At 47.9% G+C, this 117,668-nt stretch overlaps 1 protein-coding gene across 1 annotated transcript; it reads right to left on the bottom strand.

Annotated features, from left to right (window-relative positions):
* Positions 1-22,983: 22,983 nt before the first annotated feature.
* Positions 22,984-87,494, bottom strand: LOC119436365 (protein spaetzle 5). Its single transcript, XM_037703183.2, has 5 exons — positions 87,215-87,494; positions 37,895-38,154; positions 32,593-32,979; positions 30,542-30,706; positions 22,984-23,458 (listed from the first exon to the last, which is right to left on the bottom strand). Exons 1-5 carry the CDS (start codon positions 87,278-87,280, stop codon positions 23,272-23,274), a joined length of 1,065 nt encoding a protein of 354 aa, XP_037559111.1. The 5' UTR covers positions 87,281-87,494; the 3' UTR covers positions 22,984-23,271.
* Positions 87,495-117,668: the final 30,174 nt, after the last annotated feature.

Genomic DNA, 117,668 nt, shown 5'->3' with positions numbered 1-117,668 from the left:
TGTTCCACCGAATGACGTTACTTACCGTCTATGTCATTAGTTCATATTTAGATTGTTGTTCTAACTTCTTTCTCGCCGTGCCTAAGATGATTAAAAGCATCGTTAATGACGATTGCTGGAAACCGCCAACTCCTGCAATAGTATCGCTTCAACTGTCTGACGATCTGTAGGACGCTGGTAAAAAAAAAAGAAAAAAAAAGTTGCAGAAGATCCTTTTGCATATTCTTATAAGATGAGAACACAAAAGAGTTTTTTTTTTTTTTCGGCTATCGGCTGTTACGGAGTGGTGCTGCACAGTGGTGTTGCCGAGTTGTGTTATAAAGAATGGGGCTATGTGAGAGGCCAAATTGTGTTTACTTACATGATTTGGTGCCGTCAAAATGGTGTCCACACCACTTTACAAGTCCTCTTCTATGTCATCGTCGAGACAATATGCATCACAGATCTCGAGTCGTCTTCAGATCTTGGCACCGGCGTCAGTTCCGGCGGAAGAGGTCACGTGCTTGAGTGAGTGAGTGAAATAACTTTTATTGGAGGTCCGGCGAGGACGCGAACTCGTCGCGCACCCGGCTAGTCCCACGTCGGGACCAGCAGGTCTAGCCCACCGGCCCGGTCACGGGCACGCCGGACAGCCAGTATTTGCTTGTCTAGAGCGGGGCTACGCAGAAGCAAGTCCCACTCCTCCTTGCTGAACTTGGGGTATCTCGATCCGCACTCCCAGAGCATGTGTGCTAGAGTGGAGGTCTGCCCGCAGGACGGGCAGGCGTCGTCGCGATATACGTCAGGGTAAACTTCGTGCAGAACGGCCAGACACGGATATGTGCCGGTCTGTAAAAGTGCAAGAGAAAAAGCTTGCGCCCTATTCTGTTTGGGGTGAGGGGGCGGAAAGACCCTTCTAGACATGTAGAAGAATTTCGTAACCTCGTTGTGGGTAGCTGGAGCATCCCTGTGGCCGTAGGGGGGAGGGGTGTCGGCTCCCCTTACAGAGGAAGCGCGGTCGGTGAGGTCGCGCGCAGCCTCGTGAGCAGACTCATTGAGGTTCGGGGGAGCACCCTCGACCAACCCTACGTGAGCGGGAAACCAGTAAATCGAATGATGTGTGAGAGTATCCGGAGACGCTAAGAAGACGAGCAGCTTGCTCGGCGATGCACCTTCTGAAAAGCCCTAACTGCCGTTTCGGAGTCGCTATCTCAGACCCACGACCGTCTAGCAGAGCGAGGGAGATGGCGGCTCCCTTGGCGACTTCGGGGTCTGAAGGGCGAATTGAAGCGCTATTGGAAAGCTTGCCGCTGGAGTCGACCACGACGACGGCAAAGGTCTTTCCATCGCTGTACTCCGCGGCGTCGACGAAGCGTGCTCTGATGCCTTGTTGCTTGATCTGTTTGAGAATTGCTACTGCTCTCGCCTTGCGTCTGCCCTCGTTGTGGACGGAATGGATGTTTCGAGGCACGGGGGCCACTTCGAACTTGTCTCGAATGCACCTAGGGATCGGGGTACTGACCCTCGAAGATAGCGCAGGAGGGTAACAGGATGCGTTCGAGGATGCGTTTACCCGCCGCTATGCTGGTCAGGCGAGCGAGTTGCACGCGTTCTTGGGCTTCGGCAATCTCCTCGGTGGTGTTGTGTACCCCCAGCTTGAGGAGCTCTTCGGTATGGGTCCTAATGGGTAGCCCGAGAGCCCTTTTGACTACTTTGCGGATGAGAGCGTTGAGATTGTCTCGCTCCGCTCTGAGACAGATGTGCATAGAAATCGTGTACGTGAAGTGGCATAATACGAAGGCGTTGATCAGGCTGAGGAGACTGGATTCCTTCATGCATCGGTGTCTGTTTGCGATTCTGCGAACGAGGCGGAAAGCGTTATCTGTCTTTGCGATGATCTTGCGGAGAGCCGTTCCGTTCCCGCCGTTGAATTCGACAAACATACCCAGGATCCCAATGACGTCGACCCTGGGTATCACCCCTCCGTCACAAGTGCGAAGACTGATGCTGCTTTCGGAGACTGGCTTCCAATCTTTGGGTCTTCCTCCCTTCTCTTTTCTGTAAAGCAGAAGCTCCGACTTGGTGGGCGAGCACCGAAGTCCGGTGGGGCGGAGATACTCCTCGATCACGTCGATCGCCTCCTGCATGGCTTCTTCGACTCTGCCCTCGCAACCCCCGGCGCAGCAGATGGTAATGTCGTCGGCGTAGACGGTGTGCTTGACGTCCTCGACACGTGCCAACCTCTCGGAAAGACCAATCATACAGATGGTAAATAGTGTGGGGGAGATTACGGCGCCCTGAGGAGTGCCCCGTCCTCCGAGGGGCTCATCTTCGGAGCGGAAGTCTCCAATGCGAAGCTTGGCCTTCCTGTCCGTTAGAAAAGAGCTGACGTAGCTGTGGAATCTGGAACCCAGACCTAGGTCCAAAATGGTCTTGACGTACTTTCCGGGCACGGCTTTTGCGGAAGCATTTTGCGGACGCCAGCTGGGTGCGCGCTTTCGCCAACCTAGCCAGGAAACGCTTTCGCCTTAAAAATTCAGAGCCCTTACACTACTGTGAAGATGGAAGCCAGCGAAGCTGTGAGTATGATGGGTCTGCAGCAGTGAATATTGCTATAGTGAATGTATTATCATCATCAGCCTATATTTATGTCCACTGCAGGACGAAGGCCTCTAGCTCCCTGCGATCTCCAATTACCCCTGCCTTGGGCTAGCTGATTCCAACTTGCGCCTGCAAATTTCTTAACTTCATCACCTCACCTAGTTTTCTGCCGTCCTCGACTGCGCTTCCCTTCTCTTGGTATCCATTCTGTAGCTCTAATTGTCCACGGTTATCCATCCTACGCATTACATGGCCTGCCCACCTCCATTTTTTCCTCGTAATGTCAATTAGGATATCGGCTATCCCCGTTTTCTCTCTGATTCACATCCCTCTCTTCCTGTCCCTTAATGTTAGGCCTAACATTTTTCATTCCATCGCTCGCTGTGTGGTCCTCAACTTGTTCTCGAGCTTCTTTGATAACCTCCAAGTTTCTGCTCCATATGTTAGCACCGGTAGAATGTAATGATTGTACACTTTTCTCGTCAACGACAGTGGTAAGCTCTCAGTCAGGATTTGGTAATGTCTGCCGTATGCATTCCAACCCAATTTTATTCTTCTGTAAGTTCCCTTCTCATGATCAGGCTCCCCTGTGAGTAATTGACCTAGATAAACGTACTCCTTTACAGACTCTGGAGGCTGAGTGGCGATCCTGAATTCTTGTTCCCTTGCCAGGCTATTGAACATTACCTTTGTCTTGTGCATATTAATCTTCAACCCCACTCTGAGACTTTCTTAGTTATAGTCCTCAATCATTTGTTGTAATTCGTCCCCATTGTTCCTGAATAGGACAATGTCATTTGCAAACCGAAGGTTGCTGAGAAATTCGCCGTTGATCCTCACTCCTAAGCCTTCCCAGTCTAAGAGCTTGAATACTTCTTCTAAGCATGCAGTAAATAGCATTGGAGAGATTGTGTCTTCTTGCCTGACCCCTTTCTTGATAGGTAACTTTCTAGTTTTCTTGTGGAGAACCAGGGTAGCTGTGGAATCTTTGTAGATATTTGCCAATATATTCACGTATGCCTCCTGTACTCGTTGATCACGTAATGCCTCTATGACTGCTTGTATCTCTACTGAATCAAATGCCTCTTCATAATCTATGAAAGCCATATAGAGAGGTTGATTGTACTCCGCAGATTTCTCGATTACCTGATTGATGACATGGATATGATCCATCGTAGAATATCCCTTCCTGAAGCCAGCCTGTTCTCTTGGTTGACTGAAGTCAAGTGTTGCCCTGATTATATTGGAAATCATCTTGGTGAATATTTTATATAGTACTGAAAGAAAGCTAATGGGTCTATAGTTCTTCAATTCTTTAACGTCTCCCTTCTTATGGATTAGTATAATGTTGACGTTCTTCCAGCTTTCTGGTACACTTGAAGTCGTAAGGCATTGCGTATAAAGGGCTGCAAGCATTTCAACCATGATATCTCCTCCATCTTTGATTAAATCGACTGTTATTCCATCTTCTCCAGCAGCTCTTCCTCTGGTCATGTCTTTCAAGGATCTTCTAACTTCATCGCTAGTTATAGAAGGAGCCTCTGTATCCTGTTCATCACTACTTCGAAAGAACGTAGCTTGGCTGCTCTGGCAACTGTACAGGTCAGTATAGATTTCTTCCGCTGCTTTTACTATGTCATAGAAATTGCTGATGATATTACCCTGTTTATCTTTCAGTGCATACATCTTACCTTGTCCTATGCCAAGTTTTCTTCTCACTGATTTCATGCTGCGTCCATATTTTACTGCTTCCTCAATCTTTTCCACGTTATGATTTCGAATATCCCTTACTTTCTTCTTGGTGATCAGTTTTGACAGTTCAGCGAATTCTATCTGATCTCTTGAGTTTGTCACTTTCACGTTCTGCCGTTTGTTTATTAGGTCCTTTGTTAATTGGGAGAGCTTACCTACTGGTTGCCTTCGTGCCTTACCTCCCACTTCAATCGCTGCTGCGGTTTCATTCATTATCCTGTTCTAAAGCTGCATATTTGCTTGCGAGCACCAGCCTGAATTGGTTTGCTTATATCCTTACTGCGTCTAGGTTATCCTGTCTCCTCTTGACTATAATTTTACTCTTTCTCTCTTCAAATTTCTCTCTGCAAACCCTACCCAACATTTCTACATCCTGCACTATGCTGGGATCGGCAGAGAGTATGAGATCTATTTCATTCCTTGTTTCTCCATTAGGGATTTTCCAAGTCCACTTCCTGTTGCTGCGCTTCCTGAAATAAGGTATTCATAATTCGGAGCCTATACCTTTCCGCGAATTCTACCAACATCTCTTAGTGTTCCTAGAATCGATGCCGTAGTTGCCAAGCCCTTGCTCACCAGGCTGTTTTTTCCCCACTTTTGCATTGAAGTCGCCCATGACTGCAGTATATTGAGTTGTGACTGTAATGCTGTAGAATTCATCAATGTTGCCCGCTATGTCCTAGAAATCCTACCCCGAATTCTCTCTTATCTGCAAGACCTCTGTAGCAGAGGACGTGGCCGTTAGTCAGCGCTGTATAAGCCTCACCAGTTATTATAACCTCACTAAGGCCAATAATATGCCAGGGAAGCCTGACTCGAGAGGGTGCGCGGGTTCAACGTTGCCAGGTTCAGTTTCCAGTGGCGGCCTGTCGGGACCCAGAGATTCTTAGCGTCGCAGGTCTGACCACCGTATTGGTCAAGTGATCTGCAGCCGCTGGGGACTGAGGGCCATGGGTTAATTGTAGAAGTCATCAAGGAGTCATATATATGTGTATATATTGCCGAGAGCTAGTTTGGCTATACTAGTCAAGGTGCAACCAAATTAGCAAGGCCCACTAAGCTTCAACACAGTCACGCCCTCACCAGCACAGAATGTGGCCTCCCTGGTGCAGTATTCAGCCACTACCTCCCAATAACTTCTACACTTAACCCATGGCCCTCAGTCCCCAGCGGCTGCAGATCACCTGACCAAGGCGGCGGTCTGACTGCGACGCGGTGCTAAAAATCTTTGGGTCCGGACAGGCCGCCACTGGAAACTGAACCTGGCAACATTGAACACGCCCACCCTATCGAGTGAGGCTTGCCTGGCACATTATTGGCCTTAGTGAGGTTAGAACAGGCGCGGATCCAGGGGGGATGTCCGGATGTCCTGACCCCCCCCCCCCCCCCCTCAGATTTCTGCATCGCCCCCTCGCTGACAGGGGGATGGCCCTGTCGCAAAAAAAAATATATGGCCATCAGCATTCTTCAAAAGTATTTTTCGCGAGTACCAGTGGTATCAGCCATGTAGAAGTAAAGCTAGCTCGCTCACAAGCTTAGCTGTATTCCGTAGGAGTGTGGTGTCGCGAAGTTGCCGTAGTTATTTTTTCTCATGAACACCTTGGACCTCCTGGTACCTGCCGTGCCTTACTCGTCCCGTCGGTGGCGTCGAATGAACGAGGGGACGTCCCTTTTGCCAAACACGCCGAGGTCCACTCGAGCGCCTTCGCGCCTGATTAACTTAGTTTCCCCTTGGGGTGTCAACGGTTGCCTCATTGGCTGTCATGGGTTCCGCGACCAACCTGCTTAATGAAAGAGATCTCTTGCTGAAGTGTTCATATATAAATAATAACAACTAACAGCTAAACTAAGAACTACGCATAGGCATCTTTTTTTAACTGTAGCACTCATTGTGATCACAGTTACACGTTGACAATGTCCAGTACGAGCACAGTACCGTTCGTACGCTACAAGTTTTTCATTGTAACTTCGCAGTTTTATTGTCGTACATTTAGCATAGGAGGCTCAAGCCCACCGGATCCGTTTATCTGAGTGGGCGTTCTCGCGGAGCGGGGCGAAGCCTCGATCCGCGGCTGTGAAATGGGGGAGCGTGACGTCAGCGGCCAACGCCAGCGCGCGGGCCTAGGATAGCGTCGCGTGGTTAGAGAAACGGGAGCAGATGCGCGCCTTGTGTAAAAGGATGACGTCGCGTGGGAAACAAAACATGAAGACGCTGGCTCGCGCTCTCGCCTACTACGCCACATCGTTATTCTTGTAGGTGGCGTCGTGAGACTTCATACGCGGTGATTCGCATATCGTAAACAACCAGCATAGTGGTTGCTGCGTTGGAGCAGACCGTTACGCCCGTATTCAAGAACGTTCCTCTAGTCAACACACCACCACGACTCAAGAGAGAAGATGGCACGGTCATCCCTCCACAGAAGGGGTCACTGAGCTTCATGATCATTCACGGGAATTCATGAGAATTGTCGCGTCTTTATTCTCGATTACAATTGAAATTTGGAGTCTGATATCTCGGAGCACGGACACGCTAGAATAATTCTTCCGACTGATACTGTGTAGAAACTCGACTGTCTCTAAGTTTTCAATACAAACATACCCACTTACTGCAGTCAACCAAAAGATAATTGTTCAATTTTAGTTAATTGGGCTGCTCACAGCGATAATTACCATCTCACTTTGTGCCCCCTTAGCCACATAACTTATTTGCACAGGTGGTCTTCGCATGCCTCCCAGTGCCTAACTTTAAGAAAACCATAAAGCTTAGTTTTTAACAACCTGTATTATCAGGCGCAGCCGCCAAGCCCATGGCTGTATTGGGTAACGTCCTTTTAATATAAGCTCGTAGAAACCGATACCTGGCTTCGCTACAGGTTTTCTTCCTCTTTCTGGGGTTTTACGTGCCAAAACCAGTTCTGATTATGAGGCACGCCGTAGTGGAAGGCTCCGGATTAATTTTGACCACCTGGGGGTTCTTTAACCTGCACTACAAAGGAAGAACACGGGCGTTTTTGCATTTCGCCTCCATCGAAATGCGGCCGCCGCGGGTATTTGATCCTGCGATCTCGTGCTCAACGCCTGAGCTGACTGAGCCAACACGGAGGGCTACAGGTGTTGCTTTGGCCGTATAAAACGCGGGTGTATCGTGAGGAGAAACGGTAAATTTCGGTAAATAAGAAAGGCTACTATCATCATCATCATTGACAGAAGCTGACCCCCCCCCCCCCCTCCCCTCAGAAAAAACCGGGATCCGCCCCTGGGTTAGAAGAACTGGTGATGCTTATATACAGTGCTGACTAACGGCCACGTCCGCTGCTACAGAGTTCTTGCGCAGCAAACGCACTACTTGGCTTTCGCGCCGGCCAAAAACAAGACGCCAGTGTCCTTGCTCTTTGACGAACATGCCGAAGACGCTCAATAAAGTCAATAATGATAATGTAAACATTCACTATATATATGGTGGCGTGGAGCAGAGGTAGAACCTGTTTCCAATCTGAAGGTCGTAAGTTAGAAGCCTCCTCCAGTCCACCACATTTTCAGGCATGGAGTAAGGCTAACACCGGCAAATATGTATATATATATAGCCTCACTCCATGCATGAAACTATAGTGGACTGGAGGAGGAATCGAACTTCCGACTTTTAGATTAGAAGCCCTGTGTTCTACCTCTGCTCCACGCCACCATATGTATAGTGAATGTGTGTGTATATATATATATATATATATATATATATATATATATATATATAATCATGATTGACTTTATTGAGCGTCTTCGGCATGGTCGTCAAAGAGCAAGGACACCGGCGTCTTGTTTTCGGCCGGCGCGATGTCCATGTAGTGCGTTTGCTGCGCCAAGTTTGTTGCGCCAAGATCTCTCTCGCTCCTGCTCTCGGCGGCTTATACCCACATATCCAACGCGGGTATGAGCCACACGTGATTTCTTTCTTACGTTCTTTCTTTCTCCTTCTTTAATTTCTTCATTCATTCCTTACTTGTCTCTTTCTTTGTTTCTTTCTTTCTTGTCCCTGGCTTATACCCGCATATCGCTGACTCATACCCCCATATCCTATGCGGGTATGCGCCACACGTGATTTTATTATCGTTAATCGTGACGTAACTGACGAGCATGGGATGCTATTGATGTCATGACCTATCAGTCATGTCATGCATTCATACCCTTCCATGCCAATTTTGGTATATACCAAGTGAACGAGACGCCACAAGATTGTTGCCTACTTCCGGTGCACACGGACGCGATGTCCTATAACCTAGCCCTTAACAGCTTCGCTGTATAAATGTGCGCGGAATGCACTATGCCTACTTCTGTATCCTGTGGGTCAATTTTCAAACATCGCGATTCGTTTTCTTTGCTGATGCTATCTAATTATATAGACTGCTAGAAGGCAGAGAGCTTGTCCGGAACTTCCCGGTGCCTCACTTACCACCCTGCTGGTCGAAATTGTAATAATCACGTGTGGCTCATACTCGCGTTGGATATGTGGGTATGAGCCGCCGAGAATGAGCGGGAGATATCTTGGCGCAGCAAACGCACTACATGGACATCGCGCCGGGCGAAAACAAGACGCTGGTGTCCTGGCTCTTTGACGAACATGCATGCCGAAGACGCTCAGTAATGATATAATATACATTTACTATAGCAATATTCACTACAAAAGACCCATCATCATAGTCACAGCTTCGCTGGCTTCCATCTTTGCAGTAGTGGAAAGGCTCTGAATTTTTAACGCGCAAGCATTTTTTGGCTAGGTTGGCGAAGGCGCGCACCCAGCTGGCGTCCGCAAAATGCGACCGCAGAAGCCGTGCCCGGAAAGCACATGACCTCTCCCGCCGGAACTGACGCCGGTGCCAAGATCTGAAGACGACCCGAGATCTGTGATGCACACTGTCTCGACGACGACATAGAAGAGGACTTGTAGAGTGGTGTGGACACCATTTTGACTGCACCAAATCAAGTAAGTAAACACAATTGGGCCTCTCACATAGCCCCATTCTTTATAACACAACTCGGCAACACCACTGTGCAGCACCACTCCGTAACAGCATATAGCCGAAAAAAACTCTTTCGTGTTCTCATCTTATAAGAATATGCTTAGGGATCCTCTGCAACTTTTACAGCGAAAATGTTGAGGGCTCACTCTTCGATGGTCGCGTCCGGCAATATATAAAAAACTCTCATTGGCCGTATGCTGTATGTGCGAGTGAAAGTGTGCGAGGGCGAGGGACGCGCGCTTTCACAGGGGGCGAACGCATGGCGGAGAGCAAACGTGACTTCCCAGTGGAAAAAAAAATTAAATTATTAAATTATGGGGTTTTACGTGTCAAAACCACGATCTGATTATGAGGCACGCCGTAGTGGGGGACTCCGGAAATTTGGACCAGCTGCGGTTCTTTAACGTGCACCTAAATCTAAGTACACGGGTGTTTTCGCATTTGGAAGGGGAGCGGTGGGCGAGGAGAGCATCCATAAAACCCCTATATATAAAAGGTAGCGTCACGCTTTGAAGAATGCCGCCGCCTCCTCGCACACCCTGTCCGAGGCCGACGCCGCGTCGGTATTGGCCTAATGGCATCACGTGGACCGTCGCGCCGCCGGGCGCTGGCTGCGTTTGTTTACGATCACGCTCCATCGCCATTTTGGCCCGAGAAGCGTCTACCGACTGGCGAAGAGCACAACGATAGCGGCGAACACAGTCCGCGATCGTCGAATCTGATCAGCGGCGAAAGAGAAACGAGTGCACGTGTTTCAAGCGGTGTAGGCGGCGCAGCGGTCGAAAAAGGAGCGCGAAAGAGAGGAGAAACGAGGAGGAGGGAAAGCGGAGGAATAGAGTGTCACTACTTTGGCTTTAAGCATCGAGGCACCCTAGGCCGGTATTTTGTAGCGATGCCTTTAAAGTAATAATGCCTTTTCGCGCTTATCGCACTTTGTCAGTGGTCAGAGCGACGGTCCGCTCGCGTTATCAACGTTGATATCGTGAGCGGACCGTCGCTCTGACCACTGACAAAGCGCGATCAGCGCGAAAAGGCATTATTACTTTAAAGGCATCCGCTACAAAATACCGGCCTAGGGTCGGTATTTTGTAGCGGATGCCTTTAAAGTAATAATACCTTTTCGCGCTTATCGCGCTTTGCCGGGCCGGTATTTTGCAGCGATGCCTTTAAAGTTGTAGCGATACCTTTTCGCGCTTATCGCGCTTTGTAGGGCCGGTGTTTTGTAGCGATGCCTTTAAAGTAATAATGCCTTTTCGCGCTTATCGCGCTTTGTCAGTGGTCAGAGCGACGGTCCGCTCGCGTTATCAACGGAATCAGCCGGCCGTGAGTGGTGCATGATAAAAAAAATTAAATTATGGGGTTTTACGTGCCAAAACCACGATCTGATTATGAGGCACGCCGTAGTGCGGGACTCCGGAAATTTGGACCACCTGGGGTTCTTTAACGTGCACCTAAATCTAAGTACACGGGTGTTTTCGCATTTCGCCCCCATCGAAATGCGGCCGCCGTGGCCGGGATTCGATCCCGCGACCTCGTGCTCAGCAGCCCAACACCATAGCCACTGAGCAACCACGGTGGGTGCGCGGCGCATGATAAGACAATTCCAAAATAAGTCATAAGGCATCGCTACAAAATCGCGGCCCTAGACTGCGTGTGCGTACCCGCTCTCCCACTGCAGTGCATGCGTGCAGCCCTGCCGGCCTCTGCCGCCTGACGTGACGCCGACTCTCTCTAGGCTCTCGCCCGCCTCTCCCTAACAGTGTCAACAACGGCGTGTCTCTTCACAACCACAATCTCTCTCTCTCCGTCACGTAGCCAGCGACAGCGCTTCTGTGCGGTCACACAAACAGTGCGCACAACTGTGTCGACGGCTGCGGCGCTTTGCCCGCGCTCGCACTAAAGCTATATATAGCTCGCACCGAACGCGCGCGGCGTTGGTGACGTGTTTATGAAGAACGTGCCTACCTTTGCCGTACACACTATGGCGGTGTACCGTAACGACCATAAGGCAATGGTCCCTGTGGTCACTGAATAAATGAAAACGACCGTATCATATACGTTTCTCATCCTTTAATAGTTCAAATAACCAATTACACAATCACATCGTAGTAGTCATAACTGGAAATACAGAATTCCCACGATAGTACAGCTTCGCTGGTCTTCCATCTCCACCCCAGTAGAAGGGCTGACAGGTTTTCTTTTTCTTCCTTTCTTCTTCTCTTTTTTTTTCTTTTTCTTTTTTTTTTTTTACCAGCGTCCCGTCAGACATTCGAAGCGATACTATTGCAGGAGTTGGTGGTTCCCAGCAATCGTCATTAACGATGCTTTTAATCATCTTAGGCACGGCGAGAAAGAATTTAGAACAACAATCTAAATATGAACTAATGACATAGACGGTAAGTACCGTCATTCGGTGGAACAAATCATACGTAACTTATCGATCTCGCGTTTAAAAAAAACATACATTATAGATTTGGCGTTCTAAAAAATATATAACGCTCACGCAGGTAATTGCTCTGTAAGTGACGCATTTTTTCGTCCATTTTTAAAAGCATTTGGAGCGGGCGAAGAGGCGCAAGAAACACGCCCATTCGTGCGTAAAGCGCTAGTGGTGAATCGCCACCGAACGCGTTTAAGAGGAAGCTTTAGCTCGGGCCCAACTCCGACGGGACCTGTTCAAGTACATGTAAAATGCAGAAACGCATTTCTGAGTTAACCCCTTGACTTATTTCAAGGAAATTTGTTTCATTTGCAAGAGAAGGTTAATTCCAGTGACTGTTAGAAGAGGAATTTAGATTTATAGGCTGAATACTTTTTGAAGAATTTTCAAAAATTCGGAAGTTCGAAAAAAAAATATAGAAACACGAAGTTTACAAATTAACAGCTCTGCATCAAGAACAGATATCGCGGTTCAGGGGCGTAGCCAGAAATTTTTTTCGGGGGGGGGGGGCAAGCTTCTGCTTTCCTCTACGTCACGTGATCGATAATAAATATCGGTAGTTTAAGCAGACTCTATACATGTATATCAATGACATGGGACCGCCCCCCCCCCCCCCCCCCCTCGCGTGTGCGTGTTCTTGTGAAGAAATTAAGTAAAAAGTAAAGTAAGCTCAGTAAATACAGTAAGTACGACAGGTACAGTGGGCGTTTGGAGCAACGGTCTCTCATCGCGCCACTGAATGGACCAGTCTTCGAAAACGCATCATTGAGACGACCCGTGCGATCGGAGAAGACATCATTAATTGTTAATTTCCGTTAAGCGTAGGTGGCGTCGTCCTCGTCGGGGCGAAGTGCGTTTCACAAGTCAAGGACGGCTATACGCGTGAAAATGCACGTGTGACCAGGCTATACCTACTCCCATAGCAATAGCTTGTTCGCTGCGTCTTTGCGCTAGAAAACTTAAATACGCGCAAAAACGCGTAATGCTTTTTTTTTTTTTCGAAGCTTTTGTCGCCCTGCTCCCTCATACGAGAGGGTTGCATTTCCTGCGGCAAGTGCATGGGCCGCTGTGTCTTCCGCTGTGTGCGAGCGTGCAGCCGTCATTTGCCTTTACGTCAACAGATTCAGAATTGTACAGAATATTTCACCACACAGCATAGATATGGCATGTGTACGCATTTTAAGTAGTGCGTGCAACTTATTTCTGCTTCACTTACGCCGGTGCAAACAGGAAGCGGCCTTGTACCTCACAGAATCTCGACTGATTGGTGTACTAGTGATGCAGGAATGAACTCCGGTCTTGTTCAGTGCATAGTGCCCATAATCAATATCTCAGGACGCGTGAACTCCGACGAGAACTGTCAGCGCCTGCAACTGTCAGCGCCTGCGAGTTTACTTACGCTGTACTGCGCACAGCAGTAATTCATGCTTGTCGGCTGTCTGTTTCGTGCATTCTGTTGCGAGACGGTGGAATTTCACTGCTGTCATCAACTCCTTTGTGTGTACATTGCTGGTTTGGGATTCCACAACAAAACAGCAACTACTAGCCTTCCGTAATTGCTGGTTTGGGATTCAACAACACAACAGTAATTACCAGCCTTCTGTAGGGGCGCAATCGCAAACAAGAGACGTTTCTCGCGCAGACTAAGCCTACGTTCACACTTGCGAAGCGGCAAGCGGGCGGAAAGGCCAAAGCAGGCGGAAAGGCCAAACAAGCACTCCGCCTACATGCTCCTCCTAGACGTACAGCAAGCTTTCGACTCGGTTCCGCATAAGGCGATTATTTTCGCTCTTGCAACCGCGGGAATTTCGGGTCGTCTGCTCCGCTTTGTGTGCAATTTCCTATCGGAGCGCCGGATGAAAGTGCGTGTCGGAGCAATAACAAGTGAATCCCCCACTCTGAAGTGCGGTGTCCCACAGGGCAACGTTTTATCACCGCTTCTGTTTAACACAGTACTCGCCGCGCTTCCAAGTAGCTTGCCTCGAGACAGTGACTTCCCTGTGAGCATAGCTATCTATGCAGATGATATTGCTCTTTGTTTAAGCGGCCCTTCACACTTTGGCCCACGGTTTCGTGCAAGCTTGCAAAGAGCTCTGAAGGCGACTTCGGAGTACTTGGGTGAAGTTGGCCGGCACATATCCCCTGCTAAGTCGGCTGCAATAGCATACCACACTAAACAACGCGCTCGTCGAACAATGAGCCGACTGTACCTTGACGAAACGCCGATAAGCTGGGTGCGACAACACCGTTATTTGGGCTTAATTGTGGATGATCGCATCTCTTGGCGTCCCGCCGTTAAATTCGTACGACACAAATCGCAATCCATCCTTAAGTATGTGGCCGGCTTGACTGCTAGAGGTGCTGGCTGTGACCAAACAACGGCTCTGCAGGTGTACCAATCATCTGTACTCTCAGGCATGATGTATGCACTACCAGTCCTAAACGTCCCACCTAGTTTGATGGCCCAACTGGAACGTGATCATCGCGTTGCCCTTCGACTAATGGTGGGATTACCTCGGGAGGCGCAATCAGTTCCATTACTCACTGAAGCATAACAGTTACCTCTGAGGCTACAAGCAGACCAGATAGCTCTATATCATATTGGGCGTCTGCACCAAGCATCGAATGGTCAAATGCTCCTTGATCGTCTGATTCACCACCCGTTTTCTCGCATTGGAAAAATGCCGGCATTATTTACGAACATTACTGACATTTCTGAACATGCTGCTTCAGTTATGCCTTCGCCTCCGCAAGTTATCACCTAACACGTACTTACCATTTACCTCACAATCCCTGACATACACAAAAAGTGTGATATGCCTGTTTCGGCCATATTCCAATTGGCTCAGTCGCACATGTTCGACAGATTTCTAGATTACCTTCAAGTATTTACAGATGCATCTGTACACAGTGACGGTCAAGGCGCCTCTGCAGCTTTTTTCTGCCCTTCGACTCAAGTACTACGTATATTTCATATACCTCATCCTGCCTCGTCAACTGCGGAGCTTGCAGGAATTAATGTTGGACTGAAATACGTGCAAGAGGAGTTAACCACAGCAAATATTGTCATATTTACGGACTCCCGCGCTGCACTTAGCAGATTACAACGCAGTCAGGTTGATTGCCCAATTGTGCGCAACATTACTGACTCTGACAACAAAATTTTATCACGTCAGGTATCTCTCGTATCTCTCGTTGATTACGTGGGGTATCTCTCGTTGCTACGTTCGTACGTAAGGATCGCCGGAAATGAAGAGGCTGATCAACTGGCTTCAACTTGCACTCGTAACGATTGTGCTTGCCCTGAAATTTTGTGCAAGCTTGATGACGCTCGTCTGCTGATTCGTTGCCGCCTACTCAAGCAGCATCCAGACCAGCGCGTCGCAAATGGAACGTTCCCGCCGCGTGTTCACGGTAGAGGCTTGCCTCGTCACGCTAGAGCGCAACTACTCAAGCTAAGGGTTGGCTGTGTGAACGTGCGCGAACGTTTATACAGACAAGGACGTGTGACCAGTCCATCGTGTACGTCTTGCGGTAGCTGCGAGACACTTCAGCACCTGATATTGGAGTGTCCCGCTTTCAGTGCGCAACGCATATCGCTAGTGAGGGACTATCATCTCCTTGGCCTGCGATGTACGACACTAGACGAATGTTTGTACCCCAGTGGTTGTGCGTCTCGACGTGATCAAGCTCATCGCTCTCTCCTTACTTTTCTAGAAGCAACGAGTTTAGGGGCATGTTTGTAACCCAGCAACTATTTCTTTTATTTTACATTCTTTAGTAGCGTGACCTGCAGGTACGGGCCCTACTGTATGTTGTACTTTATTCTTTGAGATTTGTCATCTCGCTCTTTCTTTCCTTTTTCCTTTCCTCCTTCCTATCTTTCATTTCTAGGTTTGTCTATTCCTTTCTGAAGAGTAGGCAGGCGTTGTGCCCCTTCTGGTGGCAGTTGCCAGCCTTTGCTCCTTGCTTTCTCTTTCCTGTGAAGATGTTTACAAATCAAATAATAAATAATTTATTTGTGGACTTTTGCTGAACTTGTTGTGCATATGCCTTGCGACAAGCACGCCGAAAAAAAAAGGAAATGTGCCGCGCAAAGAGAGGAAGAAGAAGAAAAGGAGGCGGCACTCGTGATGTAATATGTCGTGGCCTCTCGGCTTCGATGACGGGGAACTCTGGGCAGAAAGTTACTTCGGTCAGGACTTAAAAGAAATCAATCTCCTAAATTATCCCTGTTGAAACCCCTTTGTTCTTGTCTCACCATCCTCACAACCAGCGCTTTTGTTCCTACTGGGACCGCAGACTCCCATTTACCGAAACACGGTGGGTATTCTATAGCTTAGCTGTCGCACTTTGCAAGACATGGACCAAAGAAACCGGACATCCACCAACCGTTGAACGTGTGTATCGAAGCTTCCCTGTATTTTGTCGCAGCATTGTGAAGAGTCTTCTTCCTGCTATACAATCATCTCTTCTATCACTCCCTGTACATTGAAGCAGCCTCGCGGAAACTAGGGTTCACTTAGAGACATGTACATTTCATCTGCTACTGAAATGATGATTGGCTGAGGCGCCTGTCTTCTTCTGACGCGTACCCCAACCCAGCCAATCAGCACTTCAGGAGCAGGCGACACGGACATGTCCACTAGGTAAACACTTACAGAACACCCCCCCCCCTCCCCTCCCCTCCCCTCCCCAGGAGTGTGAGGGAGGAGATGGGTGGGCGGGCTACAGGAGCGAAGTGGGATGAATGGCGCGCAGCATGTTGCGTCACGGTTGAATTCTGTGGTTGAATGCTTTTCCTCATTTTCGTGATCTCTCCGCTGAGATAACGTGCTCTCGCTTAACCGAGTTGCGGGGCGCGTTGGTCGCCAATCGCCAACAATATGTCTCTGAGGCGCACGTGCTGTCGTGCAAGAGCCTCAGTGCGTCTGAAGATTTAGACGCTGTGGTCGGTGGTGCTGCTGTACCGCTGCGCTCTCTTGTCGACATGTGTTGTTTCGTCTTGCTGGTTCACCCCTGCTTCGCTTATAGACTGACTCTCACAGTGCGTGCTATCCGCATGGTTTTAACGCGAATGGTCGCAGGGGTATCTGTCCTCCATGGAGTAAACGATCCGACAAGAAATCACAGCAGGAGGGCAGCCGTTGTCATGCCATCTTCGTCACCGTCGCGCCGTCGTAGTCAGGATGTCGTCGTCATCACGCCGTCATCATCTCCGTCATCGTCACACCATCGTCGTCGCGCCGCTGCCGCCATCGCCACTCTATCATGTTGTCTACCAAAATGCGTCGATGATCATTTGTGCCGCCATCTACAAAAACCGTTATCGACGTCAGCAGAATACTTTGGAAGAATCACTACTTTGCTAGTGGTGTCCGCTTTATTTCTGGCGACTGCATAAGCTATTCACTTACTTTAACAATCATCTTCGATGGTTTATGCAACCATTCTGTAGCCCGTCCTCGTTCGCGTGAAATGTTACAAGAAAACGTTACTGGGGGGGGGGGGGGGGGGGCAGAATCGTTCTGCGTTAACTGCAGGAATGCATGCCTTGCTTCTAGACAAGAGCTTACGGTTTTAGTACTGTACGAAGGCAGAAATTGTGCATAAAGCTTTAAGTCGGCAGCTGAGTGCAGCACACGGACAAGAGGTCAGATCACTTAAGTTGTGTAGTATATGGTATATGTTTTCAATCCCGCAGTTTTAATTTTAGAGTGATTATTAATATCCTACAAATACTTACCCAGGCATTTATGGTATAAAATGTTACGTCCTAGTTCAATGCACGACATTGTGTCTGCTTTCCTGACTGCTGATGTGGCAGAGAATAGTTTCAAGCGCTGCATTTACTATACCTGATCCCATAATGACCACAATGGCACGAAAGTTTGGAGGACGCTTAAGATTCGCCTTTAAGAGTGGAACGCGATAGCGTTATCGGGCCCTGTTCGCATCGCATTTTTCTTTGTGAGGGCTTCACTGCAACACAGAACGGGATAAAGCCAGCTTACAAAGACCAATATTACACCTATTCCCTTAAAGTCGGCTTTGATTTTAAACAGAAATGCATTGCTGAGAAGACGTTTTTCCAGGGGCAATATAAGTCGTCTTATATTAAAATGTGAAGGCCCTAGCACGTTTTTTAAAATTATTTTATTAATTGTTTGCTATTGCCCCGACGCGCGCGCGTGTCCAAAACGCATTAGGCGGGCGAAGTCCAAATTTGACCTGCCGAGGATGCGAGTGCCATCTAGATATAATCTTCGCAAGTAAAGTACCCGAGCGTGCGGCTGTATGTCTGGTAGAAATGCTGGAAAAGAGGTTTGTGTTTGAGTTTCCTCGTAACAGAATTACGTTTACTCCTACAGTCAAATTACAATCCGACGCCACCATGTCTGTAGGTTGTGGTAAAGTCGTACTTTACCATTTTTCTGACGGATTTCGCTGTCAGAAATTCAATTTTTGTTCACCGGCAGCTGCACCACGATTACCTTGCACCACGTGGAGGGCCTGCGTGGTCGGGGTGGTTGGGGATGATTTTCTCCGCCACGGACGCCGATATCCACGCCGACGCCGGATTTCCTGCGACACGAGGCTACGGCGACGGGGCCCTTAACGCTGTCGCGTTAAAAGGGGTTCTCTTTCACGGACCGTTGTTATATATGTGGTTGGCTGCTCGACTCCTTATATGAAACGACAGAATTTAAAAGCCAAATTTCTTTGCAGCTTTATAATGCCTCTATATATGCCACCTCATCGGCCCCCACCATGTATTGCTTGAGACGCATTGGGCATAAACCATGTTGAGGAATTAGACCACCCCGGCCGAAAAATAAAAGAAAAAGAGGAGGGGGGGGGGGGGTGCTTCTTACGCATCACTTGTGCGAGATGTACCGGGTGTGGGAAGTATTTGAGGACATAATGATGAGTTCACGAATAAACATTTCATACAAGATTCAACATATCCGTTCCAAAATCTTTACATTGTTGCTTTCACCGCTGTTTTCTAGGGTGTTGAATACAACTATCTTCAGCCTCGATTACTGACTGAATTCGGTTTGCATGACGGCTTCTTCTGACGCGTACCCCAACCCAGCCAATCAGCACTTCAGGAGCAGGCGACACGGACATGTCCACTAGGTAAACACTTACAGAACACCCCCCCCCCCCCCCCTCCCCTCCCCAGGAGTGTGAGGGAGGAGATGGGTGGGCGGGCTACAGGAGCGAAGTGGGATGAATGGCGAGTTCGCAGCCAGTTACTTTTGGGAAGTGCAGGCCTTGTGTAGAGTTACTAGCTGTATATATGCTCTCCAATTAAGGGGAGCATATACAGTCTTGTGGGAATAAGCAGATCTATTACTTAGGAGTGGCGCCTAATGTCATTATGCACATAGAGCTTGGCTGCTGAACCTGCCAAGCTTTCTGTGCACGATGTGCAGGTGCCAGCGTCCACTCATTCAATTGCCCTTTGATAAGCCCGTTTTTTTATTCAAAACAAAAACATTGGATGTCATCCTAAGATTTGAACAGCTTAGGTGCAGCGCAAATACCAGATGACAGTTTTCCGTTTGCGGCACCTACTAAGCATCTGGAAGCTTGCTCGCGGGATCTTTCCCTGACTCATTGTATCCCTGTTTCTTCAAAACGTTCACAACTGGAACACTTACGCTTGCAAGTATATCTCCAGTACGACTAATTATATCACGACCACGCTAATGAATATCCGATCCATGTATGATCAGTCAGATTTTCCTGACGTGGTTGTTGCTCCGACTGTTTCAGAGATAAAAAAAAATGAAAAACGCGCAGCACACCCTCGAGTAACTTTATATTTATGTCTGAATCTTCTAATTTAGCATATCCCTGTCCTCGAGGTTGATGAAAACAGTCCACATTTTTTGGAGTCCATGCTGTAGGCGCGTACTTTGTGGGAGCCCCATTTCGTGAGTATCGAAACTCGTAATAGCATGTGTGAATGCAATATGTACAGTACTCAGCAATTGAAATACGATTCTCGGCGCGCATGGCTGCCAGCGCTTTTTGCGCCACGAGTGAGTGCTGAGTGGTCATAGGGGGGTCAAATGCAGTAACAATATGCGTCGAAAAGGCTTATATTATCATCGTATACCAAAATGCATGAGCTCAGTTTCACAAGTGCTGACCACTGGCCCAAAAATATCTAGCAGCCATGCGCTCCGAGTATCACCTTTCAATCGCTGAGCCTTCATCAATACACAGTTCCCAGTTAATCAAAAAAAATTAATGGCCTTCCACTCTGTGAAGGACGACCAGCGAAGCTGTTATGTGTTCTTCTAAAATGAAGAAATTATATATATGTATGGCTATTTATATGCAATTAAAGCATCAAAACAGGCACCCTAATCCCTTTAATATTCCTTAACCCACCTTAATCGACCTTCATCCATCCTTAAACAACCCTAATACATCTTAATCGTCATTATTCTATCCTAATCCACCTTAATCCACCCTAGTCATCCTTAATCCACCTTAATCATCCTTCATCCACCTTAGTCGACCTTAATCCACCTTAATCTACCTTTTCCTCCTTCATCCACTTTAATCGATCTTAATCCACCTTAATCCTCCATACTCCTCCTTATCCACCTTATTGGACCTTAATACACCTTAATCAGACTTAATCTGCCCTAATCCACCTTAATCCTCCTTCATCCACCTTAATTGCTGGATTGATGGCTAAACTGTGACGCAATGGTCATCCATCACTGGTTTTTACACTTTTGTTAAAGGGGCCCTGAACCACCCCTCGGGCTAAGAGAAATAACATAGTCCGCGGGTAGCATACGCTGTTGTGAACATCTCAGCCAAGTCCAGCTGTCGTACGCGGTCCGTGAAGCTCGCAAGCGGAACGCGAAGTCACCTTTCTCTTAAATGCTCTCGTTTGAAAGGACCCCACGATCCTCGCTCTTTTCTGTATGCTTTATTTCGTAATAAAGCACACTCCAATACACGGCTGTTGTTGGTCGCTGCGGTCGGCTACACCGCGGCCGCCGCGAGGTGCCGCCGCGAGTCCAGTGGCTAAGCGCACTGCGGCTCGCTGAAGACAACTGCGTTTGGCTTACGTTTAGCACGTCGTAGGCACCAAAATCGCAAGTCGTGGGATCTACGTTAACATGCAAAATGAAATTTGAACTGCGCCCCACGGTGACATTTCGAAGGCGGAGCGTTGTGGCCCCGCCCAACTCCGCCGTAGCCTTCGCAGTACAATGCATTGAAGGAGGAAGGGGAGCACAGCGGAGGCCGTGTTTGATTGATAATAACTCTGCTTCTGCTGAACGAATCGAAGCAGTTTTTGCGGCAAAGTGATTCTGAAATAGCCTATTTTCATTTCAAATGTATTTCTCCACTTCGATAAAAAGTGGTTCAGGGCCCCTTTTTTCTACGACGTTTTTCTACACACCCTGTCGACGCACGCACTTTTGGTCAGAATCTAGCCATATAACAAAAACGTTTTGTGCACAAGAGAACTTTGACTCTTTCAGGCTTCCTTAGGTCCAAATATGTGAAAGCTAGAATGAAGAAAACGCACTCGACGTGCCTTTAACATTCGTTATAGAGCTACTGAACTGAGTACTTTGGATATTTTTCATGGTATTCTTCTTTCTTTTTTAATCTTTTTTTTTTCTTTTAGATGCAAGAGCGTTTTTATTTTTGGCCAAGAGAAGAGAGACGAGTCTCAGTGCATGTTTTCTTTTTTTTTAAATGGTGCTTCTTCATTATATTGTAATTTTGTGTGACAATATATACCGGGTGTCTTTTTTTTTCTTACTAACCAAACTCTGTCTGTTTTGGAGAAAGCCCACCTTGCATACTATGCAGTATTTCATGAATATGAATATAACCTGCCCGACTGTCACTTCGAAGGTCTTCCTTTGGGACCGTCACTTCGAAGGTCTTTCTTTGGGACTTACAAATGTTATTTATCTCTCTCTCTCTTGCGGAGGGACTGTTGTTCTATACCATTTGTTGTTTTCCTGCCGTTCGTAGTGCGTCCTTGTATATACAGTGCGTTTATCTGCGGCTTAATATCTTGTTAAATGTAGTCTTATGCGATGTGTGAAGTATTGTACAGCCTAAAGGAGTGGCGATGCCTTGCTCACATGCTAATTTTTAAGAAATAGGAATAAAACAAAGCTTTTGATTATTGTTACCTAGCTCGGTATCTGTCACGCACTGTTTTTTTTTTTTTTAGGCGATCCACTTGGAATGAATTTCCAGAATGAATTTCCAGTTTGGAGATATGCGCCATCAAACTCGCCGAAAATGCACTGTTGTACGCCTGAAAAGCTCACCGGCTACAGTTCGTAAATTGCAATATGTGTCGTAAAGAAATTATTTAGAAGTTAATTAGTGAATTTTGTTAATTGAATATGTGTTTCGAATTCTCGTGCTACTAATGTCCGCTCATCGAATAACCCAGCTCAATGATAAGAATAATGCCACCTGCCACAGGCGATTTCTAAAATTTCGTAAAACTTAAAAATGAACACCCTATATATGTCGACACTGCAAATATTCTCCTTTAGTAAGCGGATGTGCTGTCTTACTTTCCGCTGCCAGCGTTCAGGGCTATGCGTTGCCTGTTAGAATATAAGGACAGTCCTAACCAGGGGTTTCTGATCTGGCCGGCGCTCTATGCTGAAGAGCCTAAAGTTTTGCAGACATTCGATCTCCAGAGCAGCGGCCTATTATTTTTTTACCAAAATGCTGTTTTATACATTGAAGCACAAAAGTAACTGGAACGCCCATGTATTTCTTCCCACACTTTGGGAAATTATATCTCGAAACTGGTGTCATCATGGAAATTCATTACAAGTGAGCGCGTCTTGCAAACTCACCGGCTACAATTCGTAAATTTCAATATGTATCGCAAAGTAATTAACTAAGAAGATAAATAGTGAATTTCTCTAATTAGCTGATCATGTGTTTTGATTTCTCATGCTGCTAACATCCGCCTCTTCGAATAACCCAGCTCAAAGATAATAATTATGTTACCTGCCACTGCGATTTTTTAAAAAAATTTCGTAAAACTTAAAAAATGAACACCCTGTATACGCACTGGTGCGATTTCGTGGCCAGTGCGCGCGTGCTCCAGTGTCAGACGGGCTTGTCTGCCAGGACGGGCCACATGGCGGAAGGTTCGCATAGACAAACATGTCTCACGGCGCAGCAGACAGCCGCCGCCGCCGTGTAGTATTTTATCCAGATAATGTCGAAAATGAGCACAAGCACGGAAATGTGTACAAGCTACCTTGCGCATGTACATAATTAACACACGTAGAAGAGGCACCGTGGCAGCAGTCGGGTCGCTCAACGATCGTTCATCCCATCCACTCCTTCCCATGTCACTCTCGAAACCACTCCGGTCCAAGTCTGATTTTGGCATTCACTGCAACACACACCCCGTTCACCTTCCCCCCGGCACGTGCGATCCAAGAAGGGGCCCTACTTCTTGCCCACATCGCGGACGAGTTCACAGACACAGCAGGAAGGCACGAAGAAGTTCTCCTCCGACGTGCCGCTGCCGTCCGAGTCGAGCGAGAGCAGCTTTTTCTTCAAGTACTTCTGCGTGCAGCGGCTGGTGTAGCCGAAAGGCAAGCTGATGGCGTTCGAGCAGGCTGTATCCGGGGATCTGCGAGCGTAGGCCAGGAGGAGAGCAAAGAAATGTCATGGTTCAACAGAATGGCGCCACTCAACTGGAAAGCACCCACAAGCACCTTAAGCAGCGCAACGTTTTTACTGAAAAGCAGTGATGTTGTAGAGGCAACGCACCGGATAGACACACGTGAGACAAACACAGGGCGCGCGTGTTTCGTACGTGTATCTACAGGTGCGCTGACTCTACAGCAACGACGGCCAGCCGACTAGCCCACCAAGATCTGCTTGGGAAAAACGTGCACTGGTAAGTGCTGCTTGTTTTCCGATCATTTGTCTTCGTGTGGTGCGCGGGAGTGGCTACAGCTTTTTACAATTAGGAACAACAAAGTAAAACTTAGAACATAAAACAAGTAACAAAGCACTATATACATATACATAACAGCACACCGTAAAAAGAAAATTATTCGAAAAGCAAAAAAAAAAAAAAAGCATAGCGAGAGAAAGTTGCTGCAGTTCGCAAACTGAAAAAAAGATATATACAGAATCTAGGATAGTTTTATTCGCACACATAGTGAAACAATGAGATGATGGTTGGTTGGTTGGTCTGATTTTGTACCTGCGCGAAAGCTGAACAAACTGGGCAAATAATTCGCTGAACTGTCCAGCTCCGCTTTATTGGTTTGTAAGCTCTCATTGGAATGTGAGTAGGTAATTTTTTTTTCGGTTCACAACGATTGCCTATACACTACGACGTGTAGACGTTGCGCCCTATACCGTGTACTGGTTCAAGGGTCAACTCCGACTTCTTTATTCAGGTATAGACGTTAAAGACAGAAATTCTCACAACCTCCGAACCTCTCCAAATAAAGTTTGCTGCATTTAAGAGTGAAAGCTATAGATTCTACGGAAGTAAATTTTAATGCGATAGCATTATAGGCGGAATGCACCCACTTTCCAGGTATACGTCCGGCGAAAAATATGGGCCGATCTCGAAGGCAGTGCAGTCTAGCGCTGCGTCTCAAAGCGTTAGCTGTCACGAGGGAAGAATGCGAAAAATTGGCACGTGCCAGACGTTTCAAAGAGCGACTTTGGCACGAGAGAAGCATGCGTGCGATCGTGTCCTAGTGGCTAGAGCCTTGGGCTGCTGTGCTGAAAGGCAGAGAGAGGTTCGATCCCACTATCGGCCCCACATTTCTTCATAAGCATATTATAGGTGGACTTTGGAGGTATCTAACAAAAAACTCCTGGTGCGCGAACGTACACAATCGCGTCACAAAGTGCTCAAAATAGCAAGTTGTAAGAAATACGAGGTATCGAAACGCCACCTTTATAAGTGAGAAATGTAAACTGTCACCAGTAACGCACGCGCGCGCAGCTGTCGAGAGGTCTAGCGCACGTCGGAAGTGGTGGGCTGATCCTGGATATAGTACAATAGTAAACTGGCCCGCTGCAGAAGACGAACAGTTTTACAGCATTTCAATAAACGCATCGCAAAAGCTTCGCTTCACACATTCCAGCATGTGCGTTGGATCCTACGTCATTGTGCCTATATGTGCCTATAGCAACAAAACCTCGCTAACCGGACAGTGTTCTGCGACTCAAAACCGGCGCTGCAACTCATAAGCAATTACATGAATCACAGAAGCGCATATAGTCCTTTAATCTACGACATGAAGGCTCTGCTTACTGATGCGTCTTAATCCGGACATACCATTGCGCTGCAGTGGATTCCAAGCCACTGTGGAATAGCCGGAAATGAGCAGGTTGACGCGGAAGCAAAAATGGCGCACACTGACAGGAAGATTATAAAACTTCCCTTTTCCCTTTATGACATCAACGCCTTGCTACACAACTCCATCAAAACGTCTATGGCGCGACAATGGGACGACCCCGAACGTCGGCAAGAGCGCCTCCATAGACTTGACGCCGGCTTGCGATTCCGACTTCCACTTCGGACGCGGAGAGGCCAGGAAACACTAATCCATCGATTACTCCTTGGTGTGGCGTATACTCGCAAATAACTTCACAAGATTGGACGAGAACGGGACCCTGATTGTAGCGTCTGTCACACTCCCGAGACAATAGACCCCATACTTGACCCGCCGCGGTTGCTCAGTGGCTATGGTGTTGGGCTGCTGAGCACGAGGTCGCGGGATCGAATCTCGGCCACGGCGGCCGCATTTCGATGGGGGCGAAATGCGAAAACACCCGTGTACTTAGATTAAGGTGCACGTTAAAGAACCCCAGGTGGTCCAACTTTCCGGAGTCCCCCACTACGGCGTGCCTCATAATCAGAACTGGTTTTGGCACGTAAAACCCCACAATTTAATTTTTAGACCCCATACTTTGCGTGTGCCCTCGATATGCGGCCGAGCGAAGGACACTAAAGCGTAGTGTTGACTGTTTGGACTCCCGCCCATTTTCGGAAACAAAGGTTTCAGGCGCGTGGAGAAGAGTTGATCATGCCCAGCGCACCATAAGATCACTTTTGAACTTCATGTGTGAGACGGGCTTAGACGGTCATCTCTAGGAGCTGTGTAGTCAGGTCTTGAGAAGGGAAGAAAGTGCGAAATGTGTCTGCGCGACGACGTTTTGTGTGGACAACACTACTCGTGCGTGTAGTGTGTGAAAAGTGCACAACCGCGTATTGGACAAAGTGTGTAAATAGTAGCTCATTGTACGATAACATAATCACCTGCCGCCTACCTCTCCCTGTATCTCCCACTTCCCCTTACCCGAGGGAGGAGTAGCAGGCTAGAGACAGGCTCTCCAGGCCGACCTCTCCTTCCTTCTCTTCATTAAAATCTACTCCTCCTCCTCCTCCTGTGCCTATATGTAGAAATATATACTTTTCATACTTGTAAGATTGCTACTGCACACTTTGACAATTAGCGGTAGCTAAATTCCGACAGATATTTTTTATTTATTTAGGGCTTCAAAACCTTTTAAAATAGTTCGTGAAAATTGATAAACTAAAAAAGATTGAAGCATAAGGTTTACAATTTCGTAAACCCGCGCCAATAATAGATGCCACAATCCTGTAACTTTTATGTGTTAGATTGTCTAAAACTGACATTTATGATGTGTTAGTTTACAGCTTACGTAAAATTGTTACGTAACTAATCTACGTGAGTTTTAGCAAAAGTTCCGTTCGCGAATTAGTGGTAGATTTCAGAATGGCGTATAAAATACCAATTTCGCCCGCTTTAGATGTTCCAATAGATACAGTTTACAGAACTGTCATATCGTTTCTTATTGCTCAGTGCCCGAAAGACTGTTGTGCTTCTGTCTTAATGTTTTAAGGGGGAAAGCATAAAAAAATAGCTCTGAGCATACACTTGGGATAAGACATTCACACTGCGTAGAAACAAAGACGTGCAGGTTTTGTCTTGGCACATTTCATCTTTTTGTAGTTTACAAACCGAAGACAGATAAGCCCCGCGATTACCAACTCTGCCTGCATTTTCTCAATATTGAAAATTCGGTTACCAGGCGTTATGGAGAAGAAATTATAGCTATCGGTTATTTTTTCTCCCGGGAAATCTGCTTCTATAGACAGTTCTGATAAGATTTAAATACACGGAAACGGAGCAATCGTTTTGCTCCGCATCCACGGCACAGTATATCTGATGAGCTTTGTTGCGTATAAAAGAAAAGAGGTAAAATCCACGTATTGATCTACCGAGCAGATTTTCCTGGGATAGCATTGATACGGGCACTCGAGGCGCGTTCGCGTCATCGGCGCCGCCATCGTGCTGTCCTGGTATCCACGGCGCCTGCGCGGCCCCCCTCGCGGAGGCTCAGAAGGTCTCCAGATACGCGCAGTGCATTTGGCTGCAATAACGACGAAGCCACGTAGCCGCACCTTCACGCTCCGCGCGATATGGGCGCTGTTCACTGTTCAGACGGCGTTACGACATTTCCTGTTTCGCCCCAGTATTGCCGACGCCGGCCACTAGAGAGGCGATGAAAATGATACGCCATTCCGAACGACAACGGCTTCCTTATCGTCGCTCGTTTGAGAGGTATGCCCTGCGCTTTGACGATATCAAGCTCAGAATTGTTCCCGCTGCTCATATCGATTGCGAACGCGTGCTATCATATGAAGAGCATGCGCACTCTGATATTTTCAGAACTCGGACAGTCTTCTTTCGTGATAAGCGATCGAAAGTATCACGGCGAATGTATACAGCGTCTCTCCAGTTTTGCTGGTTTTGACACTGGCCATCCCAAAGCTTCACTTGTAGTGGCGCATAGATCGCGTGCAAACTGCAATGCACGGTGCCTATAGGCTCTGCCGGAGCCGGAGCAGCGTTCTGGCTTCTTCTGCTGGTACGAACGTTGTGCGCGCACAGATTAGCGTTTCTGCTAAGGAGCTGTGTGCCTGTAGTACGCCGTGGTGCATAAATTTCATGGTCTGCAGCGGAGTGGACACTAAGCGTCAAGCTAAATCTATCGCGTCCTTTCGTTGGACACTCACTAACGCACTCATCTTGTGCATCATCGATGTGCGACGCCGCCGCTGCCGGCGTTCTTCCTCGCGCCAGCGTTGTGACGCGCCTGGTTATGGCAGCCAGGCGGTGTTCCTGCCACATTCGCAGCAGAAGTGGTCTCGCGTACTGCATCGCACCTTATCGCCTCCGCGTATTGTTAGAACTCTGTGTGAGGGGTTCGAGAGCAACGCTAAACCTTGCTGCCGCTTTCGATGGTTCGCCTTTGGGCGAAACTGCCATTAAAAAAAAGGAAAAAAAGTTAGCGAGTCAAATTTTTATAAAGACCTCTGAAAATCGGTGAAAAAATAACAGGAAAAGAGAAACGAACATCATAATTTTGTAAACGCCATTTATTGGGAAATATTAGCAATTCGGCCTTGTTGCATGGTACGGCATACTGCAAGTGAAGCGAAAAAAAAAAAAAGAAAAGAAAAACAGGGACAGACAGAGGGCACAACACATGCAAACATGGGACATGTGAACATATCAATAATTTGCGCGCAAAAGTCCCGTAAACAGTGTAACGATTTCCCGTAAGCTGCGAGCTAATGCGCGTTGTGCACTTCAGGGGCTCTAACAGATGCGGTTTATGATACTGTGACATTTGTCTTTGGTGCAGAGGTAAGGAGTTATAAACATTGTGATTATTTTTCTTTTCTTTTAATGGTTTAACATGTTCATGTTTTAATGGTTTTAGTCAATATTGTTTAAAAACTTTCCGGTCGTAAATAAAAATTTTCCTTGCTACACTACTTCAGCACGTCAATAAAGTTTACTATCTACCTACCTACCTTGCTACAAAGCGGTAGCATCTAGCTTTCTCTCTCAAATGCAAGCCATTTATTGAAATAGATGTTCGGCGGCAGATCTATATCGGGAACGACGCTGAACATTAGTGAATGTAGTCAGGTTTCCACGAGAGTTTACGTAACTTCAGTTAGGTTGTCCAGTTGTGCACTTTCGCATAAAAGCTAACATTAAACACGGTTCATTGTGATATGCTCGTCATGATTTAACGCCACAAAGAAATGCAAATTTTTGTGCCCCCAGAAGCTGCGCCAGTAAAAACACGTTCTTCTGGAAGAGTATAACGAGTTTGGCAGGATGCCACATCTGCACAATATGGCGCAATTCTGCGACTTATGTCAAGCATGGTAGCGAGAAGACTCTTCAGACACCTTCTCTGTGACTGTCCTCGCTACAATCTACAGAGACAATCGCTCGCAATCGCGATAGCGCGCTTGGACCAAAGACCTTTAACAGAGGAAACTATTTTACAATGCCCACATAACAAGCCATCGCAGCGGATGGCGACGAGGGCTCTGTTGCCATTTTTAAGGACTACAGAATTGGAAAAGCAGCTGGAGCTTGCATGTGAGGCCGCTACAAGTGCTACTGTGCTGTGCGGTGATATAGTATGCGGTGGCAGTGACCGACTGCGATTGCGCATGTGTGCTCCCTTCCTTCTTCTCTCTCTCTATACTTTCCTGTCACTTTGCCTCCAGCTCCCCTCTCTCCCCAGCGTAGGGTAGCAAACCAGATCTTCCCCTCTGATTAACCTCCCTGCCTTTCCCCTTTCTTCTTTCTCTCTCTTATATCAAGCACGGAACGAAGAAGTAAAATAAAAAAGAGCGTTGACTTGCCCACTGCTCTGCCAACAGGCAAGATCGGCCAGTTGGGAGTCGGCAGTGCGTTCTTCTGTACCAATTTGGCTGTCTGAGCTGTCGACCCCATGTATACAGTGTGCATACTATTTGACCGTTTTGCAAGAGTGCTTTTAGGTGTCGATTGTTACAGCTCTCAAGAACGTGCGCATAGCGTCCCACCAACGTATACGTTTACCCGGCCCCAATAATGAACTGCCAAGAAAAAAAGTATGTAAGGATGAGCGAAATGTCGTTCTGAAGCACGTCTCTGATATACTGTATATGGTGCTTGTGAACAATTGCTGAATGTGTTTTGTGTGTGTGTTTTTTTTTAATGCTAAGCTAGGTTTTCTTGTGAGAAAACCGTGTCGAAGCACTGTGCCACTTTCGTATGTCACCTCTTCTGGCATCGCGTAATTCCGCCAGTGTCCTGACGATATTTTTCTGGTTGTATGAATAGGCATTGTTTAATACTGATGAATGCCCCCCCCCCCCCTTTCCTGCCTTATGAAAATTCCCCATTAGGGCCTCTTAAGGGAAAATTGGCGTTGGGGTTGTTGGTGAGGACGATAATGATGATGATGATGATAAATAGTTTTACTTCGGTTGCTATCGTAAGCAGCCTTTAGCATTTCCATTGCATGTACGCTGCAGCAACAGTGACGGTGTGAGTGGTTTACACGGACCGCTCGAGTTACAAAGGTTGTAACTGGGACAGCGAGCTTTATTTCAATGCATTCTGAGACTGCGACAGTTTCTGATAAAGAGTCGTATTTTTCTTAGTAAGAGATAGCGTGTACAAAAATAAGAAAAAAAAACATTATTAAAAGCAGTGTCTACTTTAATTATTCAATGAAATAAGTTTGTCGCTGCGGTTAATGATCATTTAACTAATCACTTGATCATTCAATTCATCGGCACACCCTCGTGGTTACTCGTTGCCTCTTGGCGGTCAAGCAGAGAGCGGGCGTGGCATACCTGCAGACGTCGACGCGGATGACTTGCTTAGCCGAAGGGTCCCTGTCCTGCAGATTGACCACGTACTTCCACTGGGAACGGTCGCTGAGCGCGGCCTTGGGTGACACGAACATGGTGCGCACGGGACAGGCCGGGTCCACCTCGGGCGCCCGCTTCACCAGGTCTCTACGCAGAGCGTCAGGCAGCTTTCTCACAGCACGCCGCCGACAGACAACGCCCAGGCACTTATGCCCGCTATTCATTCACCAGGCGGCTGTGACAGCGTTCGCCGCAAATCCGAGTCTGAATGCACATTCGCACTGTTATAATATATGCAGCTGATAAAAGAACTCGCCGGCACAGCAGCAATGTGGCAATGCTTTGCAGGAGTTGTCAACTCGGCCCGCGAAGCAGATAAGCCTAATTTATTTTAGAGCTCAGAGAACAGTGCCCTGAGGACTCAACTTAATCTCTGAGACGCTCTGCTGCTGGGGACCATGCAACCAGCGATGCTGTTGAAATTCGCAAATTCGTACCATGATTCGGGTGCGCATCGCAAAAAAAAAAAAAAAAGAAAAGAAAATCAAGCAGTCAAGAACTAAATCTCACTAATAATAACTCGGCGCCCCTTACATAGCCATGGCGTAGCATTCAGACGTAAACATTACTGATTATTTGAAACATGGGTTCACCTCCTGGGATTCTTTAACGTGCGCTCAAACTACACGAGCGTTCTTGCATCCCCCCATCGAAATTCAGCCACTGCGGCCGGGAATCCAACTAGCGACCTCGTGCTCAGCAGCAGAGCGCCTTAACAACTGCGCCACCGCGGTGGGTAACTTATTATTATTATTATTATTATTATTATTATTATTATTATTATTATTATTATTATTATTATTATTATTATTATTATTATTATTATTATTAGACAATGTGTAGCATTCTGTGTTCATGTTAAACTGCTGCTCCGCCAACCAAGTCCTGGGCGCTATAACGTAAAATGATTCCAAACTGTTTTGATTCCAAACTCCTGACGTCAAATTTACGTAACACGACGCAAGCATCGGGCTGTGACCCACAACGTTGTCTGAACCACCCAATCAAACACTCTCCTCGTTTATAGGAGGTCACCTTTGTTCGCTTTCGAAACCAATAACATTGCCTACACTCAGCGGTTTTTTGTTATCTATTTGGCTGACAAGAGACGAGGAGCACGCTCTAGTGTAGAGGGTCTCGATGGAGCCGAGCTAGCACAGTGAAAGTAGATAACCGCCGCATGAAGAGGGTGGTGCCGGCTTCTCCGATTGGCTGGTCGAAAATCGCGGCGGCGTGCAACGGAAGGATAAGAATGCCGCTAAGACGGATCCTCGGCAAGGAACATTTGGCAGAGCGATGTCGTATGCATGCCGAAAGGGCTCGATAACGTTTTACTGCCACGCAAAAAGGTTTAGCATGCGCAAATAAATACATGCTCACAGCCAGGTGCCAGTAGCGAGAGCCTGAGCGATCGGCGGGCAGCCATCTTCTATTCCTTTCGGAACGGGGCAGTCTGTGGCTATTCAGAAAAAAATTTCAGTTTTGTTCGGCATATTAATGCACTTTTTTTCGCGTACACGTCACTTTGACGTGGTGAGTTTTCGCGGTTTTGTGAAGTCGCGTGACAGACAGACGAAGCGGGTGTAGCCAGAAAGCATTGGACCAATAGTTGAGGGCTAATGGTGAAAAGGCGTCGAATCAGGAATGATTATTTTTCTTTTGTACGGTTCAATTGTGCATAATCAGTGTGGACACGTTATATCAGATGGGGAGCTATCGCGGTTTTTGTGACGTCGCGTGACAGACAGGCGAAGTTGGGAGTGGCCCGAAAATGGTTTGCCCAATCGTGGAGGCTGATTGCAGAAATTGGAATCAAAACAGTTTGGAATCATTTTACGTTATAGCGCCCCAGAGCTATAGTTATTGATTATATAGCTCAAGAGCTAAAATGAGCCGGCGCAGCAGCAGTGATCATTTCGCTGCAAAGGGTTCTGATCTCTTCCGTTTAGAAACTTGGCGGGTGCTGTAGTCACCTTTTGTGGTAGACAAACGTTGGCGGAAGCACGATCGTGGTGTCAGCCCAATCGTCGCCGTCCTGGTGCGACGGCTGGTGGTGGAACTGCGGCTCCTGGTGGTGGTGCTGCTGCTGTTGCCTTCGGTGTTGGCGCGGCGGCGGTCTGCGATGCTGGTGCTGGCCTCCCTGGTGGTGCGGCGATCCGCCCTGGTGGTGCGGCGATCCGCCCTGGTGGTCGTAGTCGTAGTGGACGGCCGTCTGGTACACGACGAAGCTGTCGGTGCGTGGCTGGTCGGGCAGCAACGCACGGTTGGGCTGCGAGTCGCCCAGTCGCTCGTCCGAGAACAGCGTGGACAGGTTGAAGTGCTTACTCTTGCTGCCCAGCAGCACGTGGTAGATGTAGTCCCTGCGTAGACGTCACTCAGAATGTGAACCCCGAATGGTCGGCCCGCATGGGCTGGACTCCTTCGACACATAAATATTCACTGATGCTTGAGCGAGTCGTCCCGTAGCCTTGCCAAGGTGCCAGCATCGCTCGCTTTCGTCACACACAGAAGACTCGGACTACAAGGCGTTCGAAAGCATAGCCGAATTAAAAGATTAAGGTCCTTAAGATTAAGGACCTTGAGAGATTAAGAGATTAAGGGCCTTGAGCTAATAAACCAAACCTGCTCCCTGTCGGAAACGCTTCGCTACACGTGCATCTTGTTCTCTTATCATGTGAGCTGAGGCCAAGCGCTGTAGATATACAATATATCTCCCTTTATCACTGGTCAACATATATATCTCCCTTTAGCACTGGTCGACAGAGTTGCTATATAACTCATGGTACTTAGGCGAGCAAGCCCCTGAAACAAGGCCTCGCGGACTTCCGTTCTTTTCTTCCCTATCTCTCGTTTATTTATTTAATTATTTATTAGTTTTCACACTTCTTGAGTGATCGAAGAACTTGAAAGGAGAGCTGATTCGTTACCTGTCAGCTCGAACTACGTAGACGGCGTGGCATTCATTCACCTGACCTATTTATTAGTCATCGTGCGCGGACTGCAGGTCTATGATGATGGAAACATCATGTCTTAGCCGAGCACTGACTGCAGCGTACAGAAACCTCCTTGTCAAAGTGAACATCGGAGCGGCAACACTTTCCATCATGGATGATGCATGTTCCCGTAAAACAATTGCACTTAGCCTTTCAGCTCCTCAACACATCCTACTGTTGACACCCGGATTATCCTCACGTAGGCGAGCGATACACGGAAAAGGTAGCGCCCCCGTGCAGCAATCGCCTTTACGTCTTTTAAATACATGAGCTCGTCTTTGGTCAGACAACACCCTCCTGCTAGTGTTCAGGTATCGAAATCCAAGCAGGCGCTTTGCGGGCAGGTTTAGAAAAAACGCCTGCAGAGTTTTCAAAGTCGATAAATGGTGGAGAACAAACACACGAAGTGCTTCTTTTAGTCCATGAATATTTCTACGACAGGAGATAACAACAACAAGAAGGCCTAAGAAGGCATATTTATATGCAAATACTTGAGACCGAGAACATTCGGAAGCAGGAAGTGGGCTATTAAACGTTATTTTCAAGACAAAAAGAAGGTGGAAACGAAACTCGCACCGTAAGTGGACGGGTGCCTTAATCGCTGTACTTACAGCGCGTTTTCAAGGCTCGGAGTACAAGCGCATTCTCCGAGAATAGCGCTTGCCTTCCATGAGCGTTGAAAGCTCAAACCGTAGAACGGAAGCACTGGTATTTAGCAAGAAGCGCACCGAGCTAACGCAAGAGTTGCTGCATACGGAATCGCTGTATGATGTTGAGATTCGGTATAAAGACCAGTCACCATTGTACTTTGCTAAGAGCGCCAACAATCAGGCGCTTAGTTTACTTGCCATATACTTTAGTCGAGGCGCTGGACAGTGTAGGCGCTTCGGTATACACCTCATGTATTTACTTTTAAATGTCCACGAAGGTCACAAACGGATCCCTGTTTATAAAACAATGGAGAAGAAATTATTTTCTTTTTTATAGCCTTCTGTCAACTGTAGGTTGGGATGCAGCTACGGATGTGGTAACATCAAGCAAGAAAGAAAACAAAAAAACAAACAGCAAGTGCTCCATTGCAAAACAAACAGCATTTATTGTGGCGACGAAGCGTCGGTTACGCGTACGTGGCGCTGTGTGTGAACACGGTAAGAAAACGTTCGCGAACTGGCACTGCTGCCCCGTGACATGCGAGCCAAATATTATTCCGCTTCATGCAACAGGGAGCCCACAGTATCGCATAAGAGACCACTCACTCACTCTCACCTGAGAAAGGAGCAATAGGCAGGGCATTGCTATCGGCGCCGCCCCAGCTGGGAGTGAAACTTTGTGTTGACGAGAAATAGGGAAGGTAAATGTTGCTCACTTCATATCTCCGTTATTAGTAGGTCCTGTTCACAAATGTCTGTAGGAATATGTAAATTAATTGAAAGGCATAGCACTCAGTCCGTTTGCTCTCAGCTTGCAAGAAAAGGTGCTGTAAGTAAAAATTACCGTTGCAAAACGGGTCGAGCTTTCATACGGGAGAAGAACCACCTTCTTGTTATTTCTCAGCTTGCACTTCAAGTTTACGGCTTTCTTCATTGTATTTATTTTAACGTGCTTTCGGCGAACAAATGGCGCACTTGTGCTGGATATTTTTGCGGCGACAGAAGGCAGGTGACCTGAACGAGGAAGCTGTCCCAGGCTGTGGACTGAACTGTAAACGAGAACGCCTGACTCATTTTGGCTATGTGGCATCATCAGATTGACACGTTAAAATTAATCGTGACTATAATGTTCATTACATGATGGCAAATTGCAAGTAAATCGCCCAGCAATGATGCTCATGCTGACTATGACAGTCAGCGTTCCTTGCGTCATTTTGCGAAGCGTTCATCGTTAAATGAGACTACACCCGCAAACAAGTCACCTTTATCAAGGTTTAGCAGCTGGTTGGAAAGCGACGTATAACTCAAAGTCAGGTGGCAGCGCGTACTTTCGAATTTCCTTCCCTCTGACATCACAGGTATACGGGACTGACCGGTAGTTGCCAGCTATATTTTTAAAATTATTGCTCAATAAAAAGGGGCACGCTGTATTCTGCGACCGGGCTTAGTGCACACTTCATTTCATTCGCTGCTATAAGGACAACGACTTCGTCCCAGGGGAGGCTACTCGGGCACCTTCGGGAGCGCGCGCGTGCTCGGGTGCAAGCCATGGATGCGGTGACGCAATAAACGGCCTTCAGTCTGTGCAGTGCCCTTCCCCGCGAGCACGCGGTGCGCATTCGTGCGCGTGAACCCGCCAGCATTAGCCAGTCTGGCCACGGCAGCGCTTCTAGCGCACTCTAGCAGCGCGGTGCGGCGTTTCGCACGCGGCGCGCGTAATTGAGCCATCATGGATTCACCGGCGCGACCGCCGCCGCAATTGCTGCTGCCGGCGCGCGCCTTCCCGCCGCTGTCGCAACAAAATAACCCACGGCAGGGGCTCCTTAAGCGTAAGAGCACTCTTCCTTTGATGTCGAGACCTTCCGCTTTGTTGTCTTGACCGCGGAGGGTGATAAGAATGCGGGCATGAAATCCGGACATGCGCGCGCTCGTCTATGTGTGCATCCGCCCGTTGTTCAGTGTGGCTTGAGCTCCTGCGCGTTAATCGTGACCGTGAGTGCGGCGGAGCCAGGAACGCCTTTGCCGCCACGGCATACGCAGGCAGCACGAGTAGCAGTTGCGCTATGCAACGGTTGCGTGACCTCCGGCTCGTGACCTTCAACGCAACTCCAGCTCGTTCGCGCTCAGAAAAAGAAAATGCACTGCATTCCTAAGAGACATCGCAAAACGCCGTTACCCCTGAGACTCGGCCTAAAGTTTCCGTAAATGTCGTGATGCTCGTGAAAACAAGCGTCGCATTCAAAATATCACGCTTGTATACACGTCAAACGTCGGCGAGGACGTATACGGGCGCCGGCATGTGTTGGAACATGTGTTTGACGATAAACAGTGCTAATATCGAGAAATGGTATAGGATAAATGTGGGAGAGTTTCTCTTCGTATACTTATATTTCTTTATTGCGATAGCAATTATATGGACACTCCCAGCGAATTTCTGCCGTCGTCATCGTTGTCGCCGTCGCCGTGAGGTTCCGTATAAAGCCCAAGGGCGATAAAATTGTCGCCGCGCGCCGTATGCTCTTTGTGCAAGTGCAAGCGCGCGAGGGACGCGCGCTTTCACAGAGCGAACGCACGGCGGAGAGCAAACACGACGTTTTCCGTCGTGCGAAAGGCCGTGGGGGATGGGAGGGAGGGAGGGGAGGCTGCGGCAGCAAATGTGTATCTTGCGACAAGGCGCAAGGGGAACTGGTGACTCCATCGCCTACGCGAAAAGAGGAAAGCAGGAAGGCAGCGCGCGAGAGATGGGGTGCGGCTTCTACTCTGCCAGCAGCTGCGTACTTGTAGTTTGCGGGGTTCCGGGCTGTCGCGCACACCGTATCTTGAAAGCGATCTCCACACGGCTTTGACCTTTGTATGCGCTGTGCTTTCGCCGGTCAGTTTCTGTTGAAGCGATAGACGACACGAACCTTCGCTCGCAGCTTCTGCCGCGCTTGCTAACGCCTAGCGTTTTGACAGCGGTTGTCTGCGGTCATCGAGTGTGATCTATTCACGTTTGCTTGTGAGCGCTGACACCATGTTTGTTAATTCAGTTAGTAAGCGAGTGTGTCAATTTGTGCAGCCGATAAACCTTCTATCCTTACTCCGTATAGCTCTCTACTAATTTGCTACCACAACTGATGCTTCGCCTTTCGGGCGAAACTGCGACTTTTTTTTTTTATTTCAATACCCCACGTTTCGCACTGTGTGAACAAGAGCGAGAGCAGATAATTGCGCAAGTTGCTTTAGATTCATGGTTGTGGACAGCACAAAAGATCGACGGAGACGAAGAAAGCGAGACGACCGTGTTTGTGTTCAGCGCCGTGTTTGTCGTCTCGCTTTCTTCGTCTCCATGTCTTGCGCTGCCCACAGCTATGAACACGCGAGTCGAAATCGGGAGATCACTCTTGTTACAGCCTAGCATGTTCGCTATCGATGTTTGGCGGCGCCTACTCTTAAGGCACAATCACAAGAAACAAGTTTTCGAGTCCCGACATATTCTCAGCGCGTGGCGCCGGCCACGCGGCGTCGATCGACGTCGGCTGGCTTTCATGCTTTGCTGGCCACTTCGGGCGACGGCGCTGTGATCTGGCATGGGCAGATTGTCGCGCTTCGTCCAACTGTCGCGCAAGATACACGTTGATGCGTATACGCACGTGGGGTAGTCGTCGACTTGAGCACAAATAGTGCGTCCCGTCTCGGGGCAGTAGGGAGGTGAAGGTACGAACGCCCGCCGGGTCCTTGGCTGCGGGAAGCTCACGTCAGCGATGTAGTAGCTGGAGCTGGAGACGGCGCGCCACACGGGCCCGACTCCGCCTTCCGCCAGCGCGGGCAGAGCTCCCAGCACCAAACCGCCCCAACAGCAGCAGCTCAGCAGCGGCACCAGCCACACGGCGCGCAGGACGGGGTTGCTTGCCTGCGCAGAGAAACACTTGAAAAGAGAGCATCGGCAGTGCCTAAACGCTGTTATGAGCGATGGACTAGGTTAATCACACGAAACGATGTCCTTGCTGCTCCCGACCGTCGAAAGAGAGCGAGAGAGGAAAGGCAGGAAGGTTAACCAGAGGCGAGTTTCCGGTTTACTTCCCTACACTCGGATGGGGGATATAGGGGTTGGAAAGAGTGCAAAGAGATAGAGAGGGGAAAAAAAGAAGAAGAAACACAGGCATAGGTAACAGAAAAGGCGTTCCGATCACAGACGTTCACACATGCAGGCCAGTCGATTTCAGGAAGCGCAGGAGCGCTTGCACGGCCTTCTGATGCGATGTTGAGTCGCGTCGATGGGCGCGCACCTATCTTCCGACCAACAGCTCGAGAGCCTATGCGGAGCGCACTCATGTTTTGCTGCTTTAGTACGAGCCACGAACCTACGAGAGTAGCTTCATAGATGTTGCTAGGTGTGCTGAGGAAAAATGTGTCGGAGGAAAGAAAAATGACGACCGCCTGTCATGCATGCATGTGCGCCCATTCCAAATCTACGATGCGGCGCAACAGCGGCATTGCCAAGCATGTTACACGGGGCTTCAGCTGAGGCTTCCGAAAATACCTGTACTATTAAGTATTAAAGATGCGTGAGCCATCTTATGGAGATTTCTTGAGCCAATGTATCGAGCTTTATGAAATGCGTCCGAAGACTCACCAAACAGGTAATTGAAGCAGGGAATAATTTCTTCAAGTGGCATATTTAGACAGCCTGTTGTAACATGCCAAATTTATGACCCCCTAGTTGGTGTACCTAAAATCAATTTTCGTATATTTCGCTCGACATTCAATCGACCACCTTTTCGAAAAAGAAAAAAATAATAATAAATATTTAGTTATATCTATTTGATTTTGGAACCCAAGTAAAGTGACGGGTACGCTGTGACTGCTCAGTACGGACCCATTCGAATTATTAACAGAAAATGTCATTTTCACATGATGCCGAGTAGAAGGCGTGACCATATGCATATGTCTGCACCGTATTCTGTCGCCGACGCTATATACTCCTTGCGCAAACTGCAGTTGACGCGATCGCTACTGTGTGCAATGTGCGAACTACATTGTGTTTTGCCGCTCTAGGCACTTTGCGTGCATTTGCGGGCTTCTTTCACGCTCGGAAAAACACATTTATGTAGCAGGTATTGAGCAACAGAAAGCTGTATCGGGAGTTTTTCATGTTGCTCTACAATCTTCTCAATGACACTTTGATAATTGGGACAGTACTTCTCGAGTTAGATAATTAATTACAATTACCTAATTAAATCTCAGTAACGAAAAAGTCACTAGCGGCTACTCCACTGTACTGGAAACAATACGCACTAGGTTTGCTTCGCGTAACGCCATTGCTCTTTTTTTTTAAAATCGTGCTGCGTGATAGATGGGGCACCCTGTATAGCATGTGTTCTTGTGCTTATTACTTGTATGAGTGCGTCAATTTGTGATCTAGAGCAGCATGCTAAGCGCATGACCCGGCAAACATCTCCAGCACCCATTAAAAAATAACTCTGCCTGCTGCTGACAAGATTTTGACCATACGTTACGGGGTTTATCCTAGTGAAGCCAGGGACATTGTGCGCTAGTATTATGTGCATGCTGGCAAAATAGATCTTTTAGTTTACATGACGCATGCTATATATTGTGATGAGCGTTTATCAGCACTCCTGTCCTCTCCCATCAGGTGCACGTGAGTCACCACTGGCTTAGGTTTCGCAGTGCACATCACCTACATTTCTCGAAAAGAATGCGTCGATACACAGGAATCTTCTTTGTATTGCCAACCAAGCCGATGATAAACATATCTTTCAGGAGCGCTCTTAACCACGTGGTTTACGGTTTCGAAATATTAACGTTGAAATCACCGACCACTACCCGCGATGTAGCGGTGAGCACAGCGTATCTTACACACACGCCGCAGTGCGAGAGCGTTTTCTCGAAGAAATGTGTATATACCCTGGCTGCTTACGCGACACGCTGTCGATATGTTTGCTGCTATAGTACTCTCGAGAACCACTGATTATGCTGCTTCCTCTGACTTTTGTTCTGTTCCACTTCGTGCCGAGAGAGGCGCTGTTGAAACCACCGCGTGTTTGATGCGGTCCCTCGTTCCCGCTCCTTTGTACGAGAGAGCGCGTCGAGGCACCGTTATTCACCGCGCTAGAGGTTCCTCTTGCTCTTTAGGTTTTTCACCGTTATTGGCTCCTCAGTTTTTTGTTCATAAGTAATCATACAGCATCGCTCAGTGGAAGTGAGATCGCTTTAGTTTTTATATATAATAATTTTTGGTTCTAACAGACGTACTATTTCACGAGGTATTGCCGCCAGCTTCGTTATGGGAGAGAAAAAATCATAAGCTACAAGAACAAGGAAAACGGAGGGGCTTGACATTTAGTAATGTAGCAACCATATGAAGCCACAGGCAGCAGCGACGAATCCAAGGCACGCAGCATGAAAAATTGGCGGGGGGCGGGAGGGCTTATCCTCGTTGTAGTCGTATGTGACGAGTTGGTACAGGCGGAGTAAGGGCAAGATGGTGGTGGATAGCGTAGTGCTAATGTCGTGAGCGTTGCCGGGATCTCTAGGGCCTTCATTTGAGTCCGCCAGTGGCAAGCCAATGGATGCGTATAGAGGAAATGAATTTTTTTCTTAATCGCACGTTGGGAATAACCACAAACAAGGTTTACACGTTGCATTACTCTTCATATTCTTAATAAAATAAAATAAAATGTGAAGGTGCAAAAATGTAGAGCAATGCCCCGCTGGGAATCCAGCCCACAATGGGCCTCTTCGATTATCCATCTCTGACAGTCCCGGACTGTCCGAAAGGCTGCATACGCGACGCTCATTGGCTGAAAGCACCGTCTTGGGCAGTCCGGGACTGTCAGGAACGGATAATCGAAGAGGCCCAATGTCCGCATGCGAGTGACGGCGACGGGTGCCCTTCCGTCCACTTCCTTGGGTATTTACGTAGGTGTATCCGTAACCTGGCCCTGGCAGTGCCAGCCAGCGCCGCTCGTGGACGCGAGAACTCGACGTTGCGATGAAACCTGCACGGGCATTACTGGTCTGTCATTTAATTCGCTCTAAATGTTACGCCACCTACAGCGTATCTTGCTTACGTGTGTATAGCATACCACATTTGCAAAATGTATTACGGGCCGCGTCAAGCACTTTGCGATGAGGGACTAAACTCGCGTTTCGAAAGGATTTCGTCCTGAAAGGATACGCTACATCTTTCGGGCTCCGAGATATGGGCGTCGCCCCGGATGAACGCCGCGAAAAACTGCTCCGCGCTTCGATCTCCCAGACTTTCTTCCCGTTGCCCTCGCATTCGTGGCGCTCCGCAATCGAGCTCGCAGCTTTCCGATCGTATCCTTAAAAGAGAGAATAAACACGTTATCACCAGTCAAGCCTGGAACGCGTCCACGCCGTACCGAAATACTCGTAGAAGAGATCGCGTTGACGTTGTTCTTCGCGCACCGGCTGCTTGCTGTCGTCACCTGCGCACTTCCCGCGAGTGAATGCTCGAAGGGTCATCGATGGGGCCATCAACAACAAGTGGAGGCAAGGACCGAAAGCGACACACCCGGAAGCACCGGTGAGACGAGCAGGGCCACCGCGCATGCGTGGAAGGAAAAGGGCCGACTGGCAATGACCCGCAAGAGCTGAGACGCCGTCGCACCGCCGGAGAGCGCGCAGCGAAACGCGGAGAACGCGCGACGCGAGATGATAAGATGCCGACCGGAGCGAAATGGGTCTCGTGGTCGCCGTGTACCGATTTCCTCGGCTGCTGGCCGAGACCGTCCCAGCGCCGGCGATCATACACGTAATCTGTCGGTGTCGCGGCCTCCTCATTACGTAACGGGTAACGTGCCCGTAGCGAGATGGGGCTGGACATTTGTGTGGCTTAAAGTCCTTATATAAGAAAAGTACCGCCATCTACTCTTTCCTCCGCCGCCTCCTCTCCTAAAGCGCTTGCTTTTTTCTTTACTTTTTGCTTGCGAAAGCCAAGTCGACGGTGGCGCACCTAGAAAGTCCACGTTGAAGCTTTCAGGCCGGGCGCGCGCCGTCGCTGCCGCCGGCGACTGCGGCTGTGCAGAGGACTTTCAACATGGCTCTGAGGCGGAAAAAAAGAAAATATAAAGAAGTGAAAAGCGCGCGCTATCATCGTCCAATCGGAGATACAGGAGAGAGAGAAGCGGCGTTTATCAAATGATGGCGGTACTTTTTTTTTTTTTTTTTTTGCATCACCTCGCCGTAAGCAGAGGCTCGCCGTGTGGTGGTGCTGAATAGCACCTAGCTGTGCGCGTCGGGGGCGTCAAAGGATGCACCGTACTTATTAAGGCAGGTGAGAAGCCCTATTAATAAGGTTCTGTGTTTGTGTACAGGGTGTTTCAGCGAGCACTTTCACAAATTTTTAAAGGTTGTCTGTGGCAGGTAGCAGAATTCTAGTTCATGAGCTGGTCTACTCGAAGAGGCGCACATTACTTGCGCAAAAAATCGAAATGCATAATCGAATAATTACCAAAAATCACTAATTACGTTTTTAGCTAATTACTTTACGGTCCATGTTGCAAATTACAAATTGTAGCCGTGGAGTTGGCAAGGCGGATCCACTTGAAATGAATTCCCAGGATGACACCAGTTTCGAGATATTAATTCCCGAACTTTGCGGACAAATGGCATTGTAGTTCCAGTTACTTTCTTAACAAAACGTCGTTTTATGCATTTAAGCACAAAAGTAGCATTTGGCACCTTAAATTGAATTGAATTTTGGTGTTTTACGTAACAAAACCACGATTTGGTTATGAAGCACGCCGTATTGGGGGACTCCGGATTAATTTTGACCACTATATAGGGATCTTTAACGTGCCGCCGGCAATGCACGGGACACGGGCGTTTATGGATTTCGCCTCCATCGACATGCGGCCGCCGCGGCCAGGATTTGATCCCGCAACCTCGTGCTTAGGAGCGCAACACCATAGCCACTAAGCCACTGCGGCGGATATGGGACACCCTGAAGAATGAAGCGCTGGGGAATCACGGGTAGCTGAAGAAATTTTATTAATGAAAATCAAGAACAGGAGTTGTCCTAATACTGAGTCTTGAGGGATGCCGCTAGTAGCCTTGTAGAAATATTGACGCAAACATAACATGATATATCCAGAAAGTGGCTGTGCAAGAGAGCGACAATTGAAGAGTCAACACTAAAGTGCGTAAGCTCATCCATAAGCCGTGCAGGTGGCTGACCACGTCAAAAGCGTCGCTGACCCAGGTCGCAGTAAACGGTGTCAACTTGCTCCCTCTGAAATGCTGGCGTGGAAATCTGAGTCATGAAACTTCCGAGGCTGGTGGTAGTTGAGCGACCAGAGAGAAACTCATGCTAATTCGGAATCAATTTGACGAAGCCTTTCATCCGTATATATACGGATGAAAAGTTTCGTCAAATTGATTCCGACGAATGAAAGCCTAATGTGATCACTTTCACGATTATCAGGCGCCAGTTATTTGCAATAACCACAGCGCGCGAACAGATTTGTGAACTAAGCTAAAGTTATCCTATTTATACATAAAGCGCGCGAAACCATCATGCGGGGTAAATGCTTCATGCGAGCAGAAAAGTCCTGTGAAATTCTGTTGGCGGTCCTGCACAACAATTTTTGAGATAGCTTCTGTGAGATGCCTTGAAAGATGGGGCCAGCTCCCAGATCAATTTTCTTTGCGATTAGTTCATTTTTACTGACGTAACTGAAAATCCTTTACCCGAGGGTTACGTACTGTAGAAGGAAGTCGCTTTGCAAAACATATCACGAAGCAGTGAGGCGACTTCAGGAAACCTCGTCGCGTATTCTGTTACGTGACGCCGCTGTAAGCGACCTTGTCCGATTTTAGAGTCAATGTGGGTGCTGTTCTGAATAGTTTTTTTCAAGTCAAGGCTAAGCGCGAAGGCATTGTACGGTTGGCAATACATTCGCGAATCTTGTGCGTCCAAATAACATCACTTTTTTTTTAAATAATAAACCTTATCTGCCGCGTCGATGTACTCCGGAACCTTTGTTAGTGAAGAAAAAAAAATGAAACAGGAGCAGACGACCGCCCACGAGCGCTGTTTCTTCATTCGTCTATGCCCCAAACGGCTCAAATTAGCACTGCGGTTTAGGTATGACAAGACATCACATAAAAATGCAACAGAAATTCCGACAATTGTCTACTAATGCGCAAGCATTCTTTGGCTCATCTGCTACTTCGTTTTTGCTTACTTATTTAGCCACAGAATGTCTACCAATCGATACCAATCATCTACTATTGCACTATTATAACAATAAAATGTGTTAACTTGACCAATTATGCATTTATTTTGTAGATTTATCGTATCAACTCAGCCAGAACACCGTCACAACCGATTTTTTTTTTTTTGCCCCACCACAGCTTTTTTTTTTTTTTTTTTTTTTTTTTTTTTTTTTTTGTTACGACCTCGACGCGGTGATAGCGACGTAACCATCTTTTTTTCTAACGCTACCAATCAATGTGGTTCACACAGACATCTGCCTGCCACGTTGCGGTCCATGGTTCGAATCCCGGTCAGAGGGATTTTTTTTTTTCTAACGCTGCCAATCATCTACTGTTACACTATTACAACGATGACGTGTGTTAGCTTGACCATTATGCATTTCTTTTGCAGATATAAGGCGTCACGGGACGGATTGATCTTGCTGGGGTACTCGCCAAATAAGGCTTGCGCGTTAAAACTGCAACTAACATCAGCAACAGCTTTTTCTTTTTTTTTTTTTTTAACTACCCGCCGCGGTACGTGCCGAGTGCCTATGGAGTTCTGCTGCTGAGCACGAAGTCGCGCGTCCAACTCCCGCCCACGGCGGCCGCATTTCGATCGGGGAGAAACGAACAACAACAAACAAAATAATAATAATAATAATAATAATAATAATAATAATAATAATAATAATAATAATAATAATAATAATAATAATAATAATAATAATAATAACGCTTGTCCACTTGCATTTTGGTGCCCGGTAAAGAACCCCTGGAAGTTAAAATCAATACGAAGCCCTCCACTGTACGGCGTCCCTCAAAGCCCACTCACTGCGCAGTTTCGGGACGCCTAAACCCCAAAATTTAACTTAACTATTCGAAACAGCCAAATTAACATCTCCCCGAAAGTGGAATTGTGCCGAGAATGTTGAATGGGGGGCAGCGAAGTAAACGTTGGCGCACCAGACGTTTGCGGCATGGGTTCGAGAGCCCAGGTGCACTGAACGGTGATTGAGGCAGCAATCCCTTCCGAGATTGCGCGCGTCTGCTTACCAGAGTGAGTCGTGGCTCGCGTAGCCCCGCTGCCAACGAGGGCTGTCTCCCCAAAAGAGCGCGCTAGATGCACATGTATATAGATCAGCGCGCGACCTAGACACTGCGCGCTTGTTGCTGTATACCATGCATTGGCCGCGTTGCCGCAGCACACAGTCGCGCCTTCGAGCAACATCGCGAGTCGAAACAAGCTTCTTCCCGCGCTGCGACCGCGGTAGGCAACAGCTCCACGAGCTTCTGTTGGCACCCGCATAATTTTGTATCTTGGTCGCGGCTATGTGCTGGATATGTATCTCGCTTTGAAACGGTTAAGGTGAGATACATATCCAGCACGTTGCCGCCTCCAAGACACAAAAATATGCGGGTGCAACGCGTGGCATCAGAAGCTCGTGGACATAGTGTGCACATTGGCGCTTTCGCGTTTCCGCGCCTCACTTCCGCTCCTCACTTCCGCGTTACGCCAGAGTAAGCTTCGTTTCCGTCTAAAAGCGGCAGTTGAGGGCTCGGCGCGGCGGCTTATAGAAAGAACCTGGCAGCATCGTTCGCGAGGGATCGCGTCGGCTGGGCAAGCTTCGCAGGGTCGCGCGAACTGTGTCGTCGCGGCGAGGAGTGATGCCGGGGAAAAAGCCCGGTGCAGGTTCTGCCGGGCACGCTGGCTTCCGCGCGCAGCGCCGGGGAGCGACGCCCTAAATTTCCGTTTCCTCGCAGCCGTCCGGACGCGCTGCTCTTCCTGGCGCGCCGCAGACGGAGTGAGACGAAGGCTCATGCAAAGTCCCACGCGCACTTGTCGCGTTTGTGTTGCCCGGGCAAGATGCGCAGGGGAGATTCGATTTCCAGGTCGCTTGTTGCCAAAGGATTGTGCGACAGCGCGCCCTGCCCTGTCTGCTCTGCGCGCTTCTTTGTGCAGGAAGGGTACGCGGAGAAGAAAGTGAAAGACCGTCAGTTTCAGCAGAGACGGCAGTCTGCATCATTTACGTTAAGTGCGTCTAACGCGTTGAGGTCGTCGCGCGCGGCTTGGGAACGGTTCTGTTGGAAAAAAACGGTCAGTATTCCTAACGGGATGCTCCCAGATAACAATGTGAAGAAAATGAGTACCTATAATTATCCTGAGCGTATTGAGCCTAGTGGAATACGCGTGGTCTTTCGTGTCCAGCTATGCGGGACGACCCGAAAGTACCAGTGGAACTCCTCTGCAGGTTTGATAGTACAACCACCGTGGTAGCCCAGTGGCTATGACGTTGCGCTGCTGAGCTCGAGGTCGCGGCGGCTGCGTTTCGATGGGGGTGGAATGCAAAAACGCTCGTGAACCGTGCATTGGGTGCACGTACGTTAATGAACCCCGGGTGGTGAAAATTAATCCGGAGCCCCCGCTATAGCGTGCCCCATAATCAGATCGTGGTTCTGACGAGTCAAATTCTAGAATGTAATTAATTAATTAAATGTATCGGCCAACCTGATTTTCTCATCACTAGCCTAACAAGGTCATTGCATTGCACAGTGTCTCTCGAAGCTTTACAGTTACCCAAGTCTTGCACCAACTGCACGCACCACATAATCGCAGATTTCCTGTCGTATCGTTCTATCTGTAGCCCTCTGCATATGATGATTTAGTTTGGCAGGAATATCCAAAGTTGAGGTGATTTCATGAAAGAGATAACTGTCATCCACGAAACTACAAACGGGTTTCTCAGAGAGAAAGCTTGAAAAAAAAATTGGTCCGCAATTCGAGCCCGGTACCAACGCCTTTTCGGGGCGGTCGCTCTAGCATCTCAGCTAACCAGGAGGCCAGCAGGTCGTTCAAAGTGAGGCTGAATTATTCGACAGCGCGCAGGGACAGTGAATATGGGCATGCAGTGGCGCAAGAAAAACGCCATGAAACCTTAGCGCTAGCCTCAACTGCAAACGGAGAATAAAAAAAAATAAAAAAAAAAGTTGCAGCGCATTGCGCACATATAACGTATTCCAGCCACGCAGCTCCCAAGACCGTTATTTCTTTAGGCGGTGCCGTAGTTACCGTAATTGTACAGCTACTGACCCAGCGTGCTTTGCAAGTCTTTCTACCGGAATGCGTAATGTTCGCTTTCTCTTGCCTCACATTGTAACACGGTAGGACTTCACGTATGCACCACCGACACCGATGTTGCTGGCTGCATATGAGCCGCGCGAGCGAGAGCATTCACTGATTTCTCGACTTCGACTTACAGGAGCTTACGCCGTATACGTATAGCTACAACAACAACAACAACAACAACAACAACAACAACAACAACAACAACAACAACAACAACAACAACAACAACAACAACAACAACAACAACAACAACAACAATAATAATAATAGTAATAATAATAATAATAATAATAATAATAATAATAATAATAATAATAATAATAATAATAATAATCAAACATTTATTTGTCGCGCCCAGGAACAACCATGAGGTCTAAATGCTGGCGCACGCATACATTTTACTTATATATAAAGAAAGACTGCAGGGGAATATCGGTGAAAAAAAAATGAATAAAAGTAACAACCTTGAAAAGAACAGTGTAAGTACATAGTTGTAACAAGGCGCAGGGTGTATACAAAAGAAAAAGAAGGAGAAGGGGAGTTGAGTAATATGTGAAACTATGACACAACAACGCAAACCTCGGAAAAGAACAATGACAGCGAGTTATGAAAAATATGAACATCATGGAAGTAAGCGTTATAAAGACTCTGTATTCTGTGGATGGTTGAGCGTTGGTGATGAAAGGCAGGAACATAGAAAGGTCGATAGTCTCTGGTGATCTTGAGCGATATACGAAACATGATAGAACTGAGGTGTTCGGGGCAGGTGAGGACATCGTGAAGGAGTTTAAAAAGAAACAGAATGTCAGCAGCGAAGTACGTCGGCAGCTAAGTATAAGGGCAATGACAATAGGGAGTTTTAGTATAGCGGAAAACGCTTACGTTAGCGCTAGCGTGCGACGCAACGCTAACGCAGAGAAAGGCTGCACTGCGCAGTAAATGTTTTAGAATAGCGGAACGGAGCAAAACGCTAACGCTAACGCAAATACACTTGGGCGCCATCTCGAGGCGGATACAGCAAACATGAGCAAACATGAGCAAACCCTCTCGTTAAGCCTACTCCGCCGCTAATCGAGAACGTATATCGAAAACAACGCCCATTTGTCACCTGTACGCCGCTGTCGAAGCATCATCACACAAATCTAAAGCAAACACGAGCATTAGTGGGGAACGAATAAGCCGAACAGTGCAGGGCGACGACTCGATAGATCCGAAGTGGACGGCTCTCGCTTCAACAGGCGCCGCCGCCTTGCCCTACGTACGGAATCCCTTGCGTGCGTTAGCGTTGAACGCTATATTCCGGAAATAGCGTACGTACGTAAGAGTTCTGGCTACGTTTACGTTCTGCGCATGCGCAGTTTGCAGCACGCAACGCTAACGCTAACGCTAAATCCTTGCGTTTGCTGTTTTCCGCTGTACTAAAACTCCCTAATAATCCAACAGTGCTAAAGCAAGATCCAGTGTCCGTGTTAGCAAAGCGGTGATTATATATGCTTAGAAACTTTTTCTGGACCTGATCTGTAATGTCACTGTTGGATCTAGAAATGCCATTTCAGACGACCGACGCGTATTCTAGTTGAGGAAGAGAGATTGTTGTGTACAACTTGCCGGAACACTGCAGGAGAATTGAATTATCTCGATAGTCCGCAAACGGAGCGAAGAGAGCGCAAACCCCGCATTGCAATGCGTTTATTGCGAGCAGAAATTTAAAAGGTTGTATAAAAAAAAAAAGGCTTAAGCTTGCACTCGGCCGCGCAAGGCTTGAAACAGCGAAGCTGGGCGATCGTAGGATTTATTATGGCTGATGCTAAGTTGTAACTTGGCTGATGCTAGGTTGCCGCTGCCTCTCCCGCTTAGAAGCGAGCCTTGCTTCGGGAAGCGCGGCCTCTTCTTCGGGAGTACGAACTATCTTTGGGCGTCCGATGGCTTCTATTGATCGAGCGCCGCCGCGCACACGCTTACATAGCTGTTGCGCGTCAAGGTCAGCGCATGCGCAGATTGAATCGTTATGACGGCGCATGCGCAGTTCTCGGTGCGGCGACGGTAACCGGTTGCGCGCAGTGTCGCCGAGCTGTTGCCGAGGTGCTGCCGACGCCGCCCGCGCTTCTCCGGCGCGAACGCGGGAAACGTCCCATCGCTGCATCTGATCGATCATCGAGCGCCGCCGCGCACCGGCTTACTTAGCCGTTGCTCGCTGTCGGCGCACGCGCAGTGCACAGTCGGTAGGTTGCGCCAGGTGTTGTGTTGGGCTGCTAAGCACGAGGTCGCGGGATCGAATCCCGGCCACGGCGGCCGCATTTCGATGGGGGCGAAATGCGAAAACACCCGTGTATACATTTAGGCGCATGTTAAAGAACCCCAGGTGGTCAAAATTAATCCGGAGCCATCCACTACGGCGTGCCTCATAATCAGATCGTGGTTTTGGCACGTAAAACCCCATAATCTCTATGCGCCAGATGTTCTAGCAGCTGCGGCGTCGCATGGTTGCTATGGCTACGGCGTGGCTGGCTTTTTGTGAAACACCGTACTTTTTACGGCTAGCTTAAACAGCTTCGCTATCAAAAGTACACCGAGATAATTGATCACACAAATCTTACACAGTGGTATAGAACCTTCAGAATAAGAAAAAGAAATGCTTCCTGTTTCGCGTGTGAAGGTCACGACTTTGGTCTTAGCAGCACTTAAGGTGAGGTTATATTAATAATCAATCAATCAATCATGTTTATTTAACGTGCCCAGGAACAACCTTAAGGTCTGAGTGCTGGCGCACGCATATATTAAAAAACAAAAACAAAAAACACTGCAGGGGAATATAATTAAAAAATAAATGACTAAAAAGAAAAATTGTGAAAAGAAGAGACTACATACAACAAAGCACAAAGTAAATACAAAAGAAAAAGGAGGAGGAGGGCACTTTAACAATACATGAAATTATAACACAAGGCAAAGCTCGGAAAAGAACGATGACAACGAGTGATGAAAGATATCAAGATCAACGAAAGTAAGCGTTATAAAGACTGTATTCTGTGGACGGTTGAGTGTTCGGGATGGCAGGCAGGAACATGAAAAGGTCTATGTTCTCTGGTGATGTTGCGCGGAATACGAAACATGATACAGCTGAGTAGTTCGGGACACGTGAGGTTACTGTGAAGGAGTTTAAAGAGAAACAGAAGGTCAGCGCGATTACGTTGGTCGCAAAGTGAGGGCAATGACAACAATTCAACCGTGCTAGTACAGGGTGCAATGTCCAGGTTTGCAAAGCGGTGTTTATATATGCTTAGAAACTTTTTTCTGGACACGATCTATAATGTCACTGTTGGATCTAGAAGAGCCATTCCAGACCACCGACGCATATTCGAGTTGTGGAAGACAGATGGTTGTGTACAACTTGCGGAACGGTGTAGGAGACTTGAATTCCCTCGATAGTCTGCCGACAGAACCAAGAGAGCGCATACCCCTCATTGCAACACGTTTAGTGTGAGCAGTGAAGTGTAAGGCTGCATCAAAAAGTACACCGAGATCATTGATCTCGCAGACCTTACACAACGGCACAGAATCTACAGAATAAGAAAAAGAAATACTTGCTGTTTTGCGCGTGAAAGTCATGACTTTGGTCTTAGCAGCATTCAAGGTAAGGTTATTATACTTGCACCATTTAGAAAAAGAAAACAGGTCAGACTGCAGGGTGTGACAGTCACGACAGTCATCAACAGTGTTGATTTTCTTAAACATATTGATGTCATCGGCATATAGAAGGAAAGAAGAGTTGCGAATAGCAGAAAGAACGTCATTAATAAAAATTTTAAAAAGGAGTGGTCCTAATACTGACCCTTGAGGGACGCCGCTAGTTGCCAGGTAAGAAGACGTTTGGCCATTGACGTTAACATAACCCCATCTATCAAGAAGATAACTGCGCAAGAGATTCACAACTGACGAGTCAATAATAATAATAATAATAATAATAATAATAATAATAATAATAATAATAATAATAATAATAATAATAATAATAATAATAATAATTTAACGTATTAATCACAGGAAATTAAGTCAAACGTGCAAGTATACGTGTACTTGTCGGTAAACGAGCGCGGATATTCATTGCAAAGCTAGTAGTCCTTAGTATACTTCCTCAGTGCCCGAACTGTTAATCCATCTGATTAGACCTCCCGCCCTGCCGACTGCCATCCGGTCTCATTTCGCCCGAAATTATGTCTAAACGAGTTTGTACAAAGTCACACTGTGTTGCAGCGCCCCTCGACAACTCCGTGCATTACAGCGAAAGCTTCGGTTCGCGTCCGCCAATCAGGAACGAGGAGAAGGACTCGTTCAATGACCTACTCTGATTGCCACGTACGTGACATCGGCTGAATGGAGGGATCAAGCACGAATTAATGGCGAAAAATGTGGTGGTCGTAATTATTTCTTGGGACACGCAGGTGGTTATCGGTGCGGCGGTTGTCTGGCGGGACCCTTTTTCCTCACTTTACGGAGTTGACGACACGAAATATACTCAGCATTACAGACAGTACTCGACGCATTGCAGGAAGCAGACGTCTACACGTTACTCAAGAAGAGTAATTAAGTTGCTCAAGAACAGTAATTAAGAGTGTGTTTACCCAAGCTTACGAAGCATCATGAGCAACTCAGCGTTTGGTGTATCATTTTATGGTGCGTCCTAAACACATTAAGAAATCGGTGATGGCTTCCTTAACATTTCGAAATGCCTAGCAGCTTGATGGCACGGGCAATATTCCAGCCCGATGGCATGGGCAGATATTATTGTCTTGGTCTGAGATTCGCATATCACATTTGCAACGCCGTATAATGAACGGGTGCTGGCCCATAGTGCCGAGTCTAGGTGGGCCTCCCTTTCGATTGTTCCATTGTTGATCACGTACTTGCTTATGCACTTTCATCCGCTGTTACTGATCGCGGCCGCTGGCGTGGGGAAAGGCCTGCCTGCAGCAAACATGTTACGCAAGACATACACCACATCATGTGGACACTCCGGCCCACTGTTAAAGTCTTTGTGCTACTCCACAACCCACTGCAGGGCCACACTCGCCCTTTCAGAGATTATGGGTCGCTTGCAGACTCCTCAGGTAGCGGTGTTGATGCACTATACTGCCAACTAGAGCACTGCACGGGCTCGGGCTTACCCGAAAGCCCGGGCCGGGCCGGGTAGAGGAGTTTTTTCACGGGCTCGGGCCGGGCTCGGGCACGGCGTGTGCTTTTTGACCCGGGCCCGGGCCGGGCTCGGGTTTTTTTGACGCGGGCCCGGGCCGGGCTCGGGCTTTCTGCGAGTTATTCTCGGGCTTCTCAATTCTGGAAAACATGTATTTTTCGGTCTCGGGCCGGGTTCGGGCCGGTTTCGAGTCGGGCTCTGGCCGGGCTCGGGCTTAAGGTAAAGGGGTGGCGGGCCGGGCCGGGTGGGTAACGTAGATTATTTCCGGGCCCGGCCAGGCCCGGGTCTCGCCATAAAAGTTTTGATCGGGCTCGGGCGGGCCGCCCAATGTAAAAACGGGCCCGTGCAGTGCTCTACTGCCAACACGATTGCGACAAAACCAATAAGTTGCTGCTGCACGCGCAACAACAAATTCGTTTGAATGTGTCCAGGTGTCCTTTACTGACTGTAGTAGTAAATGGTTGTTTATTTTTACATATGAAGAGAAGGACATGGCGTTTTTGGAATGAGGTTTCGAAATTCCCGGTTCGAGCGCCGTTACATTCTTGTCATTACCATCACTTCGTTGCCATAATCGCGCTGGCCTTCTGTTTTTCTTCGAACTCCTTCATAGTATTTTCACCTTCCCCGAGCTTTTCAATTGCATCGTGCTTCGAATTCCGGGTAAGGTCACCAGGAAGCATAGACGGTTTCACGATCCTGACTGCCATAGCCAACACTCAACTGTGCACACAATACAAAGTCGTTATAACAGTTGTTTAAGTTTGTTCGGAGCTTCGCACTGTTGTGCCGTAGTTACTTTCCGACATGGCACAGGTATTTTTGGCCTTCTTATTGTTGTAACTGTTTCTTTGACGTTTGATGAACGTTAATTGTTACTTTTCATAATTGCCCTCTTAATTTAATGCGTTTTTTTTTCTTGTATTTTGCCCAACTGTTCTCTCTGTCATTTCCCTTGTCTTTACTTACATTCCCTTGTAACTGTTCTTTTTACTTATTATTGCGATAGCAATTATATGGACACTCCAAGCGGATTGCTGCCGTCGTCGTCGCCGTCGCTGTCGTCGTCGCCGTGAGGTTCCGTATAAAGTCCAAGGGCGATAATAACGTCGCCGCGCGCCGTGTGTTGTATGTGCGAGGGACGCACATACAGCACGCGAGGGACGCGTGCTTTCACGGAGAGAGAACGCACGGCGGAGAGCAAACACGTCTCCGTCACGCGCAAGGCCGTGGGGGCATGGAGCGAGGGAGGGGGGCACCGTTGTGCTCCGGAACCAACTGCGCATTTAGCAACCCGGTGCAAGGGGATCTGGCGACTCAATCTCGTGCGCGAAGGGAGGAAAGTGGGAAGGCAGCGCGGGAAGGAGGGGGTCCAGTTTCTACTCTGCCAGCTACTGTGCACTTATACTTTGCGCGGCGGCGAGCTGTCGCGCGCACCGTATCTTGAAACCGATCTCCACTGGGCTCTTAACTTTGTGTGCGCTGTGCTTTCGCCGCTCAGTTTCCGTTGAAGCGATAGACCACACGCCGCACGAACCTTCGCTCGCTGCTGCAACCGCGCTTGCTCACGCCAGCGTTTTGACAGTGGTCCTCCGTGGTCATCGAATGTGATCTATTCATGCTTGCTTGTGCTCGCTGACACCATGCTTGTTAATTCAGTTAGTAAGCGAATGTGTCCAAGTTTATACAGTCGATAAAACTATTTATTATCCTTACTTCGTATAGCTCTCTACTAATTTGCTACCGCAATTGATGCATCGCCTTTCGGGCGAAACTGCGACTTTTTTCTTTTTTTATGTCGCTGAACCCGTGCGCCAGTATTCAGACCTGCTGACCTTCACACTTAATGTAAACGAAGTTATCTTCTTGACAGATCATGTCCTGTTAAGTCAATGGACAAACGTCTTCTTCGTGCATGGCAACTAGCTGCGTCCTTCAAAGGACAGTATTAGGACCACTTTTAAAATTTTTTATTAATGACGTTCTTTCCACTATTCATACTTACTTTTTCCTTCTATATCACAATTTTAAAGGAAATTCATACTGTTGATCTCTGTCCCATCCTGCAGTCTGACCTGTCTTCCTTTTCTAAATGGTGCAACCTCAACTTGAATACTGCTAAGACAAAAGTCATGACTTTCACTCGCAAAACAGCAAGCATTTCTTTTTCTTATTCTGTAGATTCTGTACCACATCTGCCAGGTCTGTGAGATCAATGATCTCGGTAATACTTTCTGATACAACCTTGCACTTTTCTGCTCACACTAACCCAGAGGACAGAGACGTTTCCATGTTCCTGCCTGTTATCATCAACACTCCACCGTCCACAGAATACTGAATCTTTAAACGCTTATCTTCATGATGTCGATATTTTTCATATCTCGCTGTCATTGTTCTTTTCCGAACTTTTCGTTGTTGTTTCATAGTTTCATACATTGTTCAATTGGCTTTTCTCCTCCCTTTTCTTTTGTATTTACCTTGCACTTTGTTGTATGTACACTCCTCTTTTCATAATTGTTCTATTCATTCATTGCATCTTTCTAGTTATATTCCCCTGCAGGGGAATATAACTAAAAAAAAAAAGAAAGCTCGCAACTATAACATGAATAACAGCCGTCAAGATACAGTGGACGCCGTTCGCGTAAAGCCCTCCGTTATGTTTTAATTCTTCTCGACATTTAGTTGGGGCAGCTGTTATGCTACAGCTTCTGCACAGAAGCCCGAGAATGCACGTATGCAACTGAACGGTTGCGCTAACGTGGCAAGATCTTGGCGAGTTTTAATAAGCAGGAATAGAGTGTCTCAATACCATAGCACATAGATAGTATGGCGCAAAATACAAGCACGAGGTACCCATACTATCACTGGGGGCGTTAAATGCATGTGATATTACTACTAGTCAACTGGATTAAGAGAGCGGAAGAAGGATAATTGAAAGGCAGGGAAGTTAACCAGGACCTGAGCCGGGTTGGTTTCCCTGTACTGGGTAAAGGGGAGGAAAAGATAAGGAGCAGGGAAAGTCCAGTGTTCATGCCGCCGACATTTTCAGCGCTGTATCACAGACGATTAATTACTCAGTCCGGTTGCCCTCAGGAATCGCAGCAGTGCTTTTGTGGCCTTCTGTGTATAGCTGTGATATGCGAGGTCATGGTCTCAGGATCTTGTTCAACGAGAAAGCTATTCCGTCTATAGCTGGTTGAGAGCGGCTCGGAAGTCGTTTCAGTTTCGAAGGACGGGCAGTATATAGCACAGAAGGTGTTCTGCGGTTTCTTCGCCACCACGGGCATTGCATTCGGCGCTATCGGTCATTTCAATCAAGAATGAGTATGCGTTGGGGAATGCAACGCCCAAGCGTAAACGACAGAGCACTGCTTCTTCACTTCTGGGCAGGTCAGGTAGCAGCCACAGTCGCGTATATAGAATAAAGGGGCTTAAGCATATAATGGTCGAGTGAATGCAACCGGTGGGGAATAAAGTCAGGCATGCGCCACTTCTGTTATGTCAAATCATGCGCTAGCTTGCTTAGGTGCTGGACTAGACCAGTCAGTCCTCAATAAAGCCTCAGAAACACAATTTGTTCCTTCAAGTGCTTTTCGAGCAGATTCGCCAGTGAGATCGTAGCCGGAGATACCGCAATGACCCGGTAGGCACTAAAACACGATGTTCTGCCCTTTTGGGATCAGGTGGTGGTGAGTTTCGCGTATCTCCAACGGCGAGTTGTTCACAGGACCCGTTCACAGGACAAAAGACACCGTAGGGCTGCCCTTGAATTGCAGAATATTTCCCATCAATTAGCTCCCGTTCCTTGGTCAATATCATTCATACGGCGCCTCGGAGGGCAACAACCTCCCAACCTATCGATGTCGTGACGTGAGAAATCTTTTCTTGGATGCTGATTTATTGTGATGATATAACCACTGCGCCGGTGGAGCTGGCCTGAGTGGAAGAACCATATCAGTGCATATGTGCACTCAGTCAAAGTATAAAGCATGCAGTCAATCCAGAGTCGCTTGCTACAAGGCAAAGGTAGGCCAAGCCAGTCTTATTTGGTTGGAAAGGCACATTTCAAGTTGTCGTAGACACCCCACGGCTTATACGATGAACGTGCTCAGCGTGTGAAACCCGATGGCAGGGAGGCACGCTGAGTGTTGACGACGGTGGAGAATGACCCCTGTGGTCGTCGTTCTGGCAGACAAGCAAGATGATTGCATCCGTGAAATGTGACAAATATGCGCTGTCAGCGTGTCGGTGTTTATGTACGTCGTGATCGAATGGTCTGGAGCCATTATAGCTGTTCCGGCTGTAGAAGCGCTCCGCAGAAAGCCGAGGCAAAAGCTGAGTACCTGTGCTTGCACGCTCTGTATAGTGCTCGGAGATATGACTTGCAGGTGTTGGAGAGCACAGGAGAGCTATAGCATAGAAATCCGGTGAAAAGCGCTCGGTACAGCTGTATAGCAGTGATGATCCCCATGTTTACCGGCGATGAATTTGAAACTCAAATAGATCAAATAGACAAACGAAAAAGCCATCTGACTGCTCGTGGAGGTAGTGAGATGCCAAACAAGACGAGAAAGCGTATGCCCTCGCGGTGGAACCCTCAGCTCGGTCCCTCAAAATGCAGGCAAGTTTGGTTGTTTAGAAAAATTCGTCCTGTTTCGGAGACCGAACCCAGAACCGTCGCTGCACGGTAGCTTTATATGTCGAATCATAAATATAAGCCTCTGCATGTTATTGGATCCGGAGAATAATCCATAGCCACGAGGGAAGAAGAGAGGCTCACCGCGTTCAGTGTATTACTGTGTATTTCATGTATTGCCGTCTATTTTCGCCGACTACTTGGCGCTCTTTCTCACAACTATAAGTACAGCAGTGCATAGTGACGTGTGCGGTTTTGTGGGCACGGGAAAAAGGCCCCAGCCGACGGGGTGAGCAACGTTTGGGCGAGGTCGCGAAACTCTCGCCAACGCTTCTCGACGCCCGCCGGCAGCTGTCAGCGGCACGAGAAGCCGCTTGCTCCACGCGGCGCAGCTGTCGAGGCACCGCCCACACTCTTGACCTGCTTGAGCTAGCGCCAGCGGAGACGGCGATGTGGTCGGTCCACGTGCATGGACATCCCGCTGCCGCCGCGTCGGATGCCATGGCGGCGAAGGTGCCGCCGAGCACACGCGTGTGTTGCCGAACCATTGCGCCAGATAGGACTTAATTTGTCCTTTCTTTCTTACCAATTTTCGTGCTCTCTCTATTCTACGTCGTTGTGAACACTCACTTGACGCGCGCCATTGATCACCTGAAGAATATGTCGCTTGACTTCACGGCACCAGAGGAAGGTGCACAGGAATGCCCGCGCCTTATCTTTGGTGTCTGAAAGGTTTTCCGTGTGGTCGTTGCGCTGACTCCAGCCTCCGGCTAAATCCTTGCTGCCACTTGTAGTTTCAAGGGGCCCGTGAGCATTCTAAGCGAATAAAAATTATGCGGATCCCACGCGCTGCGGGAATCGACGTAAGCGAAGCTTTCTGCGCTGTTTGCTTTGAGTGACGATAATTAGCGGCGATGTTGACGACGAATGTTTAATTTCTTCAGCGTTTAGTGCAATACGAGAGTGGCGAGTTGATGGTAAATGTTACCTTGCGTCCACCACTGCTGTTTGTGTGCGTTGTTAGGAACGGGCTGGCGTTTCATCTCAGCGCTGCCACCAGTTTGTTATGAACGGGTTGGCGTTTCATCTCAGCGCTGCCATCCGTTGTTGCGGGTCGGCGATTTATCCCGCCGCTTCTGCCAGTTTGTTGAGACTCGGGTAGCGTTTAGGCCGGTGATCCTTCAGCCAAAGGGATGAGTACGTCCGGGAGTAAGAGCGAGAGAAAAAGGGTTTATTTTACATATTTACAGTGGCTCCAAATATCGAAGCCCACTCCATGGGGGAGCACTTTGAAAGTCTAAGCTCACTACATGTCTGAGCACATGTCAGAACTCGTCAGGACACACCACTGCACGCAAGGTGTCCCCTTCTAAAACATCGGTCTTCCCTAGTTGACCCGGCTAGGGAATCAGATGACCTTGATGCGACCAATCAGACGGGCCGTCTTGTTCGCTGAACTCCGCCTCCAATGTTGCACCTTCGAAGCAAGGACGAGGCAATCCGGAAAGAGGGGGTTGACACTCCTTCCACGAAAGTCGGTGACCTGTTTCTTGCCCTCCGACGGTCATCTTGCCAGGGTCGGGAGAATGGCCTTTGCACTAATCCCCGCGTCTAACGAAGGGTGGCGCTTGTGGTCGGTCGCTTCTAGGTGAGCTTTGTCCGAACGTCGCATGCCACTGTCGGGCCGCGTCGCCAAGTAGGCGGCCGCTGATGAAGGGGGTGGAATCGGGGGAAGCACTCAAAGAATGCGCACTGCCGAGTTGGGGCGCTTGTTTTCCTGTCTCGTCGGTGTCTGGCACTGTCGCCGTCTGAGCGACGCTCATGAAAGGGCCTGCCTCGATGGGAAACAATGAAAGAATGCGCCCGGCCGATTCGGGACGCAACAGCGTAGTACACAGAACACACCGCGAGACCTGCTTGCTTGATGCGTTGTTGTGCGCCATTGTTTATAAGCCCCGAGAAGGTTAGTATTGTCATTCCTCACACGGCACATCGCATCGTGGCAGAAATGTCAAACTTTAATTGAATTATGGGGCTGTACGTGCCAAAACCACTATCGGATTATGAGGCACGCCGTAATGGCAGACGGATTAATTTTGATCCCCTGGGGTTCTTTAACGAGCACCTAAATCGAAGTACACGAGTGTTTTTGTATTTCGCCCCCGTGTGGCTACCGCGGTGGGGGCCGAACCCGCGACATTGAGCAATGCGGCAATGCCATAGCCGCAACGCTACCACGGTGGGTATACAGACGTGTTGAAATGACGCGCGACGCCTAGATGCTACGGTGCTACGATGTCGCCAAGATGCTACGGTACTTTTGTGCGACTTTGAGTCCGCACGCCGTGCGCCAGTTGTCCGATTGAGAAATTTACATGGTGTTTATTTGTCATAAATGGCAGAAACGCCCCGTACCGTACGGGGTCCACAACCGCTTTCGTGATTAGTAGGAGCGCTTCCTCTGAAATTAAATTTGTCCAGGTAATCACTGCAGCGTCTGCAATGCTTTTGCGGAAGTTCGCGGATAATTACAGTCGTCAAGAGGGTATTGTGGCGACGTCCAGGGAGCTCCAGAGGGCATTGTGCACATGTGACGCGGTGCAAATGTCCAAACGAGCTTCTCGCGTCGCCTTTTCTTTCTGCCACGCTCCTGCCGTGTAACTGCACGCCCTGAACCACCTCCCGACGTGGCGTGCAAGACAGCATCAGCAGTGGTAAAGTCAAAGGGAGAGGCAAAGAAAGCTTCGCTGTAAAAAATATACCTTATCTCCAAAGGTCGCAAGCCGACCTCGGCGAGTGATATTTCTTCGATTTGTTCGATGCGACTGCACTTTCTGAACCAGTTCTCGAGAGTGCTGTGCGCGGGGCCGCTCGTATTCACGTCGTGCAAGTGCGGCTCCGCACCTGCGCGTCTCGTGGCCCTTGTAAATCTAGGAGAAAAGTGCAGCAACAAACGAGCGCTGTCGTTTGCTTCCGGTGTTCAAGCCTTTTCGATAAATAACATAGCACGTAGCAAAATGGCAAGTATTTTCTTTTTCGCTATCGCAGTAATTGCTATTGTGATAGCACTACGTCGTGGGAACGGATTGCTGGCTGTGGAAGCAATTTTTTCGTCAGAAAGCTCGTTCTATGAGAAAACCGTACAATCTTTACTAGGTAGGTCTTTACTAACGTGTCTGAATTGACAACCATTCAGGCATAAAACTTGTGTCTCACATTCTTATGCCAGCTAGACTAACTTTTTTATTTATTTATTTATTTATTTATTTATTTATTTATTTATTTATTTATTTATTTATTTATTTATTTATTTATTTATTTATTTATTTATTTATTTATTTATTTATTTATTTATTTATTTATTTATTTATTTATTATACATACTTTCAAGGCCCGAAGACACTCCAGAAAGGAGTGGTGACAAAACAAAATAATATGCAGACAATTATACAAAGAAAAAATAAAAAAAAAATGTTAAGTGATAGTATGGAAGACTGCTGTTTTTAATGAAGATGTATCCTCGATGTGATTGATGGAAGCATGAAGGTAGTTCCAGTCAACACTTGCGCGGGGTAAATCATGGTACTTGTTCGTTCGGCAGGATGGGACGGCAACTTTATATATGTGGTCAGCTCGGGATGAATCGTAGAAAGGTGGGGTGATAAGTTGATTCTTCAGCACGTGGTTAGAGTGATGAACTTTGTGGAATAGGCAAAGGCGAGCACATTTGTGGCGTAATGAAAGATCTGGCAGATTGAGTTTTTTTTTTTTTTTCATACATGTTACAGAATAGTTAGATAAAATGAAGTGAGCTGCTCGATTTTGAATCGCTTCAAGGGTAAGGGTTAGTGAAGCTTGATTGTTATCCCAAATGGCAGATGCGTATTCTAGTTTTGAGCGAACTAAGGTTTTCTGGAGTGTGAGTTTTACAGAAGTAGGAACAGCAGAAATATTATGACGAAGATATCCTAACATGCGATTAGCATTAGCAGAGATGCATTTAGCATGCATATTCCAGGGCAGATCATTAGTTATGTGAGGGCCAAGATATTTGTGAGTGTTAACTAATGCTAGCAAAGTGTCATTCAGTACATACCTACACTGATTGCCATTGCAGACCTTACGTGATATGCGCATCGATTTACACTTGCTAGCGTTAAGTTTCATAAGCCATTTGTCAGACCAGAGTGACACATTGTAGAGATCCCCTCGCAGCTTATATGAATTATCAGGGTTAGTGATCTTGCGGTATATTACAGAATCATCTGTGAACACATTAATTGATGATGATGTTACACAGTTAGGGAGATCATTAATATGAGGCAAGAAGAGCAAAGGCCCCAAGACGGATCCTTGTGACACTCCGAAGGTAACTGGTGACTAAGCAGATGAATAGTTATTGGTTGTTGGCATACTGAATTCGATTGGAAAGAAACTCCTTAATCCAAGACAACACATTCGGGTCAATATTAAGCTGATTAAGTTTATGGATAAGTTGGTCGTGACATATGGTGTCGAAAGCTTTGGCAAAATCTAAAAATACAGTCAACACAAAATCCTTGATCTAAGGCGGCGAACAAATCGTTAGTGAACCAAAGAAGTTGAGTATCACATGAGAACGTCTTTCTAAAACCATGTTGAGATGGATGGAAAGACGAGTTACATTCCAGGAAATCGACGAGGTGAGAATATATTACGTGTTCTAAAAGTTTTAGTTAATGAGATGGGGCGGTAGTTCTCGGGACAATCCGCGTTACCTGATTTATGCACTGGAACCACCCTCGCCGTTTTCCAGTCTGTAGGAAGCGATGAGCACTGTAATGACTGGGTAAACAGTTTAGACAGAATAACTGATGAAAATAATGCCGTACATTTTAACATTTTTGAATTAATAAAATCAGGACCTGCAGAAGATCTTTCGATTATCAATCAAACGGTTGATACCAACCCAGTCAACTAATATGGAATCCATAGCACAAAACAAGGAATGAGGAACATCCAGTAAATCGGCAAGATTATTATCACAAAAAATGAGGCAGACACTTCATTTAACACAGTGCAACACATGCTTTCTTCAACATCGCTGCCATCAACATAAGCTAACTGAATAGAGTCAGCTTTCTTGTCGCTGACAATGCTCCGGAATTTGCGTGGATTAGTTAGTAAGAGGGATGGCAGTGTAACATTAAAATAAGTTTTTTAAGCATTGCTGGTAGCATAAATGTACTCGGCTTGTACACGATGGTAAGCATCCCAGCGATCGGCAAGATTGGTTGGTTTGGCACGACGGAAAAAAACATTTATTTTTGTTGCGTAGTCGCTTAAGGGTATCATTAAACCCGGGCGAGCGTGAGTTATAAGGAATCTGCCTTCGAGGTATATGCCGGTTAATTAAATAGAGCAATTTATTTTTTTAGAGCTGCCAGTTTTCTTCGACAGAGCGTTCATCAAATTTAGTAATGCAGCCGCTGGTAAATGTTTCCAGTTCACAAGTAATTGAGGGTATGTCAGCGCGGTTGTAGACAACGATAACTTTAGATCTTCTCTTGGAAGATACGTGCATTTTCAACGTGAAATTAATAATCAAGTGATCACTTAAGTGAACTGTAGTAATCAAAGCGGGAAATGTTTACGTTCGCGTACTATGTATTAACTAGCACTGCACCATGTTGTCTGCTACCGAAAGCTCGCCCAACGGCTGCACTTGCAATGTAGCGAGGGCAGGAGAACCGTGAACCGGTGCAGAACTTGTCTTGCATGAAGTCAAATCGAAGAGCGCCGTGCAGGCGGCGCGTGCTGCACTGTGAAATCGAGAACAAAAGTGCTGCACTCCCTGAACTTGTGCAGAAAGCGCAGCCACATCGAAGAGACATAAGGTCTACTGTCCGTCCCCTTCGCACACACTCATACACATTTCGCCATCCGTTTAAGAACAGCCCGTCATTTCACCGGCCACGAATGCTGCGATACATTACTTACAAATACAATCACTGTTCTATAATTGTCGTATGTTTCCGCTCAGAGTGTTACAATAGCTGATCTCGAGTCATTTTATTTCATTCATTCATTCATTCATTCATTCATTCATTCATTCATTCATTCATTCATTCATTCATTCATTCATTCATTTGACGTTTCAAAAGTCAAAAGATTGTCAAAACGCAATGTCTGTTCAATATTTAATTCATATAGGCTGTCCATTCGCAGCCTGCGGAAAATGAATCAATGTCAAGCCAATGTTTTGCAGACTGCAAAGTATGGTTAATAATGCCTGTGGACTTAAAAGGGAAAAAAATAAGCAGGGAGGGGAGGGTGAACGTTTCGAAACGGAAAGTTGTCATCTACCAGACCACATGCATGAAGCTTCAAAGAAAACCCACACGTATTGGGTTTACCAAGAGGGGCCTTAAAGTGTAACAATACACTATAAACCCCTAGGGGCCTTGGGAGATAGTACAGCCTCGATTTCACCTTTCAGAGATTCAGGAAGCAGGGGTGGGGGATGAACCTCAGAAGCCCTTAAATATGGCCAAGCAACAGGTAATGAGGCATGGTGACGTGTGTACTTTTACCGAAGACTTTATACCTATACCGCCGTTACTGGTCCATACTTTTCCCATCGCACTTTTGTCCCTTAATGATTACGAGGTACAAAGTCAGCCCCTTTTGAGTTGCCTGGCGCCCTGCCTTGGCGCCTTGCAAGTAAATAAAATTGGGCAGTTAAAAAAAAACGCTTCAGGTAAAAAGACACGAATCAGGCTTATCACGAAACACGCAACGCGAAGCAAGCACGTTCGCTGCGCGCGCGAAACCACGATGGGAAACGCTGCGCCACAATGCGCGGGCGACCAGGTTGGCACCATTTGTCAGCGGCGCCGACAAACCAGCGAGCGCACGCGGTGCACACAATGGGGGTGCCTCACGATCTGGACCGCAAGATAGTGTTGGCGATGAACAGTGCCAAATTTATTGCATCGACGCCAATCGTGGCTTCTGGCTATAGAAAAGGTACAGTACTTTAGACTCCATGGGAGGGAGTGAAGGAGTGAAAGAAGAAAGGAAAGAAAGAACTGAGGCAAAAATGACTCGCGACAAACGACTTCGAGACCACAGCGGTACGGTGCGCGACGTGTGTCGTACAAAAAACGCGAAGGTTTGAGATCGTCAAAGCGCGCTCCTATAGAATATCCTCAAGAAGTCCGAGCGGATATCCCGCAGGGACTTGTGGACTTTTGTCGTACAGACCGGTCTTAAGGTAGTTCGCGGCATCTAGAGCAGGCCCTGGGAGCAGCGTTTACACCCTCCGCGGTGGCCCAGTGGCTGTGGTGTTGCGCTGCTGAGCACGAGGTCGAGGGTTCGATCCCATCCGCGAAAGCCGCATTCTGATGGGGGCCCTCGTGTACCCTGCATAGAGTGGACGTTAAAGAACTCCGGAGGGTCAAAATTAACCCGGAGCTCTCTCCACTGCTGCGTCCCTCATAACTCACTGTGAGACTTAGCGTCGTTAAACCCCTGCAATATTTAAAGAGTAGCTTTTACCCTCGCTCTTATTTCCTCGCTCCACTTTTTCCTTCATCATTAAAAAAAAAAAAAAGAAAATCTCCATCATCCGTCCTGCACCCATCTGATGTCAAATTTTAAAATTCCCCGAACAAGGAGCGGGGTGGAGAAAGCGAGCGACTAAGTAAGTGCAGAGTGCCGAAGAAAATAAGTCAGCCGTGCGCTCGAGACAGAGAAAGATCACGGGACAGCACAGGGCCCTCGCCAGTGAGAAGCCGCCTCATCAAGCGCGCCAGGAAGCAGAGGAAAAGCCGTGAATGTAACTCTCAATGAGCCAGCATTCTCAAGATACTTCATGCACTTTCCGGGGGGCTTTGTAAAGCTGCATGTATGTATCCAACCGTTTTCCCGCCTATACCTGGGTTACTGGGTAGTCCATGGTCGAATGGGTAGCGCATCAGGCCAGTAGGTGTGCGCCGCTCTTCAATGAACTTCTTTGACGCCAACTTGGGTAACTAGGTATGTGCCACTGGGAATGTGCCGCTCTACAAAGAAGATCCCTTAAATTTATCCGCCTATGCTTAGCGGAATCGAACCCACGTCGCAAGGGTTCCTCAAGAACAGCAACCGGACGCTTTAGCAGTTCTTAGGGAAGCGCGAAAAAAGAGTCCCGCTGCAGCACACGCTTCGTACACAACTCGTTTCGACGGTGGCAATGTATAGGTATATTGATGCAATGCTAAACGCATTAGCGTCGACAATCATCGCGAGATGAGTTCTGCCGAATTTTTCGCTCTGCGTAACAACATCGATACGAAATCCTTTCAAGGCAGAGGCCAGCATATATTAAAGGCAGAGGATGTTGACCGCAGGTAGCTTGCTTTAACCTGGCGCTCAGCACTGAGGAAGTGGTATGGAGGAAAGAATTGCGAAGAAAAGGAGGCGCATATGTGCAAGCACACGACGTTGCGGCATTGCTGAAGCAAAGTGTCAGTCTGGTTCCCAGTAGAAAAGGCTAAAACTGGTCTTATATAGGTATTATTGCACAGTTCGGGTTAAGCTATATAAGGACCCGAAATGAGTTCCCCCGAAAGTGGTCGGCTATCGACGTGTGCAGTCAAAGGTCCGAGCGTCTGCCGTTCTCGTGCGCCATAGGCGGAGCAGACGTAAACCACGTACTCTTGAACTGATGCCGTTTCATAATAGAAACAGGTTGTACCCATAAATATGTGAAGTCGTGTCTTGCTGTGCTGTCGCATTCCGGATTCTTGCATGCTACTGCCGGGCTCAGCACCGAAACGTATAAATGTCATGCATTTTCAGTGTCAATAAATACGCAGTTAACAGCTTTGTTCCTGGAGAGAGCACCTCTTCAACTCCCTGATGCGTCTCCATATACCGAATTGTGCGCATCGTACCCTTGCCGCTGTGATATGAAACGGCAGGTTTGCCGCAACCTTTTGACCACCACTCTACCCCCAAAGATGAAAGGATTTAAAACCCCGCAAGAGAACAAGGGATCAGTCGGAAAATGCAGAGGTATTTGCATAACCGCACCGAGTTTTCCTTAACTATCACAGCAAGAAGCAGCTGACCCGGCACAAGTTTTTTTCTTTGTATTTCTGCTACGCGCTCACACGTATACCTGACCTCGTGAACGGTATCCGCTGAGAACATGGCGGGCTATGAAAACGAAACTCCGCCTTTTCTCTTACTGTGACGACATCATAACAACGTGGCACAAGTTACCAATGTACACACCAAAGCTGCCCCTTCGCATCATAAATGTTCCCAGTTTTCCGCAGGCATATAGCGATTTCATCACCTTTTCTCTATCTCTCACCCACGCACGCACAGCCGTGTATGCGGCTATACCAATTACTCATGTCCCCTGTTCGGTAGCTGTCGATATGAGAATGGTCTTCTCAGATTCACCAACTACAAACAGCCGGCGGCTTCAATGCAAAGCTCGCTTGTATTGCTTGCACAATGCTGCGCCCCTCTTTCTCGCCGTGCCACACACACGCGTGCGTACCCATTAACATATTAGATACGAGTGCGCGTGCAAAAATAAAAGCAAAAAGAAAAAAACAGAAGACGAAAGGCCTGGCCCCCCCGAGTAGGAGCGCCACAAAGCGTGACTCTGTGTGGCTATGTGGGTCAAGAGAGTGATCAATACGTCTTAGGCGAACGGCGAGCCCTCGCCGGAGGCAGTTCAAACTGCTCCAAGTCGATAGGGCTCGCGCGCGCTTCGCAAGCCGCGTCCTACCGGCGCCGCCGCGCCACCCACTCGCCTGCCCGCAGTCGAACGCGCGGCGAAAGCCTTCTGGCGCGTTCAGCGTGCGCTCACGTCCAGCCGATAGCATCGTCTGCGACGCGGCGCGGAACGCCGGACAGCGCGAGTCACGGTGCAAACTTTTCTTTTTTTTTCACTTTTCGCTACGGCGGCGAAGAAAAGAAGCAGAAATTAAACAAAAGGCGGAGACGGAGCTGAGAGGACAGGCAGCGAGGACACGAGCGCGTCACCAAATTGCAATTCCGTGGTCATTTCACCCGCAATCATGCACGGCACTGCGGTCAAAACGGTGTAGAGGTGCTACTTAAAGAGCGATAGCAGTTATAATATGTTGAACTTCTCAGTAGATTGTTCCCGTGCGTCGAAGCCTCGCTGGCAAGAAGCGGTGTTCAAGTTAAAAAAAAAACAATCACTGCGCTTCATATAATTTCCATGAACCACATGAACCAGAGCCCCATGATTCCAAGACCAACGCTCAGCTGTCTGAGCCACATGACATGCACTGCCGCATGTGCTATGAGGAACTGCTGAATTGGTTTCCACTGGTGTAATTTGGTTGAAAAGGGGGATATAGAGTGGAAATACTTTCCCGCGTTACTCGCGTTACTGCAATGGCTTCTTATGAAGGATCAGAAAGCTGCGATTGATTTCGTCATGTGCATCATGTGGAATGCGAGCACTCAGTAAAGCTATCGCAGAATTTCCTTTGCAGGACAGTTCAAAAAGGCAAGGTATTTTCTTATCTTTTTTCTTTATCCACGTCACTTTTCTGTTTTCTTCGCCGTTGCAGAATACAATGTTTCCCCCTTAAATCAACTATGTCGCCGTGGCGACGAAATTTCAGTGCGTCTGACTCTGGAGCTTATGTCCTAAATCATTTACCACGCTGTTAAAAAGTTCAGGACCTAACGTTTTCACATGATGATTGGAAAGTTTTGACCATGAAGTCCTATCAGCTGTGTATAATGCCCAAGGCGGCTGTTATTCGGAGTCGTCTTTTAAACATATTAAAGAAAAAAGCATTTCACTACGCTAGCTCCAACAAATTTAACATATACAGGGTGATCATTTTCAAGTTTTATAGAATCTTAAAAGCTCGCCTGTGGCAGACAGCATAATTCTTGTCCTTGAGCTGGATTATTCGAAGAGATGGACATTACTAGCACGAGAAATCGAAACATATGTTCAACTAATTAACAAAAATTCAATAATTAACTTCTTAATGAATTACTTTACGCACGTATTGCAATTTACGAATGTATAGTATGTGTGATACGTGAACTTTGATTGGCTGACAAACTGTTCAATAACTGATGAGCTGAAATGAATCTAGGAAAGCTTTGGCTTATGAATGCAGTTAATTTCCCCACGTGAATAACAACAAAACTTTTTAACCTTAATTTATATATTTCGGACAAGTTTCAAGACCGCGAACGTTATATTAGGAGTCATTTCATGGTATTGTGGATATGCTGCAAATATATTGTTGTGTACAGAAACGCATGCAATGAACTATATAAACAATATATTTAGGAAGAACGAAAGGTGGCGACCTAACTTGCCTCTTGTCGTCGTCGCTGACTCAACGTCTTCGCCTTCTTCAGCCAGACAGTTAGCTGACTTGCCCTGTGGCAATAGAGCTATTAAGTAGCGTCAGAAAGAACGTAAACTATAGTTCTCTGAGGAGAATATCTCAAATGAAAATTTCGATAACTTTCGACAAGCTACGTATGGCAGACACGTCATTATTATTATTATTATTATTATTATTATTATTATTATTATTATTATTATTATTATTATTATTATTATTATTATTATTATTATTATTATTATTATTATTATTATTATTTGGTATGCACACATATACACACAAGGACACGAAGGAAATAGGGAGGGAGCAAGCTGACAACTGCCACCGAGAGGGGCACAACGCCTGCCTATACTCTTTCAGGAGGAGGGAATAGAGGAAATGAAAACATGAGGAAAGAAAAGAGGAACTAAAGAAATGACGGAGACACAGACAGAACAAAACAAAAACACAAATAATGTCTGTAAACAGGAGGCCAAGTCAGTATCCTTCAGAAACGTTAGCAGGGCTGGATGGGCCTGGTCACGTCGAGCAGCCTTTGGAAACAGGCAATCGTCAAGGGTCGCACATTGCAGTCCTATAAGTCTATATTCCTTAATTAGCAATGCGCGCTGCGCAACGAATGTGGGACACTCTAAAACTAGATGCTCAAGTGTTTCACAGGATCCACAAAACGTACACGACGGGCTGTCCACACTTCCTTGTCGGTATAGGCGTTCGCGCACCAACACAGACCCAACCCTTAACTTATATAGCAATACTCTAGCACGACGGGGCAAGCCTCGACCACGAACACGGGGAGGGAACGATCCGTTTGCAACACGCTGGTCTGGGTGCTGCTTTAGGAGGTGTCGGCGTATCAGAAGACGAGTGTTTTCAAACAATCACAAAATGTCAGGGCAGTCACATTCGTGGTGGGCACAACTTGAAGCGTGGTGATCAGCCTCTTCATTTCCAGCGATGCCCACGTGCGAGGATATCCACTGGGTAATGAGGGACACTCCAAGCGAAGTAATTTTGCCGGCAGATTCTAGGATACTGCATAAAATTGGGCTATCGGCATCTTGTCTCCGTCTCCTGAGGGCAGCACGGGAGTCTGTTAGAATAACGACCTCAGTCGCAACATCAGCAACGTCAATCGCTGCCAGTTCTGCAGCTGTTGATGAGGTTGGATGAAATATTCTAAACACCCGTCTGATGTCAGTCGAAGGGCAGAAGAAAGCTGCAGAAGCGCCTTGGGCGTCGCTGCGTACAGATGCGTATGTGAATATTTTAATATAATCTCCAAATTTTTCAAATAGGTGGGACTGGGCCAATTGGAATAGTGCCGAAACAGGCTTGCTAGATTTTTTGTGTATTTCAGGAATGGACAGATAAATGGGGAAGGAACATTTGTTGTGCTTTTTCGGAGTTGTGAATGAAGTATAGTGTCGTCTGAACTGCGAGTAATGTCAACAAACAATGCCGCCATTTTCCCCATGTGAGAGAACTTTTGTAGAAAGATGTCAAAGGCTTCGATAGAGTATTGTATAGCGTAATTCTGCCCATGACGTGTGTGAGAACAAGTCATGGGCAGATGTGCGCTTTACAATACTCTAGCGAAGTCTTTGACATCTTTCTACAAAAGTTTTAGGACACATATATGCCTTTCACTCTCCTTACAAGCTGTATACCGACCACCTCAAAAAAATTAGAAAACTGTAGATAATCAGAGATTTACTCGACAAGATCAAAACAAAATACAAAATGAACACTGTCTTTTCCGATCATCCCGATCCCGTTAGAGTTATTATTGCAGTAGAGAAATTAGGCATAGAGAATGGCGCATTTTAACAATGCAATTTCCATAAACTGCCGGCTATATACTCGACCCTTACTTGGAGGAAATTCAAGACAATGTAGGGAACTGGGATGCCACTTGACAATATCAATGAGCTTGAAATTCATATTATGTGAAGGGAACAGCGAAAGAAACTGGATCAAGTCAAGAGAAGGCAAAGAAAGCGCTGTGTCTTCGTCCTATTTCTTGCGCCGTTTCCTTCACGTACCAGCAATGCATTAAGCGGTCCTGTTCAATACGCTTAAAATGAATGACCCGACATTTAGTGGAAATAAACTGGCTGACGTGTATAATTTACTTTGCTAACATGGCTCATTCAACAACTTGAGAAGTGAGCACACGGCAGCTGAAATATGCATGTGGTGAAACAATTCTATTTACAAGCATAAGCATACCAGCATCCTCATTTTTCAGAAGAAAAAAAAAAACAGTACAGCTTGTGATTACCTTGTCATATAAGTTTTGTTGGCAAAATGTGCAGCTCATATTATTCCTGGTCCACCCACACATATTGCATATACATGTCTTCGAAAAAGCTCTTCACTCGCTATTGTCATCGTTCCCGATCAAACAATAAATAATAACATGCTGAAACCGGTTTTAGAATCGGTCGATAGAGCTGGCTCACCTCACCCGGAAGGAATACATAATGGAACACATAATGAACACAAGAATGAACGTAAGAACTTGCTATTACGGATAATTATAGGCCGTCAGAAAAGCATTTGGTTATTTTCTAACCACGGTTGATTTCTGCACAAGCTTAGATTTTAGAGCCTATATATGCCCTAGCCCACCGCATCGCTAACCACTCCGTCCCGTGGTGATGTCAGTTTACGCCATTACTAAAGAGGCCGCGTAAGAATTAAGAAAAGAAATTAATAGGAAAGGCTATATTTTTAACCCGAAGCTCGGACAATCTTTAGGCAATATCCAGAAGGTGGGGATCAATTCGGCAAGAAACGCTGTGTTCTGCCGTGAAAACAAACCAAGAAAATTAAACATAGCAGCGACACTAATTAATTTTAAACCTTAAGACACTGTCAGTGCCGAACTTTGTGAACGTGGTTGAGATTTTTATTTTACAATGAAGGTGGTGTTGAAAAGCATCAGATAAGTGAAAAAAAAAAACGAAAAAAAAAAGTTGAAAAATGCTCTTCACGGCTTTAAAGGGTGGATCATATTGCAATGTGCGAATTTGACGCCACCATGCATGGTTCAGGGGTTCTAAACGTGAAACTGCTTAGCTGTGCAATACCGTCACTTGGTGCTGCTTTATATATTTCCCGACTCATTTGGTGTTTTATAAGTGATGTGTGCGCGATAAGCCGCGCGGTTCACTGGCACTTTGTGTAGCATCATCGCGGCGCATCACCACACGTTCTTCAGGTGCTCGTATACAAGGTTCTGCCAGAGCAGCGTTTCAAATTCCGTTCACCCTCCGCTCAAGGGACTCGGAACACTGTAAAGAGCACATCTAAGGCCCCGCAACGACAGCATTTTGCGACCTTACTTCTTACACTGTATGTACGGCGTCTCAGTATTTACTTTACAATGCGAAGCGACCAACGCGTGCGCACCCTCCATATATGCTGTGTGCATACAAAAGGTGAACTGCACTGGCACCACTTGCGTGCCAGCACGTACGATCACACAGAAGCCGGCGGCATGTCGCTATAGCTTTCTCGGGCCTTCACGCCGCCTTGTTGGGTCGTCCAGGTCGAGTGAAACAAACCGAACGACGAGACCTCGTAACTTTCCGTTCGCCCTTTGAACCGACCAATCGCTGCCGCTATCTCTCTTTCTCTCTGCTTCGTCTGTTTTTCTTCGTGGTGGTCAAGTCTTGGTGTCACCAATCGGGAAGCGTGGGTGGCTTCCTGCGCTGCGGGGGATTTCCCCTCGAGGGCGACTTCCGCGCCTCGAAGCTTGGTGAACGCCCGTATACAGACCATGTAGCTCCGGCATCGTTTTCTCGACCGCGCCTCTTAAGAAAAAGAAAAAAAAAAAAAGCCCCGTGATAAAAAGGGTCGTTCGCAGCGCACCTCAAGGGGCCCAGAGTTTAACGGGTGAGTGCTCGAGGCGGCGGCGAAGGCGGCCGCGCATCCGCAAAGGTCACCGCATGACGTCTGACCCCAAAACGACGCGGGGACGACGGTGAACGCCCGCGCAAAGCACATGTCCCCCAGCGCGTTCGGAGTCTTCTGATCTCAAAGGTTAAAAAACAACACAAAAAAAGTAAAATAAAGACGAGAGAGAGAGAAATGGGTAGAGAACACACGGTTGCATGCACTTGTAAACACGGAAAAGGGAATATCGTCACAGAAGGTAATTGTGCCGCTGTTGCTTTTAGCAGCGCGAAGTTGCGGAGATAAAGGGCGCGACAGTTTGCAACCGGGTGACTTGAGCGCCGCGATAATACAAACATAATAAATATGGTCGAAGCGCTAACTTAACGACAAATTTGTAATATAAATGATCATACCAAATCTCACTCACTTACTCCGTCTATTTGACCTGTAGGTTGTACTGTCAATGCAGGGGAACTTGGGCTTTGTTTTTCCCGTTTTGTGCTGTTGTTCCTTTCTTTTGCGACACTGTTATTTTATTTTATTTATTTTTATTTTTTTGTTATCATGACTTGCGCCGGCCCGTTCTAAAGGGTGAAGCCACACGCCAAGAGTAACCACAAGCCAAGGGTAAATCACCCTCCAGAGGTGAGCAGACTTAAAACCCCTATATATAAAAAGTAGCGCCATTCTTAGATCTTGCCGCCACCGCGCTCTCCCCGGCGTTTCCTCCTCGCCGCCTCCTGTCGCCCCAGCCTCCTCCGCTCCCCCATTGGCCAATCCGTGTCACGTGGAAGCACGCGTTGCCCTTTTGTATATTTTTTTCTTTCCAGCGCGCTCCGACTGCCATTCTCGGGCCTGTGCGACGAAAGTGCTGTACGCACAAACGGATCAAACGTGTTAGGGACAAGAACTTCGTTGTGATAGCATGCTGCTGCGCCTTAAGTTGCCGCAACCGACAAAGCGAGGGCAAAAGGCTTTTTTTGTTTTTCATCCGGCGTGCGCAAACGCTTGCTGCGCACTATGATATTTGCGCCGTCTCGCATCGTCGCGTTGCTACTTCCAAAACGGCATTATTAAGGCCAGTTACTGACTGACGAAGCAAAATCGCGCCTCAAAAACTTCTCCGCAGGGCGCGATCGAAGTTTTCCTCGGATTTCCTCTGGTAGCGCGCTAGCTGTCGTCTGCCACGGCAGGCCCGACACAGGCGGCGCCACTGTCGATATCGCGCCTCGATCGCGCTGGTCGCGCCGAGCGCGATAGTGGAACGGAGGAGGAGGGAAGTGGATGGCGCTACTTTTTATATATAGGGGTTTTAAGCAGACTAGCCCTCCTTTCTCGCGCCTTCTGACGCTCGACGCGCATGACAGCCGCATGCGTTTCCTATAGACACCTATATCGTCAATGTGGAGCGTACACTTCTCAGCAGCAATGCGTATTTGCTGAAATTGCACGTTTATGTATGAGTCACGCCATAAAATTGTATTGTCTTAGAGTTGCCGACTTTGAGTTGTCAAACAAGAATACCCACGAGGCTTGAAAAGGATCATTTAACGGCATGTGTTCATTGAAAATCTTCCGTTTTGAATGTAACTGTCGCCCCGTACTTTAAAAAGAAAAAAAAAATGTGTACTAACAATTGAAGATGATTGTCAAAGTAAGCGAAGCTTATAAACCATACTGTATTGTCTCTGTGTTCTTTTTTTTTCTTGCCTATAGTTAAAGCGCTGTAGTTTTGTGCGGCTGTTGCACGGCTGCACCTCACAGTCCAGCGTAGGAATGACCGCGAGACGCGCGACTGTGCGTAAACTTGGTCGCAAACGTGTGTCTCGCTTGAAAGCGAAGCTTTCTTGGCGAACACTCCCCGACTTTACTGACCGCGGCTGCTACTGCTGTCTTGCCGAAAATGGACGCGTATCGCATGTCGCGTAGCACGTGCGCACGAGACCACCTTCGCGCGAGAGCATCTACGCACGCGTCAGTTTCCATCAGGTCCTACACATTTAAAAAGGCCGCGTAAGAATCAAGAAAAGAAAATAATAAGACAGGATGTATACTACTGCTGCGTTCGATCGAGGCCGTGGTTGGCCAACGTTGCCTCTGTCTTTCGCGTGGTAGTACTTCTACCTGGCCATGAACCTGTCCTCACCATTCCTCCCTCGACAAACGTCACCTTCGCCCTCGAGACAACATCACTGCGTCGACGTCTCGCAGTGTGTGCATTCGCACGAACATGCTGTTTGCATTTCGGCTTAGATTGTGAACGCCGTAGCGCATAAACATAAATGTTGCATCACATTAAGGTTGGCACTGGCGCGGTGCACAAACATAAAACATCGCAGGGGATTACACCTTGCACAGATGACAATAAAAACTGTTGTACGTATCGCATTTAGTTTTATGGCATTTAAGTCATCGCTTAATGTGTTGCGTTGGATCTGCATAAATTTTTGTAATGTATAGAAGTGTTACACAACAGGCAAAGTCGGGCGCATGCTTTTATGCCACCGACCTTGGCCGATCCCGAAGGCGGTGCAATGTCACATAGCGTCTCAAAGCGCCAGCTTCCACGAGGGAAAAATGAGGTAAACTGACGCGCTCTCACTTTTATAAGTAAACTGTTGCTATGCGACATTACGCACGCGCCAAGCGTCTAACTCTAGCTTGCACGAGGGTAGGGCTGGTAAAGCTGTTTTCTTTCATGCTATATGCATGGGCGTATGTGGCCTAATGGATAGAGCATAGGGCTGTTGCGCTGGGAAATCCCACTATCGGACATGTAATTTTTCTTATTTAGCGACAGCTTGTGTTGACACCCAGTAGTTTTCGCCCGTGCCTTCGCGTCTATAGGACCAGGATGCACAATCCATCCCTACAGACATCAGGGTCCACACAACCGAGCGAGCGGGGGATCACATCTTGCAGTAAACGTCGGGCATTATAACGATGACTCCTAGCCAGCACTTATCTCGATGCAAGCATTTCCACGTTCTACATATACATATGGTACAACTGTGCATGCCGTATCAAGACCAGGCAGGTGCGCGCTCCATACGGGCCGTGGCCGTATGCATTCAAACGCTGACGTGGATCGTGCAGTCATGTAGTACAATCATTATCGGGCACATGTATACGTGCTTTGCCTATCAAGTTCGAGCAAGCATAGAGTTCCAGCAAGGCATTATAAACAGGCGTGCCTATGTTCCTGCTCAAAAATCGTCTATTTTCTGTTGTAGACGCAACGCCATCTGGCCAGGGTCCGGTGCCCATAGTGCAAGCGCTGATACCCTCCACTGAGCCATCGAGGCGAGAAACCGACCAACACACGCCGAAGAGAAAGCTTCGCTTAAAAAAGAAAAAGAAAGCGCATCCATCGGTCAGTGTCATCAAATACACAATCGGCCATGATTGTTAGCTCATCTTCGGTTTTCTTCTTTTTTAGCTTCACGCGAGTACCGCCCGTCAGAGCGACAGAATACTTCTGGCGAAGCATTTTACTGAACAAAGGAATCATTTGGTAGCTGTGTTGAGGCTCTATATAACACAGTATGCTCGACGTACACAAACGTACATATATTTTAATATTAGAAATTGAGATCCCATCTTTCCTATTCTATATTATTATAGATCTTGCTACAAAGCCATTTGTTCATATTTGCGGTGTATACATATATGGTAAGGCATATATGTATGCAGCTCTGAACAGCTCTGTATGCAGCTCTGAACAACACATAGTGGCCTGAAAGGCTAAAGATACGGTATATTGTTATATGTTTGAATTTGGAAATGTCGAGAGAGGGAGATCACCCATCGGAGTGTTGACGCTCGCGCGGCACTTTTAAAGAATCGGTTGACTGTACATACCAAGCAAAAACAGGAGATCACCCATCGGAGGAGATCTTTTATGAAAACTGGAGAGGTTGCTAGTTGTGCCTGGCGGCACGCCTGTATAGCATGTTATTCCAGGTGAACGCGTAGTGTGTAGACGTTTAAATGTTGTGTTATGCGTGTATCATTTCATTTAAGCTTCTAGTTCGCACAAGCAAGCACATGTGCACTATACATATGTGACATTATAGCGACCTGAAGTAGCAGCACCTCTTAATTTCGTCATGGCCTAACTGGCCAAATAGTTATAGTATACTAATACTTTTGAGCAAAGAGCACGGGTGGCTAAAATTTGCAACCAGAAAGTGTAAAGCACCATGCCTATATACTCCATCTCACAAGTCACTTGCAGCGCTGCCGAAGGTACGAGGCATACGCAGGCAATGCCATTTGCGCAGCGTAATATATAGGTCCGCGCATAACTGTCTGATCAATGGCAGGATTAGAGTATATTGTTTTTGCTTGGTATGTATACAGTCGACCGATTCTTTAAAAGTACCGCGCGAGCGTCGACACTCCGATGGGTGATCTCCTTCAAACGGCGCGAAGCGACGATATCAGCAAGATATTGCTGATCTCTTGATGATCTGTCAGGCTCTTAGTGATTTCGTCGCTTCGCACCGTTGAAGGAGCTGACCAGCCGAAGCGTCGACGCTCGCGCGGCACTATTAAAGAATTGGTCGACTGTACATAATGCGTTAAAGCGATACGGGAGGGACATGTTAGCACATTTGCGCATGCACGTCGTACACCGCGAATTCAGCAGCTTCTGAGCTGACCTCGCGGCGCGGACGAACACACCTTGAAGGGCATTCGGCCTTCCTATCGGCTAAGGAGCACCGCAGCTTTCATAGTGCCGCAAACGACTATCGAGATGGAGTATAGTGGCACTATTTCTGGAAACATATCCACAGTGATAGCCCCGACCCCCCTCCATCTTTTTTTTATTTATTTTTGCATTTGCTAACTAACTAAAGCGCCGACGCAATCTAGACGAGGTATCGGGAATGATCCAACGCCAGGTGCTTCTGACACGGAGTGTCCGCAGAAAAAGTGTTTTCAGCGTGGCTAGAAAGAATGAACAGAGGAACGAAGAGGAAAACAGAATGAAAGCGCTTCTACACGACAAAGCGCTGCACAAAACCACAATGCTATGTATTTTTAATACTAAGCAGCATCGTGGCGAGGAATTTTCACTTATCTCTTGTGGCTAAAAAGGGGCATTTACGAAAGCTTAGTGTAAATAGTTATTAAACAAATTATAATACCACCAGTTGCTCAAGAACACTGTAGATATTATTCAGCATTTGTATCACCTTGCTGGCTTAACTATTCCTAGATTCGGTTGCCACGCGTTCAAAGCTGTATTGAGTGGCAAGTAATGTATGGGAATTAGAGCACTGCACGGGCTCGGGCTTACCCGAAAGCCCGGGCCCGGCCCGGCCCGTGGGCCGGGTCGGGCCGGGTAGAGCAGTCTTTTCACGGGCTCGGGCCGGGCTCGGGCACGGCGTTTGCTTTTTGACCCGGGCCCGGGCCGGGCTCGGGTTTTTTGACGCGGGCCCGGGCCGGGCTCGGGCTTTCTGGTGGTGTGCATGTAACGTGCAGTGAGTTATTCTCGGGCGTCTCAACTCTGAAAAACATGTATTTTTTGGTCTCGGGCCGGGTTCGGGCCAGTTTTGATCCGGGCTCGGGCCGGGCTCGGGCCTGAGGTAAAGGGGTGGCGGGCCGGGCCGGACGGCTAACGTAGATTATTTCCGGGCCAGGGCCGGGCCCGGGTCTCGCCATAAAAGTTGTGATCGGGCTCGGGCGGGCCGCCCAACGTAAAAACGGGCCCGGGCCGGGCTCTGGCTGAAAAAAATCGGCCCGTGCAGTGCTCTAATGGGAATTGCCATTCAAGAGGTAAAAGTGACTCTGCATGTGCGACAGACATAATTGTGCTCCACAAGACTGATTGCTCAACAGGAAATCTTTACTTCTATATATCTTCACAAGTATTTGGTTCAAACTCATATCTGAGGTTGAGGTGTAAAACTTGGCGTAATGCTAATCCGGCGTCCGTTCTCCTATCGCGAGTGGCCGAGCACCTTCTTACGGGGCGCGCGACGTCACGCGTGGTTGAGCAGCCCCAGTGGGATGATCTTGGGGTCACAAACTAGTAAGCAAATACGAGTGCATATATATCAAACAAGGATGCGGCTAACGCGACGCAGCGTGCAGACGTTGTTCATTCCATGAGGCTGTCCCTCGTGCGCGGCTGCATCCCGCCTGTGACTCATCGAACACGGAGGAAAAGCATCCAAGAGCGCCCGGGATGCATCCACAGAGGACACCTACAACCAACGATGCATCCAGCAAGCGCCCTTGTCGGGAGATAAGGCCTCGTATGCCACGTTCTGTATAAGGCCACGATAAAAGGCGCCCTCTTAGAGCACTTTGCCGAGCTCGGCGGTTGTTGCTCAACGGTGCGTCTCGCCATGAGTATCGGAGGAGGGAGCAGCCACGATCCACATTGGCTTCTTCGGAGGAGCGCGGTCCCGCGCCGCCCATGGCAAGGAGCGAGCAGCGGCGGCAACGTATCGGTGGCACGGGTGCGCGGCCCGCGTCAAGGTGACCCGCGGCTGGTGCACGGGTTTATGCAGAAGCAGTGCTGGCGCGCGCGCACACCCCCGTGGCTGTCGCAGCAGCGCTCGACTTTCTTCTGTCGTGCTTGTTCATGCATGCAGGAAACACGCCCGCCCGAGTCTTGCAATGTGCGCCCGTGCCAGGATTCCGCGCGCGCCACTGTGTATATGCAGTGGCTCACGCTTTCCTGCCTCACTCGAGAAAGGAATATGAGCCCACCATAAAACATGCGGAGAAGGAGAGAAAGAAAGCAACGCTCGGAGCAGTGCGAGTACCGCTTCACCCAACTTTGGTTTACATCTACGCGAATGAAATGCTTTTGTTCTTCTCTCGGAAGGCGATTGAATGGATTATAGACAACTTCTTTCTCTCGTCTTTGCATGAACGAGTGAGAACGCCTTTTTTTTTTTTATGCGGCTTGAATCCTCCATGGTGCGCGCATGTGCCATATCTTTCATTTTTGTCTCATCTTTTCTCCCTCTGATATATTTCTGTGTCTTGCCACCCCATCCCAAAAGAAAAAGAAAGGAAAAAGCTTCCAGTGTTGCCAGCCTCCAATTGCCGAAATTTCCCGGAATTTGTTTCCAAGAAAAGTTAGAAACTTCAACATTCGTATGGTTTTTCTTTCGTTCTTATTTATTTATTTATTTATTTATTTATTTATTTATTTATTTATTTATTTATTTATTTATTTATTTATTTATTTATTTATTTATTTATTTTCTGCTCTCTTTGGTGCAAACAGCCGCCTTTTGATTCTCTTCTTTTTTCATAGGTATACTAAGGCAGTCGTATTGCCAAAGTTGCATTCCGAATACTTTTGTGTGCTCTTAAGTTTTCCCTATAGAAAAGGCTATCTATATCAGAACACGAAGGATTTTTAACTATACTGCGTAAAAAAACTTCAGAAATCGCTTGACGAATATCAAGATTATGGCTATAAATGAAAATTTGGTCTACAGCGCATGAGCAAACGCATTGCTTTCTGCTGAGGTTCGATTCGACGAGGGCATTACAGCAAAATGAGGCGCCACATTCAAGTCGACAAGGTGATTAATTCTAGAAATTAACAGTATACATATAGGTATATTTCCATATAATCAACGCGTCACTGCGTAATTGAACAATGACAGCAACTTACTCTACACACACACACACACACACACACACACACACACACACACACACACACACACACACACATATATATATATATATATATATATATATATATATATATATATATATATATATATATATATATATATATATATATATATATATATATGTGTGTGTGTGTGTGTGTGTGTGTGTGTGTGTGTGTGTGTGTGTGTGTGTGTGTGTGTGTGTGTGTGTGTGTGTGTGTGTGTGTGTGTGTGTGTGTGTTGCTAACAGTACGCCTCTTAGTTCCCGCACTTTATGCACACTGCTGCTGGTCTGTATCTTGATCTCGTTGATGTGATACAATATCTCCTCGATAGCCTCACTGGAATGTGACGAACAATGGCGCCTGCCCACAAAGCTTTCTCATAGTCGGGAACTTCTGGCTGCTGAGAGCGTGAAATTCTCCATCCGCTCGTTTCCAGCGTTTCCACGCGTTTCCAATGTTATTTATAAAGCAGCCTCACAATGTTCCTCTCCTGTTCTATAGTAAAATGAATGAAACTGTGAGCATATCACACGGCCCAGTCCGTCTTTTATGCAGATAAAGAAGCCGACAATGAAGCCAGAGAAAGCATAGAGGAAATGAATTGTTCTGTTTAATTTAAATGTAAAAATAGTAAGGTAAAAGAAAATGATAGCGGACGAAAAGTTGACTTACTGCAGAAGGCAGCTGAATCCACATATTCTGCATACCACATGCGCCACTTTATCAATTAAGCTACTGCTGTGGCCATCCTTCCGTCCACTTTCTTGGGCCCTGGAAGTGTTCAGCTGAATCCGCACGGCGCGCGCGCGATCGACGCGCGGGCGTCGTTTTGACGGCCGCGCAGACGGAAATCGCATTGCTACCGGTTTCTGTAGGGAGTAGAAAAGAATGCCTCGCATCGCGATGCCGCGTGGGCTTCCACCAACGAGAGTGGAGAGTCCAGTCCCGTGACGCGCAGCTCGGTTCACTGCAGTACCGCCAGACGGTGTTGCCCTCCTAACTTCAATAAGCTTCACTTGGGTGCCTTCACTTGGGTGCATACGGACGGGGAGACCTACCGATTGCCCCCGATTGTGCTTGCAGCATTGTGGACATGCCACTAAAGCAAGTGTAGTGATTTAGCCGCGCCGTTCCCATCGTACGGATGCCCTCGAGTCGACGGCGGCGCGGGCATTTGCCGCCGCGTCGCCGGCCAAGGCTGTGGATGTGGAACATCCTTTTGAACCACAGAAGTGCGTGAGAGTCTTGTTCACATACACAAATACCCAAGAAAGGGAACGGGAGGATGGCCACCGTGGAATAGCGTTATTTGGCAAAGCATTGCACGCGTAACGCAGAAATCTGGATTCGGCTCCCACCTGGCGGCAAGTATAGCTCTTCGTCCGCTTTCGTTTCGTTTTACCTTACTTTTTCTAGATTTCAATTACATTGCAATTAACTTCTCCTATACACGCTTTCTCTGGCTTGATTGTCTGTTTCTTCGTATGGTTGTGACTAACAAAAAAAATTGAGCACCTCAGATATCCTTATTCTTCTCGCTCTTCTAGGCAGAGTTACGCGAGTGCAGGTTTATTGAGTGTAATCGTCTACAGCAGAAGTTATCAAACGTCATGCTACATAATAAGACATGCAAACACGTTTGCAGAATCTAAATGCTATTCTTCTCAGTGAGCTCCTGAAAAAAAAAATGGTCACACCATATAATTGCGTGTCTCGAATGTTTTCCAAGAAACGCCAATATAATTTTTTTATTATTAAATATCTTGAAATTCCCTACATCTTCAAAGACTTCTATTTATCCCTAAACATCTTTAAATATTCCTGCACTCCCAGATCCGTGTGTTCTCCCGGTTAACCTCTCTACCTTCCTCTTCTGTTCTGTTCCTTTTTTTATATGTCGTGCTGGACACGAGGTAGCGCCCGTTTTCCCAGACGCGCACTTCCGAGTTGCGACTGTGTTGAAGTGCAAGAACGCTCGTGTTCTAACTACAGCACCCCTGATGTCCAAGGGCAACTAATTATTAATTATTCAGTCAGTTAATTTTTGTTATCCTTTTTCTCGTGCTGGTACAGCATAGGCAAGTTTCTAAGCATCAACTGTTTTACAACGTTCGGCAAGTATTCGAATTCTTAGCTTTACCGTAACTGATCCAAAGAAACGCCTGCTGCAGTCGGTTCAACAGGACTGTGCCAGCAGACTTGAGAAGCCGACTCAGATAGGCCAACACTTTTAGGACGTGGGGAGGCTGCTACAGAGCCAACGGCTCTACATAGTCTAAAGAAATATCCGTCTTGGAAAGCGTCGTCGATGCGTAGCATGAAGCCAGTGATCATAGGTGCTGTGGATCCAACTCGACTTAGTTCTTTTTTTGTCGTATTCACGTTACACATGTTAGTACTTTTAGATGTACAAACCCATCGGCTCTCTTCTGGCGTTCACTCATCGAGACGAACGAATTCTTAGCAGCCAATAAAGCCAAAAACTCGGAAACAGTACTCCGCACGCTGCACCTTGGTTCCTTAGGCAGGAGGTTACGACTGCGAGATGCAAGGGACACGTTGCACGCAGAATGCGACGGCCACGGCGGTGTAAAAGCTGCACATTTATTATTCGTAAACGGGTGATAAACCCACTTCATTACCACCTGCGTCTAGGGCATGTCCTTCTACTAGGACATGTCCTTGCCGTCGAGTCCTTGTAAGAAGTCATTTTTCCACGCCCCTGTGTGGACCATGCACAGCTTCAGGGCAGCCGTCTATCTTTCGTAGGAGACAAACAGCGTTTTTTTCTTATCTCTTTTGAATGTTTTTCTTCAACGTATAGTGAAACAAGAGCGATCTTTCTTACCCCGAAAAGCGTCGCGTATTGACCTTACGGTGTACTCGGCCAGTGGCGATGCCAGAGAGACGTTTAGGGGACGCCTTTGGGCTCTCCTCATAAACTTCGCCGGAAGGCCAACTGTCCGCACCTGTCACTACAAGGTTATGAAAAAAAAAGCGTGAAATGGAAGGAGGGTTGCATGTTTCTGAAGTACCTTTTTATCTCCCTAATTAAAGATGGCCTCTATTTACGGCAAGAATGCGAAATATGTTAGTGAGAGGAATAGATGCGTGGAGTCAATAAAATATTTAGAACAGTTTATTTTTCACGTCTCCAGCTTTTCACAAGTAGAGCCTGCACTCCTTGTATTAGCATTGCTGCGTGTCATGTTATCGACTTTTCGTATATAGCAAGACGCTCGCCTCTAGTACGCCCCTGCCAGCAGCTATGCGATCAGCATGTGCTGAAGACCAGTAGAGCATAGCGACATTGTACATATAAGGCTGTGCGTCCACCAGTGACCGCGTGCTCTCAATCTACCATCCATGGCCAGGCGATAAATTGAGCTACGAGGGAAACAGAGGCCGCTCGCTGTGCCTGAAGTACGTAGCGGGACACACTCCATCTCAGTCGAAGGACGTCGGAAGCCGCGATCAAAGCCACACAGTAAATGTATTATGGTGCGTACCACGGTGTCGCAGGTCTAAGACAGCGTGTGAAATTGTTAGCCTGGTGACTTGTGGAAACGGGAGTATAACGGTATGATTCTCTGGGTTTTCGGCGCTGCAGTTTCGACGTGCCTCGCCCAAATGCTCACGGAGTTAGCCTGCACATGAACACGCCCGCAGTCACATATTTAGGGTGTCACAGCTAACTTTATCCAAGCTGCTCAAAAAATATATAATAAAAAAGAAAAAAAAACAAACGATTCAAATAACACCACGTGGTGCAAGGTACGATTTTAAGACCGACGCTGTTCGGTCGTCAGACAATGTAGGTCGTATAAGCGCATCTTGCACCATGTTTTTTTTTTTTTTTTAATATTGTCTTTCGTTGAACAGTTTGGCTCACATTAGCTGGAACACGTGGTATACGCGTGCAAATGATACTGTGTTGTATATAACTGGTGTAAAATATAACACTCCAGGCTCATTGAGGCCCTGATTTTCTGCTCGAGAAAGCAACCACTTCACATGCGTTCACAACGCCGAAATGCGCATTGTTTAGCATCTCCTCGGTGAGGTGTAACCATTGGCCGACTTTTCAGCATCCGTGCATCCAGCAATGCGAACCTATCAGTCAGGAGCACATCGAGAAAGCCCTCGAGTATCCCCTGGCATTTTGGCGGAATTTGAGAACTTAGCGCTTTTCGAGGTTCTATCGCAGCTGCTAAATTGTATTGATTGTATAGCAGCTGCGGTTGTGCGTGGAACTCAGGGAACACAACGGATTACGTTCGGCACTTTTTTTTTTTTATTTCTGCGAACGCCAAATTGAGTTCTTTTCCCTGTATTGCTTCACTACCGGTCGTAGGCACATATCGTGGCGAAACCAAACCTGCTAGGCCGTATACGCCCAGAAATCAACCCTCTAAATACTCCGATGCTGTGGAGGTGCACACACTGCCATTAAAGAAGAAAGAGAACAAAGCGACTGACGTGAAACGTTTCTTGAAGTGCACTTGTAACATAAAGCGTACAACATAATTGTAAAAGTCCGCACCGAAATGCAAGAAGAAAAAAACATACTTATTGGTTGTATGCTACAGCTATAATTTCACAGAATTATCTTTTCTGGCTAAATATCATCGTATGGCTTTTTTAGTCTCGGTGTTAACATGTTTTCAAGTAAAAATCGTATGTGTCGGGTTAAACAAAAATGCGTTCATTAGATCGGCGTCGTATAGGTTATTCCGGTTATCCCTTTTCTTTTAATTTACCGCGGACCATCTGGAGAGGTTGAAAGGGCGCTTGCCTCCTGCTACTCCATTTTACATGTGTATGAACCTGAATGTTCCAGGCCTCGACATGTGCTACACATAGTATATCTTAACTGTCATACCTAAACGGGAAGGGCGATCCGCGCTCAAACAAAGTCAAGTACAAAATGCGTACAAACTAAGTCTATAGCACCTGTTTAGTTGCAGTTCATGAGCTTGGTTGCACAACGGAGTGAAACTTGGCGTCTACATATACACACGCACACACTCAACTACAGGTTCCTGCCATATCATGTCATGTAATACGCTTGCGCGTTAGTGCTTCAGCCATCAGCTTATAGTTGATCGTTCAAGGTTCAGTAAAGTGTCATTTCACATTCAAATGTTAAATCGCCATCGCCGGCTTCAACCGCAGTGTGCGCCATAGCGCAAATATTGCCTATGCAACACTTTACTTTCAGTATTCAGTACCATCGTGTCTAACAGTTTACGAAAGTCGAAGTTATCTATGGCCCATCAAAAACTTTTTGGAAAGCGATGCGTACAGCGTTTCAAAACCGGTATACTACAGGGCTCACCGTCGCTCCCAACAAACACATTTCGGAGGGGAGGTAAAGTGCTCGGTCTGGTGGCAGTCTACACGTGCAGCAAAGAACAACCAGGAGCGGGGCTCGTGAACCGCAGAGGGCACACTTCTCGCGGCCTGCGTGACAGCGGCGGTATACTTCTCGACACCTAGGGACGACATAACAGAGAGCGCGTATGCCAGAAGAGGGGCAAGGGCAGTATTGCGTCTGCCCTGGCCCCTCTGCTCACGCCCTCATTCATCCGTCCTCTATTTCTTCTGCGCCAGGATATTGCGTCAGCGAATAAGTACACAAGGCCACGCTGCCTCAGTTCAGCTGTTTTCCTGCTTTGCAGACAAGTATTTATACGTAAATGTGCACAAGTGTTTCTTCGTTGAATATTAAAGCACTGCGGTGAATACTGAGAAGACTCGGTGCCAGCAGCAGCACATCTTAAAGAATTTGCAAAATGCTACGCACATTTTTTGTTCTCCTTATTTTTCCTTTCTAACGTTGTGTGAACTGTCACTGACGACAGTCCAGCTGTTTCCTCTCGTAATAGTTGGAGAATGTAAAGTTATGCTTGGAGACACAGCTCAAGTTGGTTGTCGAGGGTTCCAGGCTGACTATATATCTACCAGTGCCCCTCTTCGCAACCAGCGTCTGGAAACAAGTGTGACGCGAGAAAAAGCTCAAAAGTTGAGCGCGGTCATATGTAGATACTTCTCAATCACGTGAAGTTCTACATGAATGAAAAATAAATTTCAGTGCTTATGTGAAATCGCGGACTCGAATTGATCAATCGGCTGTTCTGAGCTGGCTTACTTGTTAGGTATTGGTTCTTGATGCCAACATGCGCGTAAAACGAAACTTAGGGGAAAGGCGGACAGGGCAGAATGCTGCTGTCCCCTATCCTGTGCATTTCTCGCTCTTGTCTATAGTTTAGCGTTCTTTCCGGCGGCCGCGAGCAGCCTTACCTATATATTTCCTCAAGCAAAGTATTACCGGACTGGATTCATACGAATTCGATGAGCTTGGCTGTGCTTGTTTCATGGTGTTCCATACACAATGGTAACTGAGGAGCTTTCTTTTCTATCAGCTCCTGGAGAAGAGAATCGGATGCTTACTACTGTAGTCGTAGACAAATGCGGTTTCTGAGTGCCTGGAATATCGGCTACCACTTTGTCATCGGCTCGCTGTACAACGTGAGCGGCAGCGCCCCAAATTAACAAATTAGAATCACGCAGTGAAGTTTTGCGACTCAAAATAAAGCTACTCCTTTTCGCAAACGCCGCGTAAACACTGTCATTGGTTGGCCGGTGAGTTGAGTTCGCTATGACTTCCTACGCTAAAATCCCTCCGATTGGAGGGACAAGTACTAGCAAGTGTAGTCCTTGCCTATGCAGACGGTTTTCTGAATCTGAGGCCTGGTTCCAGGGAAACACGAGCCAAATAACTCCGTTCCCTCAAGACACGTGCTAGACGCTCTCGGACTCACCCTGGCAGACGTGCCTCCGACGAGCAGCACGAGCGGAAGCGCGGGCCCTACGAGCCGCAGCGTCATCTTTGGTGGCGGGTGTCACAGCACACGGTTGCGCGCAGAAGAGGATGCGCGCAGCGGGTGTGGTGGTCCAGGGGTCACAGGCAGCAGCAGCAGCAGCAGCGGCGGCGGCGGGTAGCAGCAGCAGCAGCTCCGAAGGCGGCGGCAAGTGTGCCGGGCGGCCGTGACGCTGCTTGGCGCCCCGTGCGATGCTCCATGCTCCTCCTCGGCCGGTGGCCTCCGCCGCTCTGGCGAGCAGAGGCGCGCGGCCGTTACGCTGCTACTGGTCCCGCTCTCGCCACCGGTCTGTCAACGCTCGCCACTCTCGCCACGCAACTTCAGACGTGCAGGACAACCAAATGACGAGCGACGAATTGAACGCATCTTCCTGTCCACATTGTATAGCTTCCACACACGCCCCCTTGCCCGAGAGAACAACAGCAACAAAAAGCTTGTCGTTCTTGCCGGAATTTTTTCTCCCCTCTGTCTCTTCTGTGAGCAGTAACTTGCGGCTTGAGTTTTAAACAATGGCGTAGAAGCCGAAATAAGTGGAAGTGTGGTGGAGGCATCGCTTCGCCACCCGAGTCTTCGCGTTGATTGCATGCCTCCGGCCGGACTGCACAGTGCGAGGCAAATAACTGTTGTTCCCGCTTCCCGGACCCCCTTTTTCTTTCATGTACCAAGTACTTTCGATGTCCTTGGTCTCAAAAAATACAATGTGTGTTACAGCGTTACAATTGGTTATCAGATATTCTGAACGGTCCCGCGAGTGTTTAGGCGGACGAAAGCCTATAGCATTGGATGTTATCGCAATAGCCACTGCACATGAAGCAGTTATCCAGTGAAACTGCACGACAGGTTTTTTCAGTAGCCCTTGTCGTACATACATCCAGTATTTCATATTCCAGCCTCCGCAGTGATGAATCGTTCCTCTAAACGCTTCCATTGCCGATGCGCGCTCACTAAGGCTATGTAAAGCTATGTAAAGTACTGATATGTAAAGTACTGCTATCAGTGGCGCAGCAGCAAATTTTGTTCAGGGGGGGGGGGGGGGGGGGGGCACGCACTTGACCGAAAACGGGGAGGGTGAGGAGTGGAGAAGTGGGTGGGGTACAGGGTACCAGTGTGTAACCTCCTGGCTATGTCACTGACTGCTATGTAATATACTGCTATGTAAATCAAAGCAGTATATTAAGCAGTGAGGTCATGCAAAGTACAGAACCCCTTTTTACAATAGTCTAAACTTTGCCTTGCAAAGTTCTTTTTCGTGATGGATACGGGGTAAAAGGGAGTTGGAACGTTTACGTGTGTTGACTAAATGAGCTGAGAGAACTTGGCAAGTATGTGCCGGAGTCAGCACCGTCAGCTTTCACGGATATCCTATAACGAGCAGCTTATGAGCGCGTGCGCAGCGCTATCTTCCAATCCTTACCCTCCCGTGTTTGTGTGTGCGTGTGTGTGCGTGTGCGTGTGCGTGTGCGTGTGCGTGTGTGTGTCATACATGCGGGTCTCATACCGTAGGCCACAGGATGAGCAAAACCGTGGGCACAGACACTACGTCGCTTGAAGTTGATGCTGAGTTGACACTATGAGCTATTTAATAGAAGGCTGGGGCTAACAGCGCGCAAGACGACATCGAATCGTGCAGCAGCAACAAGTTTTGATAATTAGAAACGGTTAGGAGAGTTTTTGTTGTTCAATCTCACATGCAGAATTATAGGCTAAAAATCATTGGACAAAATTATCATCCGCAGCCCTATGAGTAAGAGAAAGCTCAAACTAAAAAAAAATCATATGCCATTCCACTTTGTGAAGGTGTATGAGCAGCGAAGCTGTTTAGCGCACGGTACAGAGGTGACACAGAATATTGAACAAATGTACGAACATATTTATTGTCCTGATCGGTGGTCATCGTAACGATAATTACGCACACGCATTCACGTATCACCTTGGTTATTAAATCTGCCCGTCACCTAAGATGGACATATTCCCTTAAGCAATGGCTCATACCCCTGTAAACGCGGCCTCCTTATCACGACGACAGAAGTGAAATTCTACGCTGGAATGATGAGCGGCAACGGAGCCAGCTGTGGAAGACGACGAATGCGTGAGCAGTGGCACGAGCGCGTTCGCTCCGAGGGGCGTCAACCCTTTCCCCTTGGTCGCCTTATCAGGCAGACACTACGTCACGCACTACGCCATACATTCACAGAGACACATCGTTTTAGACACAGGTGGCCGTTAAACCGAGCTTCGACGCGAGCGGCGATATGCGTTTGCTTTTGTTGTTGGCACTTTCACTCTCACTTTTAGGGGAGAGTTTCTCCGCGCGGACGCCATAAAATCCCGGATCCAAGCCATAGACAGCTTCGCTGTAAAAAAAGAACGACAGAAGTGCTCAAAACACAACAGTTACAAACTTGACGACTGTCAGGGACGGACACTGCACTTCTATTTGCTAACATCCAACAGAGTGTCATGACCAGTATGCAAAGTCAGGCTATTGCGCGCATAAAGAAACACAGCCTACCAAGCATTAAGCATAAGTTCGCAGTCCAGCATTAATGTTACTGTCTTCCACAGAGCGCACGCCCAATACAATTATGCCCCTAAACTGCTCAATGCACTTTGAAATGGCAAATCGGAGCGCGCCACAAAGATTTAAGCACGTGTTATACTCGGTTATCAGTTGTAGCCTCTGGCCAATCGGCCGCAACAACGCGTTCCAAAGCTTACACGCGTCAGCTCGAGCGCCGAAGATAGACATAATTACGTTCGTAAGACTGCTACCCCCCTATAGTAGAAATTTCTTCTGAAGTCGCCAGCTGCGACGGCTGTTTAGTTTTTTGTGAATCGACTTAGGCCTACTATTGGCCCACGTACTGAAGTTCGCACTCGTGCTACCATTACATACACGCTTTTTTACAAGCAAGCTTGCGGGCATTGCTGAGCTTACACGAACAGTTTTAGCTTTGTGAATACGCTTTTTTCATAAAATTCTCTTGCGCCAAAATTTGTGCGTAAGTTCGCTTAGTGAATTCCGCCCCATGTTTGCTAAGGTACGCCGAGATTGAAGTCGCTGCTTTTTTAAGCCTCGCGAGCTTCTGAAGACGTTAACACCTGACGTCCAGACGCGGATGTCATCTGCGTACATTTATACCTGAGGCGCTATAACGTAAAAGGATTCCAAACTGTTTTGATTCCGAACTCCTGACGTCAAATTTACGTAACCACCGACGCAAGCATCGGGTGGTGACCCGCGGCGTTGTCTGAACAACCCAATCAAACACTCTCATATAGTTTATAGGAGGTCACCTTTGTTCGTTTTCAAAACCAATAACATTGTCTACACTCAGCGGTGTTTCTTATCTAATTCGCTGACAAGAGGCGAGGAGCACGCTCTAGTGGAGAGGGCTTCGATGGGGCCGAGCCAGCACATTGAAAATAGATAACCGCTTCTCCGATTGGTCCGCTTCGCCTTACTTAGCTTGCGGTGGCTGGTCGAAAATCGCGGCGGCGTGCAACGGAAGGATAAGAATGCCGCTAAGACGGATCCTCAGCAAGGAAGAGTTGACAGAGCGATGTCGTATGCATGCCGAAAGGGCTCGATAACGTTTTACTGCCACGCAAAAATGTTTATCACGCGCAAATAAATACATGCTCACCGGCAGGTGCGAGTAGCGAGGGCCTGAGCGATCGGCGGGCAGCATCTTCTATTCCTTTCGGAACGGGGCAGTCTGTGGCTATTCAGAATAATTTTCAGTTTTGTTCGGCATATAAATGCATTTTTTTCGCGTACACGTCACTATGACGTGGTGAGTTCTCGTGGTTTTGTGAGGTCGCGTGACAAACAGGCGAAGTGGGCGTAGCCTGAAAACATTGAACCAATAGCAGAGGGCTAATGGTGAAAAGGCGTCGAATCAGGAATGGTTATTTTTCTTTTGTGCGGTTTAATCATGCATAATCAGTGTGTACACGTTATATTGCCACGTGTCTAGATGGGGAGCTATCGCGGTTTTCGTGACGTCGCGTGACAGACAGGCGAAGTTGGGAGTGGCCCGAAAATGTTTTGACCAATCGTGGAGGCTGATTGCAGAAATTGGAATCAAAACAGTTTGGAATCATTTCACGTTATAGCGCTCCTGGACAGAACTTGATATGCGTTCCACGAGACCGATCAGAACAAGGTTGACTAGGGCGGGGCTCAAGATGCCACCTTGGGAAACACCACGGTGTGTGTAGTGTAGAGAGGTCGGGCTGAGATCGGCGTACAAAAAGGAAGACCTCATGTGTAAGTAGCTACGGGTCCAGTGCTACACTCGACCACCAAGGCCAAGAGCATCAGGTATGGCGTCATGAGACACATGGTGTTAAGTTCCTTTTACGTCAAGAAACACGGCGACAAAAAAACCATTGATGTTGAGCGTAAGTAACAAGATTGATGGCATTGTCAATGGAGCAACGGAGACGTCAAAAATCGGCCATAGTAGTTGAATAAACGTTGTAGGCGTTCCAGGTACCACTCCGGTCTGACAGTCTGACGAGGATAATTCGTTCCAACATCCCTACGCAACTATAGCAAGCGCGATTGGGCGGTATGACGTGAGCTCTAAACGAGACTTGCCAGGTTTGAGGAGTGGTACCGGGCGGCTGGTCTTTCATTCTTGAGCAACGTTTCCATCCCGCCAGGATACGTTTATTATGTCCAGCAGCGCATTTCGCACCCGTTCGCCGAATTGGCACAAGACGCGGGGCGATTCGCCATCTGGTTCGACCGATAACACAATGCAAGAGCCGCATCGAACTCCTGAGTGGTGAAAGCCAGGCCCATGCGTGAATCCCGTGAATGTGGAATGCTATTAGTAGCAAGGAAGTTTGTGCAAGTAGATTGGCCGGCAATCCTCGCACAGAAATATTCTGCTACTTCAATATCCTGTCGACGTTGGAAAAGCGCCAAGGCTTTGTAAGGAAGGCGTTGTTCGGCAAATACGCCTTGCGCGGTTCTCCTTATATGAGACAGAGGTTTGAGGTGGTCTAGGGATTCACAATACTGCGTCCACCGTTGAGAATTCAGTTTATCAATGCGACGCTGTATCTTGTTTTGCGTGCGCCGGGCTGTCCTTAGATCATGGATGGAGTTTATATGTCGGTGTCTTCTCTCGACATACCAATAAATCGCACGAAGTCACCGCAACTTCACGTCGGATTCCACGTACCTTACAGACAACATCAGCGTGCACAACACATAGCAAGAAACCTGAGCCGGCGGCAGGAGCTGATGGCGAGAAACTGAAATCAAACTTATTGATGCGTTTTAATTACCAACGAAATTGCCTCGCGCCGCAGAAGATAGCATATCCAACCCGAATCTTCTTTTATAGCGAAGCTGTTAGCCTCTAGTTGGTCGAGATTTTTTGTGTCTACGTGCACGGCTCAAGCTCGCACAAGCATGTGGGCCGATTCCGGAAACAGTGCAAAGAAGCGGGAAGCGTACAATGTTCTGCTTCTCCAAGAGGCATCGCATGACGTCATCAGCTGACTTCATCACTTGCCAAAGTCGTCATCGCGTGACGTCACGTTTGACGTGATGACGTCATCAGACGATAACGTCACGTGACGATGCCATTATTCTCGTATATTCTAATTACAATCCGAAGCTATCATGTCTGCAGCTTGTGTGTAAGTCGTACTTTACGAGTTTTCTGACGCTATTTACTTTGAGAAATTCAATTAGTTCAATAACGTACTTGCGCTTTGCGGAGGGGAATGAGGATGTATGCTGCACTTCCGCACACGTGCCTGCGCGCGTGACGTACACCTGGCCACAAAAGTTTACGGACCACGGGATCTCAGAACATATTCAATTCCCGAGCAGCCTGTAGCAGCAGCCAGTAATTGAAACTGTACACGACAATGTTGTTAGCATATTCCAATCGAGACCCAAAATGCAAATACCCGGCTGCGTTATGAGGCTGTGGACATATTCAGCTTTTTCTCAGATTTCATGGTCCGTAATATTTTGTGGCCACGTGTACGTCGGGTGCTTGTCTAACGTTAGCAACAGCTTCGCTGTACATTCATTTTCACAGGGTGGAATGGAGGCGGATTTTATTATTATTATTATTATTATTATTATTATCATTATTATTATTATTATTATCATTATCATTATCATTATCATTATTATTATTATCGCTGCCGACGTAATCGTGCTGACCTGCTTTTCCTTTTCAAACTCCTTCATGGTATCCTCATGTGCCCCGAACTCCTTAGTTGTATCACATTTCGCATTCCGCGCAAAATCACCAGAGAACACAGACCTTTCTATGTTGCTGCCTGTCACCACCAACACTCAACCGTCCATAGAATACAGAGTCTCTATAACGCCCACTTTCATGACCTTGATATTTTTCACAACTCTTTGTCTTTGTTCTGCTCTCAGCTTTCCGTTGTTGTGTCTTAGTTTCACATATTGTTCAACTTCCCTTCTCCTCCTTTTTATTATGTATGCATTTTGCGCCTTTGGTTGCATGTATGTACACTTTTCTTTTCAAGATTGTTAATTTTTTATTCATTGTTCTTTTTTACTGATATTCCCCTGTTGTATTTGCTGATATTTTTCTCAACTCTATGTCTTTGTTCTGATCTGAGCTTTCCGTTGTTGTGTCTTAGTTTCACATATTGTTCAACTTCCCTTCTCCATTTTATTTATGTATGCATTTTGCGCCTTCGGTTACATGTATGTACACTTTTCAAGATTGTTATTTTTTATTCATTGTTTTTTTTTTCGCTGATACTCCCCTGCTGTATTTCTTTTTCTATGTATACGTGCGCCAGCACCCAGACCTCACGGTTGTTCCTGGGCACGATAAATAAATGATTGATGATTGATGATGAAATGATTGATGATGATTATTGCATCTGTTTAGTTGTAGCATACGAAAGGCTGGGCAAAATGCTCCAACCGCGTGCTGGGCAAAAGGTGACGGCGCTGTGACTTTATATGACGCCTTCGGCGTATCAAAGCGCTTAGAGCACCCATGGCACGTCGCTTGAACGCATGTCTTTGTTTCGAAAGTCGAAACAAACGAGGAGCAGCGGAAAGCTACTATTTTGGACGTCATCCGGACAGAGCGCATCGTTTCCGTCTCTCCGGTCGTTCACTCGCGGCCGAGCTTCCGCACCAGCGTCCGCGCACACAAAGAGCCCCACGCCGGAATGATTGCGGCCGCCGTTACCCAGAGCATTTGCCGCATTTTCAGATTAGATGCCAACCCGGGCTGGGCAACATAGCTTAAAATTGTGTCTCAAATGCAACTATGCGAAATATCAGAGAAGGGCGTGTTTGAGATATAGACACAAGATGCTGACTCATCATTTGTGTCCGATTTCTTATCTTAGCTACTTCGATACATTGCTCCAAATTTCATTTCAGCTATATGTCGAGGCTGCTGAAAATTACTATACCCATTAGCTTGTAAACTTATCGAGTGCCGATTGTCACACAACGTTGTTTTCGGATTTACTGGCAAAGCCGACAGCAACAAACACTTATTGACGAATAAAAAAAGCGTTTTTTTTTTCGATGGCTTATGCAAACTACTGTCATTTTGTTCTCTTACCGTTCATGCCACACCAAGCAGTGCTCCTCTTATCTGAGAGAATCAGCAATAATAAAAAAAATAAAATCACGTTGGCACTCTCCAAATCATGAATTGATTCATGGTGTGACCACTGAGAAAAGTTTGGGAATCAACATTCTCATTTATTTTTGCCTAACTGAGCTATGGGCGGCTCCATTCCTCACTGCAGTGACTGCAGGGCGAAACGCACCAATGACGCTGCTCTTCCTGCGGAACTGACGCCACCGTGAGACCGTCACTTGCCTTTGCAGGCTAAGGTATGCCTAAACGAATGTAGACACCTGATAATGCAAACATACCCAGGTATTCCAATTAACGTTCAGGTTAGAGAACTCCGGGCAATGGCGGATCCAGGAAATGCTCCCCTTCCTTCTGCTACTCCTTCCATTGGTCTACGACCGACTTGGACATGTTACAGAAGATAACTAACCAATTACAATTGCAATATTTCATTGAAAATGTAATTGGTTAGGATGAACAACTACTGCACCACGAAATTTATTGAGCAATTGCTAAAATGTAATCGAGTGCATTGCATGCGCAGTGTAATCGAGTTCCCTACCTTTATTACCATTGGACAAACAAAGTAAATAGAAGGAGCTGACCCAGCTCTATCAGTGCATTCTCTGCAGCCCTTCACACGTCGTTCATCTTCACTAACAATTCTTTTTCAAAATTTTCGTTGGTCACGTTCCCTCGTTTTTCATGCGAACACACCAGCACTGGTGCGCTGTAGGAAAGGGTGGTGTTGTGAGGTATACGAACACATTGCGGAAAATAGTGCGGTTACTGCAGTGCCGCGATGCTCGCGACTGGGTCCTCTATTAAGCCCAGCGCTGCATTTTTGCTGGGGCGCTATAGGGCTCGCAGAAAGCGCTCCCGGTAGGGCCAATGAAAAGCTTAAAAATTACGCGTAGTTGATTTCCTGGCATCAACGTCCGAATCGGCCATAGCTATCGAGCTATAGCAGCGCTAGTTCAATCATCAGCCAACATCTGGTGGAGCATTAAGATGAGGAAGCAAACATTGTGCGCCATGATTGGCCGGTCTGTACATGCGCATCCGCAATGCTGCTGTGTGGCGCGACCGCGGGCGTTCTATTGTAGAAGTGCTCAAAGTTGCGTCACCTGTTACAGCTTGTGGTGTCAATAAAGTAACTGGTTACATGTAATTGGTTGCCGAGAAAAGTTATTGAATTACAGTTGGCGTTACCGAGCAAAAAAAATCATCGATCAATTGCAAGACTACCAAAAATGTTATTGATTACAAGTAATTAATTACATATAATTCGTTACGTGCAAGTCTGGTCAACGATGACGGTTATTTAAGCAGAATGCGAGCAAAATACACTGACTGTTTCTGATTTCTGCATGAGATAGTGCATGCGTGGATAGGCTGGGCATTTGCTACACGTTTCCAGGAATACATCTCTGAACGTAGTGCTTTAAGTTTAACCCTGAGTTTACCCAGAGTCCTTTAATACTTTTAAAGTATTAAATGCATCTGGTTTAACCCTCCTGAATTAAGGACAGATATGCTTGGCTTTATCAAGTGAATATTAAAGCCTGCATATTCATTTCAATCGACCATCACTTTGAATTGACCATTCTTTGTTTCTTTCGGGCACAATAGCTTTCAGCGATCTTTTTACCCGTTCAGAAGAGGTCGTGTAAACCTGTTTTATATTTATGCAAGGCTTTTGCTGCACCTTTGCCACTCGATTGCATGAAAGATTCATGTTTTAGTATTCACACTTCTTCTGACAGTTAGTCATGACTTGGAATCGTGCGTTTTAGGAATTCTGGCGTGCCAGCTGTATAATTCTTATACATTGTATTATGTTTGGTTACAAACAATAACCTGGTCTGTTCTATTCTGTTCATTACCTTGTTATAGAAGGCGTGGTAAACAGCGCAAAGAACGAGGCACTAGAAAGACACGGTGCAGCGCCTCGTGTAGTGTCTTTCAAGTCTCTGTTCAAGCTTCTTGCGCTGTTTCCCACTCCTTCTAAGATGAACCAACTAACCTAACGCGCATCCTTTTGGAGTTGCGTTACCTTGTAGTGTCTGAAAAGGTCAATTAAGTGCATAACCAAACGGGTTATGTTACAGCTATCATTTTGCTCCCATGACACACGCCGCATAACATCGAGTTGGTTTGTTAATTGGTAGCTACAGAATCTGTCTTATAATCATCATCGCGAACGTCGAGAGGAGGCCATTCAGCCGAGCTATCTATTCTCGAAAAGGTTGAAGACTAGGTTGTCTTTGCATGGGTAGTCACCTGCTGAGAGCTCGGCTCTATCATTAAGCTATACGCATAGAAGAAAACGAACGCTGTACATGATGAGAGGATGAAACAGCGCCAAAGACGAACACGAAGAAAGAAAAAAAAAAGACAGCGACATGACTCTCAATTCAACTTTCTAGGGAAATAATCCACATTCATATAACTTTTCATATGCGCTACCTGGCAGACAAACAGCACAAACATGGCAGAAAGAACTAAACAAAGCAAATGTAAGGCCAAAGTAAACACGTGTTCACACAGACAAAGCCATCAAGATCGGGTGCACACAAAAAAGCAAAATATATTGGATTTGTTCAAGTGCTATTTAGCGCAATGGACGGCTGGCTTAAGCAGTTATATAGAATTTCTTCGTGTTCGTCTCTGGCGCTGTTTCATCAAGTCGCCACACCAACTCACCCTGCCGTCCCTGCTTTTGGGATGCTATTACACTGGCGAGAGACAAATCTTGACGGTGAACACTTACAGTGTATCATGCATCGTCAGAATCCAGTAATCTGTACTTGCAAGCTTGATAAAAGTTATCTCGGTAATGCACGACGCCGATAAGGAGGGAAGCGATATCGACAGTGTGTCTTTGTACTTGTATGAGCACAAGACGTTGTGCCCTTACTAGTGTTTTACCTATGTAGTTGTTAAAGGTAAACGACTGGACGTAGGGCGGATCGCATAATGGAATCGTACCGCGAGTCTCAGCTTTCCGAGTTTTAAATGCGAAGCATTTCTTGGTGAACATTTGCTACAGTCGGTCGGTCGGTCGGTCGGTCGGTCGGTCGGTCGGTCGGTCGGTCGGTCGGTCGGTCGGTCGGTCGGTCGGTCGGTCGGTCGGTCGGTCGGTCGGTCGGTCGGTCGGTCGGTCGGTCGGGTCGGTCGTCGGTCGGTCGGTCGGTCGGTCGGTCGGTCGTCGGTCGGTCGGTCGGTCGGTCGGTCGGTCGGTCGGTCGGTCGGTCGGTCGGTCGGTCGGTCGGTCGGTCGGTCGGTCGGTCGGTCGGTCGGTCGGTCGGTCGGTCGGTCGGTCGGTCGGTCGGTCGGTCGGTCGGTCGGTCGGTCGGTCGGTCGGTCGGTCGGTCGGTCGGTCGGTCGGTCGGTCGGTCGGTCGGTCGGTCGGTCGGTCGGTCGGTCGGTCGGTCGGTCGGTCGGTCGGTCGGTCGTCGGTCGGTCGGTCGGTCGGTCGGTCGGTCGGTCGGTCGGTCGGTCGGTCGGTCGGTCGGTCGGTCGGTCGTCGGTCGGTCGGTCGGTCGGTCGGTCGGTCGGTCGGTCGGTCGGTCGGTCGGTCGGTCGGTCGGTCGGTCGGTCGGTCGGTCGGTCGGTCGGTCGGTCGGTCCGGTCGGTCGGCGGTCGGTCGGTCGGTCCGGTCGGTCGGTCGGTCGGTCGGTCGGTCGGTCGGTCGGGTCGGTCGGTCGGGTCGGGGTCGGTCGGTCGGTCGGTCGGTCGGTCGGTCGGTCGGTCGGTCGGTCGGTCGGTCGGTCGGTCGGTCGTCCGGTCGGTCGGTCGGTCGGTCGGTCGGTCGGTCGGTCGGTCGGTCGGTCGGTCGGTCGGTCGGTCGGTCGGTCGGTCGGTCGGTCGGTCGGTTCGGTCGTCGGTCGGTCGGTCGGTCGGTCTGTCTTGTCTGTCTTGTCTGTCTTGTCTGTCTTGTCTGTCTTGTCTGTCTTGTCTGTCTGTCTGTCTGTCTGTCTGTCTGTCTGTCTGTCTGTCTACTATCTAGCCACCTACTTCTTTGTGCTCTCATGGTCGTTTCGTTGTCTTGGTAGGTACCAAAATTGGCATAGTACGACAGGAGTGTATGACGAACATAAGCGATAGGTCATGACATAAATGTCATGACATGCGTGTCATGTAGGTCATGACAATGACCGAGCAAAAAGGATTAACACTCAAAAGCTACTGAAATGGGTTCTGACGTGGGTACTAAGTAAAGGAAACACTAAAAGATGATGGTAGAAGTCATCATCATGACCATGCCTGAGCAAAAATGACAATGACTCAGCGAAAACAGATTAAGACTAAAAAAACCACTGAAATGGGTTCGGACGTGGGTAATAAGTGAAGGAAACACTAAAGGATGATAGTAGAAGTCATAGTCATGCCCATAACTCAGCAAAAATGACAATGATTCAGCGAAAAACATGAACACTCAGACACCAATGGAATATTCCATTGGTGTTCCATTCCATTCCAATGGAATATTCCATATGAGTTCGGATGTGGTACTAAGTGAAGGAAAAGCTAAAGGTTGATGGTCGAAGTCATGAGCATGACTAAGGCTAGTGCCTTAAGGTCTCTTAGGTGTAGCTAAAGGGACTGCTGAGGACTCATGGCATGAATGTTATGATATGCGTGTCATGTAGGTCATCAAAGAGCCGCCTACGTCTTGGTGCTCTCATGGTCGTTTCGTAAACTTGGTAGGCTCCCCGCACACTGCTTCGCATAACATCGATTGCCACAGGGCGTGGGATCTGCCGGATTTTGTGGTACCACTTAGTCTGATTTAGAACAACGGATCTGTTGCCGGAAATGTTAGGACCCGTGTTCAGAGAAATAATCTTTACCTAAGAGTATACAGCATCGCGTTCCGACGTTCGCCACTGATGATCGCGAAGTAGGCGTCTTGTAAGGATACGACCATCGCGGCGATAGCCAGTCGATGAGAGAACCTATTTGCAAGATGAGTTTTTACTGTTCGCCTCGGCGGCACCGTACCGGAGTTAGATCTTGTTTAAGAAGCGCTAAGCGAGACAAAGGGTGGCAAAAAAAGGTGGGACGAAGACAAGCGTCCCACCGTTTTTCTCGTTTTGTGTTGCCTAAACAAGATGGAACACCAACTAGCACGGTATCATACCCTACTACCTGTGTTAGAGCCGGGTACAGCTCGCGCATTAGCCGTTGGCGCATCACCGAACGGGTTATGTTAAAGCTATCATTTTGTTCCCATGACACACGCTGCTCACGTGATCTCTTCTCCTCATGCACCCCCACTAGCGCACCCTGCACTGATTAATACACTTAATTGCGTATTTGCGACTTCGTAAAAGAATGTTAATGTCCACATTGACTTGTAGAGGGATTAAACTATATCTGAGTCGATATATTGTAACGATTATATTCCAATTCCCTTTCGCCCTCCATCAGTGGTCCGAGTGGCGCTCCGTCTACGTTATCAACAAGGTAAACAGGCTCCAATTCTCGGCAGCTGAAAGTAAAATATTGTCAGTTACCACAGCGACTAAGTCGAGACATCGCCTCAGTGATGGCACCTTTAGAACCCGCTACAAATTCAAAACCACATCCAAAAGACGGCGCAGATATACTGACAACAAAGCAGCTATGTATACCTGCCCTCCGACAGACCATACGAATCGTGGTACGAAGACACACGCCATCAAACTGAAGTGCAAGCAATTCCTTAACCATCACAAAACTAAGGTCACAGTGACCTGAACTCCAGGACACGTGGATAGTATCCGGAGAAAGCTGCTGGCACTTGAGGCGGCGAGCGCGAAGATAGACCATTCTTTCGTGACTCAGTTGCACCACCAGCACCCCGACCGATCAACGAGACAACAATAATCTCATCGACAAAGAAACGGAGTTACGCGCACGCAAGAGGTATTCAAAGGCACAGGCAATGACGCTGTTACTACGCTTAACATATAGCCACTTTCATCAGCGCTTTCAAGGGTCTGTCAAGCACTCGTGTACAAGATGGTACGAGTCACTTTGAGCGGCCATGTCCGCACCCCATGCAAACGCATGGGAAACGGCGTGCCTAACGATCTCGCTCGTCAACATGAACAGACGTGTCCGTCGCGTGGGTCCGAGGAATGTGCGAAACCTGCCGTGCTGCCTTGCGACCAACTCTCCCCCGCTACGGACGTTCACCTAGCTAGGACCACCAACCTTCACTGCTGTCACCCACCCTCACTACTTCGTCTGGTTTGCCCTGTCCTGCAGTTGGGGCAGGATAGGGAGAGAATGCCAGGATGGTGGAGGGTATAAGAAAGCCAGCAAGCAACCACATGGAGAACACTTTTCCGCTGCACTGGATCCCCGCTCACGTAGGCATCCCGGGCAACGAGAAGGCTGATGCCCTGGCCAAGAGTGCCCACCACGGTGACGTCCCTTTGAGTACGGCAGTCACATCTGCCGACTTCACCACGCACCGGCTTCAGCGGCACCTCCAGGCGGCCCATCCCGACAAGCGCGTGTCTCTGGGACACACCCCACGGAAGCTCCCGCAGCGCGGCCTTGCACGGAGGGAGACCTCGCTCCTGCTCCGGCTGAGGATTGGCTGCTGCTGGACAGCAGCATTGCGCCACCGGCTTGGCCTCACCGCCTCGTCTGCCTGCGCCTCCTGCGGTGAGTCAGAGACGCTGGAGCACCTCCTGCTGGCCTGCCCGGCGCACAACCAACCCCGTGCACTGCTCCTGCGGGAGTTCCGCCACCTTGGACTTCCTAGCGCGTGACAGGAGGACATCCTCTTCCCCCACCGAAACCACCTCTCAGCCCGGCTCAGCGTAGTTGAGTACCTGGACTCGTCAGCACTTTCAACAACTCTAACACCCCCAGCACACATGGATAGCCTGGCGGCTATACATGTGTGCTGGCTCCTTTCACCGCAGGCCCTCCAGCCCTGCCCAACCACCCGGCCTTGGACTGGCTGACCATACCAGGCCAGACGCCAGCTGACAAGGCCCCTACCCCTGGATGGCGCGACCGCGTTCCTGCCTGCCAATCTGCTTCGCTCCTTCCATGGCCATCGACATCTACACCTTTGCTCTCCTACCTCCTTTTTCTCCCACTTTCCCCTCCCCGTTGGCGCTGAGCCGTGCTCCCTCAAGGGCTGTAGAAGATGGCGCCAACCTTTCCTCTCTCAAATGAACCACTAAGTAGAACACTTTTGCTTTGCCCTAGCGTGCAGGTGCATGCAGGCTGAACCTTGCTTGTATGCATTCTTTGGAGCACACCGCTCACCCGTAACGATGTATTAAACTTGTGTTATTTGTTTTTACGTCGTCTCGTCTTTCCTGCCCGATCCTTTCTGATGGTCAATCGGGTTCGAGCTCCAAGCAGACGCTGTTGAAGGTTACCAAATCTCGGCCCGTAACAAAGGCAAGAGACGACTTTGCACTCACACCGAACGTTACGGTCAGCGCCTGTAGGGTCCCCACTGAAATCTCTAGCGATGGATTTCAGTATCGCAGACGAGATATAATATAAGGTGTGCAGCTGTCCAGCCTGTGCATCAAGGACGGAAGACGTACGGGGATGCGATTTTCCGTTCGTGCGCTTGGAAGAAAATTATTCCTATGGCGGCAGGGTCCACAAACGAAACGAGCTCTACGAGAGAGGACAGGTTTCCGATGCGACTGTGATTCGAGATGGTCCAGCCTGTATATACAGGAGCGCTGCTTTCCCCAGACAAGCGGGACAGTACCCGACTATGAATGCAATGCGTCGATTTATATATCTTGCAGTAGCCCAGCGCTGACTTGCCCGCATTATTTAGTTACCCTAATGAGCTTGCTGATACCCGGGCGCCCAATCTACGCACCCGAAATAGAGACCGCAGCCGTGCATTTGTTTCAACATATAGTGCGTGGAATTGCGGACTCGGCAGAAAAGTAACACCTTTCAAGCAGTTGGTAACGTAAGCTTGCTAGTTTTTACGAAGGTATATGTAGTCAAATGGTGCGCATAATATAACAATACACTTCATATGCCATTAATTTTGCCGCTCGTTATGGGCTTGGACGATGACGTACGCCTCGCATTTATCACCTGTATGGGACGCTCGGCGTGGCGGATAAGAAAAAAAGATTGGGAAATGGAACGAATTGTTACAAAAAGAACGATGTACTTAAGGAAGGCGTACGTAAACAAGCGCTCAATGTGATGTTTCGGCCCACTGAGCTAGGAGCCCACGGTTTACGAGAAAACGCAGTAAGATGTTGTACGCCCTGCTGTAGGCACACTGACCTCCTTGCAAGTACCCTGGGATTTGTATATACAGGGTGTCCCAGCTACCATGCAGCACGATTTCAAAAAAATTACTCCATCTCCCGCTAGGAACCATGTGTGGATGCGAAGCAGCGGGGAGATGGTTAGCTTGAGCAGGAGATAGTTTCGCGGCAGCGGCCCGCTCGAGCGCTCATCGCGGCGCTGCACAGGAGAGAGAATGAGGCGCATGCGCTCCGTCATTTTCATACCGCGGAACTACCGTGGCGGACCCAGCGGAGTATGCAGCTGTCGCACCACCTGTCATGCGCACCGCTCCGGATTCCTAGAGGAGAGAAAGGAGGGGAGCGTAGGTGAGGAGAGAGAGGTGGAGGGGGCGCGCATGCGCTGTGGGGCTGTGGCACGCGGGCGCCGCTCCGTACAGTTGAGGATTCCTAGAGGAGAGAAAGGGGGGAGCGTAGGAGAGGAGAGATAGGGGGGAGGGGACGCCGCGGGCAGGGACGGAGAAAGCCCCCGCCATAAGCTGATTCGCATCTAAAAAAGAGGAACGGCCTTACGCGAAGCAAACATAGTGCGTATTGTTTCCAGTACAGTGGAGTAGCCGACAGTAATTTTTTCGTTATTAAGATTTAATTAGGTAATTGTAATTAATTATCTAACTCGAGAAGTACTGTCCTAATTATCAGTGTCAATGAGAAAGTTGTAGAGCAACATGAAAAACTACCGATACAGCTCTCTGTTGCTCAATACGAGCTGCATAAATGCGTTTTTCCCAGTGTGAAAGAAGGCCGCGAATACACGCAGAATCGCCGCGCGACTGGCCGCTCGAGGCACTTTGCGTGCATTTGCGGGCTTCTTTCACGCTCGGAAAAACACTTTTATGTAGCACGTATTGAGCAACAGAAAACTGTTAGGTAGTTTTTCATGTTGCTCTACAACTTTCTCATTGACACTTTGATAATTAGGACAGTACTTCTCGAGTTCGATAATTGATTACAATTACCTAATTAAATCTCAGTAACGAAAAAATTACTGGCGGCCACTCCACAGTACTGGAAACAATACACACTAGGTTTGCTTCCCGTAACGCCGTTCCTCATTTTTAAAATCGTTCTGCGTGATAGCTGGGACACCCTGTACATGCTGAACGACGCGCGGCATCACGCGTGATTCACGACCGTATATTTGCTCGCGAGAGCCATTTCCTGTTGTAAATATCCGCCTCGACTCGCCCCTGTAGCTTATTGGCTATGTAGTTGCGCTGCTGAGCACAAGCTCGCGGGATGATCCTGGCCGCGGCGGCCGCATTTCGATGGGTGCGGGACCCAAGAAAATAATCCGGAGTCTCCCACTATGGCGTGCCTCGTAATCAGGTCATGGTTTTGGAACGTAAAGCCCCTGAACTTACTTTATTTAATTTTCAAAGCTCCCTCAAATGCATATAATGCAGGGCGCAGTTTTCATTTTCGCATTCAGTGCTTTCTAAAGACCGAGATATCAACAACAGTCGCCACTTCTTTTATGTAGAAACAGGAGTGTCAGTTAAAAAATTATAAGCGATTTCGTGCACGAAAGAGCATCGTGATATCAACGCCACATCAACCCATGAGTTTTATGACCAGACGCAACGTAATGAATGACAGAGAAGCCCGGAAAAGTTCTTATGACGTGGCCTGCACGCCCACCTGCTGAGCTTGAGCGACGTACATTACATCGCCTTCATCGAACGTATGTACCTCTTGCTTCCGAGAAGTTGCCTGAATAGGATGTGCAGGTGATGATTTTGCAGAGGTTATTAATGGCTGCGATTCGCACACTTTTGGGAAATGCACAAACTTCGACTGCTCGATGCGCTTCACAAGTTCTGGATGCTCTCGCTCCTGTGCTTGAAAGCTTGCATTAGAAACATGGCTCGCCCACTTCTGCAGACGCGACCCTTTCAAGAAGTCAAGAATGCCTCAATTCTTCAGTGGAATGCAGGAGGCCTGAAATCACATATTTATAATTTTCGTCAATTTGTATATGTAAATCGGTTCCCGGTGCTAGTCATCTGTGAACCAAACGTGACAAATACGGTATGCTCAGATTATCAGGATACGAAACTTTATCTAAGCCACGTGTGATAAAAGCAGCAAGGTCCTCGTTCATGTTCGCAAAGAGCCCAGGCGGTGCCTCCCCATGACGACAACCACTACGTATGCCTTAGCATAAAGATGAGTCTCTCCTTCACACTCGTCGCAGGCTACATTTGCTCATCAAGTCGTTTAGACTGCAATAGGCTTGGAAATGTTTTGACATCGACCTCCAGTCCTTGGATAATCACAGGAGATTTTAATGCTCATCACCCACTTTGGGGAAGTACAAGAACTAATTTAGGAGGTCAGACTCTTGTATCTTTTGCTTCAGGCCATGACCTCTGCATTTTGAACGACGGCAGTCCGACATTCTTAAAAGGGTCGCTTACAGCAGCTGCCTAGATCTGACTTTGGTGTCGCGATGCCTTACTTCGAGTGTCTACTGGTTTACTGACTTGGAAACGCGTGGAAGTGACAATGTTGCTACCTACGTTGCCATCAAAGGTCTAAGCAATATGTCTTCCCCTATGGTATCTCGAAGAATTGATTGGCCCGCATTTCAAGCCTCTGTGAACGCCGAATATAAGGGCGTCTTTGCACGTAGCACAAACCTTGTGATTGCAGACGTGATTCATGCTGCAACGCGCTGCTTCTCGTGGTGAGCTACTCGCACGGTCTTTGACAATGAATTATAAAGGCTTCGTGCAGTACGTCGGCGCGCCTAGTAGAGATATAGATGCACAAAGTTGATTCTAGACCCTAGGGACGTCAGGCACACGCAGAAGAAAATGCGTCGCCGCATGAACAAATTAGACAACATACGATGGCAATCATTCTGTAACTCGTTGGCCCCCGCAAAGCACTCTCTCGCGTATGGCGAACTCTCCAGGGCCTTCGCTCTTCTCCTCAGCAATGCCACCCATTTAAGGCACTGGCTCTCCACCAAGAATGTCGATAGGTTGGAGAATGTTGGAGAAGACTTTTGTGAGGCAATTGCAGGTGACAGAGTGCTACTAAAGAATCTTGAACTGTACGAAGTTCCCTTCATGCAAGTTTCGGCCATTTGTAGGCCTTCCTCTTTGCCCGGACCCGACAACATAACGTATGCTGCTCTCCGCCACTTTGACCATGAACCACGAGAAATCCTGCTGCGTCATCTCAACGCCTCATGGAGTGACGGTGTTGTTTCCTCAGGCTGGAAGCGTAGCTGTCTTGTAGCAATCTTAAAGCAATGAAAGTCTACCCTTGACCTGAAATCATATCGGCCTATTGCTCTTGGCAGCTATGTTGGCAAATTGATGGAAAGGATGATCCTCGCGTGCCTCCGAGTAGTTTCTTGATCATTACGAGGTTTTTTTCGACGTGGTCGTTCGTCGGTCGACAACGTCATTGATCTTGTGTGTTCGATTCAATAACAGAAATAATCCAAACGCCTCTCCGCAGCGCTATCTTTAGACGCGAAGGGCGCTTATGATAATGTCTCTCATGAAGCCATTCTTGACGCGTTCGTGGCTGCTGAAATCGGAGGCCGCATTTTTCAGCGGATTCAAAGCTACCTAACCCAAAGGAGCTTTGTATTCACTGAGGATTGTCAAACTACCGACCACTACACCAGCCACGGAGTTCCACAAGGTGGCGTTTTAAGTCCAGTTTTGTTCAACTTGGCACTGATTGAGCTGGCGGAATCCCTGCCACAGTCTGTCAGTCTGTCAATTTATGCAGATTACATCTGCATCTGGGCTTCCCTAGTAACTCACCCGCATGTTCGCGCAAGGTTACAAAAGGCTGCAGCGATGACGCCTACTTATCTTCAGAGTGAAGGCCTCGGTGTTACAACTGCAAAATGCGCATTAGTCGCCTTCACGCGAAAATCGATGGCTGAATACTCAGTGTCTATTAATGGCCAGCCTATCTTGTACAAGAGAACCCATCGATTTTTCGGGATCACTGTCGACCGCGATCTCTCCTGCAGCACCCATGTATCCTACCTAACGAAGAGACTCATCTCAATCAGTCAGCTTTTCAAAGTCATCGCCGGAAAAGCATGGCGACAGTCGGTGTGTTCTATGATTCAGCTGTACAAAGCGCTCTTCATCGGTTTCTTGCGTTACAGCACTCCGGTGCTGTCAAGCGCCCTGAGGACAAACTTCAGAGTGCTTGACAGCATGCAAGCTCAATCACTTAGAACTTGTCTGGCCTACCGCGATGCGCTTCAACAGCCGCAACAATTTCCATCGCCAGGGAAAATCCCATCAGTACGTATGTCGCCACAGACAACCTTCGAAATCATCTTCGACAACTTTCCCGACTACAGCCTCAACACCTTGCTTCTCTCGGAAAGCAGACCAGACGCAACTTTCTCGGGCCCATTGTATCCTAACGATCCTCTCCTCCAGCAGACTTCACGCCTGCAGCAAGATCGCCTTGGCCTTTATGGTGTCTCCGGCAGCCAGAAGTGCGGCTTTCCAATCCAGGAGTTGCAATCAAGTCGGCCGACTTGCCTACTTATGCCCTGAATGAAGCCGCTCTACATCTACTGCATGATTCCTACTCCAATCAAATTCACATGTATACAGATGGCTCTTCGAATCTGGCCAGCTCTACTGGTGCGGTAGTTATTCCGTCGACATCATTTTGCAAGAAGTTCAAGGTTAGCCACGTCGCGACAGGGACAGGGTCTGAACTTGCTGCCCTCCGTATTGCAGTGCTTTATGTCCACCAACAGTCACCAAATTAATGGGCTATATTCTGTGGCTGAAAGGCAGCCCTACAGTCGACCTCTTATCAGCTCTGCGCCGCAGCCTACATGAACAATTGGTAGCAGAGATACGATTACGCTACAACCAAACGCTGGACAGAGGCCATGACACTGTATTTCAGTGGCTACCTGGACACTGCAACACCACTAGCAATGAATGTGCCGACAAAGCTGCCCGTGAGGCACATGGATAATGTGAAACTGTCTCCATACCATTGTCGAGAACGGATGCAGCGCGGTACCTCAGCGGTCTTGCCCACATTATAGTTCTAAGAAAATGGAATACACCGTAGTTTCCCATCCGGCGCCTGTATGCCATGAACCCACATATGCAATTAAAACTTTTACCGGGTTTTAAGCCACGGGAAGAAACGTTACTGTGCCGCCTGCAAATAGGAGTTTCTTTTACAAACGCCTATTCATTCCTAATTGGAATGGCGGACAGTGCCTAGTTGCAGCACATGTGGTGTGGAGGAAACCACCCGACATCTCTTATGTGACTTCCCCATATACGAAGATGAGAGGAGCGCCCTTCGGATGACTTTGGGGCACTTAGACGACAAGCCTTTTCTAGAAGAGAAGATCTTGGGCCCGTAGCCTCGTACGTACATCTGCTATGTGCAGGGCTACAAGGGCGCTGCTGCGTTTTTTGAGCTGCACCGGATTGTATATGAACGCCTGTGATTAACTCAGCGATGAACGCTTGACTGTGTAACTGTACAAGGTGTCAACTTCTCTTTCAATCCCCTTTCCCCCTTCCCCAGTGCAGGGCAGCCTACCGGGCTCAGTCTGGCTAACCTGCCTGCCTGTCTCTTATAACCTCTCTATCTTTTTGTGACAGTGACTGCGTGAATTGATTATTTATGATTGTCCAGTTGAATCCTGCACGCAAATTAAACAAGCAAAGTCGGACTATTACGCGAGAAGGCAACAAGAAGCATCGACTGTGACAGGTAGGAGGTGCATAGTTTAGAGCACTGCACGGGCCCGGGCTTACCCGAAAATCTGAGCCGGGTAAAGCGCTTCTTGGCAGTCATCAGGGTTTTTTGGGTAGGAATCAGGTCCGGCCCGAGCTTGCTGTCTACGACCCCGGGCCGGACTGAAGCTTGAAACTGTGGATCCGGGCCGGGTACGGTCCCGTTTACTGACGGGCCTCAATCGAGCTTCGAGCCCGCGCGGGCGTTCTGCATAAATTCAAGGCATTGTGTGCGAAGCTAAAGTGATAATTCGCAAGGGTGGCTGAACGGGCGGGTTGGTAAAGTTGCAACTTTGGTTAGCAGCGTGACGATCTACATGGAAGCGAGAGAGAAGGGATAGGAAAGAGCGCTGACTTACAACAATTTTATTGCGCACATAACCAAGGTTTAAATACCACGCTAAGGCACAATAGAAAGAACAGAATGGTAGCACGTGTTCAGAACTCAGCTTCCAACATACAATATGCGAATCATGTGGGTAAGTATTACACTTCTTTATCGCACAGTGACAATGAAGGGGCACTGACACAGCGCTCCCCAGATTTGTGAATTTCAAGCGCTTCAATGACTTCTCACCGTTTGCGAATGTTTGTTTTTATTGCGACTGATAATACGTGTGCTATCGAATAAGGGATTGCAACGGTGGTCTCTGCAATGAATACCGAGATGACCAGAAACGGAGTTGAAAACATTGCTGTTATGGTCAGACGGGACGCTGTCTCAATGAACGTTTAAAGGAGCAGGAGTGTTTCGGGCTCAGTTCGCCCGTTTGCGCCTCTCTGGGATAACTTTTACTACGGCGATACTGCTTTCAAATTTGAACATGGAACGCCGTTTGCAACAATGGCGATATTATACTAAATTCGTAACTGCACTATAGCGTCTCCTACAGGTATAACGTTAGCATGCGTGCATAGCGACTCGTGAATATCAGCTGGTTGTGACATCAGCTTGCAATGCACTCATTACGACAGTATGAATATGTCTCGCAGGGCGAAATATCGATAGACATCAGAACGACCGTGACCCGCAACGGGAGGCCACTGCAAGCAACCTTCATAACGCCACGCGCCCATTTCCGTCGGCTGCGCCTCGTCAGACACGGCGTGATCGTGTGAAACGATTAGGCCCGCAATAATTAACGCAAATAGACTGCGAGTGATTGAGATTGTTAATCTTGCAAATGTAGGGGCACGTTCGTCGTTCAGATGACCTCCTGTATGCTCATGGGAGAGCTACTTTCATTCAGCAAAATACGGTGCCCTCGAGGAATGATCGTGTTGAATGCGCCAGTAATTTCGATTCGATTGCTGAACAGCTCTTATCGGGTCCTATTCATCTATTGACTATCAGCCATGGAAGGAACTATTGTTACGAAGTGTCTTAGTCAGCTGGCGCCCCTATTTTCTTTTTTGTTTTATTCTTTTCGCTAAAAAAAAACACTCAAGGTGTCGGCCTTCGCGGCTTATCTGACAAAACGGCAGCTCTACAGCGAAGCGTTTCCACCCATGCATCGGGCATGGAGGTTGGAACAATTACCGCGGCACGCTTGATATGGCATTTTTTCGTTACCTTTAAGCGGCGAGGGGACGCAGGGTTTCTGTTGTCTGCGACAGCATGCCACCGTGCAGATAACAGCGCCCTGGTCTCCGCGAGGCAGTTACTCGCGATTCTTAAAACGGTGTGCGAAGCCTCCCAGAACGCACACACCAGAAGCCTCTGAATTATTTGGCGGATGAAAAAAAAATTGAAGGAAGGGCGTAAGGATCACAAGCGGTGGTGTAGCGGTTACCCCCGCCTCCTTTGTCCCTGAACTGTCTGGCCCAGTGTCTGCAATGGCAGTGATCTCAAAATTTACAGAAGGGGAGGGGGAGGGGAGAGGTGACAAAAGGACTGAAAACAGAACGCCGGTTCCCATATTGATTGACCGTCCCATACTATATATGGCCCATACATACCCTTAGAAAACTATTTCTGACTTTTATTTGACTTGCAATGGATTTAGTTAACATGACGAACTGAGATTTATCTGGATGCTTTTTGAGAGCTTTTTTTTAAGTTGCCGCAACAAATTGGCTACACATACAACCACGACGGGGTGAGGTGTATTTACCACAGGAATGAGCAGACGACGATGAAGGCGGGCATCACGGAGACGAAAAACAAAGAAAATATATTTACGTGACAGTGTTATGAGCCAGTGTTATGTAGAAGAAGCTATTGAAGTGTAGCGGGCAAGAAGGAGGACGAAGTGTGGCCCTGTCCGACACCTTCGTTGTTGTGGCCCGGCTTGCCATGTTCCCACTAATGTAAAGGAGCTCCTTGTTCGAACTCTCCCCGTAACATCTTTGGTGGAGGTGCGGGTACAGTGGTGCGGGCTACATCCGAATATATGTATATATTGTAACGACGTGGGAACGACGAGGACGCTGAACAGCACCAACAAATACACTTTATCAATCGTCCGAAAAACCAACAACGTCTTCTTCGTCTCCACGCTTAACCTAATAGCCCGCGCTGCTTCAACCTCGTCCCCACTGGCACATACCCGCGGCAATATAATTGTATATATATATATATATATATATATATATATATATATATATAGTGTGTGTGTGTGTGTGTGTTGTTTGTTTGTTGTTTGTTTGTTTGTTTGTTTGTTTGTTTGTTTTTGTTTGTTTGTTTCAAGCGTACTGCCAGCCTCTGGTCAGAGGCCGTATAGGCAGGAGTGGTTACAAAACATGTACGCAAAATAACATTATATCAATACATGACACAAGACACGACGTTTGACATAAAAAGTTGAACTAATGACTAAAAAAAGGCATGAATAAGGGCATGGCGTTCACAAAAAAACACATCATTCAGAGGTATCAGTAAACTGCTCGTGGCGCTCAGTTAGCGAAAAATGAAAAAAGAAAAAGCTGCACACAAGAGCATATATATATAATCATGACCATATAAAGCCAACAGACAACAAAAAGGAAAACATCCTGGAAATGAGCTGTGGTTGAAATTTAAATGTAGAAAATAATAAAGAAAATGAGAACGTGGACGCAAAGATAAGTTGCCGCCGGTGGGAGCCGAACCATATATATATATATATATATATATATATATATATTGTGACAGAGCGATGAAGAAGACGTTTTGAGAGGACTTGAAGAAGACGAAGCACGGGACTTCGCGTGCTTATTGTGATGTTGTCAGCCGCTGCCAGTCTTGTAAATACACTGTAAATATATTTCTTCCTTCTTTTCCCCGTAACAATATATATATATATATATATATATATATATATATATATATTGTAAAGACGAAGTGAACGTGGCCGCGGGCGCTCATTTGAAATGGATGTCCTGATTTTATTTCAACAGATAATTCTACGCTATTCAATGCCAATTCCATACATATTCGGAAATTTATGCTCCATATTAAGTTGGAATAATCCACCCATTTCTTGGCCAATATCCCATCGTGGGTAGGAGCCACATACGTGATAGGCAACAACAACAAGAGAAGACAACGAGGAAGATGATAGAACATCAGATAAGGCATACCATACCATACCAACAGCTGGCGCAGGAACGGGTGCTGTCTCTGTGTCTCCTTGATTCCTTCACAATGGCGCAGCCGACGAAAGCGCTCGTTCCGACCAGGCGCTCCAGCCTTAAACACCGTGCTGCGGACGCCTCGCGTCCTCGTGCATCTCACCCTCCTGGACCCTTCCGGCGAGGGAACGCCGTCAACGCTCAAGCGTTGACGGCCTTAAGTGTCTCCTCGCGGTTCTTCGGCGTGCCGGATACCTCCTGTCCAGGAAAGCCGTCCACGCTTCCTCGGTTATGGAGCCGCCGCCCTACCACCGTCGCAAGCAACCACCACACCACACCACACCGCCCGGGGACGGCGTCCAAGCCTCCTCAGTGGCTCTAAGGCAGGACTTCTCTTGTGATCTCGTCCAATCCATCGCCAAGCTGACACAACAGTTCGAGGTTATGACGAATACCTTCGCATCTGTCAGCGGTCGCGCTGTTGCACCTCACACTGGGACAGGGCTTCGGCCCCTCCGTCTTGGACCCGTCCTGCCTGAACGCCGTCCACGCTTCCCTTGGCGAGAATATCATGCCCGGCAATTCGTCGACTCCTAAGCCACCAAGGTATGCCGTCCCTACTTCCTTGGTGGTAGAACCGGCTGCCGCGACTACGACAAGGACCGCACTGTCTGTGGACACCAGCCATGGTTCCTCGGGAAGCTGGGCAAGCAACCTGGCGGAGATGAGGCGCTGCGACTTCCAGCAGCCGGCTTGCGTAAAAATACCGCCGTTTCGCGGCTTTCGAGATGACGCCATCCTTCGGGTTCATACTATCAATGCCTTGGGTGATCGTCATTGATACGTCGCCTCTAGACAATAACTACATGGTGACTGTAGAAAATGTAACGTTTATTGCGTGCTCCGCAGTCGTATATATAGGGGTTGATGACGTACACGTCACTTGCTCTAGGTTGTCAGCCGGAGACACATCAACATCTTCCCCCTACAGATTTAAGCGGACAGGGGCTCTGCGTTGGCGAGTAGACCTTCGGAGTGAAGTCTCTCGGCCAGGGGCTTTATCCGCCGGCATACTTTGGTTTCTCGACTCTGAGGAGGCCTCCTGTCTTTGCATATAAAGACCTGACGGTCCTGGCATCGTGTTGGAGTTTGTTGATCTTGTTCTGTTGGTTAATCCTGCCGTGGTACTTCTCGTCTTCGCACTTGGTCGAAATGTCTTCGTTGAACCCCTTGCTGAGTGTCAACGGTGATCATTCTTGCTCCCTGTTGTTCCCTCGCTGTGGCTGGTATTCATTTGGATCTCGTTCAGCTTCGGGTCCAAACACGTTGACCCTGTTGCCAATTCTATGTACTGTTCTCCTGGCGCTCTGCATTTCTTGTTTGCTGGTTCGGCGTGATGCAGTCTATCTTCGTTCTTATCTGATATCCCAGTAGTAACTCTGCCGGAGACTTGCCTTCTTTGAGAGAGGTTCGACGGTATATGCATAAGAATCTGGAGAGTCGTGTCTGTAATTTGCCCTGTCTCGTTTTCTTTAGTCCTTCCTTGACTGTGCGAACTGCCCTTTCTGCCAAACCGTTGGACAGTGGATGATATGGGGCTGTGGTGAAGTGCTGTATTTGATTCCTATCCATGAAGTCCCGGAAAAATGCACTGGTAAACTGCGTCCCGTTGTCGGTTACTACGGTTCTGGGTAGACCGAACCTCGCAAAGATGACTCGTAGGGCGTCCACAGTGGTTTCTGACGTGGCTGACTTCAGAGGCAGCGCTTCAATCCATTTAGTTGTTGCGTCTACTGCGACTAATATCATGTGCCCGTCCAATGGTCCTGCGAAATCTAGATGCAGGCGGCTCCATCTTTCGTTCAGGAATGGCCATGGTACTGGCGTATGTCGTGGAGGCATTGGTGCGGCTTCTATACAGACGGTACAGGCTCGTACTAGGCGTTTAATTTCTGCACCCACGTTTGGGAACCAGTACAAGGATCTTGCTGGCTTTTTCATAGCTGCCATGCCCGAGTGATTCTCGTGTAACACATTTAAGACAATTTTGATTGCAGCAGTAGGTATTACAATTCGATGTCCCCAGAAGATCAAATCCTGTGTGATCGTCAGTTCCTGTCTCTTGTTGAAAGAGGGACGGTATCGCTGTTGGTACTCCCCTAAAAATTTCGGCCAACCTTGAACAATCCACTGTTTGACTTGTTGCTAAGTAGGATCCAAGTCCGTCAGCTGTACTAGGTCCCGTGCTGTGATAGATTTGCTTTTTAGGAAGTCTGTGTACAGCACATACTCTGCGTTTTCTTGCAGGCTCTTAGATTATTCACTGGTCGGAAGTGGCAGCCGGCTCAGTGCATCAGCATTGACGTTGTCTGTACCCTTGCGGTACTCTAAGACGTACTGATAATTGTCCAGCAAGAAGGCCCATCTTTGTATCCTGGCTGCCGGCATGGGAGGAATGGCTTTGTTCGGATTGAAGATACCCGTGAGCGGTTTGTGATCAGTCACCAGGACAAATTTGTTTCCGTACAAATCGTCTATAAACCTGGTCCCCCAAAAAACAAGTGCCAACGCTTCCTTTTCCAGTTGCGAATAGTTTCGTTCTGCTTGGTTTAACGTTCTGGAACGGAATCCTATGGGGTAGTCAATTCCATTTACCCGGTGAGAGAGAACAGCGTCAACTCCTACTGCCGATGCGTCACATTCCAACCTCAATGGTTTTTTCGGGTCGAAGTGGGCTAGAAACCTCGAAGTCTGGATTGCTTCTTTGACGTGCTTGAAGGCTGTCTCTTGTTTGTCCCGCCACTACTATGTGGCACCCTGCTTCAGCATGTCGTACAGTGGAGTCAGGTGAGTAGACAAATTAGGCAAAAACTTGGCATAGTAATTATTTCTAGAAATGCCTTGAGTTCCGTCACCGAAGTTGGCGTCGGGGCCCTTATGACAGCTGCTATGTTGTCATTCTTGGGCTTGAGGCCAGAATCATCCACGCGGTGACCCAGAAAGGTGACTTCTTTTTGGCGAAATCTGCATATGTTGCGGTTCAGTCTAAATCAATTCTCTCGTAACCGCAGGAGCACTTGTCTGAGTAGTGTGAGGTCATTTTTCTTCTCCGCTACGATGATGTCGTCAAGGTAAACTTGGACACCTGGCAGATCCCCGAAGAGCAAGTCCATTCATCTTTGAAAGATGGCTGGCGCTGAACTTACTCCAAAAGGAAGTCTGTTGAAGCAGAATAGGCCCTTGTGGGTGTTGAGCACAGTCAATTCTTTAGCCTTGTCGTCCAAGGGTAGTTGATTGTAAGCTTGTATCAAGTCGAGAGTGGTGAATACTTCGCCGCCGTTTAGCCGTGCGAAAATTTCTTCTACCCGTGGAAGGGGATATTGTTCAATAACCGTAGCTGTGTTCACCTTGAGGCGGAAATCTCCACAAACGCGGATGGATCCATCCGGTTCACAACAGGCACGACAGGTGTGTCCCATTCCGCAGTCGTTACTGGTGATAAGATGCCCTCTGTCACCATTCGGTCCAACGCCTCCGAAACCTTGTCCATCAAGGCATAAGGTAGGGAACGAGCCTTACAGAAACGAGGAGTAGCTTGCTCTTTGAGTTGGAATTTCACGGGTGGGCCGGTGAATTTCCCCAAGTCCAGAGGCATCGCTGAATTCATCCAGTAAAGTCTGTTGAGCTTTATCCGGTTGTGCTTGAATCATGGATACCAGGTTAGGTTTCAGCATCGCTACCGCAGATTGATTGAAGGCTTTTATAATGTCTCTTCCACAAAGTGCCGGGCCGGGGATGTCGACGACGACTAAAAATCCGGCTACCGTCTGTCCATCACATGGCGCAGTCATGCGTACTTTACCCGCTACGGGGAGCTCTCCCAAAAAACATGATAATCGAACAGTCGTGTTCGTTAACGGCGACCAATGATGTCGATGCTGCCGAAACACCGATGTGGAGACGACGCTAACTGGCGATCCGGTATCCACGATCATGCGAAGTGGTACACCATTCCAAACAATTTCCTTAAAAGCAGGATTCACCATGTTTCTGTTGGTGTCTTGATGTGCCACGAGAGTATAAAGTGTTTCGGGGTCGGTTGATCGGTCATTAGCATCCGCCAACATGGCGTAGGTACCGCGAGGCTTACCTCGCGTTCCAGAACGGCACACCCGGGCGTTATGTCCGCGCCGACAATACTTCCGACTAGAGTACTCCACGGGCTCGGGCTTACCCGAAAGCCCGGGCCCGGCCCTGGCCGTCGGCTGGGCCGGGCCGGGTAGAGCAGTTTTTTCACGGGCTCGGGCCGGGCTCGGGCACGGCGTGTGCTTTTTGACCCGGGCCCGGGCTGGGCTCGGGTTTTTTGACGCGGGCTCGGGCCGGGCTCGGGCTTTCTGCGAGTTATTCTCGGGCTTCTCAACTCTGAAAAACATGTATTTTACGGTCTCGGGCCGGGTTCGGGCCGATTTCGAGCCGGGATCGGGCCGGGCTCGGGCTTAAGGTAAAGGGGTGGCGGGCCGGGCCGGGCGGGTAACGTAGATTATTTCCGGGCCCGGGCCGGGCCCGGGTCTCGCCATAAAAGTTTTGATCGGGCTCGGGCGGGCCGCCCAATGTAAAAACGGGCCCGGGCCGGGTCCCGGGCCACAAAAATCGGCCCGTGCAGTGCTCTACTTCCGACATATGGTTTGTTGATGGAAACACGCTTCTTCGGAATGTGTGTCACTTCCGCATCTCTGGCACTTCCGAAGACGCTGCTGAAATCTTCCTTCTCTAGACAGCGAGTCTCGTATAACGGACCACCCCCTGTTGCAAGGCGTGCATGTTTCTGGCGTTTTCGCTCGCGTTCTGTGCCGAAATGACAAAGTCTTCTGCCTCCGACAAAGTCAAATCACGTTTGGTGAGTAAATGCTGCCGGGCACATCATCAGCAAATCCGCAAACGATTCGATCACGGAGCATACGCTGCAGGGAGATTCCAAAATTGCACTGTTCGGTCAGACGCCGAATCTCTGCGATGAAGTGTTGTACTGTTTCGCCTGGTTGCTGCGTTCGCATAAAAAATGCGTAACTTGCGGCTATCTCATTGACTTCCGGCGCATAATAATCCTGCAAATATACAATGGCTTCTTGATAGGTAAGGGTATTAA

Source organism: Dermacentor silvarum, chromosome 1, assembly GCF_013339745.2.
Source record: "Dermacentor silvarum isolate Dsil-2018 chromosome 1, BIME_Dsil_1.4, whole genome shotgun sequence".
Taxonomy (NCBI): domain Eukaryota; kingdom Metazoa; phylum Arthropoda; class Arachnida; order Ixodida; family Ixodidae; genus Dermacentor; species Dermacentor silvarum.
This window is presented reverse-complemented; position numbering and strand designations above follow the sequence as displayed.

What these genes read in the sequence shown, in the direction of transcription:
- LOC119436365 (XM_037703183.2), bottom strand. Translation starts at nt 87,280, where the DNA reads ATGACGCTGCGGCTCGTAGGGCCCGCGCTTCCGCTCGTGCTGCTCGTC. An exon ending in CAAGTCGACGACTACCCCAC is followed by an intron (nt 32,980 to 37,894) that starts GTGCGTATACGC and finishes ACGTCTACGCAG; the next exon opens with GGACTACATCTACCACGTGC. An exon ending in ACGTTTGTCTACCACAAAAG is followed by an intron (nt 30,707 to 32,592) that starts GTGACTACAGCA and finishes CGCTCTGCGTAG; the next exon opens with AGACCTGGTGAAGCGGGCGC.